This window comes from Akebia trifoliata, chromosome 2, assembly GCF_017979445.1.
Source record: "Akebia trifoliata isolate Shusen 1 chromosome 2, ASM1797944v1, whole genome shotgun sequence".
In the NCBI taxonomy this organism is placed as follows: Eukaryota; Viridiplantae; Streptophyta; class Magnoliopsida; order Ranunculales; family Lardizabalaceae; genus Akebia; species Akebia trifoliata.
In genome coordinates this window covers 4,689,026-4,828,793 of record NC_141376.1, presented here as the reverse complement: position 1 = coordinate 4,828,793, position 139,768 = coordinate 4,689,026, and the positions used below count along the sequence as shown (strand labels likewise).

Below are 139,768 nucleotides of genomic sequence, written 5' to 3'. Positions count from 1 at the left end.
GCTTTTTTGCCAACTTTACCATTTAAAATCATATTATTTTGGCCAAGTAATACAAAATTGAACTTTTCCAATCCAATTTTTTTTGCCAGAATGGGTCACATTCCAAACAAGCTAAAAAATTTACTAATTGAATGATTCGAGGCTGCCCATATGTATATTAGTTTAAAAGATGTGGTTGGTTGCATGCCCAATACCATCTAAAAGGATTCTGGTCAAAGATTTGAGGTCAACGGTGATGAACAAATAATGGTTGAAGGCGGAGATGGTTAGGAGAGCAATAATGATCATTTTTGGGGATTATATTTATTAGCTGTTTTGCTGGTAATGGGAGGAAAGTGTTGTACTAAATTAATTTGACAAAAAAAAAAAAAACTAAAGAGATAAGCTAATCAAAAGGATAAAATAAAATATTAAGCGGAGGCGAGAACGTGTTGGGTGGGGGCCATGGGCTACTCGGAATCTTCCTTCATTTCTGACTTTGAAATAAGTTTTTTATTTTCTTGGATGGATGAAAATAATTAGGAAGGATACTTTGATGATGATGACACGACAATGATAAACAAACTTAAGAAATTTTGACTAAGAGACTTTTTTGCTTACAGGATTCTCCACTGCGTGGCACGTAAAGATTAAACAAGGGTAGTTTGGCTTGTCTTTGAACTAAGTTTTTTATTTTCTTGGATGGATGAAATTAATTAAGAAGGATAAAATCAGAAACAAACACTTTGATGATGATGACGCAATAATTATAAACAAACTTATGAAAATTTTGAATAAGAGACTTTTTGCTTACAGGACTCTCCACTGCGTGACACGTAAAGACTAAACAAGGGTAGTTTGGCTTGTCTTTGAACTAAGTTTTTTATTTTCTTGGATGAATGAAACTAATTAGGAAGGATAAAATCAGAAACAAACACTTTGATGATGATGATGACGCAACAATTATAAATAAACTTTAGAAATTTTGGCTAAGAGACTTTTTGCTCAGAGGACTCTCTACTGTGTGACACGTAAAGACTAAACAAGGTTAGTTTTATAAATTGGGGATGCCCTCAATACACGCGGACTCATGTGATTGATCTATCTCGGACATGTGACCATTGTGAGCAAAAAAAAATTTGCCCTGAGCAATTTTTTTACTACAAACTTGTCTTTAGGTGAACACGTCGAATTAATGGTTAGAATTTTTGAAATTTAATGCTTTCATTTGTCGAGTTAAGCAAGCCTTGGATTTTATAGTTGTGGGTGTGGGTCTTGATTGAATTGATTAACGATTTTCAAAATCTAATGATTGTCATCGATTGTCATGTGAACACAAACAGGAAATAGCCAATGGATAAGCTTACTTCTCACACCTTAGGCACCATTTGTCGAGTTAAGCAAGCCTTGGATTTTACAGTTGTGGGTGTGGGTCCTGATTGAATCGATTAATGATTTTCAAAATCTAACTATTGTGATCGATTGTCATGTGAACACAAACAGTACATAGCCAATGGATAAGCTTACTTCTCACACCTTAGGCACCCATGCACCATTGACTTCTTTCTTGGTGCTCTATCCGACAAATAGTAAATAAAAAGAATTTCTCAATCTGATGTGTATGTACAAAGCACATCTCACAAGTGAGGCGCACACAGAATGGTTTTGCTGCCTAATAACCACAATTAACAAAGAAAATACTTAACTTTCAATGAGAAGAAGAAGAGACTTGAAACAAATGAGGGTGTTTCGAAATTTCATTTCAGAAAATGAAGTTGAGTTTAAAAGGTATTGGATCATGTTTTGAGTAATCGCATTGAAAAAAAAAATAAAAAAGTCATGCTAGAGTGACATTAAAATTGAAATCGTTTCACACATTGGTGACATGAAGGTACGCATGAAACCATAGATGCTTCTCGCTCGTAGCTCTCTCAATGAAAAGCATCTATGGTTCTCTACATACATCCACATGACATCAGTAATGTGTGAAATGATGTCAATTTTAATGTCACTCCAGCATTTTCCTTGAAAGAAAAAACATAAACTAACTCTTTTATGAAATTTATTATTGTAAAGTTAATGCCTATTAAACCTTGAAAATTTATTTTCCTAAAAATGCCTTTACAAAGAAGATTTTTAACAAAAATACCATCAAATGCTTATTTCCAAAGGTGCATTTAATGCACCTTAACCTGTGCCCTTGGAGCACATGTTAACAAAAGAGTCCAACTATCGGTACTAAGTTTTTCAACAAAACGAAATTATGTTTTTTATTCTGCAGATTTTCAACACCTCGTACCTGTTCTTGGGAGCAAATGTCGTTGATCTTTAGAATAAAAGGGGGACAGGGAAAAAAATCTCCACATATAAGTCTTAATTTTTGTAGCCTAACTTTTAAATTGTTTCCTTTTATGGTCAAAGCTGAATCTTGTTCCATTCAATTTTATCAAAACTGTCTCCTCTTAATTTAAGTTGATTCTACACGCACTCACTACCTTAATCCACATTATTTTTTTAGAGAAATTTTATTGACACGCCAAGAACCTCAACGGGTCCTCATATCTTTAGGGGCACATCTAAAAATTAAAAAAATTGTTTTAGATACTTTACGTAAAAATTAAAAGTTTTAATTTTTAAACTTTGGCCCACCCTTAAAAAGTTGGTGGCGTGTTAATATAACTTTTCATAGATGCTTTTCATCGAGATACAAGTCAAAAAACATCCATCATTCCTACACACTTTCATGTCAAAATGTGCGATATGACATACAATCTTGAGTAGGGCTGTCAACAGATTGGGCTTGCCTTAAGAAATAAAACCTTAATCCAAGACCCAGTCCCACTTATATTTGGGCTGTGGGACGGGCCAAATTCGTTAACTCTTTTTTTTATTATATTATTGTTGTATGAAGAGCATGCCAAATAATAATAAATTAATCAAAATAATATTTTATTATAATATTTGACAAAATTAATTACATTCTATACAATAAAATTTTATGGGCACCATTATTAATTTTAAAAAAATAAAAATTTATTATATAAGATATTTTAATATAGTATAGCGGGCCGGCCCACTCAACGGGCCTACATTCAAAATCCAAACGAAGCCCTATACTTAGGTTAGGTCAAAACCCGGTCCATTGACAGCCCCAATCTTGAGGTCACTTGGGCAAGGGGGGGATGTAATTGGCCATTGTTGAAGAGTTAAATAATTAAATTGAAAGCAAACAAAACCTATTTCGGTACAATATAATCCATTGGCAGAGCAGGAGAAGTAGAGTAAAACAGCCTAACTATGCCACGTCATTGACTTTTGGTTCAAGCTAACTGAATTGGAGTCTTTGTTTGAAGATTATGTCAACAAATGATGCCCTAAATTCTTCAATAGGGCCTCATTTACGTTGTAACACATGTTCATCCACCAATGCTGTTATGTTTGTATCATCAATCAGGTGATGGTTCAATACATGGGCCTATCGAAATCAAAGATTTAAATGAGCATTTTATGATGTTGAAAGATTTTCTTGCTTCATCTTTGTATTTTAGTGGCGTAGAGTCTGACTTTTCTGATACTTGGACTAGAGAGAAATTTTCTTAATTTCTTCTAATCTGACTATTTTCCACACAGAAGTTTCTTGCCTCTCTGTATTTCTGTTAGTGATCCTGAGAATCTAATCATGTTTCTTGAGGTTCAGATTGCAAAATCTGCATCAGTTGACTCCTGTACTCATTAGAATATTACACCAGATATTAAAGATGACAGCCTTAGCAGGAAAAAGAAAGAAAAAAACAGTGGGGGCATTTAGATCATTTTATGTTAATCTCACAGTAGACTGGGGTCAAGGGGCATGTTCACTTTGAAAACAGTTGGAGGAAATCTCAGCTTGGGTTTCTTACTTGGATCCCCTTGTGATGAATCTAACTTATCATAAATCAAAAGCACTAAGGTATTAGTGATGCCAAAAGTTAAGCGCGTATTTCTTAGTGTTGTAATATACCACCATGTTATGTAGTTAACATATTTGCTTGGATATCTCAATCATGACTGCAGAGTTAGTGAATCAATTTCATCTCACATTGCCAAACCACGAAAATCAAACCTTATTATGCATCAATGCCATATGTGTATTCTTTTACTTTAGTCTTTGTGGTTTTACTTGGGGTTCGAAATCCACAAGAGCGAAATAAAAAATTGACACAAAGAACCCTGTCGAGCCCTCTTGGTTAAAGATCCCCTTCAATGTGTGAGAACAGCGAAACTATCGACCTAAGTGCAGCATTGAAACCCATAGATATCAACAATTGCACATTTATGCTGCTAAATTTACAAAGAAGAAAAGATAACAAACGAAAAGAACTGAGGGGATCACCCATATGGATGGAGTATCTGCATGCATGCATGCTCAGCATTGTTGCTTTAGTATTTGTAATGCAAATATACATGCTTTAAAAATTGACCACCACTGAACTCCTAAAAATTCTAAGAACTTATTAAAAAAAGAAAGACTTGTTTTCACAGTTGAATGTGAATTTTAAATTTGGGAGTTCTACAATCGTCCACTTTGAAATTCTTAGATCTGGTAAAATAATTTTTTTTGTCATTTCCTATTTTCAAACGTATTCTAAACCACGAATTGTAAAGGGCTAAGGTGTCATTTGGACACGTCGTGGGAGTCCACATGGCCCAAATGAAGTGCTTGGTCCAGAAGATTACAATATTTTTAGAAAATTATCAGACCAATATGTATTAAAAATATTTCTCAAATCAGTAAATTTCCTAAATCGAGACTTTAAAAAAATTTCATGCAATTTTTTTCTCATTCATGAAAAATGACCTTAACACTCTGTTTGGATTGAGAGAAACTGAGAGAAGAGAATGGAACCAGTTTTCTCTCCATTTCTCTTGTTTGGAAAATTAATTTAGGAGAGAAGAGAAGGTTAATAGGGAGAAATGGAGAGAATAATGTTCAATTTTGTTTCCTCCAAATAAAAGAGATTTGGAGAGATACTGAGAGAATAAGAATACATTATTATTGAAATGACAAACTTTTCTCTCCTATCTATCCAAACGGGATGGAGAGAAAGTTACCTTTTATTCTATTCTCTCTCTTTTTTTTTTTCTTAATGAGGTTCTCTTCACTTCTCTAAATACAAACAAACTATAAATACTCCCATCTTCAACCTTCGAAAACCCTTGACTTTGATTCTCAAAACCAATCATCTTCAAGCTCTACTATCTCTATGTTAAATTATTTTAATATATTAAACCTCATCTTCTATCCATGGTTTTCAACGTTGTCTTAATCTTTTATAAAAATCTTTGATTTTTCCATCCGAAATTCCCTCATCTTCTACTTCTAAAATCTTCTAATGTTCTTGAGGTTTGAATGTTGAAGAGGTCGGTTAAATTTTGTTCGAAGGGGTGAAGTCGATAGAATCTTACTGTTTAAAAGTAATGTAAATTTTTTTTACAAGAGTTTGAAGATGACTGGTTTGCGAAGAAATCAGGTTGAGATGACTAGTTTTGAGAATAAAACTGAAGGGTTTTCAGATATCGGTTGAAAAATTACTTAAATGCTCCCTTCTTCAATGTGTTTGTTTGAAAAAAAAAAATTATCGTTTTGAGAAATACTTTTAAAATTCACTAGTTGAATAATTAACCAATCTTTTGCAAACACTCTTTTGAAAATGCAGTAGTTTATTTACTATTCTTTCAATTGGTAATTTAATCCTGAACTATTAGCAAAGATTTGGAGAAAAAAAAAAATGTATTTTTGTAAAAATGGTATGGACTTTTTAAATTTCCTTTGGATAATGAAAAAGATGCAAATGTGGATCATGATCTCGGAATTGATGAATCTTTGATAATTTTTATGTTTTAAAATGAAGTTTAAATTTGGAAAAATTACTTAATGAACCTTAACGGGGGGATTTCCTTTTAAACACCATCCAATTTTTTTGCAATTAATTGTAATTCATTTAGTAAACTTTTTCTTTCTTAGCACCCCCTAAATCCACCTTTTAATTGGTGACATTGTTGATTCAAATTGTCAAGATCAATAATTCTCAACCATTCAAATTGTCGGTCTCGACAATTTGAGCTCACCTTTTATGGGGGTGAAGGGCATTAAGAGAGCAATTTCACCAACTGGGTTTTTAAGATAAGTGGCAGACTGGCAAGGGCATAGAACCATAGATCTTTTTCTTCAGAATACACAAGGAAAAAGATCAATAATTTTGTGCTCTTGCCAAGTCAGTCAAATATAAACCGAGTGAAAATTTTTGAGTCAGAAAATCATTAACGTTTAGAAAGGCAATCCTACCAAAGGATTTATTAAGTAATTTTCTTATATAATTATGTAATTTTATCCAATAGATATATAAAATTTACATTTTTTTTAAATAATTTTTACTATTAATCATTTTTCAAGAAAAAATTCCAATGCTTTTTGGACGTTTTTTTCCTTGTCAAATTATTGGAAACCAAACTTTGTCACTTTGGTTGGGACAAAGCCATGGTTGCATTCCATTGACCAATATTTGTCACTGACTCTCTTGTGCCTATCTTTCCAGCACTTTGATAGGAAACTAAAAAGAATCTAATAAGATGGCGTAGTTTGAATATTTCTTCAGAAGAACTCTTACACTCAACCAACAGGTCGGTAATCCTTCATTAAACATTAGGTAAGGTGCATGGAAAACGTTTCATTTGTGTGCAAATCTTTCTTTAGTAATACACCCTGGCGAAATTGGCAATATTAAGGATATCTCACCGTCATAGATTATCCTCTTTACCAAAATTAATGTAGACTGACAATAAATTAACAGTGTAGTTTTTATTTTATATAGAGTCGTGATTTTCTGACTCCACCCCTCTGACATACTCTCTCGATGTGGCACATGACATAATCATAGATTTTCTTTCATTGGGATGCACAATTGGCACATTCCCATAAACATGCACATTCCCATAAACATGTGCGGTCATGCATCTTGGGGAAGAAAATCTACGATTTTGTCACATGTCATGTCGGGAGAGTAGAGGGGTGTATGTAAAAGAGGAGAGTCTGAAAATCATTATTCTTTTATTTATAATATCCAAAGTACCATCTCAAGATAATTTAATAAAATGCCATTACATTTTACAAAAAATAATATATATATATATATATATATATATATATATGTAAGATTTGTTTTCTTTATGGAATCAGTTCAATTTTTTAGGGTTGTGTTTGTTAACTTGTCTTTTTTTCACCGAATCTAATCTTTTTAGGATTATCTTTACATTTTTTCCATTAACTTACCTCCATTAAAATTTTAAAGTAATTTGTATTTCTAAATTTTAATGGAAATGAAGATGAATGAAACATGGGTATCATTTAACAAAAAGACTAAATGATGATTTGATTCAGTGAAGACTCCTAATTGATAGCAGCTCTTAATGGATGAACCCCAAAAACAAAAAAAAAACCATTGCTAAAGTCATTTTAATTTATCTTTTTAATAATTTAAGTTTTAGAAGAATATTTTTGACAGTTCACATAAATTTACATCTCAACTGCTAATTTTTGGTCAAGGGGAATAAATCTTGAGTAATGATAAAATGACTCCTTGACATACTCAATCGATTCCCTTGATGTGACATGTGCAAAAATCGTAGATCTGTACTCTTTGGGATACAATATTGTACTTTTATAAGAATGTGCAATTGTGCATCCCGAAGAGTACAAATCTACGATTCGAGCACATATCACGTTAGGGGGATTCGATTGAGTATGCCATGTGGGGGAGTGATCATTTTATCATGATTCGTTGCATTTTGCAAGGGATATTCCTAACATTATAAACTTCACAAGGGATATTATTAATTAGAGTTGTATTGGAGTAACCTTAAGTTGGAATCTCATATCGCATTTCTTGACGTGAAATTGGATACGAATCATATATACTTTTTCATTCGCATCTTGATGAAAAGCATTTATGGTTCCCATACACTTTCATGTCAATAAATGCGATGTGAAATTCCAGCCTGAGGTCACTTCAGCGTTATTCTATTAATTAATATTTTCAAACTAATTAATTCATTCCATGATCCATTCTTACCCATTTCATTCAAAACGAATCAGTTCATGATAAGATTAGATGGTGTTTGTTGAACTCAAGGAATCACGAATTTTTCCCTTTTGTTTGTTTTTTTTCTATTTTCTATTTTGTTTTTTGAAAGTGGACAAAAATAGTTAATAAAGTACCTGCTTGGGTTTGTGTTTGAAAAGCAAATTTCTCATTTATAACAGTGAAAAGTGCTTTTCAAATTCAAATTATAAGTTGAGGAACACAAAGATTTATGCATTACCTGCTTCTGGGGAAGTCGGAAACAGTCAGAATTGGAAAATAGTTCAAACCAGCTTCCTGCTTCTAGTGTTTTTCCATAATATTCTGATGAATATGTATGTTATGTAATTTTCATATAATACCTTTATTTATTTAATAATTAAATTATCCTTAACAATACTACTAAGATATTAAAATTTTAACAAAAATTATAACTTCTAATATAATTATCAAGTTTGAACAAAAGAGAATATACTTCTCAAAATGCAGTTTCCATCAGGCAGTTTTATTTATTTTTAAATGTCAACCCTTCTTTTGTGATTTTTTGAAGACAAAATCCATAACAAGTCCAATTAGAGAACCAAAACTTCCTTGGATGCTCTCCTCAAATAAACTTTCAAAAAGAGAGTAGGCAACACCAAAAAAAAAAAAAAGAATTAGAAATGATTCCATCTCTATAGAGGCAATTGTCACCCATACAAGGAGGTTGATTCTATCTCTAGATCAAAAGTCCAGCACAAATAAGATGATCTCTTAAACGGGAATTTTTTAATTTTTAAAACACTCTTCAATCTTTATCAATTAAGTAGATCCATCATATATGGTACACCCAATAGGAGCTTTAATGATTCGCTTTGCTTAAAAAGAAGTTCACCTCGATAAGTTGGCTGTCGGTATTTTGCTAAGCAGTACGTTTGACCAAATCATAAAGTGTTAAAAAGGGGAAGAATGGAAATCATTTTCCTAACTAATTTGATAAGATTTCATTGGCCCACATGGATTATAACATTATCAATCTAACATCACAACTTTCTAAATTTCTTGATAAAACTCATATTCTATAAAATAATTAATAAAAATTATTTTGAATTTCATAAAATTATTTTGAAAATGGATGATTATTGAATTCTCAAATTTGAAAGTAAAATTCAGTGGTGAAAAATAATTTTTTTATAAATTTATTTTCAAAATTCTTTATTTTTTTTTAATCATGGTCTACTTCCCTGTGGCATCTGATAACGTTTTTGGATGCCACAGTCTGAGCTCATGACTCTTAATAAGATTTAAAATCTTACTGAGTTAGCCAGGATAATCTGATTCAAGAAGAAAAGGACGGTCAAATATTAATTATTATCACCCTCCACCTCCTAAAATTTCAGGTATTATTACTTACCAACTACTTAGTACTCAATCTTTATTACATATTTAATTTTTTAAAAAAAATTGGAATGAGAAAAGTTTTTGATCTCAGAGAATTTACATTGGTAAACACATGAAAGAAGATATATTACAGAGAAAATCACATCTATTTTTCTTATCTAATCGGTAATATGTAGTCATGAATTCCATTACAGAGGCAAATAAAATAAAGTCTTTATCAGATTGATGTAAATGTGCGTATAAGTTTACAATCGAATCGACCTCATTGATCATCTTTCACTAACATCCCAAATGAGGTAATAGAAAGTAAACAAAATGCAGATCTCTAACATTGGATTTTGGTTCCCCACTTAAAATTTGAAAGAGATTGCAGTAGATGTAGATCACCCTCTGCTAATATGCGCTAAGAAGAATAAAGCGCAAGATAGCAAAAAATTTAAGATTACGTGTAATCGTGTATCCATGTATCGGTCTCTCAGGAATCAAAATTGAATGGAGTCTGCAAGAGATCATAAGGAGCCCACAGAGCATCCAATGGGCACGGTCGGTTCGCGTCGAGCCGAGCCCATGGCTTACCCTTTCCACTCCAATGCAAAAGACTTACCGGACCCGGATGTAGATTCCGGCAAAGTCCCCGGAAATTATCACCTCCTAGACCATGTTGGTTCCACCTGTGATCTACCGGAGCTATATTTCCGGCAAAAACAAGCAAAAAAGGAGGCAACGAACCCAATTCGTAGATCCTCATTCGCTTCTGAAGCTCCATCCATTCTTCGATCTTCCTCGTATAATCTCCTGTTCTCCATCTCTCGAGATCGATAACCATAACTCCCGTGTTAAAGTAACACGCCTTCCGTCCAGCGAAGGTTAGAGACAAAGCTTGGTTGGACCAGAACGTGGGAGTGAAGTAGGAGGTGAAGTTCGCATTGCAGTACTCGGGAGCGGCTAAGACCGAGTTCTCACCAAGTGGAGTTGATGCAAGTTTGGCAATGTCATCGACTAGGACAAGATCCGAGTCGAGATAGACGACTCGTCGGACGCATGAGGGGAGGAGATTAGGGAGGTAGGTTCGAGCGTAGTTGAGTGGGCAGTCGAGGGCAGATCGTATTGAGGTAGAGATGAGTCCCGAAACGGTTGAGTCGTCAAATTGGTAGACGTAGAATCGGAGGTAAGGGAATGAGTTGGCGATGGTGAGGTGGAGATGTTGGGTGTTGGTGGAGGCGGAGGCAACGAAATGGAAATCGATGTTTTGTGGGCAAGAGGAGTGTTGGAGGACGGAGAGGATGGCAGCCATGGAGCCTTGGAGATACGCGGCGTCCAGGGTCATTGCGACGTGGACGGTGTGATGAGAGCAGATTGGATTGTCATTGTTTGGGATGGAAGGGCAATCTGGGGAATTGTAGAACTGAGGAGCTTCTCTAAATTGATGGGTGGTGGATGTGGTGGCGATGGCAGCGGAGGCGAAGAAAAGGAGGAGAGGAAGGAATGAGAGGTTGGTCATGAGGTGAATGTGAGGTGTGAAGGTTCAGATTTTAGTGAGAGGGAGAGAGGAATGGTGGGTTGGTATTTAAGAGAGAGAAGTTGAACCCACGTTCGTTAAAAAGTCTGGTCAGGTAAGGTGTGAAGTCAAGGTTTCAAATGTAGAGGAAACGATTAGGCAGGTAGGCAATCACTTGGGGAATTAAACTTTACTAGGACTGGTTGTTTGAAAAAGATTTACTACTCTGTCTAATAATGACACGCGTTCAAGAGAAGTACTTTTTGGGATCTAGAGAAGTAGTAGAGTGTTCCTCTAGATATTCTTATAATTAAATTAAAAGTTTTAGATAATTTGATAGTTAGATTTAAAAACTAATTCACTGTGAGAGTATTTTATTTTATAAAATTTAAGAATAATAATTTTATGATCACACCCCTGACGTGACATGTGTTAGAATTAGAGATCCTTTTACTCAGGATACATAACTGCACATATTTATGAAGATGTACAGTTGTATATTTTGATGGAAAAAATTTATAGGTGTAGCCCATGCCACACCAAGGGGTGTGTGTTAAAGGGGACGTCAGAAAATCACAACTCAAAATTTACATGATTAAATAAATATTTTTGTTAAAAAAAAATTAACAAAAAGTTCGTCATATATGAGTTTGTTGTATTTCTAGCGAAATTTCTTAAAAGTCACCTTAGAGTGATTGTGTAGGACACTTTGTTAGACATTAGGCTGACGTGGGGTGTGAACATAACTATTAATGCTTCAACTTATATGTCGAGAGAAATTATTTGTAGTTATACACACTCATTGTGTAAACTCTGTGTCCTGCACAGTTACTTAAGAATTTTCCAAATAATTTTTAAAGAATTTTTATGAGTAGATGTGATTGGATTTATAATATATCTTCCTTGTAATTTGATCTTTATATTGGATTTCTTGATTCTACAGCCACCTCCATTTCCATTTACTCATCATTTTATTTAATAAATTCTTTTATGTATATATTAAAAAAAAATGTTCGTCATATATGATTATATTATTAATTGGTGTGGGTATAAAATTTTCGTCTTGCCTCAATTCCTTGGACCGAAAAATATTTTTTGGTCCATCTCTTCCATTCATCTCTCTCTCAGTAGGAGAGACTCAATAGTAATCTTCACGCTCTTCATGACCATTGTGCTCAAACACATGAACGTGTTTTCTGTACTGTGACATTGGAAACCCAAAAACTGGTCAAGCAAGTTTTGCTTCTGATTCATCTTCAATTTATTACTTCTACACGACAATAGAAACTAGAAAGTGAGCTCTCACCAAATGCCAATTTCGTACTCTAAAGTCTAAAGCACTTAGGAGGTCTAAAAGTAGGAATTTGACCACTAAACGCATCTTCGATGTAACTTGAAGTCTTTGATTTAATGGCTATCTAATGTCTACTAATTTAATTTAGAATTATGCTGAAGTGACCCCAGGCTGGAGCCTCATAGGGCATTTCTTAACATGAAAGGATATAAAAATCATAGATTCTTTTTATCGAGATATGAGTGAAAAAAACATGAAAGGATATAAAAATCATAGATTCTTTTTATCGAGATACGAGTGAAAAAACATCTATGATTCCTATCCACTTTTATGTCAAGAAGCAGTATGAGGTTTCAACATCAGGTCAGTCAAGCATTGGGTAGGGATTACTCATTGAGGAGAGTATCAACTCTTCTTTAAACAACCTTCTCAAATTGAGAACATGGTTATTTCCACTAGAAAACAAAGTTAAACGAGTATATATAAGAGGCATGGAGACTTGTATTCTCAGCCAGGTACCTTACCTAATTTTTAGGTGTGGAAATTTTATTTTCTCTACTTACCTTTATTGTAAAATTAAAATTTTATTTATTGATTTTGTTAAGGACAATATTTAAACTCAAGACCTCTTGAGTGTTGTTTGTAAAATGTAAAGATTTTCTTAATTGGTGGAACATAAATTAAAATAATTTTTTCCTTTTTTGTATAAGTTAAAAGTCAAAGATTTTATTTGTTTTCTTGGTTATGAGAGTTATAGAAACAACCCTTCAAATTTTTAATCCCACATCGGATAAATACAAAAATAATTTTTCAACTTATAAATGATCCCCCTCTCTCTCTCTCTCTCTCTCTCTCTCTCTCTCTCTCTCTCTCTCTCTTTCTTGCTTGAGTGTGAGTGAGAAAGAGAGTGAGCAATGCCCTCGCATGAGGGCCTAAGGCACTATAGGACTACAGGCCTATTGTATTTGGGGTTGACCCGTCGCAAAATCTTAGTGCGTGCATGTGCTCGTTGGAGGGAGGGGTGTAAATCTCAAAATTTAACTATTGAATCTTGAAAACTAATTTTAAGGGGGGGAAATTGATTTTAAGGACAGTAACTTTTCCGTGCCTCAGTCACCGATAAGTTCTTTCAATTTCTTAATATTTTTGTATTATTTTATGGTTATAATATATTGTTTCAACAACACAAAATCATAACCAGAATTTACAACAACCTCAATTTGGTTCTTTCCCACTTTCAACTTCCTTCTCAACTTGTTGAAGTAGCTCATATACAAAAATGACACTTGTTAATTATTCACTACGTGAAAACTAGAAAATTCAACAAAAAAAATTGATGGCCCAAGGCCCACAAATTTTAGAAATTGAATTTTGACAGTCTAAGACCGTTGAAATTCTTAATGTTCCCAGATTTGACAGTTTAGAGTTGTCGAATTTCTCCCATCCTTCATTAATTTGATAGTTTCGACTCGTTGAAAAAAAAAAAATTGACCATTGAAAATTCGACGCCAATTCGACCTCTTAGTCCGTCGAATTTTATGAAATCTGACAACCCAAAGCTATCAAATTTTGGCTTTTTTCACATTGTGATTGTAGTTCAATGCCAAACAAATATTGACTAAAGAAAAGGCAAGTACAAATTTTCTACGTGAAAAATGCTAAAGGGACTTCCTACGACATGCGCTGACGTGGAGGTGTGTTCAAAATCATAGATGTTTTTCCTCAAGATACAAGTGAAAAGCATCTATAGTTCTAAACACAACTCCACATCAGTGTCGAACGTAGTGTCCTGCATAATCACTTTAGTATTCTTCTTTCCATATTATTCTTGTATGCCCTTTACCTTGGATCTTGCCTCTCATTTAAAAAGAATCCAAAATTCTTGAGGATTGAAGTACATCTATTTTTATATTTTAGTTACTTTGTAAATCTCAAAATTAGTGTGGAATGTGTTCTCTGTTTGATGAATATGAATTGGATCTCTATTTCTATAAAGTAAGTGAATTCATTTTTAAACAAAGAATTTTTGTGGACATCCTTGAAATTAGCTCGGATATAACATATCTAGACTTCTATATCTAGGTGACACAAGAAGTGCATAACTCAAAATGACAAATCTAAGTCATGGATGAAAAATTACCCTTTTTTTTTTAAAAAGGAAAACTTACTTAATATATATAGGGTGGCGTTCAGAAGCCCTAAAGAGAACCAAACATTTTTTCAGTGTATGGGTTAAAAGTTTCAGAATGAGCTGATTTTTTTGTGAAGATGATCTCCTCAATGTAGAGGTCATCCTCACCAAAAATCAGCTCATCTGAAACTTCTAACCCCATCAAAAGTGATTTACAAAAAATAGACGATTCACGATTCTTCAACTTAAACTAAGGTTAGAAGTTTCGAAATGAGCTATTTTTTGTAAGGATGATTTCTCCACCATAGAGATCATCCTCACAAAAAATATGCCTAGTCTCAAACTTCTAACCCCTATTTTGAAAAATGTTTAACTCTCTCTCTCTCTCACACACACACACACACACTTACACTTGATGCTTTCCAATTTTTCTCATAAGATTTTTGAACATATCATCCAAGAGTGGTTAGTTGGCAGCACATGACAAAAAGCTTAAATGATTAAATCTAAGAAAACATTAGTCTATGTTTGAGATGCCAGAGATTAATCCGAAGAAAGAATATTCTAATTAGATAAAATTGTACCAATTCTTCGAAGATCATTATTAATATCTTAGAGATATGTGTTTTTTTTTTTTCCTTTTATCTCAGTGGAACATTTGATGGAGAGCCTCAACCTAAAGCTCAAAAAGTCCTTAAATATGTTGAGTCATGATGAATGCACGCGATCTCGGTATGCGGTTGATGTGTCAAGGGCACAAAATCATAGATCGTTTTCATTGGGATACACAAGAAAAAGATGCATGGTTCTGTGTCCTTGCCACGTCAGCCATACATGAACCGTGTACTAAGACCGCTAGCATTCATCATTATTCAAATGAGTTAGTTTCACTAATGGGTGGACTAAGTATTAACGCCAATGGAGAGTAACTCAAATTGAGCTCTGAAGAAGATAGTGCATCAGGCAAATCTAGTGCATTGCCTCAGTCAGTGTCTTCCATTTTTAGTTTTGAGAGCTTTTGAGAGTTGCTATTGGCACCCCAACTTTTGCTTATTACACCCCAGTTTCTTAAATTATTTATCGAATCCCATTTAAAGATTAAACCACACCTCTTTAAGTATTACAAAAATTTGGCTGAAATTATAATCACAACATTCCAAAACATTATAACAATCGTTCAAAATATTTCAATAATTGTTTACAATCAAGATTAGACTCATATAAAATTCTACCCAAAATATATAAATTTTAGAAGAGAGAGAGAGAGAGAGAGAGCTGCTATTGGCACCCCTATTTTTACTTATTCTTAATTATTCACTTATTTTCTTGGGATTTTTTTCAAACGCGCGCAACTTATGTCCGAACTCCGATTTCGGTATATTGTTCACTTAAATTCCCAAAACATGCATGAATCATTTTCCAATGAGTTCATTGGTAGGTATTTTTAATTTAAAGTGACAAATTCGCACGTAAATTTAAAGACAAGGTATCCTTATTTTTTAATGGCGAATTCGTTGGTAATTAATGAGTTCATCACTTTAAATTAAAAATACCTACCAACAAATTCATTAAAAAATGATTAATGCATGTTTTCAGAATCAATATAAATAATGTACTAGACTCAGAATTTTATCATAATCAACACACGAAATTATAATTCACCTTATTTTCTTTATTTTAATGGGGTACAATAAGTAAAAGTTGGGATGCCAATAGTAACTCTCATTTTAACAAAAAAATTGCATAAAGTTATTATCTAAAGACTATAGTCACTAAACATAAAGCCTTGCCTCTATTATTAAATGCCAATAATGTTCGAAAGATTAATGTTTCATTCGAAAAGAGATCATGAAACTTTTGACATGAAGAGAAGATAATCTACTTTCATTAAGTGAGAATCTAGAGTGCTATTCGAAATTCAAAAAAATTACATGGAAGGACCATCGAACAATTGGACAAAAAAAACAAACGAATTGCCGACAGAATAGTAGACATGATCATGATCTTGAAATTGTGGGAATCCTACTTTTGAATTGTTTCTGTTTACAAAATACTAACTGAAGATTCAATTAAATGAAGGCACGTGTACAAATGGTAAATCCAAACCCTAACTAATCAGTTTATTAACTTTTTAACATCTTGAAAGAGAGAGAAAGAGAGAGAGAGGACAAATGCCATATATCGCTCTTAATGTGGACCCTGAATGTCCACGTGTTGTGAGAAAAAAAAATAGGATTCTCCAAAAGTCCATGTGAGTTAACACTTTAATTCATCATCAACCCAAAAGTTGTCTATCTGGTCTTCCTTTAACGTCGGTAGTGTTGTTGGCCATAAATTCACAATTGAGTACCTTAGTCCTTTTCTTCGCATCTTTTGCTTTCAATTTCAATTCAAACCAATATTGTTTGCCAAAATTTCCAATCCGTTGTTTATTATGAAAAAACAAAAAAGATATATATTTTTTAAAATTACAGGCACCGTGACTCGCGCGTTAGGATGAGACAAACTAATATGTATTAAATTTAAAACAAACTAGAGATATTTTTCGATAGAAAATTACTACTTGACTCTAAAAGTAAAATATTAATCTAAACAAGGATTGTCAAGGGGTACTGAATTGGAAACCCCAGTTCTAGATCCCTTTTTAATCGAATCGTGTCTAAAATGAAATCGAACCAAGCTGTTTGGTTCTATCCAAAGGGTACCTACAGGTAGTCGGAACCGATTTATTTTATCATTTCTTTTTATAATATAGATGATTTAAGATATTATTTTATTTCAAAATTTGCATGTTAAATTAAGTTCTTCATTTTTCGTATAAATTAATGAAAAATGAACTATCTCTTCAAAAGAAAAATTATTACTTTTACATAAGATAAATTTTTATTTTTGAAAAAAAATGATTAACTTATATTTTTAGTATAGTAAATTTAACTAAGTTAATAATTTTATGGATAATATGTCAATTTTTTTAAAAGAAAATTTTGTTTATAATGATTTGAAATACTTTTTTTCCAATTCGATTCTTAAGAACTAGAATTAATGGGTACTTGTGTTTTTTGGCGATTTTGATTCATTTATTTAGAATCAGGACCCATAGTTGACAAGAAACATAACCGAATCGAAACTGGCCCATTGACACTCCTAATCTAAACATTTGTAATTAAATTTCTTTATTCTTATCCAAATTAGAAAATGTTAGTTGATACCCATAATTCTAATAAAACACATAACTTAGCCAAATTTCTAATCTTCCAGAATTTCCAAGTCCTTGGCGAGTTTTAGAGCATGACTTCGCATGTGAGAGGGAGATTGGGCTGTCCAATTTGGCCAACAGACCTATCACAATTAACCCTCGAAAAATGTTCCAGTGACTTGATATTGAGCTTTCAAAATTAGTGTCCGGTTCAAAAAAAATTCGACTCATTAAATCTATGTCAAATTACAGCCTAATAATGAAGGCCTGACCCAATCCAATCGGCTACTATGTATATTTTATATGCATCTTATATTTTGTTGTATGATTTTGTAATAAAAAGATAACTAAACATCAATATAATAAAATACAATGGTAGACCCACTTATGGGGGATAAACGTTGGATCCTATGTGGTGCTTTTTGCCTGCAGTTCCTTACAATGCATTTAAATGGTTGAGGAGTGCGCCACATGCATTTAAACAGTTCAATGACCGTTCAATTTCAATCCAATCGATCAGGCCTAAAAACAAGTTTTTCTTTTATTTTTTTTAATCTTTTCAAATATGATTCAAATCATGATCAAAACATGGTTGGAGTGTTAGATTTTATTTTTAGGTAGGGCATCTCTACTATTCAAAGAGCACTACAGAGAATCCACTCTCACAAACGTCACCTCAACTAGAGTGATCCACTTAATTGTTTTTCTCTTCTTCCTTCGAGTCTATTATTTTTATTCTCATCTTCACTCCACTTTCCACCCTTTTTCAAAAATACTCTTGAACTTTAGTATCTTTCCTCTTTTATCCTTTCAACTTGAAAGATTTTTTAAGAATACCCCTTTAATTTTATTATTTTTCTCTTTTACCCCTTTAACCCCAAAAGAGGATGTCCGTGCCTACTACGACAGAATTTTAGTATATCATAAATAACAAGCTTAGTCTCACCTATAATCATTTTTCAATTAAAATAGAGATTAAAATTTTCATTTTAATAAAAAGATTATCAAATGACTTCCAAAGGACTGCATAAATTTAATGTTTTAATAAGGGCTGAAAATAAATCGAACACAAACTAAACCTTTTAGGACTGTGCTTGTGCTTATGGCCGATTTAAGGTACAATCAGTCTCTTTAGGATTGATTGGGCTAGTGCTCATCAAAATCTGGCTCAAACCCACTCATTGACATGCTCACATGGGGTGGAGGGGGTTTTCTAAATTTCATGAAATTAGAAAATAATGCAAGGAAGAGGAATAATTCAATAGTACATAATAGAACAAATGTTATGTCATTCATCACATGCACCTCACATGCCTTTGTAACAATTTTCTCTAAAAAAAAGGCAGAAATAAATATCTTTTTCAATTATTTGGTTGCATATCACAACCACATTTGTATCATGTAGTAACATGGGAAACCCTCCCGCTCTTCAAAAATAGGGTGAGGTCATTTAAATTCTAAGAGGTACACTTTCCACAATTGGGTCCATCAGCCTGATTCGTAATTTCTTGCCCTCGATTTCAATCATTTTCATCATGGGCTTAAAGCCCAATATGATCCTCTCCACGATATGATGACATAGATATCCTAATCCAACAGCTAGTAATCATCAATCAGAATGATTTTTTTTTTTCTTTTTTTGTTATGCAGGAGTTTCAAAAGTTCAATAAGTCAATTGGCCTAAAATAATGTGCTATGAAGCTATCATTACTCAATAGCCCGGGAGTCAGGATATCATTGCCCATCTATATGCAGTGGCGTACGTTAGCAAGTGAGTTTGATAAGTTTGTGAATCTGTCATAAATAATAAGCCATGCTGGTCACCGACATCTGACCCACAACTAATAGATGGTTCCCAGTAGGTTGTATAATGCAAAAAAGTCATGGAACACGCGGTGCACATGGTCTAACCTTGCCTCCTTGCTTGCCCTTTCTTTCGAATATGTGGCTATTGATTTCTTAAATACATTTATATAAATTAATTAGAAGACCATATATTTTTAAGAATAATGATAAACTGACACGCTTTACACGGTGAGGACGCGGTTGACATGGCAAATGCACAGAATCGTAGACTTTTTTCCTTGTGTATATCGAACAAAAAGATCTTTCGATCTGTGCACTTACCACATCAATTGTGTACATTTTAGCACGTCAGTTTATCATGACTCTATTTTTAATTTTAGGGTGTGTTTTACAAAAACAGCAGAGTATATCAGTCATATTTTTTAATAAATATATGATTTTGCCCCTGCCTTCGAACCTAAATACCGATCAATACAAGGGAAACTATTTTAGTAATTTTTCCTCTATTTTATTGACTTATCTTTCTCAATTATGAGGAATTATAAACACTTAATGTGCATCCTTGGACCATGATTTTAAAATTTGAAAGTAAAGGGACTATGATGATTGGGCAGTTGAAGTTCTTCAAATTTTAAAAAACAGGAAACTGGAATATTTTAATCAAATGGGGGAGTGTGGAACATGCCTATTTGAAATTTATATTCAGTGTGATGTACGTGAGATAGAACTGAAAAAAAAAAAAAAAAACTGTATTTTTAAATTAAGTCTGTTACTGTCAACTTTGGTTTTGGACTCTATTCTTGTATTCAAACTTCCTTTTCTTCAACTAAAAGTTATCTACCTTTAAATATTCAAGAAACTCAACCCCCTAATAAAACAAATCTGAGTAATAGAATACTGGCAAGGCAGAGAAGTTTCTTAAACTTTAATCTAGAAAAAATACAGTTTGGATTTTTTTTTATAGATTTGACTTTAACCTATTATTTATAGTATATTATAACCTTCGAAGGTTAAACTTGTATGGTTAGATTAAAAATGCTAACTCAAGCTTTGGGATGAATCCATCATTGAACAGTTGCTAGTGGGTGGCACGTGCAGGCATGTTACATAGTACTCTAGACTCGAGAGAGCTAAAATGGAAAATGGGAGGTGTGCATTAAGTTTTGACTCAGGATCCAATACTGTGTCCCGTTCCTGTAAAATAGGAAAGGTGTCTACATGACAAACCTCCTAATCAAACAGTGCATGCAGTCCAATGTATATGTTCTCCAATCCAAACGTGACATGTAGACACCTTTCCTATGTATGGGAGAGGGACATTGGATCTCGACTGGTAAGTTTTTGGTGAGTATTGTTTATGATTCTCAGCCCTCCAAAAAAATCATCCAATCATATTGTTGTTTTCTTGGTGTGAACAGGAAATAGCTTACCTTGATTGTATTTTTTTTTTTTAAACTATCATCACCACGAGATTTGTAGTACTGCCAGTTTAATCCTGGAAGGAGAACATGCTTAATCACCGATGTAATACCTATCAAAGAGACTTCAATGTCAAAGTCAAATTTTACTATAAAAATTCAATTGACATCAATTTATTATAAATTAATTAATTTACCTTGTTTTTATATTTATATAGTTTCTCTTCCTCTCTTGGAAAAAGGGGATAAAAAAGGAAAGACAAAAAATTTGAGGTATTATTGAAAAGTGTAATGATTTTGAAATTCTGATAAAGTAGCTAAAAAACTCAACTAACATGCGCCTTGTAAGAATCGTAGACTTTTTCCCTTAAGATACACAATTGCACTTTCCCATAAAACATGTGCACTTGTGTATCTTGAGAGGGAGAATCTATGATTCTTGCACTTGTCATGTCAATGAGTTTTTGAATTACAAAATCAGCACTCTATTGAAAAGAAAGGAGAGAAGAAAAAAATTAATATACAAAGCTTAATAGGTATTCTGGATGTGCATTTGAGATTGAATCTGAACTCTTTTTTGTTAAGGGATTAATATCGGGAAGACAATCATAATGTTTTAATATATAGATATATAACTATGAATCGAAATTTAATAGTATTTTAAAAATCTGAAAAAAATATATATATATTTTAACAAGATGACAAACCAATCGAATTTTAATAAGAGTTGGGAAACATTAATAGCTGTGGAAAATTAAGGTTCAATATCCATTTGATCTACCATTTAACAAACATTAACGATCAATAAAGGTAACATGCGACCACATTATTATTTGCAACGAATACAAAGTTAGAGGATAGATCTCTTATCCTCTGCATTTAATGTCACGTGTCTATTTTATTGAAAGTGCCACGTGCAGGCAGGGGTGGAGCCACGATTTTTGCCCATGTGAGGGCAACCATGAGTAGAATTTTTTTTTTGTAGGGACGATTAAGGGTGAAAATAAAAATATTTGTGAGGGTAATTAAAAGTGGATAAAAATTGTGTGTGCGCATGGGGTCCAAAGAAGATACATGAACTGCCAGACCGTAGCATTCTATATACATGCACTTAACATTAAATGTCCATGAATACAAGGGACCATTTGTTAATCAGAATTTCGTACTTGTATGGGTAGGACCAAACAAGGTATTAGTTTTCTAAGTTGGGTAAGGTTTGTGATTGCAGATGCCATACCACGATTGCTAACCCATTTTTTTGGTGGGAAGGTATATTTTTTATTTTACTAACCCCATTTGCCTATTAGGAGAAAAAAATCAAAGGTAAGCAACGCAAGTGAGAGAATCCTACTGTAGCTTGATTACAGTATTGTATGACTAGTCCTCCGTTTATATAGGCCATGAATCTTATACACATTTAGAAAAAATTTCAACATTATCAAAAGTTTGAAAATGTACAATCATTAATTTCTAAAATTTAAATGAAGGATCTTTGTTGTCTTGGTGACATGGCATTCTCTCAACCGTTGAAAAGTGCTACCAAGAAATACTATATATAAAAAAAAAAAATTAAAAAGAAAAAGAAACAATCATTCTAAACTGACTTCGTTGGACACTCCGCTCCACACTGTTCTAGCGTGGCAGTGGGCAATGAATCATGGATTCTTTTCCTCAAAATACAAGGAAAAAAAATCTATGATTCTTTGTCCATTGCCACGTCAGGATAGTGTAGAGTGCAATAACCAACGAAGTCAGTTAAGCGTTTTTCAAAAATAAGAAAGCACTACTGAGGATCCACTCTAACATTATCGTTTTTTATTTATTTATTTATTGATGATAACGGGGGTGTCCAGACTTACGTCCGACTAGGGGGAACAAATGAGCTAAGGCCATAACCAAGACATATGGGACCCTCCCTCGAGCACGTGCATTACTTGCACATCACACGCACCAAGTAAGTGAGGGAATTCCCTTGCGGGTGGTCCCGAGGAAATATTGCTCATACTAGGTATCAAACACACAATCTACAGACTCTCACCGCTTATTGGATTCAAAAGGTTCACTCCCACGTTATCTTGCCATCTTAACCCCTTTTTCCTTCCCTGATCCAACTCATCCCATTTGCCTATCTTTTCATTATTAATGTTGCTAAAAAATAATAATTTTAAATATTGTTTACTATATTGACCGCCCATTTGTAGCAACCGTTTAATCAAAAGCTCCAGATCTTGAGGTTCCTCGAGTTTTACATTTGAGATATGTGAATAAAAATAGGAAATAAAAATGAATATCATATAATACTATCTTGATCACTTCCATTTTTCTTATGATGATGGAATGTCTGGACCCATTGGCCTGACCAGCAGGGGAGAGTGATCGCTACCATTTTTAGTTACAAGTCCTGATTATTCAGGGTAAGCAACAGGAACATGAATTCTGTTTCGTAATCATTTAGGGTTTGCAGCATGAACTATTCCATGCAGTTCAATTGTCTCTGAATTCATCTTTCATTAAAAAGAACAAAGTGTTATGATCACCATCCTTAACTTCCAAACAAATAACTCCTTTATCTTCTATAATTTCGTGAAAAGTGGGGAGCACATACTTTAGAATAGCCGGTAGCTATCACTAGTTTGAGTTCTCTCATAGGTTTTATAACTATCTAGCTCTAGCTGTAGGTTAGGACTTCGGGACTTTGGCAATAACGAAAGAAAAAAAAAAAAAAGAGGTCGGGTCCAATTCTTTGGTTGCAAACCCCACCAGCGGGATTCAGAAGAGGTACCTCGCGGCTAGGTAGCTGGCTTTCTTGGGATTGCTCGCTGGCTGACTATGACGATTGCCCTCACTCGCAAGCAAGCCGCTTCCAATAATTCCAATAATCTTATTGATCTCATATTACATTGATCCTCCCCCGCCATTAGAGTTGGGCTTATGGTTGAGCCTCTTATTGCGTAGTCCGCTTTTACGGGAAGGCGAGCTTTAAGACGTTCTTTGATCCTTGTTGTACGCTTTTTCGGGTTGGACTCCAGTCCTCGTCCTCCCTTTCTTTAGACATGAAGGAAACCGTTTACGGAAATTAATAAAACCAGGGACGTGGTCTAATAATTTTAGTGGTTGTTGACGAAAATGACCATGATTACATTTGGTTTAAATGTAGAAGGTAAGGGCTTTTGTGGGATCCAAATTTTGGTGTCCAACAACACTTACTCCGCCAACTCTCATTACAATAGTAAAGAAGATGAATATAGTGTAAAAGGTATCATAGAAGGATGCCTTGTGAGGCAACAGGGACAAACAATTAAAAAGTTGAGCCTCACATCGAAAGTGAAAGTGTTTCCATGTTCCATTCATGCAAGATTATAGCCCAAAAGAAGTTTCGATACTAGAAGAATGTTGAATCTTTTCTCAGTTGCAGCTATGAGGTCACACCATTGCAAGAGTGCAATCTCAGCTTTGCCGGGTACAAAGTCATACCATAACAGCCTAATACAATTGATGACGAGAACAACATTAACCACTAATTTAATAATAAACTAAGTAGATACACATACAATGTAATCATGAAACACAGATGCCTGACTGTTGTAATGGACCCCTCCAAATCACAATAAACTGTCCACGATCCACGTATACTTAGTATACTAACAATTTAACATGAAATACATAAACATCCCGATTCCCACACAAATTTTTTTCCCACCAGTGGCAAGCCCTTTTCATTGCAATTTAATCACCATAATATATAATATGAAAAATCCAATGATGCATCAATGGCATTGTTTCCAATAACCACTGCATCTAAGTTAATCACATTACAAAGCTATTTGAAATTTGAACACAAGAAATCCAAGCATCATTGAACATTCAGCTTAACCTAAAAAATTCTTATATCCCTAAAAATGAGCAATTTCCTAAAACCATTAATCCAAATTCGTGCCACACCATTTTACTCGTCTTAGAATCTATTTAAGGTGATAGATCAATAAAAGAATACGAACAGCCATTAATGTAGGCCAAAAATAAATAAAAAAACAAGATTTACAAATATAAAAAACCTTTCTTACAAGCAACATCAATGTGCAAACATTTATTGATTGCATGCTTTGTTTCTAGAATGTAAACATGCAATATATTCCACAGGGCCAGAAACGCCATTTAAAGAAGAATGATAAACTACACTGCAGCTGTGATTGTTCATCCATCAACACAATAAACACTTTTTTAAGAAAAAAAAACATGGAACTCAATTTACCCATGCTACTGACAGAATGTAACCTACAAGAGATAACAAAGTATAGTAGTATGAACAATTTCATCGACCACACAGAGTAAACACAAACTAAGATTGCAGATTTACAAACAAGTGAGACTACATATTCTAGATATCCTTTAAGAATTCGATTTCTGGTAACACTTCCATCTACGAACAAATAAGAGCAAGGATCACTAAGATACCAACCATCAAAAACATCATTTTCAAATAGGAATCTGTGCGTTGTCCTCGACGTCTAGGCAGTGGGAACCCATGAGCATAACCACCATGAAATGAATTGGAAAATCCGTGAGGAAAACCAGGAGCTGCTCCATACATGGTAACAGGAAATCCATACAACTGAAGATTGAAAAGAGATGGAAATAGACCACCAAATGCCGCTGAGAATGTGAAGTTCCCAAACCTCGCAGTTGTCATTGGTGCGATTCCCCCCATGAATCCAAACCCATGTGGAGGGAAATGGTTATTATCGGGAGGAGGGGCTGTTTCAGGTCTCTGCCCAGCAGGACGATTGGGAATACTAATTCCAGGAATTGACTTGGATCTTGGATCTGTGGGTGTCTTTCCCCTACCATAAAGAGGAACCAATTTTTCCTCCTGTATGAGGGCCTTACAAACAGGGCATTCCTGGGAGTGTGAGTGAATATAGAGCCACTTGTAAAGACAAGGCCAACAGAAAAGGTGACCGCAAAGAGTGACGATTGGGTCTTGAGCTAATTCAAAGCATATATTGCACTCAAAATTGCCAGCATCATTGCCAGTACTGTCTAAGCAAGAAGGGCTTTGGGACGGTATGCCAGCTGATTCCCCAAATCCACTTGCCATTTCCAAACCCTAAAACTTCAAATGCCTGTAAATCATATGTATAACCTCTAAATCAACACCAAAAATAAGAAGAAAGACTTGTTCTTAATTCAGAGTTATTATATCACACTAAGATTTCAGAAATAGAGTCTAAAATTACCCAACTGGCATAGAAAATTACTCAAAACAATCCAACAAAAACCAGTATACTAAAGACGACAAACTTAACCCAACAAAAATTATATAATTGGCAACACCATTCTGCAGATAGTGAAAGAAAAAAAATGTTAAAATACTAAAATAAACCCATTCAACACTCAAGGAGCTACAACTTCTAGCCCTTTCAAATGTTGTATTCAACCTAACATTGAACATGAATAGAAAATAAGCCAATCAGCCAATGATTCATCTACATGTGGGCATACCAACTAATCCATTAACTCATCTCCATGAAGGATCAATGGTCATACACAAATGCGTATATATATAACCTAAAACTCAATCAGAACCAATTTCCTGAAAATAATTCCTACCATTCACATCATTGTCAATGCCTTATTCTGGCATATATACAAACAATCTCAAAGAAACTTACTCCGTTATTTCTTGATAGAACTATTCCAGTGAATGTATTTATTTCTTACTCTTTCTTTCCTAGTTTTACCACTCATCCATTTGAATACTACGGTCACTTTATAGTAATAAAAATAAAATTAGTATTTTTTAAAATTCAGTAAGTGGTACCATATCTAATAGAATTAAGTTGTATTTGATTAAGATACTTAAAATACTTGATTCAGGATGTGATTGATTTATTAGACTATAAATAAGGGCCTAGGGATTTAGAGTATGGGAAGAACAGAAGTATTTTGGAGAAATTCTTTAGGAGACTTTAACCCTTGGAGAGGCAAGATGTATGGAGGATCGAACCACCACAAAGTGGTCCTATCAATGAAATACATTAGTATTGTTTATTTTTTTTCTGTTTTAATTTCCAGGTTTGCAACACTCAACATCCTCATCTATGCTACGCTGATTCTGTAACCTTGTTTATTGATTCAGGTACATATCATGGTTTTAAATCTTGTCCGAGAATGAGACTTGTTCAGCAACGATACAGATACACCGTGTCTCAACATTCATATCATCTTGCGACATAAACGAGATGTCTCAGACAATATTTGAAAATCTTCGCCGAATCAGTAAAACTCGTCCAAGTTAACCGGGATTTTGTAGAGTTTGATTAAAATAATTCTATATTTTTTAGAATTTAAGTACATTATATAACTAAAACATGGTTTTATGACTAAAATTTTTCTAATCTATCTTATTTTATTAAAAAATTATAATTATTTTAATTTAAATATATGTAAATCAATCATTATAAACAGAGTTAAATAGATTGTCTCGTACGAGAGACGAGTTGAGTTGTCTTGGACGAGACGACGAGACGTCAAATCGAGTTTGGAAACCATGGTACAAATAGCATGGAAGCTTGAAAGCCCCAATTTGAACCTAAACAACATAATCTTCATCATCTATGCTACCCTGACTCTGTGACCTTGTTTCTTGACAGACAAACATACAGGTCCATATAGCATGACAGCTTGAAAACCCTAATTTGAACCTAAACATACAAATAATCAGAAAGCTCAAATCAAAACCTTCCTGCAAACGCCGAAGCAAAAGATTGCAAGAACAACAGCAGCACATGGGTTTATAGCTTGGAAATTTAAATTTCTAATAACAAAATAAAAACAGAAATATAGAAACTGATCAAAAATCTAATCCATGAAATGCTCAAACCCTAGCAAAGAAGATGAAAAAAAAAAAATTAGGAGAGAGAGAGAGAGAGAGAGAACCTGAAATCGATTGATCGATCGATCAAAGAAAGAAACTGTAATCGAATTGTCTGCCAAAAACTACAGAACAGATTCACGGCAAAATCTGAATCTGAAGAGTAAAGAAGTCGATGTGTTTTTTTCCTCCATAAACCAAAGTAGTTGGCGTGATATATTAGAATACTTCTTTGTTTCTCAGCCGTTGGATTCGTACGTACCTAATTGATGGTTACCCACCAAGGTGTAGCAGGTGACGTCGGTGGCACGTGCATTTGCACGAGCTACAGTTAAAAATTAGAGAGATTTATTGGGAAGACCTATCTTTTGCAATTTATAACAAAATTTTCAATATTTCATAAAGTTTGTTAAAGAAGAAACCTTATTTTTTATGAATAAGGCTAGCATGACTAAATTAGTAAGATTTGAAATCTTACTAAAGAGTGTTGGGTCCACATGGATTATCAAATTAGCAATCCAACACCGCAGCCTTTTAGATTTTATGAAGAAAAAAATCGATTTAACAGAAAAAAAAATATTTAAAAAATTATCCTTTTACAACTTGATGGAAGGTGTTGAAAATGAATCATTATCGAACTCTCGAATTTAAAATCAAAAGTTAACAGAGACAATAACTCAAAATATTGGTATGAGGTTCGAGGTTTTTTTCATTGGTAAATTTTAGAATTTGGTGGTGTGCCTAAAATCACACTTCGACATCTGAATTGGATTTCTTTTTATTTCGATAAATTATTACATTTGGTTTGAGAGAATTATAATTTAATGCGTTGTTAGTTCTCTCTTTTAAAGGTAATGGGTTAGATGACTAGTTAATTTTTGTAGGCGGACCCATCGTTTATTTCTCTACGTCGAGATGTTAGAATCACCTCACATGTAAATCTTTCTCTCTCCCTGGGACTCTTGTTTTGAGTTTGAAATGAATTTTCAAGATTAGGATGTTAGACTTAGATTAGAGTCTTAATTTACACTTCATATGCTCTTAGATATGCCAGTTTTTACTATATGGAATAGGTATTTCTCATGGGGAAGTTCAAGTGACATCTCGACTGTGTCTCATTCACGAATGATACCTTTAGTCATCCGACGATTTGTAAGTTTTTTTTTTTAGGTTCATAAACCAAAAAGAAGAATAAAGCAAATCTTGGTTTTGACATTTTGTCTCATTGACAAACAATAAAAATAGTAATAGAGATGACTCATTCATATCATCTTGGTCTCGAACGATTTTATAAAATCATGAGTGGATCTAAACAAATTGTTGGGGGTACTCCAATCTAACCCAACAAAATTTGTAAAGGTGCGACACATAATAAATGTATTTTTGTTGAGAAAGGAAGTAGTTTGGTGCAGGAAAGGATTGAAGATTTCCAAAAATTAAGAGATAGCATTCTCACATTACAAAACTGCCCTTCGTGTACGTCTTGTGGCTGCAAATCATAATAACTTAGTCCAATAAAGCAATGATATAATTGGTCTAACTTATTGTAATAAAGAAGAAAGTCGGGAATTTTGTATCTTTGGGCCTTCTTTTGATCAAACATAACAAATTTCATTAAATAATCACATGAAACCTAATGCAAAGTCCCAATGTCCAATATCTTTGTTGAGGAATATATTGAATTCAAATAATGTTGAAATGACCTTAGGTTGGAATCTTATATCACACTTCTTGACGTGAAACTATATGAGAACCATAGATACTTTTCATCGAGATACGAGTGAAAAAGTATTTATTCATGTCAAGAAGTGCGATGTAAGATTCTAGTTTGAGGTCACTCTAGCACAACTCATTGAATTTTCTATTAAAATTTAGAGTCGTCCTGGAGTGACCTCAAGACTGGACCTCATATCATACATTTTGACGTAAAAGTGAATAGGAATCATAGATGTTTTTTCACTTGTATCTCGGAGAAAACATCTATAATTTCCATATACTTTCGTGTCGGGTGTGCGATGTGAATTCCAATCTTAAGGTCATTTCAGCATAATTCTAAAAAATTTAGTCTTTACTCGTTCCTTCATTGGACTAATAAAATCAATCAGAAAAATAATTAATTAAAAAAATTATGATCCACGAAAAGAATGAATATAATAATATCAATGAGAGGGGAACATAGCAGATTTTATCAGACTGGTCAACAAAGACGTGTGGATAGCCAGGTTACACCATATGGTCCAAGTCTTCGGTCCTGCTTTGGAGTAGTCAAAAACATTACACATGGAGGAGTCGGCTAACCTGACTTAAAAAAACGTACTCGGTTGACATGGCAATTGCATTGAACCGTAGATCTTTCTCTTTGACATACACAAGGAAAAAAAATCTACAGATCTTCGCACTTTTTAAGTCAATTGAGAACAGACCACTAATGTTTAATAGTCATGTTATCATTAGTTTTTATTAAAAAGAGTCATGTTGCAGTGACCTCATTTCACACATTTTTGACTAACGATAGATGCTTTTCACTCGCATATATGAAAAGCACCTATGGGTGGTTCCCAACCCCATGTCAACAAAGTGAGAAATGAGGTTAATGCAATATAATTCTTATAAAAATGAAGAGTCGAGTGACCTCAAACTGATCTTGAGTGAAAAAGCATATATAATTCCTATTCACTTTCATGTCAAGAAGTGTGATATGAGGTTTCAGCCTGATGTCATTTCAACTAGAATAGTAACTTGGGTGGGCTAACCCAAACTCAACCCAGGATCAACCCGATTGATGGGTGAGCCTGGGTTAAATTATATGGAAAATGAGTTGAATCTAGGTTAGGAAATCTCAACCTAAATTGAATTTGGGTTGCGCTCGGGTTAAGGTTCCACGCAATCCAATTTAACCCCAACCCGATGTTATAAATTTACATACACATTTTTTTATTTATTTAAAAAATTATTAATTTTCTCTTCTTAAATATATTTGTAAAATTAAGGAAAAAAAATTATTATATAAAAATTTATTAATGTGAAGATTGTGTGCAAATTTATTTACTAGTGATTATATATATATATATATATATATATATGGGTAGCGTTCAATGGCTAATTTTTTGGCAAAACATTTTTCAAACCATGAGTTAGAAGTTTTGGAATGGGCTGATTTTTGGTGAGGATGATCTCTACAGTGAGGAGATCATCTTCATCAAAAATAGAGATCATCCTCACCAAAAATCAGCCCATTTCAAAACTTCTAACCCATGTTTACAAGCTAAAAAATTGTGGACCATCCACTTTTTGTAAACTATTTTTTATGGGGTTAGAAGTTTTGGAATGGGCTGATTTTTGGTGATAATGATCTCCTCACCATAGAGATCATCATCACTAAAAATCAGCCCATTCCAAAAGTTCTAACTCATGTTTTGAAAAACGTTTTGCCAAAAAGTTAGTCATTAAACGGGACCCTATATATTATTTTTCTTTTTTAAAATATAAAATAAAATTTAGTGTTAATCAAAATGAAATTAGACTTGTTCAACATGTCCAATTCATCCAAAATTACCTAACTTGGGCTAACCCAAATTCATCTCTATTTTAAAAATTCAGTCTCGAGTTGAGTTTGGGTTGAGCTTGAGCTTACCCTCCAACCCGCGAAAGTTGCAAACCCAATCTTCAACATTATTCAAAAATGAACATCTATCTTGTACTCCAGGTTTTCATTAGTTACCCAACTTTAGGCATCTATTTGCTAGAAATGAGTAACTATCTTGGGCCGATTGACCCATTAATATTTGGCTCATCCTCAGTAAGTATATCAGCAGACTGAAAAAGACATTAATCTTATCATAAAAGTTAAATTAAATTTGTTCTAAAATCCTTGAAAGCATGATGATTCCCATTAGGTAATTAACAATGAAGTATAGTTGTTATGGCTGTTTATGTACCTTATATTAATTAATTAATTATTTTTGTTTATTTTTTCTAAAATACTTTTTTTAACTTCAATTGATCAAAAATAAATAAATAAAACAATATTTTTTAGGTAAATCACACGCACCATATTAAATGTGCAATTTATACATTTCATACAGCCCATACTTTAATGACACAAAATCCACACCTTCTCCCATCTTTCACAATCAGCCTTTATTTTGTCAATATTTTAAGAGAGGAAATACTAATAAAATATGGCACCAAGGTTCACGACATATTTTAAATGTCTGTTTTGCAACAATCACTTTTGGATTCTTATTAAAATAAAGATGCCGTCCACCAAAGCAATGAAAGACAAAACAATATTCAGATAGATACATTAGACCATCATTTTATGTGTGTTAAAAATACACAAATTTTATTACTCAAATCCCCTAATCGGCTATTTTATAAATAAATTAGGATTTTCCCATTAATTAAGAAATTTAACTTGACACCAAATCTTTGGGATAAAGTTCCCATGATGATTGACTAATAAATTAGCTCTACAAACATTTATATCATCACCTACCTATCCATGTGAATGATGAGTGGTTTTTATTTATTTTTATTGTGAACATAAAAAATATCCCACAATTCCCATCTTATATGGGTCATGTTCAAGGGCCAACCATATGGCCAACGTGTTTTGTCCTACATGGGTTAGAAGTTTCGGATTTGATGATTGATTTTTTGTGAGGATGATGGTTAGAAAAAGTGGACGGTCAACAATTCTTCAACTTGTAAAAGAGATCATCCTCACCAAAAATTAGTACATTCCAATCGAAATATAATCATTCCTTTCTTAATTCCCTGAATCTTGTGATTTTCCTTGATCTTCAAATATCATACTTGCCAAGTCTATCTTGTTTCCTTTATTTTGTCACCAAAGAAGAAACCTAATCTAGTCCTGCCTTTCAGTCGAGTAAGACTGGGCTGCATGGTTGGTCTGGATACCACCTCTTCGAGATCCTACTAAACAATTGCTCTCCCAAGGATCTGGGCATCCTCTCATTCCAGGTATGTTACAACTTTTACCTTCTAGAATGAATATAATTTGAAAATCACAATTTTTATGAGCTAAAACCTACTTGATAAGTTGGTGAGTTGGATATAATTTTGCCATATTTTTAAAGTCATTTGATATAAACATTTGTCAAGTGAGTTTTCTATATTATTGGTAAGGTGAGAAGCCATATAACCTCATGATTCAGATCCATAATTTATTTTTGAGTTGTGCTAGGATGACATTGGGATTTACTCCGATACTCATATTTCTGACGTGGGGTGCGCACATAACAGTAGATGTGCACTACGTGAAAATTCAACAGAAAAATTTGAGAGGCCAAGGCCCACGAATTTTAGAAACTGAAAATTGACGATTTAGGACTGTCGAAATTCTTGATGTTCCCAGATTTGATGACTTAGAGCTATCGAATTTTTCCCATCCTTTATTAATTTGATAGTTTCGTCCCATTGAAAAAAAAAATGACAATGAAAAATTCGACGCCAATTTGATCTTTTACTCTGTCAAATTTTATGAAATTTGATTGTTCAAGACTGTCAAATTTAGACTTTTTTCACATTGTGGTGTTTATTTGAGATACGAGTAAAAAAACATCTATTATTATGTATGCACCTCCATGTAAAAAAAATGTGAGAATCACAATCAATCCAATGTCACTTAGCATTGGTGTTTTTTTTTTAATACTTTTTTTTATTGAGAAAAAAATATTCTCGTGTCAACTAAGAGACGAAAATATTAGAGTCATACTAATTAAACATGTGATATGGGGATTTAAAAATCATGAGCTTAACCATACTCTTACCATTACCCATTTTTCCCATAAAAGCCCAAGTAAAACGCGTGAGAGCTCGCTCCACAGATTTTCTAAGGAGGACCCACAAAGAGTATTGTACAGGAGTTCAGGTCACGTGTAAAACGTGCAACCATCTTGAGTACACATGTCATTAGCCACTAGCCTACAACTTCACTCGAATCATAAGGTCATTTTATTATTTTAACGTCCAGAATCTCGTTGTCAATGTGACGAATCAAAGCATTTCACATCACACAACATATCAAATGTGTCTATATATATACATTTCAATGGAGTCTTTATCACAAGTCAGGACTGATGACCACAATCACCACCTCTTAATTGAACTTCAACCCTCTCTCCTTTATTTCCATCATTCTGCCATCCAATTTGGACCCAAAAAAGCTAGAAACTTTCCTCTCCTTCTCTCACATATAGAACACTCAAACCTGCTTCTTCTTTTTTCTTCCTCAATTGGAGATCATGACACAGAGCTTGATATATTGGTTATCAGAACACCCATCCATTGTAACATTCAGATGGAGTCACTCCCAATCTTGGGGATCAACTTGGTCATTTCTTTTCACATCTATAGCTACTTACATCGCTCTATCTATCTTCCTCCACCTCATTTTATCTCTCTTTGGTCGTCGCCGCCCTGTCCCACTCGGGCCAATCCCCGCCATCCATAGCCTCATCATGGCTTTAATCTCCATCATCATCTTCATTGGAATTCTCTTCTCCACTACAGCTGAAATCCGTGACACCAGATGGTTCTGGCGCCGCTCTAAGACCCCTTTTCAATGGCTACTTTGTTTCCCCTTAGGGACTAGGCCCACAGGCCGAGTCTTCTTCTGGTCTTACATTTTCTACCTCTCTCGATTCCTCCACCTACTCCGTACATTCTTCACAATTCTCCGACACCGGAAGCTGACGTTCTTCCGGTTGTTCAATCAATCCATTCTCATATGTATGTCATTCATTTGGTTAGAATTTTCGCAATCGTTTCAGGTGGTGGCTATATCGTTGACGACGCTCGTTTATTCGGTGGTTTATGGGTACAGATTTTGGACGGGAATCGGGTTACGGGGAGCGTGTTTTCCGTTCGAGGTGAATTGTCAAGTATTGTTGTTGGGTTGCAATTTTGTGTGCCATGTAGGGGTGTTGATGTTGCATTTTATGAAAGGTGGGTGTAATGGAATTGGAGCATGGGTGTTCAATTCTGTGCTGAATGGGGCAATTCTCCTATTGTTCATGAATTTCTATGTGAAGATGCATCTGAGGAAGAGAAAGGTTGTCGGACTAGTTGAAGATGCTTCATCTTCTTGTTCTTCTAGTTTTTCAACTCATTCATCCAGTCCAGAGTTGAGACACACAGATTTCTTGGAAAATATTAAAGAGAAGGATCTTTGAAGATGATTCTAATGAGCTGGGTTGTTTGTTTTTTCCTCTTTAACCTTTTTTTTTTTTTTACTCGTGTACATAGCTCTTGGGGAAGAAAAAAAGATATCTTCCCCATCCAAGGAAAATCTAATACATATTATGATTAGGTTATAGTATATTGAATTTTTACCTTTTGGGGTTTCTTCAAATTGATCTCTGTGTACCAAAAATTACTTAATGGAACCTAAGATAGGGTTTTCCTTCTAGAAGCCCCCTACTTAGTAAACGTTGTTAAACTAAATATCTACATTTCAAATAGTCCAAATGAAAGAAAAAAAAAAAAAAAATTGCTCATAAAATCCGGGAACCACCAATCACATGAGCTTGTGTCTACTGACTGACATCCGGAATTTACAAATTACCCTTGTTAGGCTTGACGTGGCACAAGCTAGAGAGTTTGTGAGGATTGTGATGTGAGATTTTGTGAGCAAAAATCACTCTATTCAAAATAAGTCTTCATTTTCAAACGATTATCTCTTCTGTTTTCCAATCGGTTAGCCTATTTTTAATGAGTTAGGTAACTTGGTGTTGAAGGGAATCGAACCCAAATCTATGGTATAATTTTTTGAAGACTTTATGAGCTAAGCTAGTTGGCACCTAGAATGACCATCTCTTTTATCATACAAGAGATTTTCAATGATTATTGTGATAAAGGATATCTGCAAGACATTGAAAATGATGAATTGGTGAAGTGATTAAATATGTTAAAAATGAATTTTTACAAAGATTAACTATTTGAAGATGATGAATTTTCAGAGTAAACTCATATTCAATCCTAAGACTATCTCCTCTAACATTTGAATCTCAAAGGCAAGATATGATTTTTGGAAAAAAAAAAAAAAGATGAAATTTTGGATATAAAAAAAAAGAGCGCTGATTTTCTTATTCAACTCGACGGAATAACTCAACTCATTGACGTGACAAATGCAAGAATTGTAGAATTTTTCCCTTGAGATACACAACTGCACATGTTTATGGGTATATGCAGTTGTGTATCCTGAGGGAAAAAAAATCGAGGACTTCTTTTTGCAAGACATTGAATTCATCAGATAGACTATTTTAAAAAGAATGTAACTTAAAAGTTAGTAGTTTGAAGATGACAAATTTTTTTAATAAATCTTGATAAAATGATGCGCTAAAATGTACGTTGTCTGTATGTATTTGATGTGGCAAGTGCATAGAATCATAAATCTTTTCTTCGGGATATACAAGGGAAAAGATCTACGGTTCTATGCACTTGACATGTCAATTGCATACATGTACATTTTATCATTAGTCTTTTTTAATAGAGGTTGAAGACAAAAGCATTTAGTCATTCTACATTAGTCTCTCTTACAAATCCATCAAAGATAACAACTTAAATTCAGATTTGACTCGATCTTTGGGATGACTTGCAATTGGGTTGAGATAATTAATCTGAACTGGTTTAACAGTGACAGGAGTACTGGTCATCTCCTTTCCACATTCCTCTTTGAAAAAGATACCGGGCACAAACCCTGCTCTTTCAAACTCATTGATGCATGAACCATGGACCGACCTACCTATTGATTGATATTTTCTCTATGTCTGATTCTGTATTTTCATTGTGGACCATAGCCATGGGTAATAAAAATTAGGGTTCAATTATACTAACTTTTGATGCTAAAGTGGGAAAAAAAAATTATTAACTAATAGGGCCCAAGAATCTGCAACCTAGCACTTCTAGATGGTGGGGTGGTATGTTTTTCTGTCTAAATGCATCTAAAACAATTTAATTTCCAGATGATTCCTTTTGAACAGAGGAATTATAACAAATCCTTCAGTATTTTTTACTTGCATGAATCTTGAGAAAAAGAATATAGAATTGCGTATATACATAAATGATTTAGAATGTGTAGGCATAAAGCTATAAACGACCTATGAGAAATAAGCAAATAAAAGACTTTAATGACATATAAAGTAATACAATAGACTTTGAATGCTTTTAAGAGACTTTAAATTAATATAATAGATTAAAAGAGGCTAGGGTGAAAAATATAAGCAAGAGGTTTGAAAAGTAAACCCTTGGCGAAAATATCATTACAACCAGAGTCGTGCTGGGGATTTACTGTGATTCTCGTAATACTAACACGAGAGGAAACACATCTATGATTATGTGCACATCCCATGCCAGACTTGTGAGAATTGCAGTAAATACCCTGTGTCATTCTAGCATTTTCATTTTCCTTACAACCTTAATTAAATCATCTTTCTTTTCTTAGTGTGATCTACACTCTCTCCATGTTTTAGTATTTGTTTTGCTAAAAATAATTGTTGGTTTACATTTAATTATGACCGATCCTAAAAGAATCCTATACTGAATATAATTGAGAAATATAAGAGGTTTAATTAAGGTACACATGTTTGGATTATTTATTTGATGTTGATAATTGCACGATAAATTCATTTATTTTTTACAATTTCAGCTTCCAAAACTCAAAACGACTACGACAAACTCCCAATAGCACATTGTATAGCGATTAAATAAATTGTGATATCATGGTCAGAATTTCGACAGATGTTACCACATACAAAAGAGCTTACACGAAGTTTTTAATTTAAACCATGTGTTTATAACCCTTATTATTATATTGGTTGGAAAAATTGAGAAACAAAGAGGTCTTTTTGAAAAATTATTCAGAAAAAAAGGAAATGAGCAGAGATATGCAATTCTACTGAGAAGAATCTCACTTTGTTGCTAAAGTTTCTATTGACTTCACGTTGGACCGAAATTCACATGAACATGGTCTATTCGCTTTCCATTTGGTCCAAGAATTTCAAATTGGTGGGTTTGGTGCAGAGTTGTTAAGCCCTTCCAAGGTCTAGATCAGGTCGTCATGAGCTCATCATGCCTCCACCCACTAACATATTGAATGAAAATACGGTTTACCCTTAACTATTATTTAAAGTTCCATTCCATTTTATAATGATTTGTGGAGTATTCTGTTTTTGGTAGAGATTGGAATAAAAATTGGCCCCAAAACATTAAATGTTTTGGCCTGTCCACGACAAGATCTCATTTAATTAGTTGATATATATATTTGTTAAGAAATCATATTTATTTTCTAAATAATCTTAGTATTTACTTTCTAAATTTCACTCAACACAGTAAAATTTGGGATGTTATATTTCCACTCCATTATATTATAAATACACACCACTCTAGAAAACAAAAAAGCACTCCTTTATATAGGGAAAAAAATAAAATAAAATAAAATTTCAATACACAAAACTGAAACAAAATCCGATCCAGATCTAGGGCTGTGACCTGGGCGGGTTGGAGGGTTGACCCAAGCTCAACCTGAGTTTGAGCTTCTAAACCGGGTTGAACTCGGATTAATCCAAGTTAATTAGTTTTCAGTGGGTTGAGGTGGTTGAATAAGCCTAATTTTATTTAATTAACAAATAAAATTTTATATCTTAAAAAAAAAAATAATTAAAAAAATCTTTTAAAATATTAAAATTATATAATTAATATAAAATATTTATATATTATTATATAGTCATAGGTTCGGATATAGCTGGGTTGCCCGAACCATCAACCTGAAGTCCTGAACTCATCCCGAATCAAGGTTGGGTTGAGTTATTCTAACCCAGGTTCGACTCATGTTAACTACACAACTCGGCTATCAAGTTGAGCCCAGGTTGAGTTTGGGACAGGCCGCACAACTTGTAGCTCTACGTGCTTGATGGGCCTTAAATCAAGTCCAATTCCTTTAGTTTGGCTACTAGCTAACGTAGGGTTGACTTCACGTTAGCTATTGATATCTAAAGTTGTTTCGTGGTTCCTTAAAAGGAAGGTAGTGAGGCTAGACGCGCCAACAACTCGACACAGATTGAATGGCATCCATAATTTACAATACTAGCCTTGTTAGTTACAAAATTACCCTTGCTATTTTTGACGTGGCACGCACTGAATGAGTTTGAGAGCATTGTCGGCAAAAAAATCACTGATGTATTCGTAGGCAGAAGTGTCCTGATCTCTAGGAAACCTCTGTTATTCCACTTATCCTAACCGTCAGTTTGATCGACACGTCAACCGTGGGCTGAGGCTACAGAAGTCCAAAAGACCATTATGCCCTTCAAGCTTACATCACAATATTGCATGAGTTTACATTAACGAGTGTTGGACACGTTTAGGTTACCTACCTAAGTGGCACATACCTCCATTTACTGATCCTGTGAATGTTTGGCTCACCGCTCACCCATTATTACATCTACTTACACAAGAAAAATCATCTTTGATTGGTGATTCTTAACCTACGATTTTGCGCATTGTACTTCATGGGCCTAAAATCAGTTCTTGGGCCACATCTATGATATGGAATTAGCCAAAAACACTGTCGCAGTTTTGTAATTCACCAATCTCAGTTACTCTTCCACTTCGTAATAGGGGGCGTGTTTGACATAGAGAAACACCTTTCTTACTAACTTAGTAAATTTTCAAATCTTACTAAGGGTTGTTCAACTCAAATGGATTACCATATACACTCGTGTCGTGTGTCTTACAAGTTGCAACGCAACACAATCGCCGATATGTCAGCCATCAAATCAGAGACTACAAATATCACAATCTGGAGGGTTCCGTCTTTTACATCATGGGCGGTTTCATAAGGGAAGAGTTATTAAGAAAATTTCTTTCTTTAAAATCTCCTCGCTTGGACTTCATCAATCACGTTCTATCTTCCTTATAGAGAAGATCAAACCTTAATGAGAAGAAGAAGAACCATGGATTGGAAATGGAATGCGTAAATTTCTCCTTCAACGTGAACTTTAATTCTCCTCTCCTCTTTAATTTTCGCCATCAGTCCAGATATCATTCATTCTCGAGTAAGTTCTTCGATACTTTTGTGGATATTACAGTGGAGATATTGTTTACTCATTATAATATTTACCAAGTCTACTTAATTTAGATTGGATTGTTTTACATGGTTTTTAGGTTTTTTTGTTATTATTGTAATCATTAGTGACCCTAAATCAAATGGGATTTCGTTCTACTTATGGATTGTTTAATGTTTATGATATATGTATAAGACGTGTAAATGGTTTAAGCTGGTAATTAACATGCAAACATGAGTATAGGTTTTTAAGTTGTAGTAATATTCTTCTTCTCGTTATTTTAATTTTGGTAGTTAATGATATGTAGCTAGGTCGATGGCGACGACGACGACGATCGTCAAAGTCTAGCCCGAAAGACTTGGGATTGGTGAATTTTGTTCCTCTATTAAATTCTGTCTAAACCCATGTCCTCTTTTTTTTTTTTTTTTTTCTGTTGAACTTAGGTGACCGGGCCTCTTAGAGCACATATCTACAACTGGGCCTCTTAGAATTCTATTAAATTCTGTAGAAAATAATTTTATTGAATTCTTGGATGATCATTACATGAACCCTAATAGGGTATCTATAACTATTACATCAACCAAGATATAGAAAGCGGAGAAATTTACCAAAACGTGATCACCTTTTGATGAAATTACGATTCTGACTCACTGCTCATTTTAATTTCCAAATGTGAATGAGGGCAATCTCAGAGGTTTTAAAGTGACAATTTCACAAGTATCAAACGACTATCTCACAGGTTTGCTAAAAGTAGCGAGATCAATACTATATAAACCAACGAGATAGTCACTTTTAAGGAAAAAAAATAAAAAAATTAGTGAGATTGTCACTTTAAACCTGCGATCTCGCACGTTCATGTTTTGGGAACTAAAATGAACAGTTAGCTTGAATGGAAATTTAGTCATATTCGGCTCATGAAATGGTAATTCGCCCCAAAAAATGTCCTAATATAAAGATATTAATTATCTATAGGTCCTAAAATATAAAATCCTAATTGATACCACTAAATATATTACTCTCCATCAAAACCTTCTTTTGTGATGTACCATAATACAATGCATCTTATTCTCTAACACCCTCCCGCAATTGTATGGTTCTTTGAAGAAGGAATATGCAATTGGTTGAGTTAATAGCTGATCTTGATCTCATGAAGAAGTTGATGGATAGTCGCTTGGTGCGCTCACTACTTCTGCACAAAATGAAGGATCAAGATTCATGTCTAGAGGGAGTGAAGTCTTTATCTGGGCTAGGGACCGGCGATGTAGTGTGAGAGACACTTCTTAGGCTGTGCGCAGATAATTTCATTTGTAAAGAAATACACAAATATCTTATCCTCTAGTCTTTTGTTTTGGGTTACATATGGTATTTGTGTTAGGATTATCTTGTTGAATTTAACTATTCGATTCAAAGGAAGTCAATTTATACTGAGGTTACCATAGCTTTAGTTGTGTGGTCCCAAGGGGTAATGAATTGGTCTTTGTTCTTTCTTTCTTACTTAAGTTAGAAGTGAAGCAACATAATCAGATATTTTGAAGTAAATGATTTCAATTCCTGTTCCAGACAACTTGGAGATAATTCTCCATGAATATCCCTTTGTGATGCTTCCCCTGCATGGTGTAGTAGATAGGCATAACTTCATTCGTCCTTATGAGTTGTTATCAAGTACTTTAAACTTGACATACTTGAATTCAAGGTTTTTGGATACTTGCGAAATGAACAATTTCCTTTCCAACAAACATAAGCCAACCATTCGCTTCCTACCTTCAAATGCATGCCCTTGGTTGATTGTGCAGAGGAAACACGATTGTAAAAGTGGGACCTGTAATGGTGCTAGTGGAAATTTTTTTATAAAAAAAGTACAATTTCCTTGAAGCAGGAATCATATTTTTTTTTTTTCCTTTCTACTTTTGTATTCCCCTGTCCTCTTATAGTCCTCAACCTGGACTACAATGTTCCTTCTCCTTCTGGGTTCTCATGGATAGGCTCATTCTCATCTCAGATGTACTTGTTATTTCTTGCTTAATTTTGTTTTAGTAAGTATTAATGGGAATTAATGATTAGAAAAATTACAAAATAGGGAAAAACATTCCTACTATACAAAAAAATGAAATCTATAAAATATTAGAATGCCACAACTTTATGTATTGTGAAGGCCTTCATATATAAGTCTCTTCCAATTATGACAAGGTTTTCAGTTATAAAATTTTGGAATTATCATAAGATACTTTCCATTTGGCTTTTTTTTTTTTTTTTTTTTTTTGTGGGGGGAGGGTTGAGACTTGACCATTCTATCAAAACCATTTGAACGAACGAAAGCAGTATTTTGGTTAATTAGATGAGGAGATGTTTATGATCTACTGAAGCACCCTGAGCAGTAGTAACTTGTTATGTTGCAAGAGCACTCTATTTTCTTATTGGGCCGCATCTAAAATCCTTGTCATTTTCACATGTCAAAGCTTGATGCCCTCAACTTGATAGCTTGACTTTGGACTGGGAAGAGCTTCATAAAATAAAGAGACGAAAGCAGAGACCGTCATGTGCGAGCTCTGCTCAACCTGCTATAATAAATAGGGGAATTGCATCACACTCACAACTTGGGTTCATATTCAGACAAATCTTAATCTATCAAATATACTGTCTTGCTATATTTTATTCTTATACTTGACCAAATTATTTAACTGTATGTATCTTGACATATGAAATGAGCTGTACAAATATGTGGGCATGTTGGGTTTGTTGGTGGTGCTAGACCATTATCTCTCTGCTTGACATTTACACAAGTAATTTTACTCAATTATGCTTCACATTGATGATTTTTTAAGATGGATGCATTCTATTACAGTTTCTCCAAACAAGGGAATTTCATTGTGGTTCTGCCAACAGTTAATTGTGTACTGGCTTAGTCATATTTTTGGTTCCCTACTGTTTGAATGCACTAATAGTTATCGTATCTCAGGTGATATGATGGTTAATACTTATTCAATCGATTTTTCAGATGAAGAATGGCATTTATAAATCTCTCCATTGCTCTTTTTATGCTGTTATGTTTGCCAAGTTTTGTCATGAATGGTGCTTTTCTAAGTGTATTTTTTATGTTTTATTTTTTTCTGTAACAATCTGAGATCTCTATGCTTTCCCATTATTCAAGTCCTAAACTGGGGCTCACCAATACAAACTTTGATGCCCTCACTCTTGAGGACCTTGAATTATTTGTACAGCTTTTTTTTTTTTTTTTTTTTTTTTTAAGGATTTTCCCATTTATTTGGAATTTTTGGCTAAATATACGTGTATATATTCAACAGAAGAGTGAAGTAACTAGCACGTGGAGCCTGCTTTTCCTATTGTTAACATTTCTAGTGAATCTGAGGCAGAATTATCGATCATCATGAACGGTGCAGCTGCTATTGAAGGAAAGGTATCGAACAACTACCCGAAGCAGATGGAAAATTCCAGTCATTTCCGTTCAAATAATGGTCCAAGTCACCGCCCTTTAACTCTTCTCAGGGTGTTAAGGGGTCTCTTATGTTTATTAGTATTACTTTCAACGGCGTTTATGATGTTAGTGTACTGTGGCCCTGTGACTGCTGTTATGTTACGGCTTTTCAGTGTACACTATAGTAGGAAAGTGACATCCTTCCTTTTTGGTACTTGGCTCGCTCTGTGGCCTTTTCTCTTTGAGAAGATAAACAAAACTAAAGTAATTTTTGCTGGAGAGACAGTTGTTGCAAGGGAACGCGTTTTGCTTCTCGCGAACCATAAAACAGAGGTTGATTGGATGTACTTATGGGACCTTGCGTTGCGAAAAGGATGTCTTGGATATATTAAGTATATTCTTAAGAGTAGTCTGATGAAATTACCTATCTTTGGTTGGGGATTTCACATTTTGGAGTTCATTTCAGTGGAGAGGAAATGGGAAGTTGATGAATCAACCATGCGCCAAATGCTTTCTACTTTTACTGATCCCAAAGATCCTCTGTGGCTTGCTGTTTTCCCGGAAGGCACCGATTTTACGTAATTCTTTCATTATTTCCTTTGTTTCACATTTTCATAATCATTTAGCAGTAACTAAGTTTATGTTTGCTTTTATTTGCAGTGAAACAAAATGCATACGAAGTCAAAAGTATGCGGCTGAACATGGGTTGCCTATCCTAAAAAACGTGCTTCTTCCGAAAACAAGAGGTTTTTATGCATGTTTGCAAGCTCTGAGGAGCTCATTGGATGCAGGTTGTTTTTTTCTTCTTTGTCAAACAATGTATCACATTATCTTGGGTTTCATTGATACCAATTCTCAGCCTATGAAATCAAAGTGGTCACCAATTAAGCTTCATGTTGTTTGGTATGATCCTAAATATTCCAATATGATCCCAACCGTCCAATTTAGTAGTCGAATTGTATTTCCCATACAATTAATGATTTTGAAGTTAGTTTTGATTGTAGAAAATTGAAATAACAACAAAATGACAAAGATGGCGATGATGTCCTAAGCTTGACCTCTTTGTTAATAATGTGGAACCTTTTATCTTCCACTTTTTATTTTGTTAATTATGTGGCCGCTTTCTCTTGTATTCATTTATTTTCGATTACCTGTCTTTACTGTCGAACTTATTTCTTGACAATGCCTCTTTTTGCCAATATACTGCAGTGTATGACATAACTATCGGCTACAAATATAATTGTCCTTCGTTCATGGACAATGTATTTGGTGTAGATCCTTCTGAAGTTCACATTCACATTCGACGTATTCCCCTCAATGAAATACCAACGTCTGAAGATGAGGCTTCCGCTTGGTTGATGGACACATTCCAGCTCAAGGACAGTTTGCTCTCCGATTTTAGCGCTCGAGGGCAGTTTCCTAATCAAGGAATAGAAGGAGATCTCTCTACATCGAAGTGCCTTGTAGATTTGGCAATGGTAATAGGCTTAACCAGCATATTTACTTTCCTCACATTTTTCTCATCTATTTGGTTTAAAATATATGTAGCTTTAGCATGTGTTTATCTTGCATCTGCTACCTATTTCAATATTCAACCATCCCCTGTACTAGATTTTTAGAAACCCATGTTTCATTCCAAGTAGTGATGTTACATGGATCCGACACTTTGCCATTTCAGCATTAGAATTATATCTGGTATATTTGATTGCAGAATACTAAATATTTCATTTTATGATTGGAAATTCTATATATAACAGTAATTCATAATAAATAGCCCCATTGGAAAAAAAAAATTGTGTTCCAAGAATTCTAGCAATTAATGAGTCTGCGGTGGGGATGACACTTTTGATTACTAGAAAGAAATTTAGTGTGATTTTCCCATTACCAGAATAAATAGATTTTGTTATGTTGTGTAGTAGTTTTTTAATATATATATATATATATATATATATATATAGGGTCAGGTTCAAGGGCCATGTGAGAAAACATGTAAGAAAACTTTCGGTGGTAAATAAAATTTTAAAATATGGGTTAGAAATTTTAGATTGAGCTGATTTTTTGTGAGGATGATCTCTATGATGGGAAGATCATCCAAAAAAAAAAATCAGCCCAATCTGAAACTTCTAACCCCATTAAAAGTGATTTAGAATGTGGACCGTCGATTTTTTTTCAATTTTTATCACTAATTTGTAAATCACTTTTGATGGATTTAGAGGTTTCTGATTGAGCTGATTTTTTGTGAGGATGATCTTCTCATCATAGTGACCATCCTTGCAAAAAATCAGCTCAATCCAAAACCTCTAACCCTTATTTTGAAAAACGAAAGTTTTCTTACATGTTTTCTCACATGGCCCTTGAACCTGACCCATATATATATATATATATATATATATATATATATATATATATATATTCTGATGAACATGATATTATCACTGAGGATGTTATAATGGGGGTTTTGACCTTGTAAGAATCAAAGACACCACAAGCATTTGTTGGAACTTGGAAGATTTCTCCAAGAGTAATCCAAAGTCCAAACTACTCAGAACAAAAATACTTATGCAGTCATTGGGGTTCTTTAATATTTGAATTATATAAACATACACAATATATATGGACCTGGATTGAATGAATCATGCAAAAACACATACAGTATAAACATGATATCCAACTTTCAGGATTTATTACAATGGAAATACTTATTCTGGGGATAAATCCCGACCATTGGATTTCATGTGGATGAGAATTAGATTCTAGAATCCAATTCAAATTCCCCCAAAAGCTCAGGTCCCGCCTGAAAATGACACTGGAACCCAAAAGGTCAAGCTTCATGATGGATTGGGGTGTCTACTTGGTTCTTTGATTGCATTTGCAATCAAAATTACTAAGGGTCTGTTTGTTACATGTTCCAGCTTCTGCTTCAGGATTTTATGTCTAGGAGCAGCAGAAGCCCAAAGTCTGGGAAGTTGCTTCCAAGAGAATTTTGTTTGTTACATAAGCTGACAAAATAGTAGTATAGAGGTTGAATTGATTTTGTTGTTTAATCGATGAGTTAGGAAGAATGAGGGGTAAAATCATCATTTCACCCCCATACGTTTTTCGATGTTAGCTTTTTCTATTAGTGGCCTACGCACCAAATCAGCCCCAGCAAGGCTTCTCAAAAACACAGTTTTGGGTTTCCTGCAAAAGATGTCGTAGCAGAAGCCATTACCAACAAATGTACTTTTTTGGTTTTTTTCGGCTCAAAGCCCAAAAAGCCACTGAAAAACCATAACAAACAGGCCCTAAGTATATCCTGACTTGGGCTTCTTATATATATTATATATATAATAAAATAAAATAAATTTGGGCCTACTGATCTACTGGGCGGACCAAAATTATTCTTAAGCAGTGAATTATAATTGATTGGTTTGAGTTTTTTCAAGGGTGTAAGAGATGGAGTCATCACGTAGTATCTAAAACAGAATCCATCACTACAAGGGTAGACCCTACCAGAATTTCAACTTGTACAAACTTGCTACCCAAATAGGGAAATTGGAATTGAGTCTCCAAGCCCTTTCCAACACTATCTTCCAAACAAACCCTAGCTATAATAGGAGAATACATTTTATATCTCATTGAAAGAAAGAGAATACATTGCACGAGTGGCTCTTCTTTTTTTTTTTTATACTTGTGGAGATCAAATTCCTAGAAATGAATTGACAATTAATCTGGGACTAGAATTAGGACTAGAGCCCATACCTCAATTCCTTGATGCAGTAACAAGTGCACGGTTTCATGATCGACTAACTGACAAATGAAAAAAGTGTCTGGGTATTATTCTCTATTTTAAGGAAGTACCATATGCTCATCTCTTTGATTTATATGGACCAAACCATATGATCATGGATTTTTAATATTAAAAAAAATAAGAAAAAAATAAAAAGTTTGGATAATTTGACATAAATCAAGCCAACTATCATTTTAAGATTTAAGGATTTTGATTCTTATCTATTTGAATTATGCTCAAATGACAAGGGTATCAAGAGAATTTGATTCTTTTATTGAGAACCATCTATAATAATTCAACGAGACAAATTTATTGGTAATTCTGATGTTTGTTTGTACATGTGCACATATATTTTAGATGAATTCAATTGGATTGATGATGCAAAGTGGAGTAATCTAATTGCTTCATTTATTTATTTTAAAACTTTTCACATGAATTAGAAAGATAATTTTTAGAGAAATTTTTTTCACTTAGTTCATATTTTTGAGTAAACTCTACGACGCACATGCCTCAAAAGTACTTCTCAATTTTCGATAGTTCTTCATTTTTATACTTAACCCAGCTTAATTTCAACTTCATTTATTCTATCATTTGCATTATTTCGAACAATGTTTTAAAAAATTGGACTCAACCGGTGGTCCAACCAGGTTCAATCAGATTTTGTAATAGAGCGGGGGGCAACCAATGACTGATTTTTATTTATTTATTTATGTATTATCGAATTATGAATATAACTAAAAGTATTTTAGGAAAAATGTATACATAATTTTTCAGTTTTTTAATAAACTTACATCAGTCCAATAGATTTGTACCATGGTCTGATCTTAACCAATATGATAATATTTGACATGGTCGGAACGTCAAATACCATTTAAAATTCATGAAAAAATAGAAAAATTGAAAGAGGATTTGGGCATTGGTGGTTCTAAATTTCAAATAAACACAAGACCATGCACCAACCAACCTGTCTAAACTCTAAAAGTCTAAACGCATGGAAAAATTCTCTCTTTATACACGAATGAAGCTGTCCCAAGACCTACGTAGCTTGGCATCCAAGCAAAGCCTCGACTGCCAACCACCCCACTCCTACTAATTAAGCTTTCCTCCTACACAAGGGCATAAGAATATGGTACTACCACCCACGCTGTCTTCACTATTCTATCTTCTCTTATGTTCTTCATAAAAGAATATCATACATAGAAAGAGGAGTCATGCCTATATATATATTATCTTCTTTTCTAATTTTGTTTATAAAAAAAAGTTTCTTTTTTTCAAAGGTTCTTGTAACCATGCCTTGGATCTCAATAATATCATGTCAATGTGATTTTCCCAAAAGAAGTATTTTTAATTTTAAAAGTGGTATGTGATGCTTATATCATACAACTAGTGAGCATACATGTACTTATAAAACTCCAAAACTTAACTTGAATGTCCAATAAGTAGGCATAGTGATGCTTACTTCTCCACCTGATAATTCTCGGGAATCCTACAAATGCACTCTTAAAGTTATGTTGATGACAATTTTGGCTAATGTAGGAGAAATATAGTTGAAATTACGTATCTTTATTTTCTTTTGTTGCATATTTATTGGATTTCATTTTGATTAGTATTTAGTCATAGTAAATGGCATCTTCCTTGTATCATTTTTAGAGATGTTGACACATTTATTCATTTCGAAATTTTTGACACAACCTTTGCTACTTATTATCCATATATCATTTTTCTCATGCGTTTGATTGGGGATTGCAACCACCATATTTTTTACTCCCGAGATTTAGAGTTAATACTTGATGGGAGTTTTATCTTTTGGATATGTTGCAGTTGGATTTTTTTCCTAACACCATGCTGGTCAATTTACCAGTTGGATTCAAGATAATTTTTGTTCACTACCAAAAATAGTATTATTAAAGTCACGAAAATATATACATAGATTAAAATACTAAAATCTTTACTATTATAACGAGAGAAGGCCAAATAGGTATTTGTTGATACCAAAATTTGGAAGACCAGAACAGCCCCAACTTTCACATTTAACCTTGTTTTAAGCTCATTTTCATTCAAAATCAAAACAAATACAATTAAAATCCCACTATCTTTATTAGTTTTTGTCTTTTAAAAATTATAGAAATATCCTTTTTATTATGTTATCTACAAAATCACTTTAGTAATTAATAATTTAAATTACAGAGATCAGCCTTATGACATAAAAATAAATTATCTATTTAAATTTTTTAAAATAATTATAATTATTTGAAGTAATGATCCCCTTTCACCATGTGCAAAGGCAGATGTATTATAATTATTTAAAGTAATGGTCAGATGATTATAGAATGACGAATGATAAACTGACACTCTTTGTACGTTTTCTAACGTGACAGTGCATAGAACCATAGATTTTTTCCTTGTGTATCTCGAAGAAAAAAAAATCTATGGTGCATGCACTGTCAGATCAGGGAGTGTCATGTTTTAGCACGTCAGTTTATCACGACTCTAATAGAATATTAGAGCTAACGAAGCGATGAAAGTAATGGAACCACAGGGGACGAAGGGCCAGGATTTGCAAAAGCAGCAGCTAGAACGGCTTAGGCTTTAGGTTTGTTATAATTGTAAATTACACGTCAAGGTTCATTAGTTATCAAATTACTGCAAATTGGTAGATTAAATAGTGGAATCAAACATTTTCTTACTTATACATTTCACACAATAAATTGTTCATGGATTTTAATTATGAATTTTCTTGTAGTGGTCTAAAGTGAAATTGTTTTTTAAGTGCTTTCATACGTATAAATAATTTTACATGGTCGCATATTTGGCTCATGTATAAGAAATTAATTTATTGTTGCCATAACTTTCACTCACTTTCCTTTGTTTCTGTGAGCTTTCACTGGCATAAATGGACATGAGATAATTACCTTTCGACAATTGATGCCCTCCTTTAAATTTAAATTTTTTCGGCTGATTGTAGGTTTTTTTTAAGAGTGGTTCGTTCCTGTTCTACTTTTTGTATAGTGGTTTCATTCTCTTCACCACATGTTATTTGGAGGAGGGATTAGAGATCCAAATCAAGCAATTTTGTATAAAAGATTTTCAAAATCTTCAATATTTTGGTCTTCAAGAAAGTTCATTACGCTAATTCACAACATAATGGTGTCTCCAAATTGACTCGACCGATCAAGGTGGACATTAGTTCAGTTATATGTCAGAATACAGACTTAAGCTAAGCTGAATTGCTCTTAATTTCACAACCGACATGTAGCATCATCAATTCCTCATCCCTGAGTTGGGAAAAAGAATTCTGCCCATTTCTAGTAATTAATTATGTATCAGTCGGTTCCGTTTTTCTATTGAATTGGCAATCACATATGCTAAGAAAATAAACAAAACTTTTTTTTTATATATATAATTACTATGTCTCTCTCTCTCTCTCTCTCAAACGTATGGTGTATTTTAATTAATTAATTAATTTTTTATTTTAGTGATGCATAGCACCGATTAAAGTCCTTTCAGAATTATAAAACGGTGAAGGAGGTGACGTGGGTTCTGAGGAGTAAGGATAACATGCTCTTCGGAGCTCGTTAAACCTTTCGATGTCAAACTTCTTCATCTTCATAAGTCGAATCTGTTTCGACCTGAAACGACTTTCGAAGAACCCTTCAAAAGACGGGTCCTTGGAAGTGCTGAGGAAAAAGATGTAACCTGCCATAAAATAGATGGAGCCCACACCAAAGCAAATTGGCTCCATGACGTCCCATGAGAGTTCCCAAAATGTGAGTCTCATGAAACCAATTGTTTGAAGAACAAAGAAACCCAATCCACACCATAGCTCTCTTCGAACCAACTCCTCTGCCTTTTTGTCGATCACCACCTTCTCCTTCTCCATCTTTTCCAATTCGTTTCTTCTGGGATCATTTGCTTGGCCTATAGATAGAGGAATTATGCCTTCGATAGCTCTTGTCACCTGTAACCAAATAAACGTAGAACAATTTTGGTTAAGGGAACATCCCAATTGAATCTTTGTATCAAAAGGCCTAGGTCCAAACAAAAACGTCTAACAATTCTCACTTAATCAGTCACTAATTGTACGGTTTAGATCAATTAGTTTAAAAGGGGTCCATCAATGATTGTGACCTATTACACTTTTTACTCCTCCTAAGGGCCTCCCACGTTTTATGAAACCCATCTTGGAAAAAAAAATGTTTGGATTTTTTTTCTAGACATATTTTATTTTTAAAATTTCCGGAAAATTTGGGGAGAACGTGAGCGGTTAAAGTTGCACAACAACCTCCCCATTTTTGGACACGTAATAGGGGTTTTGGTCTCTTGACTGTGTTCAGTAACTCACCGTCATAGAAATGTCTAACTGACATTGTACACGTTTTCTGTAGAAAGAAAAAGAAACTAAAAAAATATTAGATTATTTAATTATCCAAAGAGGAAAAATATCTTGGTTTTTTTATTTATATTTAAATTAGTTTTTAGATATTAAAAAAAAAAATAGTAATTAGTAACTGAAAAAGGCATCCAGAGTCCAGACTATTTGCATGGTCCTCGAGATTACAAACGAGAGAATATGAAGGATCATCTAATGGTGTAGACAATGTTGGACTTTTTACTGATTGAGAAAATTACCTGTTCGGGTCGAAGGAAAACGACGTTTCCCAAAACGATCACAGATCCAGATTCATCCAACATCTTCGCAAACTCTAATCCCTGATTGGAACTCGAACCTTCAACACAGATCTGAACGAACTCTGAATACGAAACACAGTTCTTCGGGATACGTCTCAAGGTCGATTTCAACATCTCCAACTGAGTCACTCTCAGCAGCTTTTTCGCATCTTCGATCGAAATCCCCTCTAAAGGTTTAGATTTCTTCGCAAGAGGAGGACTTAATCCATCCAAGCGGATACGATCTTTGTTCATATTCATTCCCTTAAGCTTCTCCATCAGTTTGTCTCCCATAATCAGAGATGGAAACTCCGGCGACAGCGCCGATTGAAATATCGCTCTTTTCTGAAGAAATCTCCGGAAAAATCCATCCTCCCCGGAATCTGAAGTGGTCAGAAAGTCACGGCGGAATGTTGTGTTGGATGGATTTGGCGGGATTAGGGTTTGTAGGGAAGGAGCAGATGATGGAGACTTAGCTAGGGTTAGGTTTAGGGTTGGGGATGAGATTTTGGTGATTTGGTGGAGACGTTGAGTTAGGTTTTTTCTAAACGCCATGGTTGAGTTGAAGTGAAGGGGAAATAAAAAGAAAAAAAAAATGGAGAAAGAGAGTAGGATCGGAGCTCCGATTTTTGAGGGCTTATTCTTCTGAAATATTGCATGAAATTTGGGAGATGTTCGGGTCCTTTAAATATGGGGGCCAAGGAGAGAGACAAAAATGTAAGTGCGGAGAATATCGCGATATTTTAAAATATAAACTAAAACGCTACAGAAATTAGTGATTTGATTGAGCGAATATTCGTTGCGATATAACGAAAATATCGGATCATTCCCTCCCAATCATCTGCAGTTTATTGTCATTTCAATTTATCGTATAACGCGATAAATTTTATCGAGAAAGTTGTTACGGTAATACAGGATATCGTGGAGAAGTTAACATTAGGAAGACGAAAATACCCTCCCAACTATGATTGGGTCTGTCGAGAGACGACAAGTTTACTAGGAACGACTCATCGCTAGATGACTGTTAGATCTTCCTCGAGAAATATTGTTTAAATCTCGAGGATAATCAGCGATGGCCCTTGAAATGAGGGTACTCTTCAGTATCCGCTAAGGAAAAACGCTAGCACTTAGCGTTCTCAAACGTTATAAAATTGGAACCACAGAACCACGTACACAAATGAGCACAAACGTCGAAGAGACGTTTACACATGTAGTGAAGAAATACAATTGTGGAAAACGCGTGGGAGATTGTAATGTACTCCAGCAATGTTATTGGCTGCACGCGAGAACTATCTGATATTTGATTAAGAGAGTTTCTATTGCCACACCAAATTTTACTGAGATCACTCCAAGATCTGCAAGATATGTTGGTTGAATCTCGGACTTTGTACACTGTTCATTTTAATTCTTGTCATTGTTATATTTTACGAACTCAGGAGTTCATCACTTTTGAAATCTACAAATTCGTAAATATACTAATAAATTCATTGACAAGTTTACTTGAAAGATATATTTTAACAATTAAAATGAATAATATACCAAAATCAGAATTTAGACATAAGTTACAATGGTTTAAAAAAAAAAACCCCTACTCCCTGATTATTTACATATGAATTGGAGTGTTTTTAGAAAAGATGGGTGTGACAATAGAATATCTCTTGATTAATTATGTACATCTGCGTGATTCTCACAAATACAAGGCTGTATAATGGAGTTGAGCTACACAAGTGGCTTTGTTACCTACGTGTCACCACATACACTATACTCCTATCCATATTTCATGGTGGCTCCCCTAAAACATTGTCTAATACACTATTATTGGGCATTATTCTATTAATTGGATATTAAAATTATCTCGCGAAAAATTAAAGAACAAAATATAAATATAAAATTTATAACAGATTTTTTGGGATAAATTTAGTAAATAATAATGAGGGTCATAAATGACAGCAAGAGTGGTGGTTAACGTGGAACAAAACTTGGTCTTCGGTCTCATGTGCAACAACAGGGACGCCTAGGAGCGTGGTTCGAAAGCACACCTGCCGTCCACTACGGTCAGTTTCGTTTTTATCCGTAACTAGCGTCCAAACATACGTTAGAATTAAATGTAGACTAAGACGACTCTTTTTCTTCGGATGCACGCACCGCTAAGTATTATTTTTAGGGAATTTTCGCATTACCCCCTGTGAAATTGGTTATATTAGATATACCCCAGCAAAATGCAAGATTATGTTTAGTCATTTGCTGGGAAAGTCAAGGTTCTTTTTTAGTTGATGAATTATGGGAATTTTTTATTTTATTTTATTCCAATTTTAATTTTACTTTTTGAAAGATACTTAAAATAAAATCAAAATTCCACTTGCTAATTCATCAACTAAAGGGGATCTTGATATTCCATAAGGGTAAACCTAATTTTGCATTTTGCAGGGGTAGACATAATATGACAAATTTCATATGAGTATTATTAAAAAAAAGTAATTTATTTTTTGTTTGAATTATAAAAATATTCTTAAGATGCATTTGATTGCACAACAAAATAATTTGCCATGAAAATTTTAAATTTAATCATGTTTGAGTACAAAGTTTGAAAGGGTATTTTTGAAATCTTCCTTGGGGTTAAGGGGGGTAAAAGAGAAAAGATAGTAAAATTTAACGTTGTTATTAAAAAAATGGGATAAAAGAGGAAAGATGGTAAAATTGCAGGGACATCATTTAAAAAAGAGGGGGAGGAGGGGTAGTTGATAAAGTTAAGGGTGGTGGGGGAGATGAAAGGTAATAAAGTAGGATAGTGTGTACCCCACTATGATTGGAGGAGACGTTTAGACCTCGCAAATTGTAATTGAAGTGGGATCCACGATTGTATTTTATTATATAGACTAGAATTCTTTAAAACCAAGGGGGAGTAAAAATGAAAAAAAATAAAATTAGAAGGGTATTATTAAAAATCTTTTAAGACTAAGAGGATAAAAGAGAAAAAAAAAAGTTGGATAAGTGTTTTAAGGATGTGGGAGATGAGAAGAGACAATAAAGTAAGTTAAAAGAGTAAAACATGGAAGATAGTAAAATTAGAGTGGTATTATTGAAAAATAAGTAAAAGCGGAAAGAAAGTAAAATTGATAAGATACTATTAAAATAATGGAGGAAGAAAGAAAATATAATACAATTGAAAGAGGTGAAGAAAAAAGACAATAAAATAAATAGTGTGGATTCCACCTATTGTAGTTGGAGGAAAATTTATACCTACAAAACTAAAACAAAGAAGGTTATAAAATTGTGTTTTATTGATAGACTAGAGTGCATGAGCATCCTTTTTGGGATTAAGAGGGTAAAAGATGAAAAATAATAAAGTTGAAGAGGTATTATGGAGAAAGGAGGAGATGAGGAAAGACAATAAAGTGAGTTAAAATAATAAATGATGAAAGATAATAAAATTAAAAAGGTACTATTGAAAAAAAGAGTAAAATTGGACGGATTTTATTAAGAAGGGAGGAGAGAAAACACTATAAAATTGAAGAGGATGAGGAGGAGAGGCCATAAAATGGGGAGTGTAGACCTTATGATGGGAAGTTTATCATTTACAAAGCTAAAACAAAACTTATAATGAGATGTTTATCCTCTACAAAACTATAGTAAAGTAGATCATATAATTGTGTTTTATTATGTAAATTATTTTTAATCTATTCAACTGTAACTTCAATCTATTATTTTCGGCCATTACATAAATATTTTACAAAAAATCCTTGAACTTTCTATCCAAAATTTCATATCTTCCAATTCTACTTTCATCAAAATGTGGAGTTGTGTCTAAAACAATCTTATTTGTGAGGCACATTTTATTGGCAAATCATTCGCCAATAAAATATGTTTTCCGCAATCGAACACATCCAAGGGTTGAACCTAAGGGACTTTGGTCATTTTTGATTAGTTTATCACAAAAAGATATGGGCACCTGACCAAGGGTATGTCATCAGTGTGAAAAATCAGAGGCATCTCAAATATATACAAAAGCTTAAAGAGTTATTTCAATAAATCAAATTAACCGAACATAAAATAGCAAATATAGCGGAGAGCACTTGTTAACTTGATCCCATGTAATGACTATCATGCTCTGCATCAATCAGTCATCAGTAAGATAGAAAAAGAAAAAAAACAAAACAAAACATTGAAGGATTCTGAGCTGGGTTTTAAAAACTGGTATGAAATATCCAGTTGTTCCCCATCGATGGCGAGTTGCCTCCTGACTCATCTCAAAAAAGTTAATTTGATGAACGATTCACATTAATTATCTTGTCCAATGCTTGAATTCCATGAGTGTAGTAGGAATCCCGGTTTAGTCTAGTAGGAGGAACAAATCTAATAACACAGATTAAAACAATTATAATGACATATCTAGCCTACCCCACATTTGAGGCTCTTCATCAAACATAATGTTTTCTTAATAATAATAAAGTTACTTTAAAACCATAATGTTAGTATGCAATAGGGACATGCCATTTATACATTTAAAATTTTCAAGTGTTGGACACGAATAACGCATCGATGATCTATTTTATTTTTAGTTGTTTGGATAAGTGATGCATTACTATAATGACAGGAGTGCAATATGTTTCTGACCTTCTCAATAACATAACTAAGGTATCTCCCTTATCTAAGCCATTGTGTTTTCCATCTAAAGACATATATAATAAACTTGAGGTCCATGCTTTACATTTAGGTATCATGATATATATATATATATATACAAATGAATCAAAGTGCATGTGGTAGGTCTAGGATTACTAATTTTGAAACTCTTTTTTAATGGGTTTCATGCAGGAATATTCTACCAGCAATTAATGTCATTTGAATTCATCATCCATTATCCAATCAAACCACTTTGACCAAGAACACTCATTAATTGCTTTGAAAATTCCTTTCTAAAAACAAGAACCAGTTTGTTTTGAGTCCAAATTCAGACAAGATTAACCATTATCCAAGTATAAGGATTTAGAAAATTTGGTCCATTCCCCCCATTCATCTTTGGGTATACAAAGGGCTAGATTCATATTGGCTCTAAATCAGAACGCAACCCTTCTTTTTTATTTTTGACTGTAACAGTTTATTGAATCTATTAATATTAGAGAACACAAGAGATTTGAAGCTTGGAACCAGGAATATTCTCATGAGAATAGTAACAAAGTTCGGGTTCGGTTAAATTCATGAAAAAAATCAAGAAAACTTGAGAGATTATACAAAATATTTTATTGGATTTCTTACCAAAAACTATCATCTTCAAACATTTTTTAAATCCCATCTTCTTTTTTATGTTTGAATGTTGAAAAAACTAAAATTATAAAGGTCAAGGGTGCAAATATTATTATATTCTATGATTAATTAAGAGATTGTTGATTAATTTGTCGAATTAATTGGCTAATGCTTAATTCGGAGAATTTTACAATTTTTTTGAAAATTTAGGAGAATTTTGTGACTATGCTCATGACAACCACCACCGATTACAGGTTGTTGTTTAGTGCCTTTCGGGGGCCGAGGAGCATCTATTTGTTTTGTCGAGTAAGATTTGCATCTTATTTGATACTTTTTTCCATTTCTCATGTGTCTTAGGAGATCAGTAGGGCTGCTGATTATCTTGCATCTTTCCTTTATTGGTTGATGAAATTGAGCTCAAACCCAACCTTTTTTCATGTGATCCCTTTCCAGGATGCTAGTAGTAGTTGATTGTACTTTAGGATTGAAGTTTCTTTAGATGAATAAACTTTGGCTGGCTGGGGTCCATCTAATTCCATGCTTATCTTTTCAAAAATTAATAAATTTAGAAATAAAATATAAAAAAATAAAAATATATAGTATTCACCCAAAGTTTGAATCACAACTTGTAAGTTTTGGGTCAACTCGAATATATATCATCATCATAATCATGTAACCTTATCCCTCGGTTGAATGAATTATGTTCCTCCTTTCAATTCTATTTAAAGTCAAATTGGATTAAATTATGCATCCTTGAAATACAATAAATACAAGGCCAAATATTTGAAAATGACACATATAAAAAGGATCGAAAAAGAAATGTTGCGTCCCGCAAGGACTTACAAATAATTGGGTTTGACCCAATATCCAGATTTTGTTTTTATAATTTTTAAAACCAGTTTGTGGAACTCATTTCTGCTCTTAATAGTTCTGAAACCTAACAAACAGATAATGGTATAAGCAGGCAGATACCCAAATAATACTATTATGACCCCATATCATATTATACTATATGTATTGTTATTATTATTAAAATCAAATATGGTACTCGATTTGGTCACAACGAATTAAAGTTGCCCGAAAAAATGGATAATGGTGACGATGGATTTGGTAAAATTGCAGAATCACTAGTGGAATTCGGATTCCTGGTCATGTATCAAAACTTGGGTGGACCCATGTTCATCCAAACATATTCTTTTTATAAAATACATCCAGAAAAAGGAATCCAACCAAACCAAATGAGAGAATCCCAGAGTAATTGGATTCCATATGGGTTGAAACTTGAGAGATTCCCAGACATTAGTGGAATGCCTACATGTCCCTTCACTAAGGTGTAAATTTTGCACTCTTCTATGCTCCCACCACCCCCACCATCTGTGGAACCATCTCAAACATATGAGTCTCATCTCATCATCCCTACTTGTTGGCTGATCGTGCCTCAGGATTCACACTACACAAACATCTTGTAGGTACCTCGTTACGTCACTGGCACTCGTGTGAGGCATTTAACAGACAAAATCCCCAAAGTAATGACTAGGTGTGGCGAAACAGGCACCATTACAAGACCCTTTGGAAAGTAGAGAGTATCTCTGTTAATGGGATTTGCTATGACACACCCAAACTTTTCCTCCACTGGATGTTTTTAGTAAGAATGTTTATCGATTAAATTTCAATCAATCGCATATTAGATGTTTATTGCATTACAAATTGACATGAATGAATTTAATTACATCGTTATAATTGAATGAGGGATATATTATAAATAACGTTAATGACTTTACATTGTCACTTAATTCATTTGCGTTTCGTCAAATGTAGCTTGATTAGCAAGCTAAAGTTCTTTGTAAGCCCACTAAAATGGCATGCCTAGTGTTTCAAAAACAGCTACCTGACTTAACAATAATCTCCTGATAGTGACAAAATTAAACTTTTCCAAGAGGACCACTTAGGCCACTAAGTACAGTATATGTCGTTATACAATGCCTAAAGAATTCAATTTCTTTGTTGAAATCTGTGTGTGAAATGCACCAGCTTTAACTTTATCCATGACATCACCTAAGGTTAATAACTCTGAAGCAATTTGGATTATAAAATGTTCATAAAAAAAATGATGAAACATCTTTGAAATGGTTACGCAAGGTGACCTACATGTATGAATCATGGACTCCACATTTTGCAGGACAATTATATAAATTGGTAAGTTAGTGCAATCCTAATACGTCGATGACATAAGCCAATCAGTGAAGTTTACATGAGTGGATGGATGATGCCATCGTTGTTGGTGTTGTTGCGCATGTAATAGTGAATAATGACCATTAGGATATCAGTACATGACGATGAATGGAGTTAGGGCCCTGAAATGTAGATGATTGAACAATTAATGGATCCTAAAAAAATAATGTTGTTAGGTGTAAGAATTTCACAATCATGCCAAGGGGGCCTCAAACTCATAATTAAGAACACTTGGTCTCATTTCACTCACTCGTTAAATTGATATTTTGTGCTTAATTTTGTATGGAGAAGATAAGTTCTCTAAGAAGGCAGCACCACAAAATGAGAGCTACTATTGCCCCCACCAACATTGTAAACATACGTACACCATACAATTAAATTAACATGGATTGTTGTGGTGTAGACAACATTTTTATTTTTAATCACTACGTCTTCCAAGCTTTGCTCAATTTTCTTCGTCACTTCCACCTCCTTTGACTTTTTTCCCACTACCTACTATCTGCATACCTAGAGGAGTAATACAAATATACGATGACATATTCCCCCAAACATGAGAGTTATCGATCTGAAGTGAAGAACAGCTTGAAAATAAACACTCTTAAGGTCATCTTTGTCTCTGTATTTTATCCTATCGAAGGGTCATTTGAGGTCAGGCTCTGCGGTCTGATCAAATACATTGTGAAGGATCATACCAAAAGTAGTTGTTGTGCCTGTGGCAAGTGGTTGAGAGTTACCACTATATTGAGGACTCAATCTACAAGGCTAACACACAAAAATCATTGGACTTGTATATTTATCACTTGTTAAAAGAATTTTAAAAGATAAAAAATATTTTTAATATTTAAATTATTAAAGAAAGATTGTTTCAAATGCATTAATGAATCTGTCTAAAGTTTTTATTATATAATTCTATAAAATATTAATTAGTGTCGATTTGTGCCAACAATAGTCACCCTTCTATCAATATCATATTTGATTGGTTCTATGATGCAATTTCATAAATTAGTGTGTTATGAAAATCATTGGAGCACCAATAATATAATCTATTAAAAGAAATTAAAAAAAGAATAGTATCACTCGAGTCATTATCAACCCACTAAGATAAATCAAGTCAAGTGGAATGCCTGCACCCTCTACTGTAACAAATATATTGAGATTTGGATGCTTGATGATGTAAACAATCCATCCACCACTCCCAGCAATTGTGTGAGTAGTTGCAAGAATATTAGCATATCAACAAATGTGACCTGTGAGTGACCCCACATATCATGAAAATTGACAACCAGAATATATCCACATCAGCGTATATATGGGAGGTAGGGGTACATAATTGAGAGGGTGTGAATGTCTTGAAAGGGATACACCTATGTATCATATATTCGACGATATAGTTGACATTTTTCATCAAATTGAGGCAGAAAACTACCTCTCTATGTAGAGAATCCAACATGTTAGATGAATTGATTCCAATATGGTTTTGAGGAATTTTGTAGATCCAAAGCAAACTATACGCCGGACATGCAGTTTTAATTAGTTTTTCAGTTTTGTTGTTCTTTAAGTTATTCTCCTTGTTTCGTTATCACAACAGATTCAATTATGTCTTTGTTGCCAGAGATCATCTAGTGACCCAATTTTGTCTCCAACAACAATAAAGCTTTATTCCAAAGATTTGGGGTGATCAGTTAAACAAATCATATTCCTTCTTTCTACTCTATCCAAAGCCAAGGTTTTTAGTAATTGAGAGTATGTTCTTAGTTACTTGGTTTTACTATCTCCAATTATATTCTTTTGGATCTTCTTCTCGTTCTTTTTTACTTGACTATTTCTTCTAAACCATCAAAACCAATTTTTTTTTCCTTCGTTTTCTATACCTTCTCATCAACTTTAAGTTCTCTTAGTTCATGGCCTATGTAAGAAAATTGGGATTTAAGACCAGCCTTCCATTTTCAGAGGCTCATGAAATGTATATAACAGAAAGCCCAATGCCGTTAAGAATTTTTTTTTTTTCTTTGAATTTGTTTATTGATATCTCCATAAAAAATAAATTACTCATACTTCAGAACTTTCAAAGAACTAAAAAAAAAAAAAAAAAAACTTTTTTAGATGCAAAAATTTGGTAATTGAATTGTTATTATGGTGCAGTAGATCAAGGTTGGGTATCATAGATTAAACAATTAAAAAGCTATTTGGCCCTACTTGGTATGTTAGTAAATCGGCGTAAAAACAAAAAGTTCTCATTTCCAGTGTATGAATTGAAAAATGCAAAAACCACATAATCAGGCATGGATATAGGAATTGGTTACCTCTCAGCAAATCGTTGAAAATTTTGTTTGGCCCGTAATTTCCTCCATTGATCACAAATCACCACAAAATTTCACATGTTCTCACAATTTTTTGAAATATGTCCTTAGACCCAGTAAAATGTCGCAAAGTATTGCAGTGTAAAACTTTCCCACTTACACCAACACTAAACATACTTAATTTACAGCATTTTGTGAGCATAATAAGCAGGACTTTTTATATGGTTAAAGTGTTGATGAGCGTTCATGTGATCCCTACAAATAGGGAGTAGACACAAGAAGATTGAAAACCAGAAGTAGGTTGGGGAATCCAATCGCATAGAGACATGAAGATTACACTTACAATATGTATGCCGACATGTTATCTTCAATAGGGGAACACACGTGCTGTTCGAATACTGTCTTTAGTTCTTTTTTTCTTTTCTTTTCCTATTTTAATAATGATTAATATTTCTTTTTGAAACAATGATAAAGGACACTAGAAAAGTTTCTTAAAGGGTAAAACAAAATTTACCATTTTTACATATATTAGTTTAAAAAATCATGTTTCTAACTAGTATTATTGGAAATATATATATATATATATATAATGCCAACTATTTCTCCAACACATTTTGTCATACATGAGTTAGAAGTTTCGGAATGAACTGATTTTTGGTGAAGATGATTTGTATGATGAGATCATTCTTACAAAAACTCAGCCCATTTCGAAACTTCTAACCCCAACAAAAGTGATTTACAAAAAATAGATGGTCCACGAATCTTCAACTCGTAATTAAACATGGGGTTAGAAGTTTTGGAATGGGCTGATTTTTGGTGAGAATGATCTCCTCATCATAAAGACCATCTTAACCAAAAATCAGTCCACTCTGAAACTTCTAACCCCATAAAGGACAAAACATGTTAGCTAAATAGTTAGTACCCAAATTGTTCCTATAAGTAAAAATAATGTAATAACAATTATTTTTCAAAACATTCTAAAAAAAAAATCAGTTCAATCTAAAACTTATAACTCCATCACAAGTGATTTAGAATGTCAATTGTTGATTTTTTACCAATAATTTGTAAATCACTTTTGATGGATTTAGAAGTTTCAGATTCTGCTGTATTTTTGTGAGGATGATATTTTCATCATAGAGATCATCCTCATAAAAAATCAGTCCAGTCTGAAAGTTCTAAACCTTATTTTGAAAAATTATTGTTTTTACATATGTTTTTACTTAAGTCCTATGATCTACCCCCTATATGTATATATGAAAATAAATATTTAATGGGAAAGCGTTCAAAAGTCCTAAAGAGAGCCAAGCATTTTTCAAAATAAGGCTTAAAAGTTTTGAAATGGACTGATTTTTTTGTAATAAAGAGATCATCCTCACAAAAAATCAGCTCATTCCAAAACTTCTATTCCTAATTTACACGTTGAAGAATCGTGGACCATCCTATTTTTGTAAACCACTTTTGATGGGGTTAAAAGTTTCAAAATGGGTTGACTTTTTGTAAAGATGATGTCCTTATTATAGAGATCATTCTCACAAAAAATCAGCTCATTTTGAAACTTTTAACCCATAAAAAAATGTTTGGCTCTCTTTAGGGCCTCCGAATGCCATCCTATTTAATGAGTCGAGTTTTGCAACAACCCCTCTTAAGTGGCTTTTGTGTCTCACAGGCTCAGTTCAAAACATCTTTCATCACTTTCTATTGTCTCTCAAAGAATATTGTATCAATCAAAGTTTAGCAAAGATTTGAAAAGAAAAAAATGGTTAAACCATATGACTTGAAAGATCTTTACCCACTTCTTAATAAAAAGGTATAATCCAATCAATATTTTCATGGGTCTTTTTAACATGTGCCCTACTACATTAAATACAGCTTGAAAATTGAATTTCCTATAATAAAAAATGCCCTCAAAAGATTTTATTTTACCAAAAATATCCTCAAATGCTTATTTCGAAGGTGTATTTAATGCAGCTAAACGTGTGCCCTTAGAGCACATGTTAATAAAACCATTTTTTCGTATAACCGATTAGATGAAAAAGTAGTTTATATAAGAAAACATTAATGGGGATACTTCATGTTATAGGGTTGAAGAAATGAATATTTTAATAAAGCAGTTAATGGGGGAAAAAACTTTGAAGCAGGTATCCCGCTTCAAAATTTTGAAAGAACCCTCTTCATTGGATTACATGTGGCAATCCAAGGAGGCATTTCAAATTTTGGTAGACATGTAAGGGCATGAACTAAATTCAAAACACCATGTGTCTTGTAACGAGGAGGGTTCCTTCAAAAATTTGAAACGACCTGCCCGCTTCAAAGTTGGAATCATTAATAGATGATTAGCTCCAATAATTAGGGGGGAAAGAACTGTAAAACTGGCTCTGAGCGGCTATTAATTGAAGATAAGGCCAAACTGTTTGGGTGGGGTGGAGAAACTTTTTGACTAAGATGACTTCATGGATCCAAATTATTGAGACTTTACAATGAAAATGGGGATTCAGAATATGGTGTGAGGTAGCAAACTTACAGCACCTTTCAATGAGCATTCTTTAAATTAAGATAAGAGATGCTGCCAAGAGACTCAGCAAAGATGTTGATGGAAAAGTAGACCACTTTGATTTTGCTTACATGGTCTTGAAAAACTTTTAAATTGTTTTGAGGAAAGAAAGATGGGTTATTTGAAAAATAGCAACAACAAAAAATTTCAATGTGGCCCATGGGTGTATCTGAAACCCATTTGATAATAGTTTGGAAATTGTGAAAAATCTATCTACACAGCAAAAGTTGGAATGATTGGTGATTGCTCGCAGTGGGGTTACAACAAGTTTTCATTATCTTTACACAAACCAAATATTGGGACCAGACTACACAAAATCCACTTTCTTTAATTTCTTCATCTCTTAAGAAAACTTTTCTTATATTTTTGTTCTTTAATGTACTTTAGTCGGATATCATGGCAGGAGGCAACCCTCGCCCACTTGCCACTGTTCCGGGGTCATGATGTTCAATATTGTTCCAAGAACACATACCAGCATGAGTCAGAATTAACGAGTTTCGATTCATGCTACAAATTTGGCAAAAAAATAAATAAAAATTGGAAGGTAATCGTGAAGTTGGATTCTAAGGGAGTCGAACCTAAGACATGGGAACACTTTCCACACGTCTTAGGTCTTACCAAGTTGCTAAGTTGGCATCTTCAGTTTGGCAAAATTTGACTCCTCAAGCAATTCTCCTTCATCCAGACTAGGGTTTTATTAAGATCCCAAAGAGATATAGGCTTTAACATTCCGTATCACTAGCAACTAGGAGATTTTCGTATCATTTGGTATTTTAGAGTCAGTACCACGTCTCAAGTTCAAACCTCAGAAAGAGCGACCTGGGCCTAAAAAGAAGGGTATCAATCAAAGTGGAATCCCCTACAATGGAGGTAGTAGACGGGGGCAACACAAGGAAAGAACTACTAGGAGGCTTGAGAAGGGCACCAAATTAAAGCAGGCAGCCACAAAATTACTAGGGGAAAAGCTACTTAGAGGGGACCCCTAAAAGAAGCATACCATGATGAAAGTCACCACATGGTAAGCTGCTGCCGACATCAACTGCATGAAATGGTGAATGTTCAAACCCCCAGTGAGAGATGGGCTTAATTTTCCGCACTACTAACACCTAGGTGTTTTTGTTTCAAGTCAGTTGAGAATAACTGCCTTGTTTGTTTCTCTCCTGTTATGTGCAGGACCTGCAGTCAGGAAGGGTGATTGGGAAAGGCCGTAGAGATGGCCATCGTCTGCTCCATTTAAGCTTTTATAACACTGAAAATTTTTACATTATTGTCCTCTTACTCCTACTTCTTTAAAGCAAACAAATTGTGGAAGCTGTGGCATTCCAGTTTTAGCCACCCACATCATGCAAAATTGTTGACTATGTTTCATTCTGAGTATTGGTTGCATCCACATCAGGTTTAAACCTTCCTAAAACTTGGATGGTGAGTTCAAAAGCCACAATGAGCACACTTTTGTTTAATGAAGCCCATCATGAAAAACCAGCTTGTTAATCCAAGAGGATATCTACCAATCACCAGCTTTGTCTTTTTTTGGCTAGGCAAGCAAGGGGTTAGTGGTCAATGGGATTTGAACCTAGGTCACGGGATCAAAAAACCTAGTTATTATAAATAAATAAATAAAAAGGTCACGGGATCAACACTCTTCAAGCCTTTACCAAGTTAGCTAGGTTAGCAAATCCTACCCCCCGCTATGAACTTTGAAAATAATCCCCTTCCTAAATTCATTTGAAACTTTTTGGATCCCATTCCAAACCCTGCATCCATGTCATTCTATCCTCGTAGCTTTCCCAATCAAAATTCATATTACCATACCTATTCTTAATAATTATCCTACATAGGCTTGAGGATTTCTTTCCAAACCTCCATAGCCACTTTCCTAAAATGTCGTTGTTCATGATCTTCAGTTTTGTACTCCCAAACTGCTTCCCTTTTTTGGGGAACAAATCCAATTCCACTCTACTAGATGAAATTTTGACCATCCACATTTTCATTCTACATAAAAAGAAAATATTCCCTCACTAGTTTCTCAATTTGATTTCTGAGACTTTGGAGTTGAGAAAAGAGGGATGAAAAATAAACCAAGAAATGCTAGTTAAAGAACTTTTAACAAGTCATCTTTCCCCGCTTTTTTGTAGATAGCTCATGTTCCAAGACACAAGTAACCTACCCACTCATGTGGCTTTATTTAAGGAGGGGGGGGGGGGGGACTTGACATAAAAATAATAATAAAAACATTATAAAAGTTCTAAAATAATGGCATATCAACCATTAGTATCACAACATAATTTAAATGTTAAAATTACCAGTGTTTAAACCATGATGCAAAATTACCAAGATTAGGTTGAATATGGGAGTGCTGAGTTTCTAATTTTTGAAAAAATAGAATTGAAATCATATAACAAATAATTTTAATACACATGTAGAACAATAAACACAAATTTCACCTAAATGACTGCCCAGATATGTATATTTGTTCCACATTGTTTCAAAGATCCATTTTTTTTTTTCTGATAAGCTACATTTTTACATATTTACTTGTGCAGATGAAAGTATGTGAGTCATTGCAGGTGCAGTATTCATGGTCAGATGTCCAAGCACAAATGGATGTACATTCCACCTGAATGGCCAATCCAAAAACAAAAGCCTCCTTACTTCTACTCCTTCACAGTTTCTGGGGGCAAGGCAAAAGCATGAATTTTCATTCATCCCATATTACTAAGTATAATCACACTTTGACCAGAACAACAGAACTTATCAGTATGTTTGTGGCACTTACAGTTTTAAGTCATAAAGTCACACTCCCAGCAAAGAGAAGATCACAAAGGCCTTCCTCCATTGAAACAATATCGTGGGAATGACCATCACTTCGCAGGCTCTTCCTTTCTTTCCTGTAAGCTTCCGCTTCATGAAGTCGGCCAGCTTCTTCGAGACCAGCTATTAACAATTTGTATGTGCCAGACGAGGAACGGATCCCCTTCCTTCTCATGGTATCAAAGATTTCAAGTCCTTTATCCACATTCTCTGATTTGAAGTAGGAGCCCATTAAAGCACTATAAGTGACATGGTTCTTCTGCTGATTGGGCAAAAAATCAAAGATCTTTTTAGCAGAAGTGCACATTTGAGCACAGCCAAGCTTGTAAATCAACAGCGAAATGAGATATGTTCCAAGAGAAACCCCAGCCCTAAACATTTCTTCAACAATCTCCACGACCTCTGAAAAAGAATTATTTCTGATGAAGAAGCCTATCAAGGCAAGGTATGCAGTTTTGTCGATGTTTATGCCCATTTTTACACCATACTTGAAGACCAACAGAGCACCAGTTGGTCTACTATTTACACAATTTACCTTAATAATGGTAGAAATAAGCTTGGAATCCAATTGGACATTCTTATAGATCATCTCATTAAGTATGTGGTCGATAGCAATTAAATTCCGCTTTGCCAAGAGAATTAAGACAATGCCTCTATCGATAAGATGGTTAACATCAGTGGAGGTTGTTTTGCAGTCAGATTCTTCTCCCTCGGTAATACTTCTGAAATAGAGATGGGGATTGACTTCCCTGAGAAGATAATCACTCTCACCGGCATCTTTTAGCGCTTCTAGTGCTTCCAGATATATAGGGTAACGAAGGACAAGAGAATTCTCTTTCATATACTGAAGGATGTGAGCCATTGCCTGTGTCTCCCCAGCTCTTGAACATTTCTGGACTAAAATATTACATGCAGCTTTATCAGGTTGTACTCCAGCATCTTGCATTTTGCTCAAAATTTCAAGGACTGATGTGAATTTGCCTGAAACAAGTAAAAATAATAATAATTAATGTCCAAGTTAAATGAGGAGAGCAAACTGGAAGAAGGGATAACAAGCATCCTTATCAAACATAGCCATATTCCCACCTAATAAATATTGCTAGGAAAACAATATGGGTAGTTTCAATTTTCAAGTAATTTTAATGAAAATAAATGTTGTGCCAGTGTTGTACCCATACACATGGACCACCTGCCATGACCTCATCAATCAACCATGGAAAATTTCCATATCAATTTCCTATTTTTTATATCCATTCGAGACAGAAAAAGTAAAAAAACTTGCATGGCTAATACAAATTGGGTTCATCATCAGGTTAAGAGGCAATGTAATGGTCAGTTTGGGGTCCTGTCAAAATTTGATTCATATTATGCTCATCAGTGAGGTGGTCCATTATTTGACTGGTTACAATTAATCATTGAACAGTACAGTGTGAACACATGTATTGTGTACATCGAAAGCTCAAAAATTTACCCAAAGATGGGAATGTGAGCCTGATTCATATTATGCTCATCAGTGAGGTGGTCCATTATTTGACTGGTTACAATTAATCATTGAACAGTATAGTGTGAACACGTGTATTGTGTACATCAAAAGCTCAAATTTTTTCCCAAAGATAGGAATGTGAGCCTGATTCGTGCTCATCAACAATATGATACCTCTGTAATCATATCCAATGTTGAAGCAACCTTTTTTTTGCCTTGTTGAGTAGTAGGTTTGTTTTTAAATGAGAGTAGTAACTCAGTGATGTGGGAATTGAACAAAGGTCTATGGTATCATCACCCATAGACTTTACCAATTAAGCAAGCTGAGACCTTTCAATATTGAGAAAACTGATTTGAGGAATGGATACAATCATACATAAATGCAACTGCAAATAACAAGTATTTCAACGATTCGATCTGTAGCAATGAAGAGACTCTGGTTCCAATCGATGAGAAGTTTCACTTGCATTCATTCCTTTTCTTTCTTTCTTATTTTTGGGATAGATTCACATGCACTCATTCTCATTCTACTGTATGCAAACTGAAGTATAACCAAAATTTTCTGTAAACAGTAAACCAAAAGTGAAAAAGGAAGCAAGATCATGAAATCTGGTTACAAAACATAGTTTGAAAACACACTCAGCCAGAGGTTTGATTAGATTCCCAGCAAGTTTGACTTGTTCTTCTACAAACAAAGAAAGGAAAGATGAAAGCACAAAAATAGATAGACTCACCAGCTCCGGCAAGATACTCCATCAAGACCGTATAAGTGTAACAATTTGGAGAACATCCTGATTCAAGCATCTCCTTATAAACCTCAGTAGCTTCCTTCAACCTTCCACTATCAAAAAGAACCTTCATAAAGGCTGTAAAAGAAACAACTGTAGGATGGCAACCCTTAGCTTTCATCTCTTCCCACAATTTCCAGGATCCCTCGACATCCCCATCTTTAGAAACCCAATGCAAAAGCGATGTGTATGTGACGGCATCGACCTTTATACCCTTATCTTGCATCTCCTTAAAGACATGCTTCATCGATGAAATCCTTCCAGCTTCTCCAAATATATCAAGCATTGTTGTATAAGTAAACTGATCCTGCTTAAACCCTTTAAGTTGTGAAGCCCAATTGAAAAACAACCAAGCCTTCTCCATTGGTGGATGGGTTTTAAGGACCTGGTTGATAGTGTAAGAATCCCATCGTATGGGAAGCGAATCTAGTTGTTCTTGAGCAGAATCCCAAGTCGAGTACCTTAAAATCTTCGATATGTTACTGATTGTATCCCTCATATATACTTTTGGGTCTTTATTATTTTCCAACACACCTTTTGATTTAATTGATTTCCCAATCTTCCTCCTAACCAGTTGGATAGACTTCTTGTGTTGAAGGGAATGTAATCCCTTAACATAGTTTTTCCAATTATTGGACGACCCAGAACCACATATATGAGAGAAAAGAATATATTTTGTGACAAATCCAGAGTACTTCATATCAATAATGGCAAACGATACTCCTAATTGCAGACAATTAAATGGGTTCAACTCAAAATGCTCCTTAGGATTCAAAATTTCTCAATCATCAACAATTATGGTTCAAGAGACTTGAACGATGTAAGTATTAGGTGATAGAAATCCAGATAACAGGAAAGATGAAATAAAATTTGCAAATGGACAGTAGAAAGTGAAATACTGGAGAAAATTTATGTAACAGTAGGCTATGATATTATTAAATCGAAACCCTAAACTTTGAGTCTGTTAAACCCCCAAGAACACTAAAATTTTGCGAATAAAATGGGGAAGACGATCGCTTTTTGAAGACTTACAGAGACAACTGAGAAGGTGAAATCAGACCACTATAATTCTTCTTTAACTTCATGTAATTTCTCATACTGTACAGAACAGGAAAAAAAAATCAAAGAAAGAGCGATGCTGGTATGTTATTATCCTCTGGACATTGGACAATGGAGGAAGAAATCCTCTCCATCGATTCAGCTGACCACCAAGCTAGCGTTACTAACATAGTAAGAATTCAAATTTTACTAAGGCTCGTTGGGCCTCACATTGGCAATCCAACACCACAGCCCTAGATTTCATGGAAAAACTCGAATTCAAAAAATATTCGAGAAAACAATTTTTTTTTTTTTTGGGTTTGATCAAGAACAGAAATTTTAAAAATGTATGCAAAATTTTAGATTGTCTTTACCTACTAATTATATAATAATATTTTTAAAAAAGTAAAAGATAAAAAAAAATCATGGGGAAATTTATGAGGTGGATGGGTCAGAAACATTGATGCTTTTCATCGAGATACAAGTGAGATCTCGATGAAAGTATCTATGGTTTTGACACACATCCACATCAAAGATGTCCCCCTATGATATATACACTCTAATGTTACTTAAACATTTTCCATATAAAAATAGAGAGGTATAGAGTTCCAACGTAGGGATCAAATATTATCTGAATTATATGAATACCTATTTGTTGATGTATTCCATTTATTTTGGTTTTATTTGATTCTTTAACGAATGATTCAAGGAGAGCTGATTTTATTGAATCATAGAAGTGCTTCTGTTGAAAGTAATAGATGACCCCTTGGTTGTTATATACATGTATGTTTGGAATGGCTCTTCGGAGCACTTCTAGTTCTAAGACTAAATCAATTTTGTTGATTTTCAAATCATTTGTGCTTTGCTTAAACACATAAAAATCATCATATCAGTTGGTTTTAATAATTTCTCACCATAGCCAAGGACGAGATCTGCATTCCCTTCCTTAATTAGGTACCAACGGAACGAACGAACTCTACTATTAGTTCAATACATGATGCATCATCACCATTAAACGATGGACTGCTTAATAGCATACTTATTCTCTTTAGTATCGTTACTGGTCTCTCTTTTTTATATGATGATAATAAAATAATTTCAATACAACACAATAATCCCCAGGCATTGAAAATTGATTGAGGAGGTGGATGACAAATTTCTGACCTTTTTTTGTGGAAATTCCATCGGTTACTTGAAACCAATATTGTGGGTTGGTTGTTCTAACTATTCTCTTCTCTGTCTTTTTTTTTTCTAAGACAAGAAATGAAAAAAAAAATAAAAAACAAGAACAGAAGAAACACGAATGATAGAGGGTTGAAAGTCACAAATGGAATCCCAATTAGAGACCAAATCCCAAAAGTCTTTACTCATTTTTAACCAAAGGAAAAGTAACCCCAAAATCTCTAGAATCACTACTTCCGACGTACTCTCCTTGCTCTAGAACACTCTGTTGTTTCTCTCTTTCCAAAGATCCCAACCAATAGCTGAAGGAAAAATAGCCCAACGAAATCATCATTTCTCTATGTCAAGAGTGATGAGCAACTGCATTTTGTTTTTCTAATAAATGTTGAACCTAGTGTAATTTTCCCAATGTTCATGTAAGACTAGTTTGGTAATAGAGCATCCCATGGTGAACCTTTTTTTTTTTTTTCCATGAAAATCTACAGAGTCCATATTGCTTGGCTTCCTGTGTTTATTGTTGCTTGTCCTTGAGGATGATTCAGGTTTTAATGAACATGAAAAAGTGAATTCTATTAACAGATCATAATATTAGTTTCTTATGAAGCATTTGTTGACAAGTATTCCAACAACATGAAGGTAACAGAGTAGCTGAAACTCAGAAAATTACGCTTGCCCATTGTTCTTGTTGTCTCTCTAACCATAACTTACTTTGCCTGAAGGATTTAGGTACCATACTATGCCTCACTCTGGTGCTCCAAAACTTTGAAGCTTCATCCTGCACCAATACAGTTATTTTGACAATTCACCTTACTGGCAAAGTATAAATTTTTTGTGTCTAGTTCGGTCAGCCTGAAAATGGAAGAAGTATTGTAGAAATGACAAAATATTGAGGAAATTTTCATAGAGACTGAAAGAAATAACAAAACAAACATTTAAAAACACTCATAATTCACCAAAATACAGTAAACAACCATATAATTCACCAAAATACAGTAAACAACCATATAGAGTGTAGTGCAAAAAGAAGATCAAAATCGTTCTGCAACACATTGGCACAAGTATTTGAGGGACAAATCGTACACAATATCATACATGAAAATAAGACATGAGTTGTCACATTAACTACATACATCTTCATACGTAAACACTTGTGTGAACGCAGTTCACACACTACCATATTGTTATTTTTTAAATATATATTAATAAATAAGAAATGTCTAACTATTTAAAACATGGGTGATTGAGTGTTTGTGCTTGTATGAGGCTATACTAATAAGATCAGAATACATCAAAATAAAACAGTATAGACATCTATCTAATCATAATTCTTTCATACCAACGAACGAATTTTATTTATAATTTTTTATTAGTAATAGTAGTATTATTTATAATTTACTAGACCTTTCTACAAGTAATTTTTTATTTTTTACAACTTTTATCAACATTTATTGAATTTTTCCAAAAAAATGAATATGCCGGACAAATTTTTCTGCTTATTGAAATATTTCCACTGAAATCTTGCATTTTAATATCTTAAAATTTTGGTTATTTTGGAGGAAATTCACTATTCATCAAAATATTTCACAAAATGAGTAGTGAATTCATCAAAAATATATAGAAAATGAAATTGTTGGTTAGATTTCGTGCCAAGCCCTGTGGAAAAGGAGATGAAAATACGTCTAAATTTAATACTACGGTTCAGGGTTCTCCTTTTGCAATTCCTTCAGTTGGATGTAACATACTAAATTTTTTGAAAGATGTGAAGTTTGATTAATATAATAATACTTTTTGATGACTGATCATCAAAAAATCGATAAAGATTAATTTGCATACTGTATGGTAAAAAAAAAAATTCAACTTATAGAAGTTAAGAGAATTATTGCAAAATGTTTTATTGATAGTAAAGGAGATCAATAGAACAAGCATATAATAACACTCGAGGAGGTGCCAACTTAGCTAAGTTGGTAAGGCTTGAGGATTGTTGATCCCCCGACCAAGGTTCAAATCCCATTGAACCCACGCTCACCCCTAATGACCACTAACCCCTTGGTTGCCTAGCAAAAACAATGACAATAACACTCACCACTTATTATCACAAAAACCAACCATTTGGAGCAACAAATACAACATAAGTAACATCCTATACACAGCCACAAGTATCCAAAGGATATAGTGAGTGGTCCATTTACAATCAAACATTAAAGACAATAGCACTTCAGGAAATAGTTAAATTTCACAATTATGTTTCACAGCCAAATTTCTGTACAACCTTAAATATGCTTTTTTAGCGTAAAAATAAAGGAAACTTGAGTTTTCCCCATTCTTTAGCTATTTTTTCTTCTTAAAAGTTCAAAATAAAAATAAAAAATGAATCTTGTGTTGATGCATTGAGTCTCGGTAAATCTGATAAATCTACAAATTTGTAAATTTAGCTTAAAATGTGTGAAAAAAAAATTACAAACATATGATAATCCACTGACCAACAATGAAGTACATAAGTAGATGTGTGTTTGATATCAATTTTGACATAAACAAGGAAGTTGTTCGTCAATTGAAAACCCTCAATAAGGTGGTCATTTCTCACTTAAGCACCTCTCAAGAGCAGGGAAAATGTGGACAAAAAATGGGGATAAAAATGTTTTGAATTAAATTGTAGAACAAGATACATTCAGCAGACACCAAATTTTTGGCTTTGATGATGATAAGGTATGCTTATGTCCATGAAATATTAGAATATCAAATCTTAAAGAGTAGATTTTTAGTTTTTATTTAGATTTCTGTTTTAAGGCTTTATTTTCATGTTTTTGGGACTTATTTTGATGTTTTATTGGCCCGTGGTCTTAGTATAATATGTAGGAGCAGTTTTTTAACTTTAGTTTGTTTTTTATTTAAATTTATTAGGGTTGGAAAATTAGGAGAGATAAAGTTACGAAAATTAAATTTATTTATTTGGTATTTTAGTTTGACTAGGATTCTTGATTTATTTTCTTTATATAGATTGTATTAGGTTTTTTTATTTATTAATGAATGAATGAAGATTTTCATAAATAAAGAATGTGTTTCTTTCATGGAGTGAAGTGAGTTCTCCACCATTTTTGGTGTGATTCAAAGAAATCCTTCGTGTGATTTCAAGGTTCTATCCTTCTACCGCTTTTCGTTTTTTCTCTAATCTTTATTTATTTTACTTTTTTCTATTCTTTTGTTCTTCTTGATATTCTTGATTCTTGAAACCTACAAACCTCAATCTAATATCTTTTATCCTTTTTTTTAACATTTAACCATTCTTTAACCCTTTTCATCTATCCTACTAAAATTGTCGTAATTGCGAGGAAAAAAATATATATTTTACTTTTGGTTTTACCTATCCTAATCCAAATCGTAAATCCAATTTCAAATCTTTAATCCTTACCCAAAATCCTAAATCAAATTCCCTAAAAACCACATATTTTCTTATCTCCCCTCATCGTCCTGCATTAGATTTGGTATCACAACACAAATTAGCAGATCGCGTTGATGGGAGAAGAACTCAACAAAGATGTTCTCAAAGGAGTTGAAATATATGTTGTCAGAATTACGTCGAACGCACCACTCTCAAGTATATTTTTGGATTCTTCGTGAACGTATTATAAAGGAAAGCAAAGAGCACAGGCAATCAAGTGATTCATGGTATGAATTCAAACAAAAAAACTTGTGCTCCAAGTGCAATCATTCTAAACACTTTAAATCGGAGTACTAAAACAGAGATAATAAAGTAAATGTGACGAAAGTCCATCATTTTAAACTCAAGGCGAGTAATGAAAAAATCTATGAGCCTGATCTAAGCGATAGTGAGATTGAGGAGTGTGAGACATCATTATTGGATCTTGAAAAAGATCATGAAGTAAAAAATTACGTTAAAAGAGCCTAAGGAAGATCTTTTGGAGATATCTACACTTTTTGTTCATGATGCAGTTGTTCCATCACTACCTCAAATCGACTTAATCATCTTAAACAGGTACAACGAAGACTTTACCAAGATAGAAAATCACAATTTGAAGTTAATAGTTCAACACAAGATCAAGACACGAGGATGAATATTTGCCAAAATGGATGAACTATAATTGTCATGATCATTCTTAAGCACTTTAAAACTCAAGGATAAATTTTCTCCAACCAGAGGAGAATAATGCGAAACGCAACTGATGATGAGAATTACTACAATTTTATTTCCCCAGTGGCGAAATCTTCCTAGTCTAAGAGAATTATGGGAACATCAAATTTTAAAGAGTAGATTTTAGTTTTTATTTAGATTTATGTTTTAGGGTTTGATTTTCATATTTTCTGGACTTATTTTGATATTTTATTAGCCCATAGTCTTATTATAATATTTAGGGGCAGTTTAGTAACTTTAGTTTGTCTTTTATCTAAGTTTATTAGGGTTGAAAAATTGGGAGAAAGAAAATTACAAAAATTTGATATATTTATTTGGTATTTTAGTTTGACTATGATTCTTAATTTATTTTCTTTATATAAATTGTATTAGATTTTTATATTAATGAATAAATGAAATTTTTTATGAATAAAGAATGTGTTTCTTTCATGGAGTGAAGTGAGTTCTCCATCTTCTTGTTGTGATTCTAAAAAACCTTTGGTGTGATTTCAAGGTTTTATCTTTCTACTCCTCTTGTTTCCTCTAATCTTTATTTTTTTTTCTATTCTTTTGTTTTTCTTGATTTTCCTGAGTCTTGATTCTTGATTCTTGATTCTTGAAACTTACAAACAGCAATCCATAATCATTTTTTTTTTTTTGATAAGTATAATATATTGAAAAAGGGAAAACAAGATACAAAGAGGCCGAGAAAGCCTCATAAAGAGCTACAAAAGAAAAGGAAAGCTACAACATCAATGATTACAAAAAGTGTCCCATCTAAAAATAAAATCGTCAAAAGTAATCCCCACGAAATCTATATTCTGATTGAACCAAAAGTATAAAAGGCCCAAGATCTCCAAGAAACCAGCATGAGAACTACCGATCTTATTATTGAAAACTCTGTTATTTCGCTCATTCCAAACCCCCCAAGCAATTGCTGATGGAAGCATTGTCCACAAGAACCGTTTTCTGGTATGAAAAGTATTACTGTTCCACTCAACTAGCAACGAGGAGAATTTACGTGGGAAGACCCAATTAATACGGAAAAGATCTAGGAAATTAGACCAAATATAATAAGAAAAGGAACAATGAATGAAAATATGATCAACTGATTCCCCTTCCCTCAAACATAGGGGACAACAATTGGGAGTGATCCAACCCCGAACGATCAAATTGTCCAACGTAAGAATCCTTCCAAGAGAGGCCAACCAAACAAAAAAAGAGATTTTAGAGGGAACAAACTTATACCAAATGATGGAACTCGCTGGAAATCGCTCTGCAAAAGGAGTGAGCCACTTATGAAAAGACTTGACAGAGAATCTCTTATCTTTAGCCCTTATCCATTCCCATTTATCCTGTTCGCTCTCGTTGAGATGGACAGTATATAAAAGACCAAGGAAAGATGTCACATCGGTTAATTCCCAATCATTAAAGTTTCTCCTGAACCCCAAACTCCAGGTAGAATTAGCCTCGCTGCGAATCAAACACTGCTGGATTGAGCGGTTCTTCTTCACGGAACAAGCGTACAAAGACGGAAATTGAGTAGCCAGAGGCAATGTGCCACACCACCTATCTTCCCAAAATCTGATTTTGTTTCCCATACCCGCTTTGAATCTAATCCCACTCTCAAAATCCTCACTCACTTTAAGAATCCCTTTCCAAACACTACACCCATAAGAATGATTAGACTCTCCACTATACCAACCTAGAGTCCTCTCCCCATACCTAGCCATAATAATCCTCCTCCACAGATTTTCCTTCTCCTCACCAAATCTCCAAAGCCATTTTCCTAGAAGCGCCCTATTAGTTAATCTCAACCCCCTAATGCCCAACCCCCCTTTCTTCTTCGGCATACAGATTACCTTCCATCTGACCAAATGATACTTCCTCTTTCCGCTCTTATCATTCCACAAGAAATTTCTCATGAGCCTCTCCAATCTCATTTCAACGGATCTCGGGAGCGTAAACAACGAGAGAAAGTAAACCGGGATGCTCGTAAGTGTACTTTTGATCAAAGTTATTTTCCCTCCTTTCGACAAATAATTGGCCTTCCATGTACTTAACCTTTTCTCCAATCTCTCTATCACATAATCATTTATCCTTTCTCTTAACCTTTAACCATTCTTTAACCTTTTTCATCTACCCTACTGAAATTGTCGTAATTGTGAGAAAATATATATATATTTTACTTTTAGGTTTACCTATCCTAACCCAAATTGTAAACCCAATCTCAAATCCTTAGTCCTTACCTAAAATCTTAAACCAAATTCCCTAAAACCCCCATATTTTCTTATCTCCCCTCACCGTCCTACATCATTGTGCTAGGTCATAAATCAACCCAATATCCAAAAAGTTCGATTAATTTACCATGGTAGAAAGCATGGCTTCATACGGTTCAGAGAGAAAGAGAATGGCTTCTTTTTATGCTTCTCCACATTTGTCTATTTATTGTTCACAACAACTTTGTAAGTCTTCTTTATGTAAGACAACTTCTCACATGTAAAGTATTAATTTACTAAAAGCTTGTTCATCATCTTCTTACGCTTGGATTGTTTTGCAAAATCAGTTTACTTGGTGAATGTTCACTATATTGATGGCCTTTCTAGATCTACTTAGTTTTTTCTTGTAAATTATTTTATGAAACATGTCGGATAATTTCACTAGGATTAGAGCTAATCTACTCAATTGGAATTTTTTTTAATGTCTTGGTGGGCCAACCTAAATTCTTTTAAGGCTAGACTAGTTGCTTCACATCTTGAACTTAACTGAAACCATTGTCTAACTGATGGGGAGCCTATTTCTTCCAACATATCACAGAAGTAGTTTGTATTCACTAATCATCCTCATTTGACTTACATACCTATATGTATGCAGATGGTAGGGATATATGAGCAATAGATAAGTGTACTTCGGTTTTCCTTTCATGAACTTTTTTAATAGGTTCAAGAGTGAAGGCAAGGTTTTGAATATATGCCATGTGCAACAGAAATATATGGATGGATATGTCTCTTGCCACCGTATTTCCTCCTCATCAGCTACCACCCTTCATCATGAAGTCTAAATTGCCTGCAGTCTTATAAATGTTATTGTGGATAATGTTACTGTACTTTTATTGCTCCCAGGAGAGAACCTTCTTCGCTTTCTTTCTAAAGCCTTCACATTTAACAATATTAACATAAGGAAAAGCATACAATGAAGAGTCAGTTGGCATTAACAAGAACAGTACAACTATTGGATTCATCCACATTATTGGCAAATTACATTTTCTAGACTCAAATAGAGAAACTAACAAACATTCGGCACCTTAATAAAATGTGTGATTGCTAGCAATTCAGAAACCAGATAAACGCTATTGAAGTGAAAAAAAAAACTTTGACTAGATTTAAAAAGAGCAAAATTCATAATGTGTCAAGGAACATGCACAAATATATCAACTATTTATTCTAATCACACAGATGGATCCAAGATATACTATTTCTTCCAATCACACAGAGGGATCCAAGATATAGCGTTACCAATCTTTTCTTAACCGAACATAAGACACCAACAGTTTTTCGAGCATACCGAGTAAGCTTCTTCATTTGTCGCGATGTTTGATAATCCTCTCAAGCACTACTGTCCTCGCCCTCTGTATATCCCGACTGCACTTGTTACTGTGTTCACTCAAATCATCAATGCTCTGCATAAACAACCCCAACTTTTTCTTGATCTCCTCTATCCCGAACTTCACAGCCTCTTCTCTAATAGCAAAATCAGCAGTCTGTAGCAGGGATTCAATCTCTATTTCCAATCGGTCAACAAGAACTCGGATGCTATCCAAGTCTTTAAGTGCAATGTAAGTGCCTGCTCGCATTGAGGTAATTAACTCCTTTTGCTCTTTTAATGCATCACCATACTTCTTCCAAAGTGAGTCAAACCATTTGCCCATTGATCCTAAAGGAACCGCAGTGGCAGCTGCGAGAGCAGACGCAACAGGTGGTGCAGCAATGGCTGCTGTCACCACCGAGCATATCAAAAAGGCAGCAAAAGCCGCAGCAAAGATAATGTTTGAGACCTTCCTCCAAGCCTTAACAGATTTGAGTTTCTTATCAACCTTTCTCTTCCGAAGTTGCAATTTCTTTAACATCATTAATTGCTGGTTATAAACACATCTGAAGGTCTGGAAGAACTCCTCCGTGAACGGGTCTCCAGCCGCCTTGAAATTTTTTAATTCCTCTGATGTCCTCGAATACTTTAGCTCATCCACCCCATCTTCCTCTTCGAAACGTTGGAGCGCAACACGGATGATCAATTGTCTGTCGCGGGCTTTCTTAAGGCATTTCTCCAAGGAAGTACAGAAATCTAAGGTCTGTAAACTATTCTCAAAGTACTCCTCGACAAGCTCAGAAAGCTCTTTGTTATTCCAGATATCTTTCTTGCAATCTAAGATGATCTTAACTACTTCTTGGTTCATCTCAAGCAAGCTTCCAGTGACTTCTTTCAGAGAATCGAAAGAGAGGGATCGAAGCTCGACACCAACAGCAACGCTGTTGATCACACGGTTCGTACGGGTTTGGAGGGTGGTGTCGAAGGACTGTAAGTCCGGGTCAAGCCTACATGCATCCGCATAAGAGCTCAACTCGGCACCGTACTCCGAATCGCTATTCGATTGGATAACCGAAGGCGATTCATCTGTGTTCTTGCTGCATTGCCCTCCCATCAATGCTAATTCAGATCCAAATGAGAAAACAATTGAAACCCAGATCCAATCTAGAAGCTCTGCTCCTTTTCTTCAATTTGGGTTTGCGTCTTCTGGAGAAAACCCTTATAATCGAACTAAAAAGTAAAAAAAAAAAAAAAAACCCCAGTAATTCAAGCAACAAAAAACCTCAAATGTCAGATAAAAAAGTGAACTTGATTTGATCTCTTACTTGGATCATTCATTCGATTTGTAACAGAGGAAACCCCCAAAATCGATGAGAATCTACTTATAAAAAAGAAACCCGAAACTTAAATCAAATTAACTCAAAATTTGAAGCAAGAGAACTCCTCTCAAATTCCTGGGGAGGAGAAAAATTAAAGAAAAATGAATCAATTTCTTCCCCTTTCTCTTACAGTTTAACGCGCAAAGCAACGATTTATAAACAGAGAGAGAGTGTGTGGAAGAGAACTAGAGAAGCCAAAAGAATGGCCAGACACGGAGAGATGTTGCCGACCGCTGACTAGCTGAATGGATTCAACGATGAACGCCCTCCATTTTAAATGACTAAATTGCCCTTTTATAACTTGATGGGATACTTAAATTGAATGATAGATACAGACGAATCCAAGATTACCTTATTATCATTCATTAAAAGAGAATCTATTGCCACACCAACTCAATTCATATGTAAATCAACAAAGATTAACTGGCATTAGCGAAAGTTGGTTGGTCAATAGCAGCTCTCTTCATTAACTACTTAAATAAGAATAAGATAAATATAAAAGCACAATGAAGTTCTCTAATTTCTTAATATTAAAAGTAATTGTTGAATAATTTGTCAATAAGAAAAGTAAACTGTCCTTAAAATTCATGATAATGTGTTTGACTAAAAAAATATGTGACTTTCATCAAATCTTTGGGCAAAGATCTATTTGGTATAATATATTTTCTAGAAAAAATAACAATAAAAAAAGACCCCTTTGAGCGTGTTATGTTGTTTGGCAACCACCCTGACAAAATTACATTATAAAGAAGTAGACCCCCAATTAGGAGGTCAAAAACTCTAAGATGGTCCTACATAATAAAATATATAATTAATTAAGTAATTACTATTTAATTATCATTTAATTAATTAAACTACTTATATCAAGTGTAGTGTAATCATGTTCTGACTTATATTTGCAGAAGTGTATAAACATGACTTATTCTTCACAAATTTGTTGATAATTTCATTTGTAAAAACCCAAGGATCTACAAAATTAGACATGCTAGTCGCCCTCACCTTCAATTTTTCAATTAGCTTCCTAAATTGCTTGTTTTGCCCTTGTGTCAAGCAGATAAAATGGCTTTAAAAAGTAAGGCTGCCAATATGAGAGTTGGACAATCCCAACCTCAAATGATCTTAACTATGATTTATTTGAATAAAATTTGAGTTGGGCCATGAAGAATTTTTTTTTTTTTATATATACTATTTACTTAAAAACTAGAACAATAAAAATAAATTATTTATTGAGATCATTTGATAATTTTGATTTTTTTCCCCCCCAAGAGATCTCATGGCTGGTAACCCCTAAGTAGTCCCATGTGTTCTATACCATATATCTTCAAATTCTTAGCCTCCATTTTTATTTCAATTTGCAAATTTAGTGCATTTTGGTACATATTGATTTTGATTTCTAATTTCATTTTGTGAGGGTCATAAAAACATGTTCTATAGTAGTGCTTATTTTGAACATTGTCAAAAACTTGTGTTTTTTAGTGTTGGCATGGACGCTAAGTCACATAGAACCAAAGTCTTCAAAGTACAAATAATTTCAAATCTTAGAAATTATTATTTCAATTATGAAACAGATGGAATGGCGAGATGACCCATTATGATTTTTTGATTGGACATAAATTAAAGAAACAGATTCTATTGACTTTGAAAGAAATACCTAATCTAATGAGACTCATACATATACAAATAATACATAGACTAATGACAAAATGATGCACTAAAATGTATGTTGTTTGTGCACAGCTGATTTGGCAAGTGCACAGAATCATAGATAATTTTTCTTGTGTATCCCGAAGAAAAAGATCTATGATGCTATACATTTGCCACGTACGAACCACATACATTTTATCGCGACTCGAATGCATTTAAATTCAACTTTTTCTAAAAGCATGGATAATCTCAAATTTTAGCACTAAAGAGACACCTTGACTTCCACCATCTTATCCATCCTGAAATAGGAACTATGTGGTGTTCCCTTTCATATTAAGCCATTAAGGTAGTCTGAATCAATTTGCCATTTACGTCTTAAGTAAGGGGCATTTATGTCTTCCTACAAAAAGAAAGATCACAACTAGTTACCATACAATATGAGACTAAGTGGTATTTTAGTAAATTTTAATTTTTAAGAGGATAATGTGGTAATTGTTTAAGTACATTTTCAGAACCGAAGACTTCAGGAGTCTCGAGTGAAACGTGGCAACATATTATTAGTCATTAATTGTTTTGGAGTTTCTTTCGAAAGATTCCACACTATGTCAGCCAGACGTCTTCACTAGTGGCGTTTAGGACATCCCTTCCCTCACCCATCTGCGAAGGTTCTCTTCCTGACTCCCACAAGACTGAAAAAATTTTCTACGACACATAATTACACAGAAGTAAGTCTAGTCTTACTAACTTAGTAAGATTTGACACATGAAAAATGTTGAGCTGACTTTGTGCAATACTGTACTGATAGATCTCTTTCCATGTTTCTAAAGAATGAAATCTATGGCTCTCTGTACATTGCCACATCAGCTCAACAGCGGGGGAATGAAGTCATTATAGCACAACTCTTTGACACATTTTACACGAGTAAGTCTAATCTTACTAAGTGTAGTTGTGACATCCAAAACCATTATACAAGGATAAAATTCTCTGAACTTCAATTTAAAAAATTAAAAAAAATCCTTAACAAGATTTATTTTTCACCGTTAAATTTTAATTTGGGAGTTTAGCAACAGATCAGTAGCCTTCATTTTCAAAACCTTGGATTATTATTTTTTTTTTTTTTGGAATCCGAATTTTTCCATGAAATCTAGAGAGCTGTGGGGGTTGGATTGCCAATTTGGTAATCCACCAATGTGGAGCTGTAGAAAAAATGTTTCCCAGAACACACGGCATATTTCTCATCCACCAATTTGTGGTCCTACCAAGTGGAGCTGTAGAAAAAGATTATAAGCTACTCACAGCCAAAGCTGATCACATATTTTGCATCTTATTAGTATTCGGGCAGGGTCGGGTTCGGATACAGTTCCACCAGTCTCAAACCCAAACCAAACCCGTCAATCAGTGACAGTCCACGACAAGCCTACAATAATTAGATAATATTTCATAAGTCCAAGGTATACATTTATAGTTTATACCAAATACCTAGGTACTAAAAGAGGTTGTAATTCTTCTTTACAATTGAGAAGAATACTAACATGACTATTGTTCTTCTTTTTTTCCCTAATAAGTGAAAGATATTTACATATTATTCCATTTTAAGAAACTGAACATTAATCTATATCTATATATATAACAATTATAAGCTAAAATGGCATGAAGCAGCAATATTTCTTCCTAAGCTTTGCCATCCAACCAACGACAGCTTTACCATCCCCAGCAGTTGCTGTTGCTGCTGCTGCTGCTTTAATGCTTTTGGATGACGATGCCACTTCATTTTGAGATATATTTGAAAGTCGTCCATTCACATCACCCTCACGAATTTTCTTCTCAATGGTCAAACCTGGAAGAGAAGTGTCTCGGACGAGGTTCTTGCCACTTGGCAAGCTGCTTCTATTGCTGCCAAGGAGAACGTTTTGTGATCTCTTTGAAGGTAATCGATTCATATCACCCTCGCGAATTTTCTGCTCAATGGCCAAACCTGGAAGAGAAGTGTCTCGGACACTTGGCAAGCTGCTTCTATTGCTGCCAAGGAGAATGTTTTGTGATCTCTTTGAAGGTAATCGATTCATATCACCCTCGCGAATTTTCTGCTCAATGGCCAAACCTGGAAGAGAAGTGTCTCGGACACTTGGCAAGCTGCTTCTATTGCTACCTAGAAGAAAGCCTGTCCAAATTTCAAAACAAGTAATAACCGAAACTTAGAATGGATACAAGAGCCGCCATGTTGCTGTTATTTTTATTACTTAAAAAGACTCACTGATATAAGCATTGAAAATGGTCCATTCTACTACCTCAGTATAGTAGTATTCACATGCAGAGCAAACTAGACCAACCATTAAGTATAAGCCTATATTACACTCAAAATGTGGCCAATAAAATCTTAATTGGTAATATAGGGAAACATTTACCATTTGCAGCGCTGCCCAAATGAGTGAATCCAAAATATATACTGCCTATGATCATTCATTCAGATTGATTTTTGATCTACAAGTTACATGTATGGTCTATCAATTGACAAGTCAATATTGCCCTGTCTGTGCATTCATAGCTGATGCACTCGTAATTTATAGACTGTATGATGGTTATATAAATCCCAGACCAGTACCTCAAGCTACTTCTGAAGCCAGGACATTGTTCAACTCGCCCATCTGGGAAGAATAACTAACGGTTCCTTACAAGAAATTGTAAGTTTAAAGAATAGTGGCCACAGAATCTTAAGATTACTAGCTGATGTAGAGATGCCCAAAAAAGTCCAAGTTCAGACCTCATTTTGTCACTCACTGCTAAACTTGAGCCTAGCATTCTAAGAATCTAGTACAAAGATTTATATTAACAGAGCGCAACTCATTAAATAGTGAACCCATCATCCCTCAATGGGCGATACATTTATGTCGCCATAATTAGTGAACCATAGTACAGCAGTGGGAACCATAGATTTCAACAAGTTTGAAGATGTTAATCAATAAATATTTGTTTAGTTAAAAATTTATATTTGTAATTAATTTTTTTTTTGGATTTTTTGAGTGAATCAATTCTCTTCACCCCAGATCATCCATTGGCCAGGTACGATTCTGAATTTCTGATCCAAAATCTAAGACTTTAAATCATGTAGAACTTACAATACCCAGACAAGATCGTGCACGATGCATGCCAAATAAAGAACGTGTGGACTGGGTGCCAAATAAAGGAAGCAACAAAGTCAACAAAGCTAAGACTACATTGATGGACATACCTGAAGATTCTGGCCTGATAACCACCTGATTTGGTCTGTGAGATACAGAAACACTAAATTTGCTAGCTGTATGCTTCTGCTGCATGTCTTGGTCATTTCCAGCTTCTAGTTGCCGCAACATAGCTGATGGATCAAACCCGTCATCTGACGACATGGTCAAACAACTTGAATTTTCTGAACTTGAAGAAGGCGATTCTAGATTTTCAAGATCTAGTAATTCCAAGTAGTCTCCATCAACTGGATAATCAAACCATGGGTCTCCTATATTTCTCTCAGGGGCTGCCAAGGTCCCAACTTCATCAACCCCATTGATCACCTACACAGGCATGAACAATATTGAACTGGTACAAGATAAAGAAATACAGCCATAACATAGCCAACATTTGGTTTTAAACCTACATGTGAGGTGTCAATAGTAAAATTCACTTTATCACGAAGATTTGGGGTTAGCTAAAGTACCCTACTCAACTGGAAACAAGAAATTTGAATATCACCTACCTGATGCCTCCTGCTGAGATCTTGTGCGTTGTGGTTGTTTTCTTCAGCATTTAGCATGATTGACTTGTCCTTGGCATCACGTGCTCCAGCTTGGTTGTGTTGTTCTTTGTGGTTTGAACTTTGATCATAAGTTAGAAATACTCTAGAAAGTGATCTAGAGTCCTGCAAAATAGTATGCAACCAAACCATTGGTTGACTGGTAGGTTAGTTTAGAATGTAAATAAATATGTCAGCTTAGAATTGTATAAGGGTTTGTATGTCCTTAATAATACCTGTATCTTGTTAATCTCAGAGACTCCCTTTCGATTTACTCGGTACTCATGCATTGCCCATTCAGTTTTTCTTTCATGAGGGGCGAGTCCCTTGTAGAATTCAAGAGTAGTTCTTGAACCAGTGGTAGAAGAATTAGCACGTATCCTGAAATCTTCCACTGTGGCCTTCCAGCATCCGGTTGCAGTAGTTTTAGGGTCCTCTGAGTTGAATAAGTACCAAACGTCCTCTGCAAACACCATGCACCTCCATAAGCAGAATTATCATACAGAAAAAGAGGGATCAAGCTGTTATTGCGTGTTATAGGCACGATAAATCAACTGGACCTGTCTTTGTGAGACAAGATCCAAAACTGAGTTAAAGAAGTCTATAATGGCTGGGGATCACAATAACTGGATGGGCTGACGACATACTTTCACTTCCAAAACATAACTGGCTCTAAAAAATGCAAGATCCTATCAAAGATCATTACATTATCTGTTGATATGGTACAAGTAGTGTTTCCTCCGCCTCGCAAAAAACAAAAAGGAAAAAAAAAAGACGATGCAAGGATTTTTAGGTGGCAGACGCAAAGACATAAAGTAATCCTTCTCCGTTGAAGTTTTCAGATTTCAATTTCACTGACATTCCACATTCCAAGTATAACTACAATAGTATCACATATATACTTAGAGTGAAGGTCCTACCTACATTTCCAAATCTTTAACCAAGAATATTTGATCAAATGTCATCGTTTCCTTCCTAAGTTAATAAGAGCTTTACCTTAAACGTGAGGAGAACAAATAAGAAAAATAATATCTTATGGGAAGGAGACGGATTGAGGAAAGAAGTGAAAATCATCTTCATTTCTCAAGATGAAGAAGGTTTGTGCTAACTAATACAATGTCTTGAACTAGAGAATCCTAATTTGTTGGCATTAGAATTTCAATTGAAACCTAAGCCAACAATTTTTTTTGTTGCTAGGCAAGCAAGGGTTAGTGGTCAGTACAGTTGAAGGCAGGTTCAACAAGTTTTGAACCCAGGTCGTGGTATCAACACTCCACAAGCCTCACCTTCAAAACCTAAGCCAACCTCAAGAAACTCATTTTGGAAACAGACTTTCCCAAGTTCAACAACAAATTCTACACAGTTAAAAATTCACTTATAGTCAAAACAACGTAAAACATCACAATAGCCATACTTTTTACATGCAATAACTTGTGTGTAGTGCACATACGAAACTATGAACATTACCATATAATCTTGATTTGCAATGTTTCTAAATACATCCTCATAGGTATGTGCAACATTGGCACACACACATGTCAATAATACATCCATATCGAGGCTTGTGCACTAATTAATGGCACTTTGAAAGTGGGAACACAAAATATACTAACAAGCCCTTTAGCTGAATTCCCAGCACAGGCATGCTCCTAATGTCGAATATCGACCTATATACAAAGGAGAAAGTCAGAGTCTTCTTCAGCCAGTGTTATAGGATTTCACACAAGCCTTCCAATCATATAAAGAGAGAACCATGTTACAAAGAAAGACCAAAAAAAAAACTTTTGTGAGAAGAAACAACACTTATGAGGATAGGCACACATGAAAAACGTAAAAAAAAACAAGCCATTATAATTTATAAATGGTTCTAATCAATACTTACGAGGTAAATTCCAGGGTAAAACATTGTGAGGGTTCACCTCTGTGATCACGTTGGATGGGAGCAGTGCCCCTTGCATGTATCTTTCAAAGGCCATGATGATCTCCTCATCGGTCGAATGAAAACCAATATCAGCAGGCGGAGAGACAGGGGCCGTAGGACACATTGTGACCCAATTGAAATGAGGACCCAGCACCTGTGTGTGTTTTACAAAGTTCAAAATTACATCAATTTTTTTTTTTTTTTTTAATATAAATATTCAAAGCTACATCAGTCATTCCACTTAGAATTAGAAAGCACAACAATTATAAAAGGAAGAAAAAAAAAACACAAAATCGAGCATTATGTTTACACACTGGTTACAACATAAATTCAAGAAATTAGTGGATCCAAAGAAATCATAGAAATAATCACCAAGAAATTGATTGCGATTGTATTACGCACACTTATAATCACTCAGAACCAACCATACATGTTTCAACTCGAGATACGTGCAACCAATTTCTAGGTCAAATTCGAGATAGAAGTTAGCCGGCTAGTAATTGTGTGTCTATCCAATAATAGAAATTGCCTAATTTAGAGGCTTAGGCACTATTCCATTCCTGGATAAGACCAAGAATATGTTGGGGATTTGGAGTAATTCCAGGACTAGAATAAACCTCCTATACACAAAATCGAACAACTAACAAGAGCAATCCAACAAAGCGCAATCTGTGTGATTCTAGAGAGAGAGAGAGAGAGAGAGAGAAGTGAAAGAAATAAACGAAAGGAGAATTCAAGAACGCTTCATAGAAAAAAGTAAGGAATTCGAATAATTACTTCTCGAATTGGCTTAAGAGGTGATGTGATTCTCCTGTCTCGCCTCCGTCTCCGCCTCAGACACTATCCTTTCTTCACTACTCCATTTGGCACTCCAAACCGAAGACTGACGACTGTTTACCTTTACTCTTCTAAACGACGCGTTGGGGGCCTTGGAACTTGTAAGGGTATTTTAAAGGCTGCTAACTCAACTCTACCCCATCTTACCATAGTTGGCTGCCTTTAACCGCACACAGTTAACACACACGTTAGCTTTTTATTTATTGGATTTTTCCCATCTCAATTGTTCGTTTGAGGGATTAGCTTAAACGTCATTTAACACTAGTGTTTTTAGGGGATAGAATTACTCCATTTGACCAGTCTTGCGTAAGCACGTGGTGGTACGTCACTTGTACAGTTTATAGTTACGTAAGTATAAAGAGGTTCTTTTGCATTAGGAAGGTTCTTCCGTACGGATATACCCCCATCCAGGAATTAGTACAGAGTGTTCTAGGTTGATATTTCTCTCCCCCGGAACACTGATCTATTCTTAAATTTCTTGGGTTTTTCAGATTTAAGGAATTTTCATTTTCTTTTTTTAGGGGGGTTACTAAATATAGTATTCATTTTATATAGATATTTTAGCATCATTTGTGTTTCTTTGAAGTATTTTCTGACAAAAGTAATTACAATTTTATTTTAATATTTTATATTATTGCAATTTATCAATTTTTAATGATTGGCACACCAACATTTACTTATGACATATCAATTAATGAAATTATATATTTCATCACAAATAAGACGAGAAACGAAAAAAAAAAAAAAAACCAAAGATTGAAAAGAATTTCAAAATCAATTAGGCATATAAAATTTGTGATGATGATAGTGTAAGGATCAATCCCTAATTTTCGTCAATTATGTTGTGTATGATAGACTAAAACAATATTATCCACCTAATTTGTAAGTTTAGGCACAACTTTCGATAAAATTTATATATTTTAAAAAGGGTTGGGATATGTTGACTCTTATGAATGACTCATGAAAAAAACATATGATTCTAACCTTTTAAACACAAAATCCAATAATTGAGATTTGTAAGTATCTTAATAACATAAATCTTGAAGATACTTATCCTTTGGATAAATCTCAATCATTGGATTTTGGATTTAAAGAGTTGGGATTATGTGTTCTTTTCATAAGTCATTTTTAGGAGTCAAAAGATCCTAACCTTTTTAAAAAAAGGATTTAGAAATATCATTTCATTTTTTATATATATAAAGAACTAGTTAAGTCTATTAATAAATTTAGTAACTTGATGTTAAGAGAATTCAAACTCAAAGTTGCCAAGCATCAATAATCAAAAGAGATCTCTTACATTATCCAGAAATTTAGAGTTACAAACTAGAGATGAGGCTCTTAACTTTTGGAGAGGAAAAAGAATAATGCTTGATGAAAATCATCTATGGTTCCCATACACTTTCACGTCAAGAAGTGCGATATGAGATTCCAGCCTAAGGTCAATCCAACACGACTCGAGGAAAAAATATATAAATATGGATGAAATCTCAATGAGAAGACATTGAATTAAGATATTTTAATTTGGACTACAAAATTTGATTAAAATCCCTAATTCGGGCATTGGAGCATATTTGTACTTGGACTATGCACAACCACCAGTGCTTTGTACAAGGAATGAAAGAAGCTAATTTGATTTGATCTTTTGAAGTCATTGAGAGGATGATGAATCATATATGGAGATTTTTGCAAATAATATTATCTAAACCAGATCTTACCAATACCTTCATTCTTTCTACTAATTAATAAGTTAACTCTATTTTCAGGATGAAAATTGCCAAAGGAAATACTCAACTTAATCAAGAGGCGAAGCGGGACCAAGTACATGAATGAGAGAAGGACCACAAGAACACCAAGTTCAAATTTATCTGATGTACTTCAACTTGATAGGCATAATCCTTTGTACTAGGTTCTAGGTCCAATGACACTGGATACATGTGTTTCCAACAAATTTCATGATCTACCTCAAGATGTATGAGACAAGATAATATTTTATTGATTTTCATGATAATGACGATACAAATCTCAATACACTCAACAATTGAATGTTAACCTCTAATTAATAATCAAAAAATAGAAAAATAATGATAATGTATATCTAGCTTTCTTCTCTCCGGACTTCACGCTTGATCGACTGAGAAAACTACTTTGATGGTAGGTTTGTTGTGCTTGATCTTCTAAAGAGTATTTATGTAAAATTCTTCTCTTCATGTTCCACGTTTTATCGATCAAGAACAATTTCTTAACTTCCAAATAAGGATTTTTAGGCTTGATCTTCTTTTGAATTAGAGTCTAAGTCACTCTTGAAGAACCTTGCTTCGTCTCTAGAGGAGAGCTTGAGAACATCTTTTTCTCTAAAAGAGATGATATAAGAAAATATCCACATAGGAATTTGAATTCGTAAGAATTATAGGTGTTAGTTGAGACTATTGGCCAGCTAGACCAACCTAGCTCATCTAAAAAAATGAAGGGTTAAAGCTTTGATCTTGAGCCTGCAAAGGTGGGGTTGGGCCCAAAACTCTTCAATCCTTCAATTCCGAGTTGACTAGGGGCCTAACAATTCCCTATCCCAACCCAGCCTGATCCGACCTGTTATTGTTTTTATTTTATTTTTATGAATCTATTATGTATAAATGTATTATGATTTTATAACAGAAGATAAAGCTCATTTTCTCATATCTCAATTAGGATAGATCTTAGACTCTTATTTTGATGAAAAACATTCTTAAACAACTTCAAATGATTCTCAAAAATATATGAATTAGATTATTAATAGAACCAAAAGTCAAGCCGAGCCCGGTCCAACAGCCTATTCATAAAAATAAAAAATAAAAATCAATTGGTTCAATGGTACAATAGTATAATTGAGAACTGATGCAATATAATATATGATGTAATAGAGAATCATACCTAACCATAAGACTTTCCTAATTTAGAAAATATTAATGGATACCACTGACCTGCACAATATTTGGCCTAATCTCTATGACTCTACCATAATCATCCATAAATCCCAAATTGCATACAATTTGTGATGAGATACACCGAATATTTATATTACATTATATACTTTATTACACTATTAATAAAGGATGACAACCAATAAATCTATGCTATTTTAGTTAGGACAATGCTGAAATAACATTAAAATGTACCTCATTGGGGACATTTATGACGTGGATGTGGGTCTGAACCATAGATACTTTCATCGAGATATCTCAGACGTATCTCGATGAAAAGCATCTATGATTCTGACACACATCCACATCAGAAATGTAATGTCCCCCACGATGTACATTTCAAAGTTATTCTAGCACGATTCTTTGGGTAATTCCCGACCATCAAAAGAGTAGAATTGAGAGGATAGGATCAGCAATTTGGGTCCAGAAATTAGGGGTACTCAAGTTGGGTTTGTTAAGAAAATTGTCTCTCTCATGCATGGGTGATATCCATTAATCAAATTGATTTGAGAAGAATCTGGTGTTAAGAGTAGACTAGGCTGTCACTGATTTCTACCTCATTTGATCAGAGCCAGTTTTACCTTGGGCTTCAGAACCCCCCACGGGCATGTTATGATGAAAAATGGTTTCGAATGGCTAAGAAAACAGAACAGAGATTGACTATTTCAAAATTTACATGCTAAGCTGATGAACCAATGGCATCACGCCATGTGTATTGAAAATTATTAAAATAAGACACTTAAAACTGCACTGAAAATTTCTTCACAAACCAATCACTGTTACTCATTTAATACACATGGCATCATGCCATTAGTTCATCAGCTAAGCACATAAATTTCAAAACAGTAAATCTTTGTTCAAGAAAACACTTACCACACCTATTTTTGGTACAAAGAGTTTGAGGATGATAACGGGTCCAATGAAGAGTGGGCCAGGAATTGGATCTGAAAGAGTGCCATGATCTTGATGGCCTACCTCTATTCGCTACTGCTCTCATTGGGGTGCGACCGATGTTGCTGCTATAGCCCACAATTTTGGTGGTCTACCTCTCCTTCCTGTCTTAGGATAGTTTGTTAGGCTCTTCAGTGAAAACTTTTTGAGGGAAGAAGGATCCCACAAACGACGCTAAAGTTGTAGGAGTATTTTTCTTGAGAACCTTCTGTCTTGAACTTGAGTAGCCTCTTATGGATGCTCCGCAGTGCCCTGTGAATATACTCTGATGCTCAAGTCAGTCAACAGTTGGACAGAATAACAGGGCAAATTTAGGGTAGAATGCGTACCTTTGTTTTTATAGACTTTTTATAATTACCTCCTGCTAATTCAGGCTCCCATGCGGTTGGCAGTTTCCTTATTGATCATGCCTTCCAATTTTAGTGAGATTTGGCTCTGTCCCTTTGCCACATGGACAGCAACCATTTTAGCATGTTTCTGATATGTTTGATTCTCAGACATTCTCCTACGTCTTCCTAAAGAGTGGGGTGTGCACTCGGAACGATGACAATGCACTCGGGCTCATTTACAATGCGTTCGGGTTTGATCAGTATCGTTTATGGGATTTTTATATCCTGCACTTACAAAAGAAAATAGCATTTCAGTAAATACTTAAATTTTATCATATATCTTTCACAGCAAAAATGTTGCACAATGTTAAATATGTCCTGTTTAGCGTAAAAAGAAAGGAAACTTGAGTTCTCCCAATTCTTTAGCTTTTTTTCATCTTAAAGTTCAAAAAATAAGAAATGAATCCCATGTTGATGCATTGTGGATCGGTAAATCTGATACATTTGCAAATTTGTAATTGTAAATCTAGCTTAAAATATATGAAAACCCATGAAATTATAAACAAAGGATTTCCATAGACCAACTATGAAACACACAACTAGAGGTGCATTTGACATTGATTTTGACATACCCAAACAATTAGATTAATTTTAACACTATGGTAGAAAGCATGGCTTCTATTCAAGCTTCTCCACATTTGTCTATGCATCATTCACAGCAAATCTACAAGTCTTCTTTATGTAAGACAAACTTCTCACGTGTAAAGAATTACTTTACTAAAAGCTTCCTCATCATCATCTTACGCTAGGATTGTTTTGCAAAATCAGTTTACTTAGTGAATGTTTACTATATTGATGACCTTTCTAGATTTACTTAGGTTTTTTATTGAACTTAAATTCGAAATTATCTTATGAACATTTCGGATAATTTCACTAGGATTAGAGCTAATCTACTCTAATTGGAATATTGTTTTATGTCCTGGAGGACCAACCTAGATTTTCTAAGGCTTGACAAGTTGCTTCCCATCTTGAGCAACCGAAACCTTTGTCCAACTGATGGGGAGCCTATTTGTTCTCCCACTTACCAGCACAAGCTAGTTCGTAACTGGCTGTATCTTAACCATCAGCATATGATACTAGTCCTACACATCACAGAAGTAGTTTGTACTCACCATACAATATTCTTCATTATAATCAGGATACCTCTATCTCAAGCTCATTTTCTTCACTAACTTAACTTTTTTTGCTGATTCCATCGTTCAAAAAATGATTCGCAGAGAAGAGAGACATTTTACATTTTTACCCATTTGTGAGTAGAATTCACGGAATACGATTGAAGTGTGTAAGAGGGGTTGTATATCATCCTCGCTTGAGTTAAACACCTATGTGAATGTAGATTGTAGGGATGAGAGCAATAGATAGTGTACTACAGTTTTCCTTTCATGACTTTTTTTAAAGTGTGAAGGCAGGGTTTTGATCCCATGTCTGTGGTATTACCACACGCAAATTTTCCCTCCTCACCAAAGTGGTACTTCAACCTTTCATGACTGCTGTTGATGTAGTGGGTGCTGGCAGAGTAAGGAACAATAGGTTGTTGCTTCCAGCATTACAGTGCACCATTGAGACATTGTCGTGTATATGCTATGTCCAACGGAAATATATGAATTAATTTCCTCCTCATCATCTACCAGCCTCCTTCATGAACTCTAAATTTTCTCCAGGCTTATAAATGTAATTGTGGACAATGCAAATGTACTTTTATTGCTTCCAAGATAACATTCTTCTCCTTAATTAATTTCTTAAGTCCACGTTTAACAATTTTAACATTAGGAAAAGCATGCAATGAAGAGTCACTTGGCATTAACAACAAGAGTAGAACTATTGGATTCATTCACATTACTGGCAAATTACATTTTCTAGACTCAAATCAAGAAACTAACAACATTTGGTACCTACTAAAAACAGAGACCGGATTGTACGCACACAAGGTGGAGGATTGAAACCCTCCTCCCACACCTCAACGCATGCCATGTAAGCCACAATCCAAGGAAATTTTTAAAAAAGAGAGAAATTCAAAATGTGTCAAAGAACAAGCATGGATGTATAATCTATTGACTAATGAATGATAAATTGTTGCTGACTCTAATTTATTTATTCTAATTACACAAGGGGAAGCAAGAAAATTACTTAACTGTAAATAGACACTATCTTGAAACAAAGAATAAAATGTACACAGACACTGATAGAGAATATCATATAAGTATACCAGTATAGAAAAGTTTTTTGGAGTTAGCTTCTTCATTCGTTAGGGAGCTTGATAATCCTCTCAAGGACTACTGTCCTTGCCCTCCTTATATCGCGGCCACACTTGTCAATGTGTTCACTCAAATCATCGATGCTCTGCATAAACACTCCTAGCTTCTTCTTGATCTCCTCTATCCCGAACTTCACAGCCTCTTCTCTAAGGGCAAAATCAACAGTCTGCAGCAGGTATTCATTCTCTATTTCTAATCGGTCAACAAGAAATCGGATGTTTTCCAAGTCTTTAAGCACGAAGTAAGTGCCACCTTGCATTGAGCTAAGTACCTTCTTCCGCCCTTTTAGTGCATCGCCATAGTTCTTCCAAAGTGAGTCAACCCATTTGCCCATCGATCCTAGAGGAATCGAAGCTGCAGCTGCAAGAGCAGATGCAACGGGTGGGGCAGCTACGGCCGCTATCACCACCGAGCATATCAGAAAAGCGGCAAAAGCTGCAGCAAAGATAATGCCCGAGACCTTCCTCCACGCCTTAACGGATTTAAGCTTCTTATCAAGTTTTCTCTTTCGAAGTAGCAATTTGTTTCGCATCATTACCTGATGCTTATAAACAGATCTGAAGGTCTGGAAGAACTCATTTGTGAACGGGTCTCCAGTCGTCTTGAAATTCTTCAATTCCTCCAATGTCCTCAAATACTTCTGCCCATCCATTCCCCCATCTTCCTCTTTGAACCGTTGAAGCGCAGCATGGAAGATCAATTGTCTGTCTTGGGATTTCTTTAGGCATTTCTCTAGGGAAGTACAGAAATCTAAGGTCTGTAAACTATTCTTGAAGTACTCGTCCACGAGCTCAAAGAGTTCTTTGTTCTTCCAGATATCTTTCTTGCAGTCTACGATGATCTTCACTTCTTCCTGGTTCATCTCGAGTAGGCTTCCAGTGAATTCTTTCAGAGAATCAAACGAGAGGAATCGAAGCTCGACACCCACAGCACGCAAGTCCGGGTCGAGCCAACAAGAGCTCAACTCGGTCCCGTACTCCAAATCTCTATTGAGTTGGATAAAGGAAGGTGATTCATCTGTCTTCTTGCTGAATAGCCCTCCCATCTGTGAAGGAAATAGGAGCAATCGATCCAATGGATTCCAGATATTAAGGTAATATTAAGATAATATCCGAGATATTAAGGTAATAGGATCCAATCCAATCGATCCGAGATATCTTCAACAACACTTGAAACGCTTATATCTTCATCTGTGTTGTGGCTTTCCAATGAAGAGGAGTACTATTTATAGGGCTTAACTCTACTATCTTACCATAGTCTGTTTTAAACCGCCGCACACAGTTAATTACCTATGATATGATTACTCCACCTTTCAAGGCCTCTCCTTATAAGACACGGTTTGGACGAGGAGCTTTGCGATAAGAGACTGAAGGGCCTCTCCTTATAAGACACTGTTTGGACGCTGAGCGTTTTTTTTTTTTTTTTTTTTTGATAAATAGCCTTACAAAGTATGACTACTCACGCATATAACAATAAATTCCATCCCACCTATACAAAAAGTCCTCGAAGTAAAATCCCCTAAACTCTTGAAAAACCTTTGACCAACAAAAGATAAGACCCAAAATATACATAATCGTGTCTGAACCGTCTTTACATTTTCCCTCTAAGATGCGCCTATTCCTTTCGAGCCACACCCCCAACAAATTGCAAAAGGTATAATACTCCACAACATCCTCTTTGGGCCGCTAAACGAGTAACCAATTGTTGACCACCCAATGAAGACGTCATTGACTGATTTGTGGCAAACATGTTGAAACCCCATATAGCCTAAGGAAATAAGCCCAAATGTCATGTGAGAACTTGCAGTGAATTAGAAGGTGGTCCGACGATTCTCCATTTTCCATACATAGCACACAACAGCTCGCCCCGTACCAACCACGCCTCATCAGGAAATCCATCGTTTGAATCCTTCCTAGAACCATCGTCCAAATGAAAAAAGCGACTTTGCTTGGCACTTTTGGACCCCAAATAGAAACATGTGGGAAATTCGGATCCCCATTATCACAAGGATTGGTAGAATGAATGTACCGAGAATCTTCCATCCTTGCTAACCGTCCATATTCTCTCATCTTCTCTTCCAGAACGTATTTCGATACTTGAAGCACCAGTGACTAATCTTCCAACTTCTTCAAGCTTTACCTCGTTTACGCCTCTTCGGATAAGAGAAGAGACTGAAGGCGCCTTGAACGAACCTTCAATTACATGTGCGGCGTTTTAAAGACTGAAGGCGTCTTGAGCGAACCTTCAATTACTTATGATTTTTTATCACTCTCTGTCAGCTCTTACAGAGTTGATGTCCTTTTCAGACAGCAGTAACATCAATAGAGGAAATTTCTCCGAGTACGGCTATACACATAAAGTTACAACGTGTTTTATCTTATATGGGCAAAAATATTTGGAATGGACTGATTTTTTGTGAGGATAATTTATATGGTGAGGAGATCATCTTTGTCAAAAATCAGTCTATTCTGAAATTTCTAGCCCCATGTTTACAAGTTAAAGAATTTTGGTCAGTCCATTTTTTGTAAACCACTTTTAATGGGGTTAAAAATTTTGGAATGTGCTAATTTTTTGTAAGGATGATCCCCTTACCATAGAGATCATCCTCACAAAAAATCAGCCCATTCCGAACCTTTTTGCCCATAGAAGACAAAAATATTATAATTTTATGAGTAGTTTTATATGTCTACGGATCCTTACTCATATATATATATATGGAATGGATCAAGGGACACATGTAAAAATAATGTAATAATAATAAATTTTCAAAATATGGGTTAGAAGTTTCGGATTGAATAGATTTTTTGTGAGAATGATCTCTATGATGGGAAGATCATCCGAAAAAAAAATCAGTCCAATCTGAAACTTCTAACCCCATTAAAAATGATTTAGAATGTGGACCGTCGATTTTCTATCAATTTTTGCCAATAATTTGTAAATCACTTTTGATGGATTTAGAAGTTTCAGATTGAATTGATTTTTTGTGAGGATGATCTTCTCATCATAATGACCATCCTCGCAAAAAATCCAACTCAATCCAAAACCTCTAACCCATATTTTGAAAAATCATTATTTAAATATATATATATAGGGAAGGGATCAGCAGACAAAATCTGAGACCAACATCCATACAAAATATCGTGGTCGTTGGATCACGATAGATTAAACGGCGCAGATCGAATTGAGAATTTCTAAACCCACGTGTGATTTAAATCACTTAAACTTTTTAGAAATTATAAACACCTTCCCGAACAATCACTAAATCATATCAAATCTCTCTCTTCTCTTCTTTCATCTCTCATCTCTTTCTCCTCAAACCCTAACCATCTCTATCTCTCTCTACGTTCACTCTCGACGACGCAGATCAGGCACAAATTAGGCGAAAAAAAAATCATATTTCAGCTTCTCCTCGTTTTGCCTTTTATAACTCAAACCCTAACCCTAAATGCAGATCAGATTTCTCTCATCTCTTCTCTCCTCTTTTCTCCTCAACTCATTATCGTTCCAGCCATTGCGACGAAGAAGACGGAGACTTTGGCGAAGTTCACCTCAGACTTTGATTTCATCTGCAACACTATTGACTTCAACAACAACGACGGACAAAATTGATACATGTTCTTGCAGGGGGATACAACACCTCGAGTTTGTTTTTACGACTGTGAAATGATGTTGAACCCTTGTTATCTTTAATTATATTGTGCAAAAGGTAAGCTTTATGATTTTCTTAATGCAGATTTGGTTGGCTTAGATTATTCCTTAGAATTGATACCTGTTCTTGTTATTATTCCTGTTCTACTGTATGAGTTTTCTCCTCTTTTTCGTGATGGTCTAAAATCAGTCAACACCCTCTTCATGCGTGGTTAGTTATTGCACTTTTCTAAATCAATACCTGCCTCATCGATAGTTTTTTTTTTTTTTTTTCAACATTAAGAGAGACTCGTATCTTATGTTGTTGTTCTAAGAAGCATGAATAGAGCATTTCAGTTATGTTGAGTACCTTTTGTTGTTGTGAACTCTATCAATTAAGCTAAGAAGGAAATTAAGAGAATGCTAACCTTCAATCATCTTTGTTATTCTTGGAAGTTATAACTATTCAATTCATTAATGCCACTTGTGAAAGGAGTTTCTCTATGTTGCACATGGTCTGTTATTTGCATTTTAATTTTATTATTAGTTATGGTCTCAAATATTTTTCCCCCTCTGGAATGGAAACAGGGTCTAGAGTGTTGGATCAAAGGCGTTTGTATTATTTGGAGTTATCTTTGTTTGAGGAAATACTGACTCGAGTTATTTTTATGTCTCAGTGGTAAAAATCATAAAAATGTAATGAAAGTGTTGAGGGGACATTTTGGACAGTTCAATTGAGACTCGGTTGAACTGGTTTCAGTGTTGGCCAAGTTGGATACTGAAACTGAATTTCTTGATTTCCACATATGATGTATTTATATCTCATTATCGTCTTTTTTCATCTGTATTGGTGGTCCATTCCATTGTTAATGGATATTCTCCACTGTATTGATGTGGTTGGGATTATTAATAGTAGGATAGAGTACCCACCCTCTTCTAGGAGTCCTAATCATTCATTATTGGTGTTTCTGTTTTGGTTTCAATTTATTTTATCTGATTCCGATTGTTGTGTTCGTATGAGTCTTGATTTCCAATTAATTGAGTTGAATTCTAGCCCAATTAACTACTCATCTCCTAATATAATATCTTCAATTAATTCATAGTATCCTCCAACATGATAGTAAATAGTCCATGTTTTATGTATGAGAGGCGTTCGGCGTCAGGCTAAATATCATACGTTTTAACAAACGAAATGGGACCGTTGGATAAGGCGTAGATGAGTTCAATTTAATAGAAACGTGTTAACTTAGGTTTGTAAAATTGTAAATGCCTTTTGTTACCTCTCTCTCTCTCTCTCTCCACTCTACAGACACAAATAACTTTGTCTCTCTCACACGCTCCAACTCTCTCTCTCTCTCTCTCTTTCTCGCTTCAACTCTCTGTCTATCGAAAGGTTTCTTGATCTATCGAACATCCTCCGTTGATCTTCCAGACTTCTCGTCACACAGATGGAAAAATGTGGTTCGGATTCACTAACTTCATGAAGGATTTGTTTGAAGAGGAGAAATCGATTATGGATTCTATGGAGAAAGATAGGGTTACTGAAGTTCGTTACTAAAGTTCGTAAGTTACTCATGATGTCTGCGAAGAAACGGATTCCTTTCAACAAGATTTATCGTTGTAGGCTTTTATTTGGGATTCCGGAAGATTTCAGAGATAGGGTTTCCAAATATCTCAATTATTTCAGGATTGTAGTTGAAGATGATGGTAAGAGAATATTGGAACTTGTTAATTGGGATCCTACGTTAGTTATGAGTGCGCTCGAAAGGGATTTCATTGTAGATGAAGAGAGAGTTAAGAAAGCTTTTAAATTTCCTATAAATCATGGGAAATCTTTGCATTTAGATGAATAAGATTCAAGGAAACTGAATTTTCTCAACACGCTTCCACTTGTTTCACCCTATTCTTTTTATTCTAACACTTCAAAAATCAATCGAGTTGAAATTACTCATATGAGAAAATTTATATGAATTTTTTTTTTTTTTTTTGATATGTTAGTACCAAATCATTTTTGAAATGCATAAAGATTTGATATCATACCAAACACAAAGATTTACTCAAGAAAGTCTTTTTTAGGTAAGTACTTATCAAATCTATTTTGTAATTTACGGTAACTACCTACCCAACATAATTTTATGTGTAAATCTTTATGTTCTATATGCCAGTTCATATAGAATTGATTTTGTAATATTCAATAAGTATCTATCAAATCAACTAAAACAAGTTTTGTTTGAATCTAACGAACAAAATCTTTCAAAAATCTTTGAGTTCTTCGAGCTATTATCTTCATTTTAGAGGTTTTAATAGTTCTATGATTAAATACAATAGTTCAATGATTAAAGAGCTATTATCTTTATATATATATATATATAGAGAGAGAGAGAGAGAGAGAGAGAGAGAGAGAGAGAGAGAGAGAGAGGGAAATTTTCAAGAAAATAAGATAATTTGAAGAAAAAAAAAAAAAACCACCTTTAAAATAATCTCCATTAATTTTAATTCTCACAAAACTTAAAAGGAGATGAGAGAAAGAGGGTGAAGAAGACAATCGAAGTTCGTTCAATGACTTTTTAGAATTTTAATAAGTGAATGAAATGAGTAACATGGGTGCAAAGAGACTCCTAAAATATTATGTGGGTGAAACAAATAAAATTAGTGCCAAGAGAGGAAATGGTGGACGCTAGTAGAACGACTCATATCTCTTTACGTCCTTTGCCTAGAAATTGTATTTTAAGATTTCAAATCTTGAAGAAGGGTCATTGGGTCCACGCCAATTTTCATGAAAAAACTCAGATTTAAAATAATAATAATATATATAAAATAAAATAAAAATGAGTTACGAGTTTGAGTCAACGTGTTGAAAATAAACAATTATCAGACACCTAAATTTAAAATTAAAATTCAATGATGAAAAATAATTTTTTTTTATATTTACAGAATTTTCTCATATTTAATCCCGTGGCATTAGATCATATTTGTTAATGCCACAAGGTGATGTGATCAAATCTTTGGTGTAAGAATAGTCAATACCAAAGTCCATAATTCAAATCGTTGAATAATTATTGAAATCCTCCACCCACACGAGGTCACATAAGCCAAAATCTAAGAAAAAAGAAATATTTTTCGACTTAAGGACATATTTAATTGCAGGAAAAAAAATTTTACTTGTCAAATCATTTGCCAAAGAAATAATGTACAGGCAAATTCAGAAAATATGTTTGTACTTTTTCATTTAAATTGGGCGGGATAGCCTCTTTTTTTTTTTTTTTTTTATTAAATAAATCTAACCCTACTTGCTTAGAATAAAAAAGGTTATTTTTCACCTATATAATTTTAATATTAAATTAGAGAGTTCAATAGCCATCTTAATTCCAAACCTTGGATCAAGTAAAGAAAAAAATAGATTTTTTTTTAACGCCTTTTTATTTTTAATCTAATTTTTTTCTTCAAATCTAGAGGGTGGCTACACTTAGTAAGATTTGAAATCTTACCAATTAGTGGATAAATGTTTCTATTTTTATTTTTAAAGTAAAATGTAAAAATAGGCCGCATGTGTTATGCATATGTATCAAAGGGCTTGTTGGTAATTTAAAATATTGATTGAAGGGTTTGAAAAAAAAATAGTAAAAAAAGGATATTCTTTATCCTAAATGTTGAAGTGATCTCAAGATTGTACTTCATTTCTCACTTTCCTTGTGTGGAAGTGTATAGGAATCATAGATGATTTCATTGGGATACAAGTGAAAAGTATCTATGGTTCTTACACACTTCCACATTAGGAAAGTGAGATATGAGGTACAATCTTGAGCTCACTCTAGCATGACTCTATTTTTATAGTTTTGAAACCTAACCAAGGTCATTATAGGGGATTATTGATTTTTGACCAAAAATAATTCAGATTTTATTAAGTTTAAAAGTAAAAGAGAGGGTATATATGAGATCCAAATGTTAATGTCGTGTGGCAAATCATTTTCTTAAGGGAGGGGGGAGGAGGGTAAAAAGATTTGCTGCCTCGAGTGGTAAATATCATGCGTACAACAAATCATTTTTCACGTATTTTTTTTTTTTTTCTAAAATTTGTTTTGCATTCAAACATTATTAAATTTAAGTTTTTCACGACAAATTATTTTCCTTAGAGTTTTCCATGCAATTGAACAAGTCCTTAGGTTTTTCAGTGCAATCAAATACATCCTAAGTCACCTTTTTTCTATCTCCAAATACACTATTGTGAGCGGTGTGGTGTGGGTGTGAGAGAGAGAGAGAGGATTTTCATTCATGAAAAATTTTAAAAATCTAGGATTTTTTTTTACTGGATGTCTTATTTTATTTATTTAAGAAAATTATTTATTTTGAAATCTAGTATGAATTTCTTAAATCAAATTCATTTTACATTTCTTTTTCTTATTTCCTCTACCTCTCATTATTTTTCTTGTTCCCTCTCTTTTTTTTTTTTTTCAGTGTTTCTTTTCTTAGGTTTAAAAAAAAAATTTATTTCTAAGAAACATTGAAGATGACTTTGGTGTTTCTTTCATTTTGTTTCAGATGAAATATATAACTTCATTAATTAATATGTTATAAAAGGGTAAATTCTCAAATAATTACTAAAGTTTTCGGTATTTCCAATTATAAGTTACATGTACCTTCAATTTTTCTATTTCATTACTTGTTTTCTAGAATGTCCTTTTAATGCCTGTAACTTTACCACAAAAAGTTTTTGAAAAATAATTGTCTCATCACATTTTAAATTTAAAAGAAAATTAAATAAACATGTATTGAGCTACCTTAATAATTAATTTAATATGTAAAAAGATTTAATCCAATGGTTGACAATATTGTGTCAACATTAATTTCAAAAATATCTAGTCAACAGATTTGATCCAATGGTTGACAACATTATGTCAACATTAATTTTGTGTGCATGTTTTTGTAAATTAGCTTATTGTAAATCTGATTAAAATAATATTATCCATCTAATTCGGGGGTTTAGGCACAACTTCAGAAGAAATTTAGAAGTAAAAAAAAAAAAAACAAAACAAAAGGATTTAGAAGGATCTCCCATCCTAGATGATACAAAGATTATACAAGGAAATTAAAGTGATCCACTGTTAGAGAATCTAGATGCAAAATTACGAGGCATCAATTATCCAAGGAGATCTCTTACACAAGCCAATCTCAATAAATTTAGGCTAACAAACCAGAGGTTGCCAATCCCATCATCTTAGACTCTTAAACTTGGAAGAAGGAACAAAAAAAAAACCCTGTAAATCCCTAGTGCTTTGTACAAGGAATGAAAGAAGCTAATTTGATTTGTTCTTCAAGTGTATGAGACGATGATGAATCATTTATTGAGGTTTTTGCGTAACCTCGCTAGTATCTAAACTTGTGCTTCCTAGTTCAATTTATTAATTTATTTTATTTTGAAAATTAAAATAGCCATTGAAAGGAAACACTCAACTAAATCAAGTGGCAGAGTGGGAACAAAGTACATGAATGAGAGAAGGAATGCAAGAACACCAAGTTCAAAATCATTGTAGGTTATATATTAAGTATCTTTTTCCTTTTCATTATAATGAGGGGGTGTCTAGAACCGTACGCTTGACTAACAAGAGTGAGACAACTGACCTTTAAAAATATCATATCTCACTCAAATCCCTCGGTACATGCAATGCCCCACAAATCATAGATATCAAGTAAGCTGAGATAAATCCCAATGAGTAGCCAACGAGGGGATTGAACTAAAGACCTCTCCATTTTTGGAGGAAAGCTGTGGCCACTACACCCAATAGTCATTGGTTACAATTAAGTATCCTTAGATCAATTTCTGTGTGGAATCTAAAGGATATATAGTTTCCTAGTAGTGAGAGTTGAGCTTTGTTATTTGAGTGAGGGATAATATTCCGTGGGGATTTTGAATCCTGACAATTAGGGGTGTGTTATTTTTGCTCATTGTCCTTTAGCCTGGCCTAGTCCGCCCAAAAGGGCTTGATTGTGAGCTCACAAGGTGGGGATGGGCTCACAATCAAGCCTAAGAATGCCCAACTTGGCTGGGCCCTGTCCATTATATGTTTTATGTATATATTATACAAAAAAAAAATGAATAATGACTTTATAATAAAATATAGCTAAAACAAATCATAAATAATAAGTTCATTTTTATCTCTAATCATGTCTCATTGGACTCTTATTTTGATGAAAAATAATATCCAACAACTTCAAATGATTCTAAAAAATATATGAATTTAATTTTTAAAAGAATAAAAAGTCAACCTGAGCCCGGCCTAGAGACATAAGGACCGGGCTTGTGCATAACATACTTATGCCCGATAAGATTATGAGGCTGGTCTGAGGTATAGCCCACCTCTTTAGGGTCAGAGTAGGGCTCAACCAAACCCAGCCTGTACCTGCCCATTGACAGCCCAACTTATGAATAATATACTCAACCATGGATCAAGGCAAGTGTTTTCTTTGTTTACTTATTTTATTTTCACATAAGTTGTGGAACCATGGTATCCCAAAGATTTGGGGTCGGCTAAAATAGGTCTTTTCCCCATTTAATTTTTTTTTAATTTTCAAAGTTAGATTATTATTATTATTATTATTATTATTATTTTGAAAATTAAAGTTAATTTAATATTTTTTTTTTACTATCTTAATCCTTTTAAGTCTGTTAGAATCTTCAACCTATTCTGTCTCTCTGGGGTTGTAATTGGCTTTATCAGATGAGTCAAAAACAATATTTCAACCATTGCCATATATAACACTTACCATAGCTATTTTTGGTACAAAGATTTTGAGGATGATGATGGGGTCCAATGAAGGGTGGGCCCAGGAATTATTGGACTTGAAAGAATGCCATGATATGCACAAAGGAGGCCGACTTGGGCCAAATTATCCAAACCCTTCTTAAAAATTATTTTTATGATAAATTTACTTTTGAAATCCCTCGCTAATAAACAACTACGAAAATTCAAATTCCAATCTTTACTATTGTAATAAATAAATAACAAAGACAAAGTAAACGACGGTTGAAAGTTGAAACCAAACTTTTCTCTCAAAAATGCTCCCATATAATATTTGAACTTACTAATTGTTAGGGGTTTTTTAGCCAAAATGAATAAAAATTAGTTAATATTCTCAAAAAAATAGTCGAAAATTTGATAAAACACAAGTAACTCACCACTTTTTTAAAGATCTCACTTACCATGTTTTGGAGAGGAAAAAACTTAGAAGCGCCCATCCTGCTTCAAAATTTTGATAGAACCCTTTCTTTTGGATTACACATGGTATCTCCAAGGAGGTATCCCAAATATTAACCAAAAACATGGCAAGTTCATGAATGAAAATGACATTGCTAGTGCGATGACTATAATGATTCTCGCCAGCTTCGACGCACGCACCACTCTAACTTTCATCATGATGTACCTTGCTGAACTCCCCAATGTCTATAATGAGGTCCTAAGGGGTAAAGCATTCTGACATTTCTCTATTATCTTCATTTTATACTTTCTTCAACTATATATTAAGTTAGAAGGAAGAACAGAACAGGAAAGGATATAATAGTACAAAGTTTTAACTCATAAGTCACGAGGGAAGATGATTAGGAATTTTTTATTTTTATTTTTTGGAATCAGGATCAGGTAAGGTGTCCCTTTCCTTGGGAAGGGGAACAGTGTCTAAAAAGACACGTTTTGGTTGGAGTTTAAAACACCTCGAGCTCCTAACAAAGCCATTTTCCACGGGAAGAGATCTTCTGTAATAAGGGTGCAACTTCGTTTGATTTGAAGTCAAATTGTAATCGAACCGACATTAGTCGGTTCCACTAAATAAGAGCTAGAACCGAACCAAATTCCATTGGAACCAAACCAACCCAAACTGAATTAAAGTAGGTTTGGTTCGATTTGGTTCAATTCTATGAGTTGCCAATATTTTATAAATTGTAACATTTTTTAATGAACAAATAAACATAAATTTTCATACAATAAATCATTAATCTATTCATAAAAAGTCATTAATTTATCTTTAAAAGATCTTTATATATATATATTTATTGCATAAGGGTTCGGTTCTCGGTTTGATTCAGTTGTATACGAGCTTGATTCGAGAACTGATTAATTACTGAACCAAATCAATCGATTCTCAATTTTCGTAATCTGGAATCAAACCGCAACTTGTTATATACCAAAGCAAACCACCCCTAAACTATTTGTTCAGTTCGGTTCGATTTGAACCAGACCAAGTTGCACCCATAGTCTGTAGTACTTCATTCTTGAAGTTCCTGTAGTACTCTTCTAATAGTAAAGAGTCCATGTTGAAAATTAAAATCCAACACTTTAGCCATGTCATGATCATGATTTAGATCAGATTTGAAAAAAAAAATTAAAGAAAAAATCCTTTTTAAGTCTGATATGTGGCCTTAAAAATGAACCGTCAGTGAACTTCTAAATTTCAACGGAAATTTTTTGTTGTGTTTGCAAAGGGGCACTCTCTCAACCGTTTAAGGCCACTACAGGAAACTTCAGGAATATTGAACTACAGAGGATACACTCCCGTTTTTACATGACATGCAGCCCAATATGTTTAATCTCCAACCAAAAAGTGCCATGAAGACATCATATGTTGCTATAGGAATGGGCCGAGGTGCCATAAGTTGAAACGGAGTCAAAAACAGAAGTCCAAAACTCCAAAATCTGATTTTGAACCCATATTTTGTAAGAAGTCAGACAAGACGAAAACGACAAGATTTTAGGCCAAAGTGCTCCCTCAACTCATTTTCACTTTTCACAATCAAAATTTGCTTTTAGTTTTGATTTAATGAAATATCCCACAGCTTTTAGAAGCATTTCTAGACTCCAATAAGAATGTCTTGCATGGTGTTACTAATTATTCGATGTTGTCCTTAAAATTCTTATAACAGTGATTCAAAGATAAGCCATGAGCTGAAAGCAGAGTTGTACCACTCTTTAAATGATTTTCTCTTAATTGTTTTTTTACGTTGTGCGGATAATTTAAATTCTAATGGAGATGTTATAATTGATACATTTGATGGAAATAGAGTAAATGGAGATCACGAAGTCTAAAGGACCAGAAGAGTTGCTTAATTGAGAGGACATACAAAAGATGAGATACTCTTGGAACGTTGTAAATGAGGTACTACGACTCACTCCTCCTCTTCAAGGGATCCTTTAGAGAGGCCATAACTGACTTCACCTATGCAGGATTTTCAATCTCAAAAGGTTGGAATGTAACTAATAACATCAACTTATCAATTTCACATCAGCTTCATAGCAAGAGCATTGGTGACATTTAAACTATTTCTTACTCAAACTCAAAAAAAAAAAAAAAAAAAAAAAATCGCAGTTACATTGGAATCCATTTTCAACCCACAAGAACCCAAACTATTTCCAAGATCCAGAGAGATTCAATCTTTCAAGGTTTGAAGGAAATGGTCCTGCTCCTAATACATTTGTTCCTTTTGGAGGCGGCCCTCGAATGTTATTACCCAGCTAAGCGTCACAGTTGGAGGACACAATACATTTGGAGGACAGCTGGAAGATTGCGCAGCTAGGAAGCTTCAAGAAGTTTTCTGTTAATTTGTTTAACTTGTAAACAGTTCTGTAATAACGTCTTTTTAGTTAGTTGGTTAGATTGTTAGAAGGTTAGTTATTCTGTTTTGACTTAACAAAACAGTGTGTAAATGTGTGTATATATAAAGGGTACGAAGGAAAGAAATAATATACTTTTGATTCTCACAAATCAATTCTCTCCAAAATCTGTTTCTCTCATTTCTTTTCCGCATTTTATTCAACTCTCGTCAAATGTGTCCCGGGATGCATTTCGCTCGATTAGAAATACTTGTGTGATAAAAGGGTACAAATGGGAGAAACTGATTCCTAATGAGAAGATAATGGTCGATCCAGTGCTTTGGCTGGCAAAAGGACTTCCAATTTGTCTCCGATCACATAAATCTTAAACTGCTACCTACTTCGTGACATCCAAATGCAAAATAAATAAATAAATCTTGTTGTTTTTTGTTTTTAATAAAAATGAATAAAGTAAGTGAGGATCGTTAGATCTAGTGATGTGTATGATGAAATAAATAAGAAAACAATATATAAAATAAACGATATTTACGTGGGAAAATACACAACAACCAAATTATTAATAGCAACTAACCATATGACTCGTGTATCCACCTCTCTTAAAAGATTAGGATTCCATTTTAATTTTCTGCATCCTATCTTACAATTATAAGTTGGTTTCAAATAAAAATTCTCATGATCAAGAACTTTACAATTAATATTATTATTTATATTTTAATAAATAATAAACTAAAATACGATAATAACATGAGTAAACAAGGTAGTTCTATCACTTCTATGTACCATAGATTTTTTGTACTTACTTTTTATATATATATTTTCAAATGCCTCCTTTAATTAAGTCGTTGTAGTATAGTGGTGAGTATTCCCGCCTGTCACGCGGGTGACCCGGGTTCGATCCCCGGCAGCGGCGTTTTATTATTATAGTATTTTTTCTTTCATTTTTGTTTTTCAAGATGGGAAAAAAATTGGTACAACAGTTTAGCGGTTAAAAATGGATAAAAGAGTTTATACATGCTCTGTTTCTGCTGTAGAAACAAATCCATGCTCATTTGATCAGAACTGCCATGGATCAATACCCATATTAATTTAGCAAACTTAATAGAATTCTCTGCCCTTTCCATTACCTCTCAAAGCTTTGATTACGCCTATTAACTCTTTTCTCAAAGAGTCGTGTTGGAGTGACCTCAAGATTGTACCTCATATTGCACATCCTAACGTGAAAAAGTTTAGGAATGATGAAAAGGTTTAGGAATCATAGATGCTGTTTGACTTGTGTCTTGATGAAAAACATCAAACATCTACGGTCCTACACATTTTCACGCCAGGATGTACGATATGAGATACAATCTTGAGGTCACTACAGCATTATTCTTTCTCAATACAAAACCCAAAATTGTTCCTTGACGACACAAAGGGAGAACCCACTCCCTATTTGTTCTCCATGCCTCGAGCTCAAATGGGAGGAAAGGATCCATGGGTCATGGTTGCATGCATCTGTTTTTTCCTAACTACTATCTTGAACATGTACTCTATCTGTGAGGAAAGAATAATCGCCTCAACCATCAAGGATGTGGTGTCATGGAGCAGTATGATTATGGGGCACTTCAGACATTCGGAATTGGAGTCAGCAAGGAGGTATTTTGATCCTGGACAGGAGAGGAGAGGAGCCTCGCCTCCTGGAATTCGACACTTGCCAGTATGCCAACTTGGAGAAGTTCAAAGAAGCAGAGAGGTGGTTTATAAATATGTGGGCAAAGGATTTCACATGATACAGGTGTGGTTTCCTGGAAAAATCATGATCGATGGATATGTGGCCACTACAGTCGTTCTTTGACACTCTTTCACCGAATGCAATTAGCCGGAGTTGGACCCAGTGAAGTAACTCTTCTGAACACCCTCACTGCTTGTGTCTTGGTTGCATTAGAGTTGGTAAGATGGATTCACAGTTACATAAGGAAAAATGGATTTATGATTCTTGGAACTGCACTTACAGACATGTAAGGTTAAATGTGGAGACAAGGGTAAGGGTATACAAATCTTCTATACAATGGGAAGGAGGAAAAACGTGATTGCTTTGGACATCCTTGATAGTTGGACTGGCCATGAACGGGGACATTGCAGGGAAGCTTTAGATTTCTTCAAGCAATGGCTAGGATTGAGGCCACACAGAATCATGTTTCTCACTTTTTATAAATTTAAAAAAAAAAACAAGGAGTTCTAGTAAGATGTGTAATATGAATACCTTTACACTTTGCACAGACGTAAGGTGCCATTCTAGGATTCTATTTCCTAGTACCATGACAAAAAAGTAATCCTGTTTATCCTCTGAATGGATGTAACATTACAATGGAGAAACCTCCTCTAATCATATGTACAGCTTCTGCAAGGAGGAAGCTCATCAAGGATTCCAAAATAGCCTAGACAACAAGCTCTAGTCTTCCTGTGCTTGTTTAAGTTTTCTACACATAACCAGATTGGGAAACCCTGTACATACTTCACCCACCTCTTTCTAATCACACCATGCCTACTATTAGGAAGCTCGCAGAAGGTTTCTGTGAAGGCCAGAAATAAAGGTCCTAATTAATCCATCCAGGCCCAAGGAAGCCAACCAACTCTCTACCTTCCTCATTTTAGTTACATAAATCGACTCTGCAAGACCCAAGATTTCTCTTTCAACCACTGTCATGACTAGGCAAGGATTTACCACAGAAGGATCACCAAAGCAAATGTTACAATCATAGACAGAATAACGAAACATGCCAAAGCAATAGAATTGTATCCCCCCCAAGTACGGATATGTACATACTGACACAAAGATTGTCGGTAACCCAGCATTTATAGTCATTTGATGTTAGATACCAGTTAATATGTGCAGAGCAGTATGTTGAAACAGGATAGATGTTAAATGGTTCATTGATATAACCATTTGCACTGGTGGAAGATCGGGATTTGCATAGGGATCCTGGTCCAGAGACACTGAATTGTACCTTAGCGGCCTAAAAATCCAGGAAAGGGTCCAAGGCCCCCGTTGATCCAACCATATGCAATGGCCTCTGTCAAATTATTAACTTTAAAAACCCTTCGAATCTACAATTACTCGACCAAGCGATTATTGTTGGGTTTTGTGATAAAGAAGCAAAGCCTGGATGCCTTTCGGTATTGGTACTTTTGCAAGGGATGTTTCTTTTGTCAAAATGCAAGTTTGTATAAAAAGGATAAAAGTGGAGGCTATGGTTTCAATAGTGACTAGGATGAGATATTGATAGGAATTTCTGCGAGATTTAGAGAGGTTCTCTTCAGTCTCTCTTATTCTTATTCTTATTCTTCTTATTCTTCCAATACCCTAGAGGCCAAGGTGTTTGGGTTTGCCATCATAATGTTATTCTAGGTTTGGACCAACAGGTCTTGACAGTGGGATTGTAGTGTAACCGTGTAACAATGGTGTTGGGCTTTGGTTGAAATTGAGTAGAGAGGATTTCATAACTGCTCATAGGATTTATTCTCTTGCCGGATTGTCTGTGGATTTGTCTCACCATGAGTGAACCCTATATATATATATATATATATATATATATATATATATATATATATTTGGCTTATGATCCTATAGTAGAATTTTATATATTTTCTCCAGATATCTTTGCTTTATTTTAACACGGCCCTTGAATAATTTCGGTGGGTTACAGAAATCAATATATCAGTAGTCTGGGTGTTTGATTTCTAGTAATCGGATATATATATATATATAGTGGTGAGAGGGCTAACCACGACTATTACACCTAGACCCAATTGACCTAGAAACTTACTTGTTCAACAGATTAAGGCAGAGCAAAATTAAACAAGCATGACCAAATAATTTATGTTACATTCCAAGGAAAGTGAAAGTAGGGTACAATGGATTAAGGCTTTCTTTTTTCCCTAATCCTTGAAAGTTGTTGACATATCACAGAGAGATCAAACAATAAACCATTCTAAGATATTTAATCCTACCCATAACCATATAAATTCCACTCACTAATTTCACAAAAAATAAAAATCAAATCACTAGGTAAACCACGAATCTACCTGTTCCTATCCAATAATTTCAAGGGATTTTGACTTCTTACAGCCTCGCCCCTTTGCCATTTCTTGAATGGAATTATACTACAAGCTTTCAAGTTCCCATATGTTTGCAAACCCCAAAATACATAAACACCTCTCAATCAACATCTTAATTTTGTCGAGAAGCAATATAATTCGCCAGAGAAATTAATGGAAACGCCTTCTCCTGATCAAACCCAATCAACTGATCCTTAGCCTCCTTGTTCAGCTTCTCTGCAAACTCTCTTGATTTCTCAATACCCATTAATTTCGGATACGTAACCTTGTCAGCCACCAAATCCTTCCCCGCCGTCTTACCCAATTCTTTAGAAGACTTGGTAACATCAAGGATATCATCCACCACTTGAAACAACAACCCAACACATCTCGCGAATTTTCTCAACTTCTCCACCTGTTCATCAGATCCACCTCCAAGAATTGCCCCAATTACAACTGATCCTTCCAATAATGCCGCGGTTTTATGATGATGGATGAATTCAAGGTGGTCTAATCCAACTTCAGACAACCCAGCAGACTTTATATCAACTACTTGACCTGCAACAAGCCCCTCCGATCCAATAACTTTCGCCAATTCTCCAATAACACGTATAATCCTGTTGGGTGGAACCCCAGTTGTGGCCTTAGCGATGTGCTCGAATGCAAAGGCCAAAAGAGCATCTCCAGCAAGGACCGCCACATCTTCGCCGAAAACATTGTGATTCGTTGGTTTCCCTCTTCGGAGATCATCGTCATCCATACAAGGGAGATCGTCATGGATCAATGACATGGTGTGGATCATCTCCACTGCACACGCGGCGGGCATCGCTGTCGATTCATCACCGCCAACAAGCTCACACGCTGCAATGCAGATAACGGGACGCACACGCTTGCCACCGGCAAGGAGAGAGTAACGCATGGCTTCATGGATCTTTAGGGGATCTTTGAGGGAAACTGCACTATCGAGGGCTTGATTGACAGAATTACCCTTCTGAAGCATGTAAGTTTTGAAATTGAATGTTATACCTTTCTGGGATTCTTCTTCTGGGGTGATCTCTTCTTCTTTGAGTTTCTCCTCCTTGGTTAGATGTACAGCAGAGATGGGGATACAAGAAGAAATGGGTACTCTTCTTGTTGTTGGAGAAAACAGAGAAATGGGTCTCTTGATGATGGGATTAAAGATCAAGCAAGTTGGGGAAATGGATCTGCTAGCATGATTAAACATCGAATAGGTTTGAACCCATGAACCCAGATGCAATGAAGAAGCAGAACTCATCTTTCTCAGAATCAAATTTCAAAACCTCTCTCTCTATCTCTCTCTCTCTCGCTCTCGCTCTCTGTGAGTAATTTGGGTTGGGAAGAGAATCTAAATGGAGAATTCGATTGCTTTTGGAAACATTTGAATTGGGAAACTCGACCTAGTTCAGTCGACCCTAGTCTTTGGGGATAAGACCTTGGCTATGATAACACTTGACATTAATAATCTAAAAGCAGAACAGAACAGACCAGAACAGAGAGAGACTAAAACATGCGGTTTTTGAAGAAATTGCAATTGAATTTCGAAGAAAGAAGCAGCCTATTATCGTGTTTACTGCAACACACGAAATTACTTAATTTCCTAAGAAGGAGATATAACGTGTTTACTGCAACACCACGAAACTACCTAATTTCCAAAGATGGAGAGATAGATAGGACTATGGATTAGAGGCACCTCCACATCATCGTGTCTACCAATCACATTAGGTGGCACACTACAGTTCTTTACCAATTGATGGTCTATTATAGGTTTTGAAGCAGATGTGTCTCACGTTGGCCGCAGAAGTGGGACCCACATAAGAACCTCGAAGGTTTCTGACCGCTCAAACAACCATGGACGTATAGTGTCTGTTGAATGAATGTCAATTTATTTGGGAAAAATTGAAACAATGGATTTTCTTTTTCAGAGATTGATTCTTTTATATTTTCACAAATTACTTTGTTTCCTTAGGATTTATTTGTGATATGATCGCAAAAATTTTCTTAAAATTTTTTAATATGTAATTTCTTTTTAGAGTTGTGATAATTTGACGCTCCCATGGACTCATCATAGAATCATAAATCATTTGTCTTGGGATACGTAAAATCATAAATTTTTTTCTTGTGCATCCCAAAACAAATGATCTACGATTTTATGATGATGGTGTTTATTAGAGGAGAACGTCATATTATCGCCATTCTTCTTTTTGTTAAAAACTATTTGTTTTTAAAGCAATATAAGCTGCTGTACAGGGTTGTCTTGTTTTTTTTTTTTTTTTAAGTTTATTTTAATGATCATTGATCATCTATGAATCACATTTATTTTGTGGGCTCCAAAGAGGATATCAAATTGTATAGAACTTTGACAAAAAGATTTCAAGTGGAATACTCTAATGAGTTGGTACGTGTGTATCTAGTGGGCAGGAGTTAGGAGCCATTAAAAATAATAGAACGTTTTTATGCTTTAACACCTTTTTTTTCTCAATAAAAGATTGTTTGAAACACATGGAAAGCGAGGGACATAAGTTTAATCAAGCCTTTTAAAACCCACTAGTAAAATAAGTTACATCTCATATAGGACTACTAACTCATTCATAAACCAAGACATGCACATCTTATCTCACATGATAAAACATGAAATTATTCTTATTTATCTGAAAAGCTAAAGAGTTCTAAAATATTTGGAAGCTTTAAAAGAATCTCAATTGTAATAGAATATTTTATGCGTGGTCAAAATCCGGTGGACGGTTCTGATGAACTCTGCCTCACTGATTTGAATTAGCTTCGAGCATTTGCCTCCTCTCGACGGCATGGTACCTGTCAAAATCATTCTAATACTGAAGTTAGAGAAGCAGATGAATAGTTTAAGAAAACTGGTTGAACCTCTGAATCTTTCCAAAAGATCCTATCATCAGTGCTTACTGTGCTATTTTTCATCCCGTGCAACAAATCAAGATTTCCCCCTTTTCGGACGACAATCCTGGGATATCCTATAACTCTACAGGTTTGTTTACCTAACAAGAATCTTCTAGATTAATTGTACTATTCTATAGAGATCTCCTCCGAGGTATTTGGGATTGACGTACGCATATCAGAATTACGGTTATTCTATGACCAGGCATGCCTTGCTTGGTTGGCTTGGTTTCACTTAATTCTGTGTTGCCTTCCTAACTATGCTAGGAAGATCTCTGCTTTGATCCGCCTCGTTTGAAGGGCAGCGCTCATATGCTGACCTACGCTTGATACCACTTAATCAACTTGGACACATATACGACTTAAATTAATACGCAATTATTTCCTTCTACAATTTCTAATGTTGTAAATGATTGTATAAGAAATTTATATCCAATAAGAATAATCTAAAGTATGGATGTTCTAAAGTTGTGTTGCCAAATTTGTTCCTAATAGACCGAACCACAAAGGCACAAACTAATTTGTGGTATAATTCATATTAGGTCCTTCGAAACAGTGAATTACATAGTGATTAATTTGTAAATTCAATCAAATTGATTTATTAGATGCAATGAACCAAATAGTGAAAATATAACATGTTTACGTCTATTTTGTCTGTCTTCATATGCATATAAATAAAATTTAGGTCATTATTTGTATTTTTTTTTATACGTAACTCTAAGAATATTTTTAACATTGTGTAACTTGCAAGCCTGAATTTGATATATGTAAAAGCATAGCGAAACAAGAAACATGATCATCTCTACTTACCCTTACGAGTTGAGGTTGCAAACATGCATTTGTATCGACGAACCAAGTAACATAGTTATAAAGTACATCTGGGATAATTCTAGTGTTTCAAGAAAAATATAAATAATAATAATTTTTTAGATATTCCACCTCGAGTAAACATAAAGAGGAGAATTGATCCCATGACCTAGATTCAATCACGTTTAACCCATCTTCACTTCCATTAACCACTAATCTGTTGCTTGTTTGGCAAAATCTATATATACACACGCATTTGAGATCACACAAACTTGAAGTTTAAAGTGAGTCTAAAACATCTAAAGTTAAACATTACGTGTACACGCTCTCTTAAGCAAACATGAATGTCTTAGAGAGTTGAGAGAACTCCTAGGACTCATTGGGGTAATAATGAGTTTAGTTAAATCTTAGAGGTTAGTTTCACTGTTACATGGATACTACACAATAAGGCGCATTGTCATCTATAATTCTAATCCACATAGGAAACACCATATGCATATGGTAATAGGGGTGTTAATGAATATGCATTTAACTGAATCTAGAATCAAAAACCCCCAATTAGAGTTAGGTCTAAAATGAACCAAACTACTAGAAATCGAAACCGATTAAGTTCGATCCAAAGGGTATCCATGGGTATTTTAAACTAATTTTGTTTGTCATTTTTAATTTTTTTTATTTAAATATTAACTTATATCTTTATTAGAATTATTGTAATTATGTTGACACTTTTGTAGAGATATTATGTTGTGTTCTTAAAAGATTTTTTTTTTTGTTGCAATGATCGGTAGGAAGAATTTTCTTGTATTTCTCATATTTTTGTGATGGAAAAAGACTTTCATGTAAAGAATATAGAATTTTTTCATCATTCGAAATTTAATTTTTCTCTCATTCTGATTTTTGAGAATCAAAATACAGTTGACATTCTTGATGATTCTTGTTTCGAATACACTACTTAGGTTAGAATTAGAATTTAAAAAAAAAAAAATGAAAATACATATAATATGATGATTTCAATTCTAGATATCTCAAGTACTGAACTAGAGACAATCTAGCATGGCAAAGACTCACATGCTCAAAAGGTCCATAACAAATAATTAAGGAAGAGAGCCAACCGTAAGTATCCACATATGACAAGTTCACTAAATAAATTTATTTTGATAAGGAAAAGAGTCGTGCTGGAGCGACAACATTATATACTGCGCCTTTGTGGAGGTCCGGAAAGAACCATAGATGCATTTCACTTGTATCTCCAAGAAAAGAATCAATGGTTCCGTTCACACCTCAATGTCAACGCATTGTGAAACACAGTCACTCCAGCATTTTCCTAAAGAAAATTCTGATCCCATGGATCATATGTCAATTGAATGGTTGATATAGAAAGAAAATGAGTTGTGATAATCTAACTTACTCACGTGGCATACTCAATCCACAATCCTGACATGCTAGGTTTGGGAATTATAGATCTACTCTCTTTGAGATACAAAACTACACCCATTTATGGGGAACTGCAGTTCCTTATCTCGAGAAGAACCGATCTACGATTCCCAAACTAGTCACATTAAGGTATCAATTTAAGTATGACACGTGGGTTAGTCAGATTATCACGATTCAAAGAAAATTCCTAGGCATCCTAAAAAAATAAGGAGTTTGAGGAAATTTTGAGAACACTGGCTTTTTTCCTCCCATCTACGCGTTCGGTCAAACGTTGATTGAGTTTAGAAAAGTCATATATAAACATCGTGAAACAGAGTCTGTGGAAATTTTGCCGAAAACTAAAGAATTAGATTGATTTGTACATATAGACATTGATATATAATTAATGTTGTTTTTTTGTCTCAAACCCAATGACTTGTAGGTGGAAGTGACCGAATATTCAAAAGTTTAGAGGGTCCAATGTCGTATTTATATGTAGAGCATAGTGGGTCAGACCCAATGAAAAACGAGCCTTGTGGATTCAATACCATTATTCATTGAACGAGCCTTTTTATATATTTTTACCAGATATATTGTAGATAGTGGAAAGTCCATTGAGAGAAAACAAACAGAATTTTTTACTTAAATTTCTCAGCTTATATGCGTCTTTCATTTTCTTAATAGAGTGCATTTGTATTTCATAAACTTATTTCCCAGTTACTTTAAGTTAATGGGTCTGCCACCACTCACCACTCACCACCCCCACCAATCTTGTCACAATCATCATGTTGTTGGCTCTCCACCTGACAAATTACATATCTCACGCTGCGTTTGGATTGAGAGAAATAGAGATAAGAGAAGAGAAAATGAATCTCTCTCCATTTCTCTTGTTTTGATTGTTATGAAGGGGGAGAGAAGAGAAAATAATAAAAAAAATGTGAGTTTTCTTTCTTTTCAAGTTATCTTTTTTTTTTTTTTTCTCTCTGAAAATTTTCTATTTTTACATTTAATCATCAAAGAAGATGAAAAAATTACTATTAAAATCTTTAAAATAACGATTTTAGATAAAAAAAACTCAAAGATTTTTTACAAATTTGATTTGATAGGCTCAAATTAAACATGTTTTTAATGTTTTAGTAGGTACATATCAAACATTCTAAAAATGATTCAATATTGACATACTGAACCAAAAGTTTTACACATAAAAATTCTCATATGAATATTTCAACTCAATTGAATTTTAAAGTGTTAGAGTTAAAAAAAAAAAAAAAAGTAAGATCAAAATTTAAAACCTCCATTAAAGCCTTTCTAGGTAAGAAAAATGAGAGAGAGAGAGAGGATGAAGTAGGGTTCATTAATGTATTGAATGTGTGCAAAGAGAATATAGTGAAATTTCTCAAAAAAGTCGTGATAAATCAATTAAAAAATATATATACTCAACCGACATAGAATGTGCACCAAAACCATATATTGTTTCCTTAGGATGCACAAAGAAAAATATCTATAGTTTTGTGCACATTACACGTCGGTTGACTATATTTGAGTGTCTTCTTTTTGAGTCAATCTATCATTACTCTTATCAAAATTAGATGTGTGCAATAAGAAAAGTGAATTTTGGGGTGGTTAAAACGATTAAGTGGATACAATGAGTTATTTAAGTGTGTGCAAGTAGCATGACCTTATCACGAATCCTCAATGAGATCTCTCTTGCCCACAAATTTTTATTGTGAGATTTCAAATCTTGAAAAGAGTCATTGGGCCCAAATAGATTATTACACTGGCAATCTAACACCACAGCCTTTTAGATTTCATGAAAAAACTCATATTCAAAAGAAAAATAAATTAAAAAATCAAGTTTGATCCAAAGTGTTGAAAATAAATGACTACAGACCACTCAAATTTAAAATTAAAATTCAACGTAAAAATTAATATATATATATATATATATATATATACAAGTTCATAGAATTTCCTCTTCTCCGTGGCATCGGATCATGTTTTTGACTGCCGCAAGGCAATCCGATAATAAATTTTCCTTTTTCCACTGTAGGCAAGAGAGAAATTTTCTCCATTATTGCTTATGTCATTTGCACTACATGTCAAATAGTTGGTAAGTTGTGAGCAAAAAATCACTCGACATAGATACGATATGTATCGATTAATGTAGGATTTATCTTAATGTTTGAATGAAAGTAGAAGTAACAATAAAACCAAAAGTTAAAGTTAAAGTAAAAAAGTGATAGTAAGAGTTAAGTTGTTTATTTGTAAATTGTGGCATAAAATTTTAGTCTCACATCGGATAAAAATAATTAAAAAGGGTAACTCTTGTGTAGAAGTTCTCACATAGTGTAATAAGTGTGAGAAAGATATGGGTCAAATTCATGCGCATGTGAGGGATCATGGGTTCTAAAAGGGATTTGGACTCATTGGTTCGAAAAACCTATGTGTGTGTGTGTGTGTGCGCGCATGCGATGCTCGTCTAGGGGGTGCAAATCTTCAAATTTAAACCTTGCGTGAAACGTCCAATTTTGCTAAAATTTTGTTAAACCGAGTAGAACTCAATGAGTTACAACTCATGACTATTCTAAGAAACAGCGTGTGAAATGCCCACTTTTGTTAAAACTTTGTTGTAACTCATTGACACAAATGGTGTCACAACTCTTTAGACATGTGTCTGTTTGAACAGTCACAACCCAAATTCTACAGACATATGTGTTATTTTGAACAGTCACTACCCAAGTACACTTATCAACAATCTTGGTGACTGTCCAGAGAAATATTTATAATTCTATAAATTCTCATCTGTTCCCTCGTTTGCATCATTCAATTTTTTCAAAAGTTATTTGTTATATTGCACCTACTATTTTTTTAGATTATTTGTGAGTCCTTAAGAATACAAATACAATATAAAATAGATTGTACGTGTACACTTGGAGTGTTGCCTTGTACACGTGTGGAGCGTTGTATCCTGCGAGACAGACGTCCAAAGACTGTTAGTACATCGCAGGGGCAAAATCTATTTTAAGGATATTGTATTCAATACAAGTCTCGTTCTATTCAAATCAATAATTGAGTCCAATCAATAGTTATTTGTTAGTTATTATTTTACTATTTTATTTTATTTTTTATTTTTATTTTTTTTATAAGAACACAGAAATAACACATGTATCCTTGATTGGCAGAGAGCACAACATCATAGTGATGCATATCAGCTCAATTCGCAAAACATGCAACCTGCGTAAATGTAATCATGATCCCTAAGACCATGACATTTGATCAATGAAAAAAGACCTAAAGTTGAATTTCCCCACTATCAATTGTAAATGTTAACAGGAGGATTGAGATATGTTCTAGTCCATGGATGAGGTTTTTAACACAAAAGAGAGTCATCATTTAGAGGTGAAGTTGAACATGGTCACTGGTGAGCCACATATGATTACCACCTTTTTCATGCCAGCATATGGAGTTGACATAGAGGTCAAAATGGATGGGGGACGCATACCATGTCATTATTGATCTTATAATAAATTGCCAAGTCATGCTGGAGTAACATTAAAATTAACATCGTTTGGGACATTGGTGTGCACAGAAGCATAGATATTGCTCACTCGTAACTCGATGAAAAAAATCTATGGTTCTATAAACACATCCACATCAGCAATGTCCCAAACGATGTCGATTTCAATGGTACTTCAGCATTTTATTAAATTACCGGTTCAATTATTCCCCAACTTTTTTGCCCCCTCATTTTTTATGTAAGTCGAAAACTTTGGTTTGGAGGGATAGAAATAATTGGGGGTCACCCCCAAGATTCACCTACACACATTTTGTTGAATATTTGAGATACCCCTATATTTCAAACTGCCAACATGTCCTTTTGACCACGTTCTTCTCTTATAGACAATAGAAAAGGACGTACTTGTTCTTATCTTCAACCTTCGGCCAAAGCCGCTTGATTATTCTTAAAAAAAAAAAAAAAGTATGTCTTGTGGGCTCTTCAACCTCTATGATAAGTTCTTTTTAATCTGATTTTTTTTTTTTTTCATTGTGTCTTAGAAATCTTTGATTTTTCTATTCAAAATTCCATCATATTCTACTTCTCCAAAAATTCTATCTTGTTTAATTCTTAAGACTTGAAGTAGATAGAATCTTATGATTGAAGATGAAGTTGGAAGAAAAAGGTATTGAAGTCAGTTTTTGTTAGTCTATTACAGTAGACGAAGGTCAATGGGCATATCATAAGTTTGAAAACACTGGGTCCTTCCCAGATTTTCCACCATTTTTCTCATCTTTCTTTGCGGATTTTTCTGGAACATGTATGCTCTTTCTAAATCTTTTATTAATTTCTGTTAATTTCGTCTGTTTTGATAGATATTATACTCTCATTTTCTCGAGTATTCATAATGTTTACAGATTTTGTAAGCCCTAACTTCAATAACGCTCTGTAACTAAAAAGATTTGAGCCCCCTCTTCATCATTATATAGAAAATTCTAAAACATCTTATGGCCATAAACACCTCCACACTCCTAGAGATTTCTAAAATAAAGAAATTATATTATTGGAATGCTAGCTAGGACACTCTTGATTAGAGTGATTTTACCCCTTTGGACATGAATCTATTTACACACTCTCTCAATGACGAGATCCCAGATGGATTTACTCCTATAGGTATCTCCAAGAGGCAAACCAAGATAGGATGCTAGAAATGTATTTAGTTGACATAATTCAGTTAAAATGAAGGAAAATTCACTGGTATGGTTTGGTCAGGCACACAAGATAAAAGGAAAAGAAAAGCTCCAAATGATGACTAAAGATTACTAGTATCCAACTAAAGCATGGGGATCAAAGCCTCGTTTGGGATTGGGCCTGACTTGCCAGTCCTCACCCTGCATCCAAACATCCCCATATTGTTTTTGGTGGAAGTGATAAGGGGAAAATGCAACATATAGATCTTGTTGGTTGTTATGCGATGTGCTTTCTTTCTTTTGTAGCTAAAACGACAATTACCTCAGCTTCGATACTCTTTAAATTCCATATGCAAACCCCAAGGGGTTGGCCTAGTGGTAAGCTGAGTCTTGATAAGCTCCTCGGGAAAAGTAGATCAAGTGTTTGAAACACGAAGCTACGGATTTCTTGGGGCCACCCTCCAAGGTCCGGTTGACCCTCGACTCAACCTGTTGCACCTAGGACTTTCCGAGGGGCAGTGGGTGTGACCGTGGGATTAGTCCCACCCGAAGGGTGGGGATACCCACGATATCAAAAAAAGAAAAAAAATTCAATATGCAAAAGGGTCTTTGGCTCAATTGTCTTATAATAATTTGTAGTGTCGATAATAGATATACTTAATTATACATGTGGAAATGAAGTATGTGATGTTGATGATGATGGGAAGATGATGATTATTACATATTTCATTCTCCAATATACACATATAAAAGAATAATTTACCAAAACGGTAGAGTTTTTGAAATTAATTCCGAAAACAGTAAATTTACCGTTTTCGGAATTAATATTTTTTACCAAAACGGTAAAAACAGTAAAATATTTTTTTTTATACCGAAAATACCCTTTTTTTTGTTTTACATATATATTTACAATTTTAACCTTAAAAAAATGAAAATCCAACTAAAAAGATTCACTCTCTTTCGGTAATCCAACAATCATATGTATTTTTTTTTTTTTTTCGAAATCAATTTTGTTTTTGTAATTTCAGTCAAAAAATAAAAAAGGGCATTTTCGGTATTAAAAAATACATGTTACTGTTTTTACCGTTTTGGTAAAAAATATTAATTCCGAAAACGGTAAATTTACCATTTTCGAAATTAATTGCTACAGTGTACCGTTTTGGTAAATAAACGAAAATTTCAAGAAGCAAAGTACAGGGGAACTACGTCTTCATCAAGGTTTGGCTCCCTCTCAGGCACCATCTTTTAATCATGTTTTTTTTTCCCTGTTGTCTCGACTATTTTTTTGTAGATAATGGGATAAAATCATTGTAAATAACTTTTTGAGGTACTCATGTAACATATTTTCATTGTTAGTGGATGGTTTTTCTGGAGATATACTATAAATCTTTGCAGGAGTGGCTCGGGTTCCCACTGATGTGGAAGCAGAGCTGGCCGGCCTCATGTGGCAAGTTTTAGACCAATAGCACTTTACCATGTGGCATGTTTCATTTGCCTTGTTTCTATTGAATATTGTTCGTCTTAACCATTTTAGCTTCAGCGTGATATCATTAACAATGTCTTGTTACGTACACACCATCGTTGTTAGGGATAGAGTTCAAGTTGGTGGTGGATCAACACTGTTGAACATCCTCAACTGTCTTCAAGAGGAATTCATTCCGAGCCATTTATTTGGGAGAAGTGTATGGAAATTATTAATGTTGCTGAGATGTGTAATATTCTTATTGGGCTTGGACTTATTTATATATATATATATTATATATATATATATATATATATATATATATATATATATATATATATATATATATAAATCAGTGAGATACTTGCAGTTGAAATAGTTGTAGAAGACAATCAAATGGTTTGTTGCACACAAGATTTGTTACTTGAGGCACCTATTCTTTTCTCAGCCTCCCCCTAAGAAAATGATTTGCCACACCACACCAAAATTTGGACCTCATATATGCCCTCAGTTTTATGTTTATACTGAATATAATTAAGGTCTTTTTGGTCAAAAACCAATAAAATTGCAATCCACAACCCTATAATCATGTTAGGCAATGTGTCGTTCGCTAGTTGGTGAACGAACAGCTTGATTTGGTAAAGTTCACTATAATTACGAAAAAGAATCCAAGATGCTAAAAGTTGGAGTGAATGTTAATGTGTAACGGCTACATCTGTAACGTCGAGTATACTTTTCTGGGAATATAAAATTTTAAGTAACATCTGATGCCAAATGGGGATGTAGCTTAAATGGTAGAGCGCTCGCTTTGCATGCGAGAGGTACAGGGTTCGATACCCTGCATCTCCATTACATATTTCATTTTCCTCGTCTGAGATCTGCCAATTCTATTTTGGTCCTTGTCCCTATAACTCCATCATATTACTCCTCTGTTTATTGGATTGTCAATGTGCCAGACCCAGCCCAGCTCCATTATGCACCGGATTTACAATATAGATCTTGGTCCATTTAAAAATTAAGTTAGGTCCATTTGCTTATTTGTATGATGTAAACTTAGGCCTGTCAAACGGATATGTATCCGATCGGATACTACTATATCCGAATTCGAATCCGAAAAAAAACAATACTATCCGAATTTGAATCCAATCGGATATCCTTAACAAACATTCGAATTCGAATCCGAAAAATATATCGGATATCCGATAATATCCGATCCGAAAAAAAAATCCTGCAAAATACCATCGTCTTCGACCTGTCGGAGTTCGCACAGTCGAAACCCCGAGTTCGCATAGTCGAAACCCCCGAAAAATCACTCCGATCGGATATCCCTAATAAACATTCGAATTTGAATCCGAAACATATATCGGATATCCGATAAAAAAATCCTACAAATCGAACAGTTGGAGTTCGCACAGTCGAAAGACTCGAAACCCACATATTTCCTCCGACTGGTTCGGATCGGAGAGAGAGAGAGAGAGAGAGAGAGAGAGAATATATACCTGCATGCTCGCTGACCGGAGAATACGTATCGGAGTTCGTACAGTCGACATTCGAAACCCACATATTTCCTCCGAAAAATCACTCCAACTGATTCGAACTTCAAAGAGAGAGAGAGAGAATATATATTTGACGCTTGCCGACCGCAGAAGATGGTGGTTACGGGAGTTCGATCGAAACCAACCGTCGACTGGTTCTTCGTTTTAGCCATTAAAGTGGTTGAGAGACAGAGCAGGTAAGTTTAAAAAATAAAGTTTTGTTATATAACACGAATACACAATAACATATATAAAAGTTTTGTTGTAAAACATAAATACATTATACATATATTATATTGGAGCGAATATTATTGAATCGGATATCACGATATCCAAATTCGTATCCTAAACTCGTTCGAATTTTAAAATGACATCCGAATCCGAATCTGATATCCGAAAATTTCGGATAATATCCAATTTTTCGAATTCGGATTTCGGCTATCCATTGACACCCCTATGTAAACTATATAATATGAAATAAGGGTTTGATCTTGATGATTCAAGAAAGAACATGCATTCTTGACCATCTAAACAGATAATCTAACAGTTGGGAATCATCCTTGAGATAAGAATCATCAAAATATGTATTATCAAGATATGCATAAAATCTCAATAGTTGGATGTTGTACTTTCACGGTTAGGATCTTGTGTTATTTCTTAAGTCAATGGAACCTCCTGACCCATATCAATTATTAGACAATTAGTTATAATGTTTAAGAAGCATTTTTTTACATTTAAAATAAAAGATAAAAACTTAGAAATTAAGGTTTTCTATTTGACTCATGATCTAGAACGGTGTCTTGTTCCTATTGCAACAAATGATCTCTACTTGGCCTTTTTTATATAGTAGAGTAACACATTGGACTGCGTTCCAAGTAGAAAAGAGTTTGATTGGAAGTCCAATGTGTTTTAAACTCCTAACAAAAGTTGTCAAGTAGACACCGCTCATATTCTATATGAATGAGATATCATTCTGGATCCTGATTCTTTTTATTTAACTCAAACTTATGAGTACAGTGGTGGATATTTTAAGTTTTCTCTAATAGGGGACACAAATGTGGTATCTGCCAAAGAATTTGGACGCGTAAGTTTGTTTTTTATTAGGATTTCTCAAAAAGTTGTGCTAATATGACTTGCCAAGTGGCATACTCAAATGACTCCATGATGTGACAAGTTCAGGTACTGTAGATCTGAGAACCATAAATCTGTACACCTCGAGATACACAATTGCACTTTCCCATAAAAGTGTATCTCGAGGTGTACAGATCTATGGTTCTCAAACTTGTCCACATCAATGACAATCATTTCAGCATGCCACCTGGCAAGTCATATTTCCAAGTCTCTTTCTCAAATTAAGCAACATGATAGAAGTCCCTCTCCAAATAGACGAACCTCACCATTTAGAGGTTTGGAATTAAGGTGGAAGGGCTCCCAAATTCTGAGTAGAATTGCTACCAGATAGAGATATCAGAAATTGACGACCCTCAAGTTCTATCTGGACTTTACCCTAGTTTACAAGTTGAAGAATTGTGGATCGTCAATTTTATTGTTAAATTGTAAACAATTTTTGAATGGGTTAGAAGTTTTGGAATGGACGGGATCATCCTCACAAAAAATCAGTCTATTTCGAAATTTTTAGCCAAAATGGGACAAAACATGTTGGCTATATTATTGGCTCTTTGACCGACACGTGTTTGTTGTGACTTCCAATATTGGGCAAAGTAGAAGTGCGTTCATGTTTTACCTCAAAAGAGTACAGGCCCAAAATCCACCACACACAGGGAGTGTGCATGTAATCAATCACAATAGATAGGGAGATGATTTGTAAATTTCAGAGCTATATACATAAAGACGATCATTCTTATCGTTCCAATTCCACCTCATCAGAATCTGATGGTCAATGGATGTTATCTAAAGATTAGGTTTTGTAATTTGACAAAGATTTCCCAACATGGATTCGTGATAATCTGACTACCTCATGTGGCATACTCAATCGACTACCTGACGTGATAAGTTTGAAAACCGTAGATATGCGCTCCTTGGGATACACAGTTCCATAGAGATACATTTTTTTATGGGAAAGTGCAACCATATATCTTGAGGACGTAGATCTCGGTTCTCAAGCTTGTTCGGTCAAGGTAGTTAATTGAGTTTGCCACGTGGGGTAGTTAAATTATCACGATTCGATTAGAATACATGCTGGACCAACTAGAGGTAGAATTAGAAATATTTATTGTAGAGGGAAAAATCGTGCAATTATATGAGTTGTACATGTATCTAAGCCGATTAAGTGGTATTATGCACAGAACAGCATACAGGCGTTGCCCAGCAACAGGGCAGGTCTAAGTAGAGATTTTCCTAGTACAACTAGAAGGGTAGTATGACAATGAATGAGACCTGGTTTGCCAAGCAGGGCAGACCTAATCATAGAATAACCATAATCTTGATATACGCACATCAATCCCAGAGATCTCTTCCGAAATCTCTCCACTATAATATGACCAATCTAGAAGATCCCCATTTCATTTGTGGATCTACAGAATCAGACGCTTCCCTAAGACCACCGCCTGTGAAAGGGGGAAACCCTGATTCACAGTAAGGGTCCATAAATAGCATAATTAGCACAGAAGAATAGATCTTTTGACGGATTGGAGATCTAACCATTTCCTTTGCTTCTCTAACTTGAGCGTCAAAGTGATTTTGACAGATACTACACTTGGCATGAGGAGGGAGATAACAGGAACGACTTCATATCAGTGAGCCATAGTCCATCAGAGTCGTTCACCGGATTCTGACCACACAATTATAATCTTAACATTACATAACATTATAATATTAGTTCAAACAATCTCACTAATTGTTTACAATTATGATTAAAATAGAAATAAAAATAAATAAATAAATCAAGAGAGCTTTCATGACACCAAACTTTTTTACTTAATTCTTATCCATTCACTTATTTTCTTTAAGGTAAATCTCCATTTTGAGTGTTGAATATAACAAAATTTCGGTTTCGATACACTATTCATTTTAATTTTTAAAACATGTTTTTACATTGAATTTGTCATTTTTATAATCTATGAATTCATCGATAAAATACCAGTCATTTTGCCTTATCGGGGATCTCACTGATAAATTATCAACAAATTCCTTGACTACGAAAATGAATTTGCTGGAAAAACATGTTTTGGGAATTAACTGAAAAGTGTACCGAAAATCGGAAATTAGTATAAGTTGCGTTGAAAATTTCCTTTTTCTTTATTTTTAATTGAGATGTAATAAGTAAAAGTTGGGGTGCCAATAGGAGCTCTCTTAATTTTTGGCGGCTTAACTTGAGCTGTGCCTAATCTAGAACGTTCTTGAGCCTCGAATCCCGATCGTATTGTTTATTCTTGGAGGAGGGAAAGAGATTGAAATCTGTCATTTTTCGATTCTTCCAAGAACGACAACTCTCATCGATTGAAGATCAAATTGAGAAAATTATCTCTGGTCAAATCTAGAAAATGATCTTCGTCGACCCAACCAGGTTTGCTACTTCTCATTTCGTCATTTATGAAATTTCGAGTTCTAGGGCACGATCCACCATTTAAGATCGTTGAAGATGATTTCAGTGTGACTTTGGCTGGATAGTTTGTATTTGATTGAATTTTCAATGTTTCAGGGAGGGTTTGTGTTTTCTAGGACTATTATCTTTAAAGAATTTCCAACACTATATATTAGTGTGTTTTGTGTTTCTTCTCAGCTTTGTTTTAGTTTTTCCACTTGTATGCTGTGTTTGGAAATTGTGTCCTAGATGTTTTAGGTCACATATGACTAGATTCTGAGGCCAGTCCTTGTGAAGGTTTTTTACTTTATTTTTGCCCTCTTTGTTGTTGTATTAGTTTCAATTTTTTTTTTTTTTTAACCAATGAAATACATAATAAAATGTACGGCATTGTCATTTTGTTCTGCTCAAATTAAATTTCCATGAAAAATTACCTTACTCGCAGTGTTAAATTATTCTATTTATGTTTATGGATGTAGGATTCATTGGTGTCATGTAGCCAGGATTTTCTATAGGGCAAGGAGCAATTTCATAAGTTTAAAAATATAGGGTGTCTCAAATATTCACAAAAATGCATGCAAGCGACCTTGGCGTCGGTTTTCTATAATAGATTCATGCAATATGATCTTATTACCCTAATCTTCAACCTGAAACAAAAATACAAGATCCTTTTGATTTCTCTTTCCAAAACCAGTCATCTTCAACCCCTTGGGTTAATTATTATTTTTTCTTAATCTTCAACCTTAATATTAATCTACTTTAACCTTCAAACCAAAAGAATAAGATAGGATTCTTGAAGTAGAAGATGAAGAGTTTTTAATATTAGTTTAAATAGATAATATCCTTTTATTAGAACTTGAAAATAAGTTTATTTAGGTTATTTTCTTGTTAGTCTAGGAAAGAAGAACAAGGTCAAAGAGAGCATGTCATCAGTTTGAGGAGTAAATCAAATATTCACCAAAATATAGAGGGGTTTCTAAAGCACCCAAAATATTGAAGGGACAGTCAAGGACTCAAGGGGGCATGTTATCAATTTGAAAAAACAGGGGTATCGCAAATATGCATCAAAACATAGAGAAGTGACTCAATCACCCATGAGTTTTGGGCGTGGCCGCGTGGGTGGGGGTTAAGAAGGTGTACAGTTTGAAAATCATGGGATATGTCTCAAATATTCACCAAAATTAGGAGAGGAGCAAAAAATTAAGAGGGGAGGGGGGCAACACAACAAAAGGGGCTGCTATATCAACTTGAAAACACAGGAACATACAAAGTAGGATATCCTTTTAACCTTTTAAGTATAGTTGAGGTGTATAGAATGATTCGGTGCTTACTCATTATGGGTTTTGATTGAAAGTCGAGGAATGGGAATTTTGCAGCCCCATCATCTTTTCTTGGCAAGGATAGCATGCACCCGCTGCTTGACTTGATATCATGACCCAATTTCTCGTTATAAGGTTTTCACTTCTATTTTTGCAATTTTTGCATGTTTAATCATGCTGGTTGGTATTCTTTCTTAACTTTTCTTAGAAATGCATACAGGTGACCGTACTGCTAACTGATGCAGTGGGGACTACTTGCAATCAAAGTCTTTGGAATGGAGCAAACAACCAAATTCCCTCAAGAGCTGAGAAGGGAATTGTTGTTAAATTGGGTATCGCAGTTTGAAGTATGGCCATACTAGGAGACATTAACAGATGTAACATTTGCTCCTGACTAATCTTCTCTGTTAACCACTGATTCTTGATTTTACTATTATTCCACTTTCTGAACAGCCCCAGTTAATATTATTCTCTTTCCTAAAAGTTTTTCCATGTTTTCGATTTAATTTTCTAATAGTTCTCACCTGTTATCAGGAAATGTTGCAAATGGAATTGCTGGAGAGTTGCAAGAGATTGCTGGAAGTTATTATGACCAGTTTTTTTCCCTTTCAAATGGTTTTCCCTGTGTAGGCATGAGTACTGTCTACTTCCCGTCCCTCCACCCAGAACTTGGGGAGCTTCATGGAGTCCTATTCAGAATTTACATACCATACGTGAGTTTCTCTTTCTTTTGCCTGCTCCTTTTTTTCATTTTCATCTTCTTAATAAGTGGTGTTGTGATTCTGTTGTCCCACTGAGGTGTATTGAATGGCCACGAGTAAGTTTAAGTGGTTTTTGTTTTAACAAAATATTTGTTTAATTTATATGCTTGGGAGTATAGTTAGTCCTCTATGATTTGTTGATTATTGAATGAAACATTATGGAGATAGCTTAAACATGGAGCTTTCTCCCCTTCCCATTTCACAAAATCTAGGTATATTGTCTTCCCATTTTATTGATTGTTATTATTTTGATCACTCAAGAGAACTGTTGGTTTATTTTGAGATACTAAATAGTAAATATAATTGTTATCGTGACATAAATAGATTGTTTCTCATAGACGAGTAGGTACCAGGAATGAGCTACATACAATCCATGGCAAACCTCTTCCAAAAGATGCATACAACGTAAATGTTGACATCGTTGATGTGGATTGCCTTAGCCAAACGAATATCATTTGCCTTTAGGAATAGTTGTGAGGGGATCATTTCCAATTCACCAATTAGCGTATGTTTTTTTCTTTTTACTTGTTAAGTACTGACTTGAATTGTAATATACTAGAGTTTGCCTGTGCCTACTAGCACCGGCATCCACTTTAGGGTTAAGGGGTTAGAAGAGAAAAGACAATATATAAGGTTGAAAGGTATACTTGGAAAGGGAGTAGAAGAGGAAAGGTAATAAGGTTGGAAGGGTATTCTTGGAAAAAGGAGAAGAAGAAATGAATAATGTTTAAAGTTGTCCCAGAGATTCTCAGATGTTGTGATACTTGTGTGACGTAAGGAGTCTTTCCTGTTGATTTAGGGTGTGTTAGATAGCATGGAAAGTAAGTTTCATGGATTTTGAAATTAATGGAAAAATTGAAGTGAAAATGAGTAGGGTGAAAAATGTAAGTTCATGTGTTTAATTGCATTTGGAAAAGATACCAGGAAAAAAAAAATCAAAAGAGGGAGGGGGGAGGAGAGAGAGAGAGAGGAGCAAGTGGTGGAGGCGAAGTATATAAAGTTTTATGGACTTATTATTTTTCAGTTTTTGGTTTTTAAATCTTCGATTATTGTATGAGAAACACTATCCTTAATAAAAGGGTCATTGAGCTCAAATTGCAGAGTTATATAAAAAAAATTACTCAAAGGCATTACCAAATTAGCACTCCACACCACAAGTTCACCACATTCTAGACTTCAAGGAAAAACTCGTATCCAAAATAAATAAATAAATCAAGATTTTTTATTATTTGTTTGTTTGGCTTGATCCAAGGTTTTGAAAATGGACGGCTACTGAAATCTAACCAAACTCTCAAATTTAAAATTAAAATGCAACAGTGAAAAATATATATATTTTTTATTTTGTTTCAAAGAACTTGAGATATCGCCCTCTACATCCATGTGACATAAAATTGTATGAGAAAATATTTCTATCATGCCCCTATTTGGAAAATTTTCAATATAAAGTCATCAACTACTGTACGATTAAGATGTAACTGGAAACTGAGATGATTTCGTGTATAATTTGACAAAATAACTTATGGCATTCGTAGTCAACTGAGATTCTCATTTGATCCCAATTTATGTAATTCTTTTAAGATGCTTTTGTTCATGTCTCAAATGTCTATGAGTAACAATCCCTACCGTTACAAGCTCCATGACTTGGATCAAAGGTCATAAGAAACACTCTGAACTGTTAGAAAGGTGCCATCAAGTTTACAATATTTGTTGCATAAATAAATATTTGTGTTAAGAGAAAATTTCTTATGCATCCTGTGGGAGTAGGGTTTAAAATGGATTGGATTTTATCGAAAATCCAAGTGATCCGAATCTGAATTAAGTTCTTTCAAGTATATCCGAATGAAAAAAAAAAATGGGTTGATGTCCCTGGACACGAGACGGATCTAAGTTGGATACAAATCCATTCATATATCCACTTAGATTTGAATGATATATTATTTTATAAGTTATATTTTTATATTTGTTAAGATACTTTTCTTCAACTAGCAAGTGTTGGGTGTAGTGACCAAAATGCCTCCCTCAAAAAAAGGAAGAGATCTTGAGTTCAAGCTATCTTACCTTTAAAGACTTTTATTGAAATAGTCTTGAATGGTTCAAAATTAATTGACTCAAATCAATTAGTTTGACAGGGTCGGATCCGAATATGGGTTTAGTGAAAGCAAAATGGTTCAGATACAAATTTAACTAGTTGGGTCCCGATCCAAATAAAAAAATTGGACATGGATATACTCATATCTGGCCTAAAGCTGGCCCGTCTTAAGCCCTATGTGGGAGGGATATCTTTTTAAATCCCGCTTTACTTTTGACGGTGACTTGGTCAAAAGCCTTAAGATTTCCAATAGCCCAATAACCCACTATAGGACTAATTTATCATTTAAACTTGAAAGCGTATTTGATCTGCATGTACGGATCTACTTTTTCTTTTTGGGAGTTGTCTAGTTTTATGATTTATTACTATTGTATAATATATTAGAGCACAAAAAGAGTAAACAATACGAAATAAATGTTACAAGTTACTGATTAAAATAGTATGATACTATGTATCTTAATTTATGAGAGAGAAAGAGAAAGAGAGAGAAGAGATATTAGTACATCATATTCCTTCCATCTGATAAGAACATATTATACAATTTCTGAAATATTATTCATAAACTATCATATGTTGTTGATGTGAGATGGGCATGATTAATTCAAAAATGTTTTGTTATCTTGTCAATCAAATTCCTTAGAGTACCTAAAAAGTTTGATAAAATAAAAACACTATAATAACACTTGGTATGCATGCACATGTTCTTGATCATCACCCAAGACCCATTTACACTAGCTCAGATCAAGCTTTAGTTTGTTAGGTCAATTTTTTTGATTATTTGATACCCAAAATGCCATTGATTCCCAGAGAGAGTCATTAATTAGTTTCCACTTTCAACAAATAAGCTTCACTTTTCCACAGCTCAAGTCTTTGTCAACAAACAAGCTTCACTTTTTCACATACACAGAGAGAGCGCATCAGATTCAAATCAACACGACAATTGAGTAAATATGTGTCAAGTTACTTGTGAAATCTCATATGTCTGGCTAACAAGTTAAAGAAGCTAAAAAACTCCTACTAGAGGGGTAAAATTTACATTAAATGGATCTTTCATTGCTTCTTATTCAAAGCCCAAGTAAGTGATGGGGAGAGATCTTAACATCCCAAAGATGACCCTGCCAAATAATAATAATAATAATCATTCAAACCAAAATTGTAACAACAGAAAATAAGTTATCATTTGTTCCCCATTATTTTGCTTCTTTAATCATGTAAAGAGGAATATCATAGAAGCTACTGCAGTCAGGCAAAGAAAGGAAACGCATCAAAACTACAATATACGACTCCAACAAGAAGAAATTGGATAGTAGTTTAGCTCAAGTACCCTGCACACATCACCTCAAGAAGAAAATGGACCTAATAAAATATAAACACACCCAACTCAATCCCATTTTCTCTTACACAACATATCAGAGATAGATTATTAGTGATCAAATGAATTAGTTTACTCATTGAATTTGTAAACAAAATGATAAGAGAAACTATCAAATTTCTAATGTAAAGCCTCATGATGACTCTCCATGGATTGTTTTAACAGTGCACAAATAAAACAACATATTTGAAGAAAAATCAATGAGGATTCCTAATGATTTGTTTGCATCAAATAAAACAACATATTTGGAGAAAATTCAACAAGGATTCATGAACCATCATTGAAGAAAAATTAAGTTGCAAGCAAAATGGTCAAATAAAAAAAAATCCAAATAAGTGAGATTCCAAATCATTCCATTAAAAAATCCAGGGTCTAATGGGCTATTAGCTACGTAAAAACATGTATTTTTTAGACCATCAAATCAACTCATAAACACAACTTGATTTTGTCCCTAATACCAATCTTGCCCACAAAAAAGAAAAAAAAAACCCATAAATCTGAGTTTGAAAATGTAATTGGTCCCTAATATCAATATTACCTATAGAACTGGAAAAAAAAAAAAAAAACCCATAAATCTCACCCACAAAACTCATAAACTCAATTTGAAAATGTATTTGGTCCCTAATACAAATCTCACCCACAAAACAAAAAAATAAAACCCATAATAAATCATGGAGAGAGAGTGTCTAAGTAAGAGATCGTACATGAGAGGCGTTGGGAAAACTACCATACATTGTGTAATATAATCACAACGAAAATTAATCCCTTTCCCTCTTTGAGTGACAAAAATAGGCTAAAAATATCCAACCAATATTAATACCACCATTATACCTAATAATGCCAATCCAAGTGCAAGATAATCCAATTGAGCAAAATAAACAAACACAAGCAATACAAGATTTTTAGCGTGGAATATCCTTCAAAGTGAAAATAAAAATCACAGGATTTATCTAAGTAGTCCGTACCCAAATCTTTCACTATCAACGATAATGGGTTACATCAAAGTTCTCTCAAGATCAATCTAGAAGCTCATAAGATTACAATCAACATCAAGAATACCTCTTCTTGGTTCAACAATACAATAAACATTATCTAATAAAGAAGGAGTATACAAAAAAATACAAAGGGAAAAGTTTAGGTCTCACCAAGAAAATCTCTCAATAGAGATGAAGAGGGAAGCTAATCTAGAGAAATCAATCAATAGAGTTATAGAAGTTGTTGGAAGGATTCTCTACTCCAAATTGGACAAAATTTGTCATTTAATCTTCTTGTCCTAACTCTCCAAAATCCTCCCCTTTTCTTTTCTCTTTCTTTCAACCTTGCTCTTTTCTTTTCTCCCTTTTTGTAACTCCAAAAATAGCAGTCCCAACTAAAGAATCAGTTGCTGCCCCTTTTCTTTTGAATTTTTAAGTTGAATGAGCTTTTGCCCTTATTTTCCTTGGGTGGCACACATGAGGTGGACCCAGCCCAACAGGAGGTTGATTTGCTTCTTTCAATAAATCGCAATCATCTCTGATTCGAATCGACAACAAGTTCCCAAATCACAGAAATATCAGATGTTAGGAAAATCTGAATCTGAAAAACCACAGAAATCCCTCCTTCTTGAAAAATAAAACAGAGGGAGAGTTTCCGTGATTTAGGATTATTCGATTTACAAGAGAGATAGCGATGGTTGTTTGTGAGGTTCCTCGTCCTTAACTCATGACGGGAGTTACAGAGAGAGAGAGAGAGAGAGAATTGTAGAGGGGTTGAAAAAGAAGATGGATTAAAGAGATAGAAGAGATGAGTGAGAGAGACTGATAGGGTTTTTGTTTGAGGAAAAGGGTATTTATAATTTTGAAAATATAAAGTGAGCACCTGTTTTAGATTTTGGTATGCTTTGAGCCGTTAGATTGTCCAAGATCGTGTGGCTCTTCTTCGTAGGGTGAAATATAAGATAAATAAGTTGATGCTGAACGACTCTCTCTCTCTCTATATATATATATAGGGGGGCGGTTCAAGGGACATATGTAAAAACATGTGTAAAGACAATGGTCTTTCAAAATATGAGCTAGAGGTATTGGATTGAGCTGATTTTTTGCGATGATGGTCACTATGATGAGAAGATCATACTCACAAAAAATCAGCTCAATCCAAAGTCTCTAAATCCATCAAAAGTGATTTACAAATTATTGACAAAAATTGGTAAAAAATCGACGGTCCACATTCTAAATCACTTTTAATGATATTAGAAGTTTTAGATTGAACTGATTTTTTTTTTTCCGAATGATCTTCCCATCATAGAGATCATCCTCACAAAAATCAACCCAATCCAAAATTTCTAACCCATATTTTAAAAATTTATTAATGTTACATTGTTTTTACATATGTTTTTTCATATGTCCCTTGATCCTGACCCATATATATATATAGGGGGGGCGGTTCAAGGGACATGTAAAAACATGTGTAAAGACAATGGTCTTTCAAAATATGAGTTAAAGGTATTGTATTGAGTTGATTTTTTGCGAGGATGGTCACTATGATGAGAAGATCACTCACAAAAAATCAGCTCAATCCAAAGTCTCTAAATCCATCAAAAGTGATTTACAAATTATTGACAAAAATCGACAGTCCACATTCTAAATCACTTTTAATGGGGTTAGAAGTTTCTGATTGGACTGATTTTTTTTTTTCGGATGATCTTCCCATCATAGAGTTCATCCTCACAAAAAATCAGCTCAATCCGAAACTTCTAACCTATATTTTGAAATTTTATTAATGTTACATTGTTTTTTCATATGGCCCTTGATCGTGACCCTATATATATATATATATATATTATATATATATATATATATATATATATATTGTTGATTGGTAAACCTGTTTTTATTAAGTTCAATAACTCGTGTTGGACGGATTTGAACCCGGGACACAATATCATCACCCAAAGTCTTTACCAATTAAACTAGCTCGCACTTGCAAATTTTATTTAGATAGTGAATTTCTCAAGAAATAAAATGGGTTTGGCTCAGTCTTAACCTATTCCCTTGTAACTGTAACTTCTTGTAAGCTTTTCAAAGCTCCTCTCAGTTACTTTATAAATCTTTATCCTCTTATCTCATTCAAACTTTCCGGCAAATTTTTTTTAAATAAGATCTTAGTTTTCCTTCGAAAATTTATTACATTTGCATAATTGGATTCAATGGTCGTCTTCAAAAGTGGGAGAATAAATTACAGTTTTTCTGTGTCATAAATGGGTTTTGTTAACATGTGCACACGTTGGGGTGTGGAAATAAGCATTTGAGGGTATTTTCGGTTTAAAAAAATTGTGACAAGTCATCTAGAAGGAAGCTGTGGCCAGTGGGTACACACCTTGGACATAAGCATTTGAAGGTATTTTTAGTATAAAAAACATGAAAAATTGTGGAATGTCTTCTAGAAGGAACTAGTTGAGTTCGGCCGGGCCCATCGACTATAAATTAGATCTATCTGAATAAATATGTATATATTAATTAGTATAAAATATATATTTGATATAAATAAAAATATATAAGCACTTGCACGTTAATTAATATATTATTGGACAGCTGCAATAATAGAGCATTAAAGTGGTAGATGGGACGGACCAATCGGACCTAGGATTCTTTATTAATCTGACGTGATGGCCTCAGAAAAATCAGAGATGTACCCTCTTTGAAATACAGAACTGCAACTTTTTGTGGGGACCGTAATTCTGTATCGTGAGAAGAGTAGAGATACTGTTCCTGGGCAAGTGTGCCACAGGCCCAAGTCAGCTTATCAGCACTCTAAGTATAACATTAATCACTTTCAAGAGCTAACTCATTTCATGTTACCCAAAGCGTTTTTTTTTTTTTTTGATAAGCCCAAAGTGTTTTTTTTTCTTCTCTCCACCTCTAACCCAAGTACTATTTTACATGGGGTGAAATACCATTTCGTAAGTTTGAATTTGACAAATTTACGATTCTAGTTCATCGTTCAGTTTAATTAAGTCGGAAGGATTTCTCAAGTGACAATTTTGCGAATTTAAAGTGACTATCTTGCTAAAAATAGGGAAATTTGTGAGATAGTCACGTTACACCTTGAGAAATTATCACTTTAAAACCTCTGAATTCATTACCGTTCACGTTTTGGTAATTAAAATGAACAGTCAGCCAGAATCGTAAATTCATGAAAAATTGATCATGTTTTCGTAAATATTCATTTTACATAAATTAACCTTGGTGAAACTGCTTCTTCCAAAATCTAAGTCTTGCCATTAATTATGGTATTTTACTTTTATCATTTTTATTTAGATTGATCATAAATTCTTAGAGCTAGTACTTAAAATGGGTCTGATTTAAGTCGAATTTGAGAATATCCATATGGTTTTACTAGATCCTATTAACTAAAATCATATTTGAATCATTCTGTTTTCTCTAAACCCAGGTCCAAATCCAAACCTTGTCAAATTATTTGATTCGGGACGGATAATTTCAAATCATTTTTTTTTTGTCATATTTCTTTTCTAATTACTATACTATTCTATTTTACCATTATAATTATATTATTTGATAAGAATTTGCGTTATATTAAAATATAAGAAGAATGATATTTTTAAAAAACATAAAAATATAATTCACAAAATAATATATCATTTAGATTTATGCAAATATAGGGATTGACCATATCCAACTCGGATCAAGGGACATCAATTCATACTAGAAACATTTTTATTTGGATCTACTCCAAGGTCTAAACTCATTAAATTTGGATTTCAAATATAATCTAACCCATTTTATGCCCAAGTTAGAGCCATCTTAAGATGCATTAAATATACTTCTGAGATTTATCTTACTAGTTAAAATTGAGGAGCTGCTATTGATATCCTAAATTTTACTTATTGCACCCTAATTTTTTAAATTATTTATCACACCCCCAATTAAAGATTAAAACAAACCCTTCAAACAATACAAAGGTATGTCTCAAATTGTATTCTCAACGTTAGAAAACATCATAGCTGTTTACAATTATGATTAGGCTCATATAAAATCCCACCCCACCCTCTCTCTCTCTCTCTCTCTCTCTCTCTCTCACGTGCGCGCACCAAAAAAAAAAAAAAACAAGGAAAGAGAGAGAGAGAGAGAGACTGTATTGGCACCCTAACTCAATGACTTTCTTTAATTTTAATTGGGATGTAATAAGTAAAAGTTGGGGGTGCCAATAGCAGCTCTCTTAAAATAAGATAGAAAGGTTTTATTTTTAGACTTAAAATACTCTCCAAAAGGCAAAAAGCCGTTTTCGGAGGGAGGGCCGTTGAATATTAAATGAATCTCAACATGTGGGTCTGGGCACAGGTTAATAGAACCCTTAATTAATTATATAGTAATTTGTTGGTGGTCCACCGGCCAGGACTCTTAAAGTATATAGTAATTTGTAGGTGGTCTACCAGCCAGGACACTTAATAATTGAAGGATGAGTCG

General features: G+C 34.3%; 9 protein-coding genes, 1 long non-coding RNA gene, 2 other non-coding genes and 2 pseudogenes across 18 annotated transcripts; 6 read left to right on the top strand and 8 right to left on the bottom strand.

The window, feature by feature from the left end:
- Window positions 1-9,647: 9,647 nt before the first annotated feature.
- On the bottom strand, window positions 9,648-11,080 carry LOC147408985 (putative galacturonosyltransferase-like 1). The gene has a single exon (XM_086424445.1). It carries the CDS (start codon window positions 10,975-10,977, stop codon window positions 9,952-9,954), a length of 1,026 nt encoding a protein of 341 aa, XP_086280571.1. The 5' UTR covers window positions 10,978-11,080; the 3' UTR covers window positions 9,648-9,951.
- A 13,841-nt stretch (window positions 11,081-24,921) lies between these two features.
- LOC147408984 (uncharacterized) lies at window positions 24,922-27,918 on the bottom strand. The gene is made up of 2 exons (XM_086424437.1): window positions 27,759-27,918; window positions 24,922-25,942 (listed from the first exon to the last, which is right to left on the bottom strand). The coding sequence occupies exon 2, from the start codon at window positions 25,915-25,917 to the stop codon at window positions 25,240-25,242; it is 678 nt and encodes a 225-aa protein (XP_086280563.1). The 5' UTR covers window positions 25,918-25,942; window positions 27,759-27,918; the 3' UTR covers window positions 24,922-25,239.
- A 5,850-nt stretch (window positions 27,919-33,768) lies between these two features.
- Window positions 33,769-35,149, top strand: LOC147408983 (fatty acid elongase 3-like pseudogene; annotated as a pseudogene).
- Window positions 35,150-39,443: 4,294 nt separating this feature from the next.
- Window positions 39,444-45,008, top strand: LOC147408982 (putative 1-acyl-sn-glycerol-3-phosphate acyltransferase 5). The gene is made up of 4 exons (XM_086424417.1): window positions 39,444-39,770; window positions 43,151-43,790; window positions 43,873-44,003; window positions 44,422-45,008. The coding sequence occupies exons 1-4, from the start codon at window positions 39,680-39,682 to the stop codon at window positions 44,829-44,831; spliced, it is 1,272 nt and encodes a 423-aa protein (XP_086280543.1). The 5' UTR covers window positions 39,444-39,679; the 3' UTR covers window positions 44,832-45,008.
- A 5,336-nt stretch (window positions 45,009-50,344) lies between these two features.
- On the bottom strand, window positions 50,345-52,324 carry LOC147408981 (calcium uniporter protein 3, mitochondrial-like). The gene is made up of 2 exons (XM_086424408.1): window positions 51,611-52,324; window positions 50,345-50,939 (listed from the first exon to the last, which is right to left on the bottom strand). The coding sequence occupies exons 1-2, from the start codon at window positions 52,202-52,204 to the stop codon at window positions 50,454-50,456; spliced, it is 1,080 nt and encodes a 359-aa protein (XP_086280534.1). The 5' UTR covers window positions 52,205-52,324; the 3' UTR covers window positions 50,345-50,453.
- Window positions 52,325-66,316: 13,992 nt separating this feature from the next.
- EMB3111 (Tetratricopeptide repeat (TPR)-like superfamily protein) lies at window positions 66,317-71,709 on the bottom strand. Its single transcript, XM_086424364.1, has 3 exons — window positions 69,004-71,709; window positions 66,753-67,768; window positions 66,317-66,647 (listed from the first exon to the last, which is right to left on the bottom strand). The coding sequence occupies exons 1-2, from the start codon at window positions 69,755-69,757 to the stop codon at window positions 66,762-66,764; spliced, it is 1,761 nt and encodes a 586-aa protein (XP_086280490.1). The 5' UTR covers window positions 69,758-71,709; the 3' UTR covers window positions 66,317-66,647; window positions 66,753-66,761.
- A 135-nt stretch (window positions 71,710-71,844) lies between these two features.
- LOC147408979 (UPF0496 protein 1-like) lies at window positions 71,845-80,634 on the bottom strand. Of its 4 annotated transcripts, none has more exons than XM_086424390.1 (2): window positions 78,971-80,633; window positions 71,845-72,126 (listed from the first exon to the last, which is right to left on the bottom strand). In XM_086424390.1, exon 1 carries the CDS (start codon window positions 80,103-80,105, stop codon window positions 78,984-78,986), a length of 1,122 nt encoding a protein of 373 aa, XP_086280516.1. In that variant the 5' UTR covers window positions 80,106-80,633; the 3' UTR covers window positions 71,845-72,126; window positions 78,971-78,983. The 4 variants fall into 4 exon arrangements, with proteins under 4 accessions (XP_086280516.1, XP_086280503.1, XP_086280523.1 ...); XM_086424377.1 differs by having other exon boundaries at window positions 71,845-72,052; XM_086424397.1 differs by lacking the exon at window positions 71,845-72,126 and adding an exon at window positions 73,315-73,331 and having other exon boundaries at window positions 78,971-80,634.
- A 2,794-nt stretch (window positions 80,635-83,428) lies between these two features.
- LOC147408978 (uncharacterized) lies at window positions 83,429-88,634 on the bottom strand. Of its 2 annotated transcripts, none has more exons than XM_086424344.1 (6): window positions 88,476-88,634; window positions 87,660-87,852; window positions 86,014-86,240; window positions 85,742-85,903; window positions 85,244-85,559; window positions 83,429-84,175 (listed from the first exon to the last, which is right to left on the bottom strand). In XM_086424344.1, the coding sequence occupies exons 2-6, from the start codon at window positions 87,820-87,822 to the stop codon at window positions 83,655-83,657; spliced, it is 1,389 nt and encodes a 462-aa protein (XP_086280470.1). In that variant the 5' UTR covers window positions 87,823-87,852; window positions 88,476-88,634; the 3' UTR covers window positions 83,429-83,654. The 2 variants fall into 2 exon arrangements, with proteins under 2 accessions (XP_086280470.1, XP_086280477.1); XM_086424351.1 differs by lacking the exon at window positions 88,476-88,634 and adding an exon at window positions 88,101-88,377.
- Window positions 88,635-90,512: 1,878 nt separating this feature from the next.
- LOC147408977 (UPF0496 protein 1-like) lies at window positions 90,513-96,283 on the bottom strand. 3 transcript variants are annotated; one of them, XR_015172274.1, is made up of 3 exons: window positions 95,039-96,283; window positions 92,773-93,057; window positions 90,513-92,708 (listed from the first exon to the last, which is right to left on the bottom strand). XR_015172274.1 is itself a non-coding variant. In XM_086424325.1 (2 exons), exon 1 carries the CDS (start codon window positions 96,130-96,132, stop codon window positions 95,071-95,073), a length of 1,062 nt encoding a protein of 353 aa, XP_086280451.1. In that variant the 5' UTR covers window positions 96,133-96,283; the 3' UTR covers window positions 90,514-93,057; window positions 95,039-95,070. The 3 variants fall into 3 exon arrangements, 1 of the variants encoding a protein (XP_086280451.1); XR_015172272.1 differs by having other exon boundaries at window positions 90,513-92,695; XM_086424325.1 differs by having other exon boundaries at window positions 90,514-93,057.
- An 11,545-nt stretch (window positions 96,284-107,828) lies between these two features.
- On the top strand, window positions 107,829-108,761 carry LOC147408976 (beta-amyrin 28-monooxygenase-like; annotated as a pseudogene).
- A 390-nt stretch (window positions 108,762-109,151) lies between these two features.
- Window positions 109,152-109,223, top strand: TRNAD-GUC (transfer RNA aspartic acid (anticodon GUC)). The gene has a single exon. It is a non-coding gene; the product is annotated as a tRNA-Asp (tRNA).
- Window positions 109,224-112,158: 2,935 nt separating this feature from the next.
- Window positions 112,159-114,116, bottom strand: LOC147408974 (geranylgeranyl pyrophosphate synthase, chloroplastic-like). Its single transcript, XM_086424313.1, has one exon. It carries the CDS (start codon window positions 113,664-113,666, stop codon window positions 112,524-112,526), a length of 1,143 nt encoding a protein of 380 aa, XP_086280439.1. The 5' UTR covers window positions 113,667-114,116; the 3' UTR covers window positions 112,159-112,523.
- A 10,346-nt stretch (window positions 114,117-124,462) lies between these two features.
- Window positions 124,463-124,535, top strand: TRNAA-UGC (transfer RNA alanine (anticodon UGC)). Its single transcript has one exon. It is a non-coding gene; the product is annotated as a tRNA-Ala (tRNA).
- Window positions 124,536-128,581: 4,046 nt separating this feature from the next.
- On the top strand, window positions 128,582-130,975 carry LOC147408972 (uncharacterized). The gene is made up of 3 exons (XR_015172268.1): window positions 128,582-128,747; window positions 130,305-130,461; window positions 130,619-130,975. It is a non-coding gene; the product is annotated as an uncharacterized LOC147408972 (long non-coding RNA).
- Window positions 130,976-139,768: the final 8,793 nt, after the last annotated feature.

Excerpts from the sequence above, each read along its gene's own strand:
- LOC147408985 (XM_086424445.1), bottom strand. The coding sequence starts at position 10,977 with ATGACCAACCTCTCATTCCTTCCTCTCCTCCTTTTCTTCGCCTCCGCT.
- LOC147408984 (XM_086424437.1), bottom strand. The coding sequence starts at position 25,917 with ATGGCAAGTGGATTTGGGGAATCAGCTGGCATACCGTCCCAAAGCCCT.
- LOC147408982 (XM_086424417.1), top strand. The coding sequence starts at position 39,680 with ATGGAATGCGTAAATTTCTCCTTCAACGTGAACTTTAATTCTCCTCTC. Across the intron at positions 39,771-43,150 it reads CAGATATCATTCATTCTCGA|AATTATCGATCATCATGAAC; the intron begins GTAAGTTCTTCG and ends AATCTGAGGCAG. Across the intron at positions 43,791-43,872 it reads CCGGAAGGCACCGATTTTAC|TGAAACAAAATGCATACGAA; the intron begins GTAATTCTTTCA and ends TTTTATTTGCAG.
- LOC147408981 (XM_086424408.1), bottom strand. The coding sequence starts at position 52,204 with ATGGCGTTTAGAAAAAACCTAACTCAACGTCTCCACCAAATCACCAAA. Across the intron at positions 50,940-51,610 it reads TTTTCCTTCGACCCGAACAG|GTGACAAGAGCTATCGAAGG; the intron begins GTAATTTTCTCA and ends ATTTGGTTACAG.
- EMB3111 (XM_086424364.1), bottom strand. The coding sequence starts at position 69,757 with ATGAAGTACTCTGGATTTGTCACAAAATATATTCTTTTCTCTCATATA. Across the intron at positions 67,769-69,003 it reads GGAGTATCTTGCCGGAGCTG|GCAAATTCACATCAGTCCTT; the intron begins GTGAGTCTATCT and ends TACTTGTTTCAG.
- LOC147408979 (XM_086424397.1), bottom strand. The coding sequence starts at position 80,105 with ATGGGAGGGCAATGCAGCAAGAACACAGATGAATCGCCTTCGGTTATC.
- LOC147408978 (XM_086424344.1), bottom strand. The coding sequence starts at position 87,822 with ATGTGTCCTACGGCCCCTGTCTCTCCGCCTGCTGATATTGGTTTTCAT. Across the intron at positions 86,241-87,659 it reads TTTACCCTGGAATTTACCTC|AGGACGTTTGGTACTTATTC; the intron begins GTAAGTATTGAT and ends TGGTGTTTGCAG. Across the intron at positions 84,176-85,243 it reads TATCAGGCCAGAATCTTCAG|GCTTTCTTCTAGGTAGCAAT; the intron begins GTATGTCCATCA and ends AAATTTGGACAG.
- LOC147408977 (XM_086424325.1), bottom strand. The coding sequence starts at position 96,132 with ATGGGAGGGCTATTCAGCAAGAAGACAGATGAATCACCTTCCTTTATC.
- LOC147408974 (XM_086424313.1), bottom strand. The coding sequence starts at position 113,666 with ATGAGTTCTGCTTCTTCATTGCATCTGGGTTCATGGGTTCAAACCTAT.